Genomic DNA, 144,179 nt, shown 5'->3' on the forward strand with positions numbered 1-144,179 from the left:
AACTCTTTAAGGTGGGATATTCTGGTGGTGTATGGATTTCATTTACCATATTAGGTTAGAGGTCACAGGGTTCTTGCATGGATCTAGACCTGGGTCATAAAGGTTGGACCGGGATCCATCTCAAGCTTAAACATTTTCTATGCTACTGATTGTAGAATTCAGGAAAATTGGAGTGTCAGTTTTTTTTTCATCTCTATAGTGTCTCTAATTTGCTAATATTCATTTTATTTACTTCGGCAGGTGATTAGCGAAACATTGAGGATGGGAAACATAATAAATGGAGTTATGAGGAAGGCTTTGAATGATGTAGAAATCAAAGGTTGGATTGTTAATTGCTAAATGCCATATATTTTTTTCCTTTAATAATGTCACTTTTTATTTTATTTTCAAATAATTATTTTTAGTTAATTGAGTTTTCGTTTCATTTATTAACTGCTTGGTTTAATGTGTGTTTTTGCAGGTAACCTGATCCCAAAGGGATGGCGTGTATTGGCTTCTTTTAGAAGTATTCATTTGGATGAAGAGAACTATGACAGCCCTTATCGGTTTGATCCATGGAGGTGGCAAGTAAGTTTTAGAACTAAATCTTAATTAAATACTAATGCTATGGTGCTCCGGGAGCACCTATTCCCTTATACTAGAAATCATAGTTGTAGGTTGTATCTTCTCATTCAGACCTTATGGATGTACTCAACATAGTTTATTTGATAGGAATGATGCTTTGGATGATATATTTTGGACATAAAACTATAATTTTGTAAGTCATGAAATTCTGATACATTGTGAGCCATTGATTTTTAAAGGTCTTAAAAAACCTACATGTGTGCTATAATCACATGATCCAAAACTTGTTTTCTACTAAATAATGTTTATAGATCATATCTATAGGGCCTGATTAGCAAAAAACGTTCATGAAATTTGAAAATCTAAAGCTTTCATTAGGTGGGAAACTGTGAGTAGGTGCTCCTAGAGCACCCTATCATTACTAATTATTAATTTCTGGAATTATGATGTTATTAATTTCTGGAATTACGATGTTATCTTCTAACCTAGCTTCTCAAATGGATCATTAGTTTGGGCTGGGAAACGAGATGAGCTGCTGGTGGCTCAGCTCGTAAAGAACTCTTTGAAACTCATGAAATAGGCTCAGCAAGCCGAATGCGAGCAATAAGTGCTCGGCTCGGCTCGGATAGAGTTATTAACTAGCAATAAATATATTTACATATATTTTATATTAAAGAGTTGGATGTTTGGCTTGCACTGCAGGCAATAAGTATAGAGTTCAAATCCTATTGCTTATAGCTTTGAAATAATGTATTTACTTTGTAAATGAGTCAGTTTCAGTATGGCTCAGTAGGTTTAGAGTCCGATTTTTATTATTTTTATTTTAAATAATGTAAAGCTTTTATTAATGAGCTGGCTATAGCTCAGGCTTACATGAGCTTAAACTTGGCCTGGCTCACTACAAGAAGCCAAGCTTGAACACTATTTGTTCAGCTCGTTTACCAGTAGTATTAGCTATTGATGTTTATTTCTGGAGTTATGATGTTTATCTCTGAAATTATTTTAAATATGCATGTGTATGTGTAAGTGAATAATGTTTGCTCATGTCGTCAACATGACATCCTCTTTTTTAAAACACCATTTTGTTTTTTGTTTTTTAGATCAAACCCTACAGATGTGCTTTTGTTTAGTTAAAATGTGTTTGGGCCATGCCATTGTAATGTTCGAGCAGATTGTTCTAAAGCTTAAAAGTCAATTCAGACATTCTTATCTTATCGAAAAAGGAGCTTCAAAAATCAGTGGCTCATAATTCACCAAAATTCAGACATTCATGTTTTTTTTATGTGACAACAACATGATCAGAATCACAGATTTATAGAGTTTTCACTTATTAGCATATATATATCCGTATCCTTTTAAGTGAACCTAATGAACTACATGGTCTGTTTGGTGGGGATTGACTTTCTAATCATCAGGATCTAGTGTGTATGCAAGTTTTCTTGGTGATTCAAAAATCAATGGCTGTTAATGCACCAAATTTTTACGATTTTTTATCTAAAAACATTATCCAAGGTTTGATCTCTAACAAATTGACTATGCTTAACATATCTGCAGGGTCAGATTGAGTTAAAACAACTAGCACCGACTGTATGTACATCTACATGAAAGACTTATTATTATTATTATATGGGTTAATCTAGTATTAAGTAGGTTGTGTTAGATTAACCATATATATATATATATATATATATATATATATAGAGAGAGAGAGAGAGAGAGAGAGAGAGAGTTACCCAATGTTATGGTTAACTTGTGATCCGTTTGTAAACCATACAGAGAAGAGAGATTAGTGGCAACCATTTTACTCCTTTTGGTGGGGGCCACAGGCTCTGCCCTGGACTTGACCTTTCTAGACTTGAAGCCTCCATTTTTCTTCATCATTTCATTACAAGCTTCAGGTAACACCCCCTTGCTTTTCTACTTAATTTTTGAAAGAGAAAATGGGATTAAAAAAAAAATCTTAGAGTTGCAATGTTTATGAATTGAGATTACTTCTGTAATTAAAAAAAAAAACTCCCGGTTTTTTTAGGCACTGTTTTTACGTGTTTTTTTCTCATGCAGCTGGGTTGTAGAGGAGGAGGATCAGATCATAAACTTTCCTACAGTCAGAATGAAGAGAGGACTACCTGTCATTGTGAAGCCCATTTCCGGCGTTTCTTCTTATTGACCAAGGCATCGTCGACCTGTAAATTTACCCTAATGGCCTGATCTTACAGAAGAAACTCAATCATGTTAAAAGGAGATAAAATGATAATTCTAAGAGCATAAATGAAACGCCTTGATTTATGCTGATTTTAAGGTTACGTTTGGTTGCTTTTTATAAATTAGGAAGTAAATCTCATGAGAATCACTCTCACGTGATTTATTTTCTCATGATATTCCACTTCTCATGTTTGGTTGAATTGAGAAAATGAATCATATTTATATGAGATTCATCTTTTTGTTTGGTATGTTGACATGGATTTATTTTCTCATGTCATACATAATTGGCTTACGGTTTGGATACAGATCATAGGTTTGGATTTAATTAGGCTAGGCTTAAGCTTGGACATGGATTTTTAATGCATATGGATTAGATTTATCTTAGTTGGATTTAATTAGGCTTAAGTTTGGATCTAATGGTCCATGGATTAGATCAATAAATAAATACTTATTATATATATAGGGGTGAGACCTTATTTCGAAGATTTTTTTTTCGCTGGCTGGAGTGGTATTTTGGTGAGCTCCCCTTTCACTCTGCTTCATTTGGACTGAAAAAAAAAAAACCAGGGCCTTAAGAGCTCATGTTCCTTCGCAGGGAAGGCGATTGAGCTCACCAGATTCTACTATGGTGAGTTCCCCTCTTCATTGTGCTTCCTTTTGACTGAAAGCAAAAAAAAAAATGGCTGAAACAGGGCCTTGCAAGCGAGAACCCATGTTTAGTCCTAGGGAAGGCAATGAGCTCACCGGAATGAATTCCGGCAGGCCCCTTCACTGTTTCAAGGAACCAAAGCAAAAAAAATAAAAATATATATTGAAACAGGGCCTCGCGAGTGACGGTAATATTCAGTCCTAAGGAAGGAGATGGATCTCACCGGAATCGATTCTGGTGTTCGTTGAGCTCCCCCTTTGTTGTCCTTTGCAAGGAACCAATGAAGAAGAAAAAACTGAAATGGGCCTTTCGGTACACCTGTTACCCTTGTGGCAATTGGAGCTCGCTGGAATATGGCGAGCTCTCTCCATGAGCAGCCATTCTGGCAATCTCTTTCATCCAAGTGTGGCAAGAGGAGCTGACCGGAATCCATTCCGGCGACCTCCTCCCCCTCTGCTCCTCAGCAGCTTTTTATCATCAGCTCCTCGGAATTGATTCCAGCGAGTTTCTCCCCATCCGCCCCCTCAGCAGCCTAGCCTCCGATGGAGCAATTACACAAAAAACGTCTTGATTTATATCATGTATGTAAATATTGATCCTGCAGTTGAATTAGTGAGAGTTCTACTTCTGAAAATATAATACAATCTGTTTTTCTTAAGACAATCTCAAAAGTTTCTGAAAGTATTTAATTTTTATTTTCATTTATTATTTATTCTGATATTTTCACTTTGCCCATGAACTGCCATATAGGAAAATGCATCATATTTTTGCAATTGCAGCAAGACCTTTCGTGCCAATAACCAAGTGGAATCAACTTGAGCATTGATTGAGAGAGAGAGAGAGAGTTTAACAAGATAATGAAAAGGATGCGGAAATCGATTTTGAGTACTCTTATATAAAAAATTAAGATCATCCATTAAAACAGAAACTCCTGTCTTGTTTTCTGCACAATAAAAAGCAGGCACAAGACTAGTCAACCTGGTCTCATACAAATATTTTATACACTACCGCCTGAAGAAGCCAGGAATCTAGATTGTCAGTCTGGTAGATCAGTGGTCACCCATGATAGAACTTATACGTGATCAATCATGGTTGCTTGTTCATCTTCAATTATGTAAATCATGTTCTCACACCATGTACGTTTTGGAGCTCATTGTACCTGTGGTCACCATCTTCCAGATTTTGGTGCTAGAGATGCTGTTTGCTGACATCCATCAAGAATTAAACATCAGCCACCAGCTTTACATTCACTGCCATGGGTCCCCTGGCTTGGCAAGCAGACGCTTTGTGAATTTTTTCTGCAGAAGCAGAGTGGCACTCTCGCAGTTGCAAGTGCCAAACAGCATCTTCACAATTAAGGGTGAAGAGATGTTGGCAACACAAAGTTCAAAATGTAGAAATTGGGTCTTTAATGCGTCCCCACAGATCACCTGAAATATAGTATTCTCAATGTTTTGAACAAAACGCTTAATAAGCAGCTAGAATGCCGGAAAGGGAAAGAACAAGGAAAGAAGGAGAAAAAAAAGAATTTCTTAAAAATTTACTGGAAATACATCATTAGATGCCTTCAGCAATACAACATCAGAAGTAATTGGCATCTCCATCCATCTTTCCAAATTATCCAAGAAGATCTAGTTTTCACACTCATTCAGGCATAAATTTTTAATTTCATTTCCATAACAGATTTCAAATATAAATTCTTCACAAACAAAAAAGAAAAGGTGTTTGATTTTTTTTTTCTTGAATGTTCACAAATCATATAAACTGTCAAACTTGGTGTTTCAATAATTCTCCTTGTTTTCCTTCACTTTTCCCACACCTTGGCAAACCAGGTTTGCCAAAAACCTGAGGCAAAACCTGGTTTTCTCAAAACCAGGTTTTGCCCATCCTTAAATCCTTCAAATATCAATCGTTTTCAAATTGTATGCACAAAAATTTTACCTTCACATCTCCATCAAACTTCAATCTGAAGATTAAATTGTCAGTGGGGGGAAAAAGAGAGTTAAAATTGAATATGCATAGGAAGCCTAAGAACGCCTAAGACATTCCAGCAAACAGTTACTGTGTACAAGTTTCAAATTTCACAATAAAGATCGCAGATGTTCCCACTTGGGTCTTTGTAAAAAATCCACAAATAGTAGCTTCGGCCGGTCCCTTCAACTGAGTCACTTTGAAGCCTTGCTATTGTTTCCATCAATCGAAAAACTACAGTCCTCACTCCATCCCAGACAATAACAAGGAGCCCAAAATGTATTCTTCTCAATAAACAATCAAACTGCATAAAATAGTGACTTTCACGTTTTAGCTACTAAACAATAAACAATCAATAGCATAAAAAGATAGAAAATTCGTGATGTAAGTCTTCCTCATATCTCCTCCAAACACACAAAAACCAACAATTGCTTGCAACCAAGAACAAGAAAAACACCACTGAAGCCCACACCAATCCCACAAAAAATATGGAAAACCCACCAACTCTTTACTGGTGGGTAAATATTGGCTACTAACAGGGGGGGAGGCAGGAATTTAAATTAGGTTGGGCACAAATCCACTGTAAAAAAAAAAAATCACTCAAAAAAAAAAAGAAACATACAAACCCCTAAAATTATAATAAAAATCAAACAAGAAATCATGAGTATTGCTAATTGAAAAATAAACAAAGAAAACCCTAAAATCCTAATAGAAACCAAATATAGAATTATTATTATTATTTCTAATTGAAAAGAAAGAAACACCCTAATTAGACATTTATATCATTTGAAATAATGCAAATCAAAAGCCTAAATCCAAAAAAAATCATAGATCTTTTATATGTGTTAATTGATAAAAAAACACTAATATTCTAACTAAAATCAAACATTCATTATTCATGTTTTCATGCTTAATATTAATAAAAATAAATAAAAATACTAAAACTGTAATTACATTCATGGCATTTAAAAAATCAAATCAAAACCCTAATTCCTAAAAACATCATATATTATGCACTTATATTATTTGATAAAACAAATCTTAATATTCTAACCAACATAAAGCATTCATTATTAATGGATTCATGCCTAATGGTAACTAGAAAACAAAAAATCACAGAAAGCCCTTAAAAGGCTAAAACCATAACTAACCATTTAAAAACCTAATTACTTGTCATAATCATATGATTCAAAACAAGTTTTCTACTAAGCAAATTATGTAGATCACATCTGTAACATTTTATCTATAAAAAAGTTAGAAATTTCTGTGGCAGAGCCATGTTATGGGGAGGGTGGACACGTGCCCACCCTGACCCACAAAAATCCCCCAAGGGTCTATGGGTCAAGGTCGACACTTGTGCCCAATGACCCTCACCCAAAGAGGGCCTCTTACCATCACCCTTTGGGCCCTCCACCCGCACCCCCCAATACCCTAACATCTTTCTCCCTCTCTTTCTATATACATAGGACCCTCACTGCGACCCCCACAACCATGGCCATAAGGCCCCCACACTCTCTCTCTCACCCTCCACAACCACCATAGGCCCATGTAGATAAGGAACTTCCTAGTTGGAACACATAGAAGGGATGTTTTTTTGACCAAATTTAACCTCACTAAAGTGTTCAACATAGTCAAAATAGTATAAATTATCCCTTGCAACATAATTTTTCGTCATACAAATTTGTTTTTTGAAGTCTGAAAAATTGGTATATTATAGGCTATTAATTTTTCAAACCTTGTAAAATATGACATGTACATCGAAAAAACATTATTCAAAGGTCAATTTCTACTAAACTTATACAAATAAATTGAAAAAAAAAACACTACATTTTCACTACGGTATATATATAAAGAGACTTTGTTTTTAAATAAAATGATCATACAACAAAAGCAATGTGTTTCCCAAAAAATCCTACAATTTTTAAAATTTGCCCAATATCCAAAACCGCACTTTTTAGTTATAAAAAGTCCTTTTCACCCTTTGCACATGTGAATTTTCTCCAGATATGCAATCTTTTCTCTCAAATATCTAAATGTGTGAATTTTCACTCAAATGTATGAATTTTCTCCCACACATTTGCGAGTGTCTTGACCATCGCACACGATTGTCCTCACATATTTGTGAATGTCCTACATGTGCCCCTTATGCGATTTTTAGTAAAAGGTGTTTATTTAAAAAAATCAATACTTCAAAAGTGTGATGAGCCTTTAGTGATGCTTCAAAAGCATGTTAGGCCTTTAGCAACACTTCAAAAGCGCTACTCAAGCCTTCAACGATGCTTCAAAACCACATATTTTTTGGGGAAATCACAAAATAGATTATGACATTCACATATTTTTTGAGAAAAATCACATATTTGGGAGGACATTCTCATTTGCAAATGTGTCTATCTAAATCACCTCACCATTGTAGGACACAAGATTTGAGCATATCCTCTAAAGTTTGGATGGTCCTCTCAAAATGTACATTTGTTCATGGGTAAAAAGCAATGCTAAATTTTAATTTTATCCCCAATGATGTATGTAATTGTCAACAAAAAAGAGATATGAAATAAGATTACAGTTAGAGACGATAGATCATGACACTCTATATAATCTGATAATCTCCTAAATATAAAGATCTATTAATTCATCTAGATTCTTACTTTGATTTATTAACAAAAAATGTGTGGACTTAGTGAGTCAGTCCACTATTACCCAAATAGAGGCATTATGTCTACGAGTTCGCGGTAGCCTAACTACGGAATCCATAGTTATGTTGCCCTATTTTCATTTTGGAATGTCCAATGGTCCCAACAAACCTCTTGGCCTTAAGTGTTCTATCTTTATCCATTGGCAGGTGAGCCACCTCGATACAAAATCTGGGATATCTCGCTTCATGTTGTGCCACTAATAATTCCTTTATAAATCCTTAAATATCTTTGTACTTTCTGGATGAATGGAGTTCCTAGATAAATGTGCTTCTGCGAACAATTATTCTCTCAGAGATGGGTCATCAAAGATACATCATCTTCCCATGAATTTAATAATCTGATTCTAGTCACACTTGAATCTTTTAAGAACTTATTATAATCAAGACTTTTCTTTTGAGATTGGGTGATCTTATCAATTTTTTTTGGCCTGGCAACAATGCGCAAACACTACACACAACCGAAATTTCCAATGATCAGTTGTCACTCGATAACATCCTTCAACAAGTCTCAATTTTGGCCAATCAAGGTCAATACTGATGTCTTCATATTCAATGCATCTGCCACCACATTTGCATGCTTTACCATGGTGATATGAGATGGAGAACTCATAGTCTTTAGAAACTTCAACCATCTCTTTTGTCTCATGTTCAACTCTTTTTGTGAGAAAATATACTTGAAATATTTATGATCTCAGAACACCTCAAAATTCTCTTTATATAAATAATATCTCTAAATTTTTAGAGCAAAAAACATAGTTGTTAGTTCCAAGTCGTATGTACGATAGTTTTGCTCATGAATCTTTATTTGTCAGGAGACATATGCAACAACTCTTCTACACTGCATCAAAATACAACCCAATCCTATGCCTGAGGCCTTCTAATGTACTTGGCAAGGCTAACTATGGGGTTGTAGTAAACATAGTTGTATAGTTTATGAGACGTTGGAGAAGAAAAAAACATTAGAATAATTCTACAAAAGTTTAGTTATTTATGCATACATGGGTTGCATTAATGAGATCTCAATTTTTGTTTGTTGTTACAAAACAAAAAAATAATGACTACACTTGGGAGAGGCAAGTTGTTTTGACACAATCTAACCCCATGAATGTGTTCAACATGGTGAAAATTAGTTGAAATTAAACTTGAATAATATTCTTGACAATTTTTTGGGATTATAATTTTGATATATAATACACATTTTTTTCCAAAAAAAATCAAACATACATGTAAAACAAAAATTCCATGAGCAGGTTTATACTAAACCAAACATGTAGATCACATGTGAATGGTCAGATCCTCCAAAAACAAAAAGGTTATTCACTCGTGCGTTTGGAACACACAAGTGCAACCGACATTTTTCCTTAAAAAACACATCAATTAGGAATGTTGTAACATACTATTTTTTAGTTATGGTTGCATAAGCGCAATTGCTCATATTCTTTGCATTTGATAGATAGATCAATTGAGCTTGAGAATGGACAAATATGCATCTTAAGTTTTGTAAATCATATTTTTCTTACAAAAGTTTTTTATATGATAAATGATTTCATGAATCATATTTTATACATATTTTTCTTCCAAGAAACATTTTTTTATTCATCTTGAAACAAATTTAAGAAACCACTTGTCGCAACTTTTAAATTGAAATAATTTTTACACAATAATCTTTTTTATATCTTATATTGAATAATGAACACCTTTTATTCTCTTTAAGCATGGCAACAAGACAAGCACCCATTTTGATTTGATTTAAGGGTAATTTACCTACAAGTGCCTAACATATGGTAAGCATGTGTTTAACATATTAAGTTTCAAATATTTAAGATAAACACCAAACTTTTCAAAAAAGTGCTCATATAGCCACGTAAGTTTACATTTTATTCAACTAACTCCAGTTAACTCTTAAAAAAGATAGATTAACCTTTTATAATTCTGGAAAATTGAGGGTAAATAAGTAATTTCAAATAGTTAAAATAACATACGTAGCAAACCAAGTAATTTCTGAAAAAGTTAGATGTTTTTTTATAAATACTTGAAGCCTTAAGGCCGCTAAAGGTAAATACACCATAACTTAGACACTTATATATAAATTACCATTAAGGGCAATAAAAAATGCTAAACCATAGTTAACACATAATGGTGATATAATTTAATTTTTTTATAGTTACACAGAGAAACCAGTAAACCACCCTAGGATTATATACCTAATTGCGCTGGCTCTACATGTCATACTTATGATCACTGTCCTGACAGCGTAAAACTCCGTGGGTTTACCCCTTGCCCCGAGTGAGTGGTCCCGCTCTGGCTTGCGCAAGGGGTGTCACCCATGAGATTTGAACCAACACTGCCTCCCTAGCAGCCTAGGGCCCATCCCACTGCGCCAAACCCCTTTGGGGCCATACAAGTAGTTGCTAATGGGAACTATAACGAAGGCTTGACTTGTATTTGAAAGAGGGAGAATCGAGAGGATTAACCTAAAGCAAAACAACCGTACTCCTTTCATGTCTTCACTTTGACCACAAAACCAATAGTGTATTTTACTTGTCATTGTCTCACGACAATTACTTTTTAACACATGGTTAACGTTTAAGTATGCAATTAAGGAACACTAAATAATCACATATTGTTTAACACACTGTAAGGGCGATTATTGCACTTAGGCATAATCTACTTGTAGCCCAATTATTGACCCTACATCATCATATATTTGGATATGGAACTGGATGTAGCTCGTTCCTTGTTTGGCATGATCCAACCCATAACGAGAAAGTCTATAAAAGTCATCTACATGTAGATATTTTTTTTTGAAAGGCAAGCTGGGTTAGGCCGACCCCTACCAGATATCTCTTAAGCCCTATGTGGCAGAGGGATAGAACCTAAACTTTCAGCTTGGCACGGGACCCTCTTATCTACATGTAGTAGATGTTCCCGTTAGTTAACAAACAAAACTAATAATTTATCCTCTAGAATCTCCAAGCGCAAATAAATCTTGATCCAAGGTTCCCCATTTCTTATTATGTGGTAGATTAGAAAGCCTACTGCAATAGGATATGGACATGGATCCACTTGAAGTCTAGTTCATTTTGATCGTGCAACAAATCCTTTGAGGGAAATGAAAGTTTGGAAGTGAGTAGATGTAGAAATAGTGAAGATAGAAAAGAAATAAGTATGATTTTTTGATTTTTTTCTAAAAAAGTAGGCTTTTTGATAGAAAATATTCCTCCAAGAGGGGTGGACGAATGTTTTTAGAAAAATTTTCATCCTCTCTCTCTTCGTTTGCCTTGACTCCATCCCATGCACGCCTGTCGGCACCAAACTCAAGCAGAAGGATTTTGACCGTCTCTACGCCGGGGCCAGCGCAGCCAGGTGCAAGGGCTCGGCCTCGGCCTCCCTACAGCGCTTTAGGCACATCAGTGCCGGACTCGGCCTTCACGATTTTGAGGAAGCCCGACTGGCAAACCCTGATCAAGGAGGTTGAGGATCATCTGCGAGTCAGCGTGCCCCAATCAATGTTCTTGATGATCTTACTCACCTCCTCTGCCTCATCAATGCGTCCAGTAGAAAGAGACTCTTTGGTGTAGCTTCGTTGACTCCTCTTTGCTTATGTTTCTTCTTTTTTTCTATAGACAAAACGACAATAGGATTGGCAGAGCGTGGAGAGGTGGCTTCCATGAAATTTTCTATTTTATTTCTCATAATACACAAACAAGGGAAAACTTTTCATTTAAAAAAGATATCATATCAAAACTTCTCATAGGCAAAATTTTATTTTCCTATGAGAGTTTTTCTTGCTTTCAAACGTGCCCTTATTCCGTGGAGATTTACTAACCCTACTTTCTCTCTCTAGGGCACCCGTTTCAAACTTCTCGCCTCTCTCCTGTTGCCTATGCTCCCTCTCCCACTTTCCTCTCCCTCATGGCTTGCATCTCTGTCAATAGCGCAGCCTTCATCCGACGAACTCATAGGCGCAACCTCCACTCTTGTATTCGAAAAGGGTTGAGAGAGAGAGAGAGAGAGAGAGAGAGAGAGAGAGAGAGACCTGTCGGAGTGGCCTTCGATGGTCGCTTGGCCTGTTTGGGTGGTAACTGTGGTGGTGGGTTTGTGGAACGGTGTAGCAGGTGAAGAAAAAAAATGAAAGAAATAGTAGAGAAGCTCCACCACCACTCCCCTCCTTCCCTCTGTTATTCTTTCACATTTTCTCACTTTGTTTTCTGATGCTAAACAAACAACCAAACATTTTTCTTTTAAAAAACTTCATAAGACAAATTTTTTTTTTCGAGAGTTTTTCTCGCTTTCAAACGTGACCTATGACAAGAAACCCTCACCCCCTAAAACCTTAAGTGGAGTCCCACGATCATCCTGCCTTACATGGCCCACCTTTGAAAGCTATAGGCACCCGTGAGCCAATGGGGTTTTGATCCCACATCTTCATCTTTTTATTTCCTTATTCTTGTGGGCATGGACTGTAGGGGGACTCATCAGAACCGGGCACCGGTCCTAAACAAAAGAGAAACTATTCGAATCCAGCTCCATGGATCCGAACCCCTAAGATCCTGGTCCTGGTGGTTGAACAGAGTAAGGGTAGTTATGTCATTTTAGAAAACCCATATGGTTAAGTTATCAAGCAGAACAGAGAGAGAGAGAGAGAGAGTCTCTGTTTTTTCCAACCCTAGCCACCATCTCTCTACCCAGTAAGTGAAATTTCCGGCGACGTTGTTTTTATTTTCCGGCGAAAATCGTCCGGCGCTCCGCCTCTCTGACCACATTGGAATCGATATCTCCTTCCTAAGGTGCTCTCTCATGCGTTTTTGGGTGCATTTTTTCATACCCACTTTTCCGTGTTCCAAAAATCACGAATTTGGGCTCACTCTGGATCATCTTATACTTCGTTGTGGGTTTTGTTTCATGACATTGGGGATTATAGTAGATTCCATGAGTTTCTTTCCCCATCCCCCTTCGTCGTTTCTTTGAATTTGGTGGCTTCGTGGGACTTTCAGTGATATTCGTTTGGATTTCCTCGCTTTGGGAACTGCATGTTTTCCTTCTGTTTTGGGCATATTTTGTCGGCCCTACTGATTTATGCGTTCCTTTATCTCTGGCCGTTCTCGTTGTTGATATTGCTACTGTGTTATATTTGCTGAATTTTTTTTTCTGTTTGTTAACTCCTTAGGAAAATTTTACTTGTATGTATTTTCAGCGAGTTGCAACGATTTGGGTGCAGACCAACTTGAAATCAAGCACATCTTTTAGGTTTCAGTGTTTCTGGTAGCATAATTGCTGAGAAACGAGGTACTTCCTTTCTCTTAGTTGTATTTATCTGAATTAGTCATTTTGAAAATAGGGGAATGATTGGTTGTTGGGGGATCATGGAAGTGGAGCTTTTGGATTTAATCGTATTTCCACAGTTTCGTGGCTTTGTTTGATGTTGGTATTTGAAATCCTGATTGCAAGCTGTTGTTATCAGATTGTGGTCTTATGTACTTTTGAGAAAGACTTACAAGGTTAGATTGTTAAGCAGGTGTTCGGTTTAAGCCGATTTATATGAGTAAACAATACATGACAGTATATGTGTTTTTTTTTCTCCAGTCCTTTTTCTTTTGGCGTTGGCTAGTAAAATAGGATAACCTGCCGTGGAAAAGGTAATTCCAAGTTTCTAACTAGTGGCCGGAACTAAAAAAACAAGAGAACTTTTCTTCAAAGTATTTATCCTGAAACACAGGTCCCCACTTTCTCACCTGTGAAGTAGTCGCCCCTTTATGGTTCTTCTGTATGCATTGCGGGGTCATCTGCGGTCATGGCTCTATCATATGGTGCTGCACTTTGACCTCTCTGTCTCTCTCTTCAGTCATCTTGTATTTGTGTGTTTTTCATTTTTTTAGCTGCATGATTTTTAGTTAATGAGCTTTGTTAGTCATCAAATTGGTAGAAAGCTAAAGGATTGCACGACTGAAGGCTTCATTGCTGAATGAGCTTGTTGGATTTCAGTTTGTGGCTTGTCCTTTTTGCATAAAGGTTAGATATTAGTTATCTTTTCTTCTTCTTTGAATGCAATAACCCCCTCCACCATCACCACCCATCTCTTCTACCTTATGTTCTTTAGCGCCTTCCTGGGTTTTGTCTTTGGGATAAGTTTGAAATCTGTTATGGTTGTAAGATTTCATTCTTACAATTTCAGCCTTTCTGGTTTTCATTGAATTGGTGGCCATGGTGATAAAAAATGCCGCTTTAAATAATTTGAAAACGAGCTTTTGATGTTATTGCCTTATGTCTTTAGGCCTTGTTGGCCATTCATATACTGGTTGTCTGTGTAAATAAGCATGCCTTGCATGTGATCTTTGGGATGTTAATATCATAGTTACAAGTATTTGCACGGTTTTGATTCTCTTGTTAACTGTCACAAGGCATTGACAGGTTATAAACTTCTGATGAAATTGCTGTAATGAAATATGCAAAAAACAAACACAAAGTGCACAAGCACTATTACAAGCCCAATAAAGAACAATCTATGTCACATAGGTGCAGATGCGGGTACAGGTGCGGATGCGGCGATGCAGCACTTTAAAAAAACTTGGGTGCGGGGAGGATATATATATATATAATTTTTTTTTAACAGTTTTAAGTTAACACTGTGTATTTGTGTGCATTTATGTATTTATATATATAATATAGATAAAAATGGAGTTGATTAGGGTTAACTGAATCTACTTTTGGATAAAAATGGACCTCAATGTGGTTGACTTCACCTAACACAAAGGAAGTTGTGTCCAAGTGTCGCACCCACCTGGGTGCGGGTGTGACATGGGTGCGGTGCCCTGTTAGAAGAGTCCGTGTGACATAGAGAACAATACAAAAACACTAAGGCACTACACAAGCACAAAGTGCATATATAAGACTTCAAAGAGTAAAAAACAATAACACAAGAACATAAAAAATATAATCTTTATTGAATAAAATGCTTAGGAAAAGCATTAATAACAAACGAGGGGGAGATCCCTTTATATACACATAGAGAGGCTCAAAGAGCTGTTGGGAACTTGGGAGCATCCCAATAGCTCTTAGGGTCTTTGACCAAAAAGCCCTTAGCCATTTATAAAATAACAAAATCAATAAAAATAAAAGAAAAAGAAAAAGAAAAAGAAAAAGAAAAATGATTGATGTGCCCTTAATGGGAAACCTATTACAAAAGATGAAAATACCCCTAGTGGATATTACCTATTGCATCATTATATATATGTACCTATGTCACATGGACTCTTCAACTAGGTGCCGCACCCGATGCGGTCAACCTGACCCTCGGTGCAGTCAACACACCTAGGGTCATTTGTGTCCAACTTTTGGACTATATGTATATATATATATAACTTAACACTCTCCCAAACTTTAGGGTATGATATACCAAAAGTTTGAAAATACAAAAGAAATTAATGAGAAGGATCCAAATCTTCAATGATAATCTTCACCAAATGCTTGCATCAACTATCTCCATCTTTATGATGCTTCGATAATAGATTTTCTTCCTCAACCCTTGTCTTCTTTAAGAACCTGCAGAGATAATAAAACAAAGGTTTCAACTACACAAAAGAAGATATCCTAACCAAATAGTTATATAGTTTCAAATCAAATATATATATATATATATATATATATATATATATATATATATATATATATATATATTGAACAAGAATAACACTCAAGTAAAATAAAAAAATAGCAATAATTTTAAGATTTTAGAAACATTAGTAACAAATTCAAGCAAGGTACAATAGACATTAAAGAAAACACAAGCAATATACTTCAAAATCAATTTTTAAGAATTTCTTGTTTAGGCAAATGTAACCATAAAACAACATATTTTTTTATAAATTCTGCACTTAGTAGAATTTTGATCACTAAAATTAAAAAAAAAAGCATATATTAGAAACTCAAGAGAGTGTCTTAAAGGCTACAATGAGATACAAAGCAAAGTGGTCACTTGTGGACCAAGAACACTCTCACAATGAAGACACAACTCACTAAAAGTCACAAGCAAAAATTATAAAATGTTCTCATTAATAAATTGCTTAGAAAAGCACATTTAAAATATCTCCATAAGGCACAATTTTGCAGTAATGTCTCAAAAGCTTGGGTAAACATTTCAAATAAGATGCCACTCATTAATTATACTAAGCAAAATACAACATGTATATCAACTGTAAGCACTCAAAGGAGTTTATAATAATCGAGGAATTAATTAAATTCGTGCAAAACAACCAAATGGAACAAATCTAAATATCCTCAACATATATATCCAACATGCAATGAAAGCATATACAATGCACATAACAATGCATGAAAATTTTTCAATAAACATTTTTCGTATGAGGGCAAACAAATAGTAAAAGTTTAGAAATTTCATGGAGATATAAAAAATCCCACATAACAATAGGAATGATATTTGCAAATCTCAACACCAATTAGTTGTGTTTAACATTAGCTGCATGCCACTGATTGAAAGTAGATGATGACTTTTTAGGGTAAAAAAACAACTTTTACTTTTCAAATTCAAATTTGTAAAGTGCACCTTCTTTCTATTTTTGAAAAGGTGTTTGGCCCTCCAAATTAAAAGACTCATTTTGCCCAAAAAGTGATTATGCATTTTAAAAAATGCCATTGCTTTTAAGTTTTAAGGATATTTTGGTCATTTCAATGAGTTGAATGAAGTTAATGTTAAACACAACTAGTCTACTGTTAGATAAACTCATATATGTGGGTTTATCTTATTAAACTAGTTATATTACTTTTTGCTGCATTTAACTGATTCAAATGACAAAAACACCTTTAAAACCAATGACAAATTTGCAAATACATAGTTACTTTTCGGGGGTAGAGTTAGTCTTTTGCTATGTAGTGAAACAAAAATGTCAAAACAATTTTCAAAAAGGTATACTTGACAAAGTTGAATTTGAAAAGTGAAACTGACTTTTTTGATAAAAAAAGTAACTATGTATTTTAATAAATGCCATTGCCTTCATTTTTATCTGTTGAATTCACAATTAGTTTAGTGTTAGATAAACCCTATATAAATGTACATGTAAATATCCATATATACATACATGTATATGTGTATGTATGTATGCATTTAAATATGTATTTACATATGTATGCGTGCATGTATGGACCTGACTTGACTTGACCTGAATGCAGACATGTATATGAAGCTGGCAGGATTCACTCCTGCTCTCGAGTATTTTCCATTGTGGAAAAAAAGGAACCAAAGGAAGCCATTCATGCTATGGTGAAAATTAATGTATGGACTGGTATTCATGGTTAGGCTTGGATTCCTCTATCTATATTCAAACTTGTGTTTGGTGAACGGGGTGGTGACCTGACCTTGACCCTAATTCAAATCTCTGTTTGAAATGAATTAGTTGGGTGGATGTGGATTAATCATACCGGACCCAGGCCTGATCCGTTGACACCCTATGCAGAAATATTAGCGGTTGAATCCAAATCAAGGGGTGTTATATTGGTAAAGCAAATTGGTCGTTATGTTGGAGTTTAAAGATCATATCATGTATGTGTCTTGGTTGGTCACGAAACATTGATATTCTAAGGGGCTGACCAATCATAATTTTATGCCTTGGTGTAGGACTAGCCATAGAGTCGTTGGGATTGCTCCCAATGGCTATAAATATAGCCATTGGGAGCTCCCAACTGTTCTATGGGAGCTCCCAAGGCCCCTTGCCTCTTGTGTTCTTGTGTATAAATAGGGACACGTTGTCCCCATTCAAGTAATGCTTTTTGCTAAGCATATTATCAATAAAATCCTATATTTTTTTATATTTGTTGTAAGCACTTGTTTCCTTTTTTGTGTTGTCCCTAGTGGACTTGCACATTGAATTGTACTTTTGTATGCCCTTAGTTGAGTTGTATTTATCTTCCGCTCATTTCAGTACATGGTATCAGAGCTATAGTGCTCTTGATCTTATGGAGAGTGACCATAAAGTGTTTGTGTTTGTGAAGAAGCATCCAAAAGTGTTTGTGTGTTCGTGGTGCTTGCAAGTGGACATAGTCCTCCATGCTTTTCTCGTTCTCCGTCTCGCTCATTCAAAATGGAGCATGACCACAAATTGAACTCTCCTTCAAACTCAATGGTACCAACTACTTGATGTAGGCCTCCGCTATGAAAATCAAGTTTAAGGGAAAGAAACTTTGGGGATATGTGATGGACATGATTCCCGAGCATCAACTCAAGCTCACCAAACTTTAAGAAGGTCAAGAAAAGGCTCTAGAAGGAGATGCTCAAACTAAGGCTATTGAACATCATCAATCAAAAGTAGAAGTTTGGGAGAGTAACCATGCTAAGATACTTGCATGGTTTATGAATAATGTTGAAATGAATATTTTTGCTAATATTGTCAAATTTAGAAAAACAAATGAAGCTTGGTTCTTCATAAAAGTACACTAAAAAAGATCTTGCAAGAGAAAATTAGAACAACCAAGCAAGGGGACATGAATCTTCATGATTTTTTAGTGCAGGTGGCTACCGAAGATATGGAACTTGGGCAGAGACAAATGAAAAAAGTGCAATTTTTATATGGATTACGCCAGAAGTTTGAACAAATAAGATATTCTCTCCTTCATAGAACATCTTCACTTCCTTTGGAAGATGCGATTACCGAAGTGTTCCAACAAAAAACTCGTCTTGGCATGACTAAAAGAGGAGATGAAGTGTTGGCCCGACAACAATGTAAGAACATATAGACCTCTACAATTTGGGAGGCAAAATGTCTCGTGGAACAAAAACTATTGAGGATAAAAAGGGTTGTTTGTCATTTTTGTAATGGGCTAGGTCATATTAGATTGGTTTGTCCAAAGCTTAGAAACAAGGTGGCTTCTGTAAAAGAATCCACACTAAAGATGGCGGAAGAAGGCAAAAGTGAAGGTGAACTAAAAGATACTCTTTGTCAACTAATTGTGGCGCTACAGCAAATGCTCAAATCTTCATGCTATACATCGGACGCCGCTATTGCTTCCTCTTCTTATCCCAGTGAGTGCTCATAGATTCTTGACTCGGGAGCTTCCTTTCATATGACCCCACATGAGAATGTCTTGTCCGTTATATGCACTACCCCAAATTTACCTTGTGTTTCTACCGCCAATGGAACATCTTTAAAAATCAAAAGTAATAAAAATTTAGATTTTAAAAACTCACAAAAATTTTTTGTTTAAAAAATTAGAGTTGTTCCTAAGTTAAATTTGAATTTTTGTCCGTCTCTCAAATTTTCGACCATGGATATAAAATCTCCTTTCCATCTAAAGGTTGCTTTGTGTTGGATCTCCGGTACGGGAAACGGATTGAGCAAGGCCATCAGAGAGGAGATCTCTATTTCATAGAATCTTTATTTATTCCTTGAAAATCTTTTTGTAACTATGTTTGAGATAATGATATTGAAACTTGACATAAAAGACTTAGCCATCCAAGCTATTCTAAGATGTATCCTTTACCTTTTAGGGAATTTTTTTTAATGAAAAAGATGTAGAAAAATAAAATCTATTCATTTTCTAAATAGAACTTTCATTTCTAAAAGATCCTTTGAGTTAGTGCATTCGGATGTTTGGGGTCCTTCTCTAGTTATATCGAAAGGAAACTATTCATATTATGTTACATTTATTAATGATTTTACTAGATATGTATGAGTCTACTTTCTTAATTTAAAATCAGATGTATTTTCTTTCTTTAAAGAATTTCACATGATATTAAAAAATCAATTTCAAAGCAACATTTTCATACTTAGATCCGATTTGGGTGGAGAATATTTATCAAATAAATTTTAGAATTATTTAATTCAAAACAAAATTTGCCATCAAAGATCTTGTTCTAGAACTCCTCAACAAAATGGGAACATAGACATATTATGGAAACCGCTAGGACCTTCTTATTTATATAATTTTTCCAAAATCTTTTTTGGGCTGAAGCCGCCCTAACTTCAACTTATTTGATAAATCAAATGCCATCGTCATCTTTTCAAAATATTTCTCCCTGTAAAAAAAATGTTTAAGATGATACACGAGTTCAAAAGATTACGATTTTTTGGTTGAAAATGTTTTGTACTACTACACAAGAGATAAATTATCTCAAAAATCCATTGAATGAGTTTTCATTAGATATGGGAAAAATCAAAAGCGCTATAGATGTTTTGATTTAAAAAATAACAAACTTTGTCTCTAAAGATGTGACTTTCTTAGAAAATGAAAATGGTTTTGATAAAAGCAATAGAAAAGAGGTAGTAAACTATATTTTTTTATTTGGTCTCTTTCCAAGAAATGATGATTCTAATTGTGATAAGTCCTTGAATAACGAAGATGTTAATGATAAGCATCCTAGTGATGAAAGTATAGAACCTTGTGACAGTTATAGTGATATAGTAAATGAAAGATCTACTAAAGATATACGTGTTTATACTCGCCGTGAGCAAAGCAACCCTCAAAATGTATTAGAAAAATATTCTTCTCCCAAAGAAGAGATCTTAGATAGTAATTAGAGATTGATCATGATTCCCCTATAAAAGAATCCGGTCTTAGAAGATCCAGTTGTACTTCCGTTCCACTCAATGGGTTTGTGTCTTATGACTCCTTGTCCCCAAACTATAGAGCTTGCTTAATAGCACTTCTCTATTATTATGAACCATCTAATTATAATGAAACTAAAAGCTTCTCTCATTGGATTGAGGCTATGAATGTAAAATTAGATGCCATTAAGAGAGTCAGGACATGGGAAGTGACTACTCTACCACTAGGAAAGAAAACCATAGATGATAGATGGGTGTTAAAACCAACAGTGATGCAACTCTAGAGAGATATAAGGCAAGGTTAGTAGGCAAAGGTTATTCCCAAGAATACGGGATTGCCTACGTAGAAATATACACTTGTAGCTAGGATGACTAGTGTTAGGATCTTCATAGCTGTTGCTTTCATGCAAAAATGGCGTATCTATCAACTTGATGTCAAAAATGCCTTTCTCAATGTAGAATTAAATGAGAAAATTTATATGGACCCTCCGTTGGGCTTTGATATTGCTAAAGGAAAAATTCTTAGACTTAGAAAGGCCTTATATGGTCTCAAACATATTCCTAAAGCTTGGTATGATAGGTTTAGTAATATTATGACTCATTTGGGTTTTCATTCTTGTTATACTGACAGTGCTATTTTTTGTCAAAAGTACAGGTACTTATTCTTCTACTATGTGGATGACATGATAATAACAAGGAGTGATAACAAGGATTTAATGAAATTAAAAATGTTTTGAAAGAAAGAATTGATATGTTCGATCTGGATTTTTAAGATATTTTTTAGGTATTGAAGTCTCCTACTCTCTCAAGGGCTATATTCTCTCTCAAATGAAGAAGTTTGGGATTACAGATGACAAAAAAGTGGAGACTACTGAAGTTGTCAATGCAAAGATAAGGCTTGAAGATGAAACACTTCTGGAAGATCCTACTCCATATAGACATAGTTCATGTTGTTCATTTTGCTTGTCAGTTCTAGTGTATTCCAACCACCGTATACATGAGTGCTGTGTTAAAGAATTCTAATAAAGGGCTTTTCTTATTTTTATCCTTGCCTTTAGATTTACTTATACTGATGCTGATTGGGGAGAAAATCTCAATGATAGGGTCTCAACCACTATTTTTTGTGTTTTTCTAGGGGACTCTTTGATTTAGTGGAGGTGCAAAAAACAACATAAGGTTTCTCTGTCATTTACTGAAGCTGAATATCGAGCTATGACTACGACAACCTTGAAACTTGTATGACTAAGGAATCTTCTCAGAGATATGAGAATAGTCATTTTTAGACCTACGAAGATGTGTTGCGACAACAATAGTGCTATTTACATTGCCAACAATTAACATTCCATGAGCGCACCAAATACATTGAGATGGATTGCCATTATGTACGAGATGAATATCTAAAAGAAGTTATTGAGCTACCATATGAGTACCAACTTGCTAACTTTTTCACCAAAGCTCTTTTTGCACTTCGTTTCATCTTTTTTCTTAACAAACTTTCAGTGTATACACCGTAAGTTTAAGGAGGTGTGTTAAAGTATGTATATATATATATTCTTAAATATAAAGAATATATATATACTATGTAATAAGTGTTAGAAGTCACGCACCTTCGGCCAAATCTTCATCCACTGCAGAACAACGAAGGATTTGCAAGGAGAGGCAGCAATGATTGACACGATTCTCAATGAGAGACCGTGCCCTATCTTCAATATTATATATATATATATATATATATATATATACAAGTTGGATCGGGTCTGTCAACCCATGTAAATACAATACAAAAGAATCGGGTCTAGAACCAGACCCGTATATTACATTCTCAATACCCTCCCTCAAGTTGTGCTAGGTTTTGCAACATGAACAACTTGTTCTTCAAGAACCAAAAACGCATGCTGGTAAGGCCCTTAGTGAACAAATCTGCCACATGGTTAGCCGTAGGAACATAAGCAGGTTCAACTTCTCTATCTTAATCTTTTGCCAAATGAAGTGTTGATCAATCTCTATGTGCTTTGTGCGACTATGGTGAATAAGATTAAATGCAATCTGTATGGCACCTTGATTATCGCACAAGAGAGTGGTGGGTAGCATAGATTCTCCAATTTCAGTCAAAAGATATCTCAACCATGTAGCCTTTGCTATAGCAGCCGCCATAGACCGATACTCAGCTTCAGTACTAGATCGTGCAACTGCACGTTGTTGCTTGCTACTCCACGGTATTCAGTTTTCATCAAGAAAAACACAATATCCAGAAACCGACCGCCAGTCATCTTGGTCTCCAGCCCAATCTGCATCTGTGTATACATCTAGTCGATGTTTCTCCCCTTTAGTCTTGGACTGATGATAAGCAAGACCATCTCCAAGAGTTCCTTTTGAATATCGAAGGATTCTCTTGACAACGTTCATATGCTCTGTTCGTGGGTCATGCATGAATTGTGAAACTTGATTCACAACATACACACTGTCTGGTCAAGTGAAGGTGAGATATTGGATCGTTCGCTGGGTCTTGAAATTGAAAAAGGAAAAAGACTTAAGCTTAATAAAACTCTTTATGGTCTCAAGCAAGCTTCAAAAGCTTGGTATGACCGATTCAGTGGATTTACTTGTTATATTGACACTGCTCTTTTTGTTAAGAATGCGGGGGATCACATAACTATCTTACTTTTGTATGTTGATAATATGATCATCACTATGAGAATGATAAAGGGGTATTGAGTCTATTAAAAACATTCTTAAAAACAATTTTGATATGTCCGACCTTGGATTTCTAAGATAGTTTTTAGGGATTGAAGTTGCATATTCTCTTCGGGGATATGTTCATTCTCAATTGAAGCTTGCATCGGATATTATTGGTAAGTTCGGCTTAACTAACGAAAAGAGAGTGGAGACTCTGGAAGTAATCAATGCTAAGATGAGAGCCAATGAACCTCCTTTAGAAGATCCCACTCTTTATTGTCAATTAATCAAATCTCTAACATATTTGTCTATTACCAAGCCAAACATTGCTCATGCTGTACACGGTGCAAGTCAGTTCCAGAATGCTCTTACTACTATTCACATGGCAGTTGTCATGCGAATTATCAGATATCTGAAGAACACTATAACAAAATGACTATTCTTATCATCTTCTTCATCTCCAAATTTAATTGCTTATACCGATTCTCATTGGGGCGGAAACCCCAATGATGGTACACAAGTTATTGTGTTTTTCTTGGAGAATCATTAATTTTTTGGAGATGTAAGAAGCAACAGAAGGTATCTCTATCTTTTACGGAAGCCGAGTATAGGGTGATGGCCACCACTACCACTACAACTGAACTGGTTTGGTTAAGAAATTTACTCAAAAACATGGGAGTTCTCATTTCTCTTCTCTCGAAGCTATGTTGCGACAACAAAAGGGCCATCTACATTGCTAGCAATTATACATTTCATGAGCGAACAAAGTACATTGAGATAGACTGTCATTATGCTCAAGATGAGTTTTTACGGGGTAGTATGTCATGTCACTTCAGAATACCAGCTTGTGGATTTCTTTACCAAAGCTTTACTATCTCCTAGGCTTTTTTTCTTCTAAACAAACTATCGGTGATTTCACCATCAACTTTAGTGAGGGTGTTAAAATATATGTATACCATATATATATACTATTTTTTGTTACCTTTTGTAATGCCCACTAGGGGCAATTTAGTCTTTTTCTATTATGTAAATAGATATGTCCACTAAGGACATTTTTTGCCTTTTTTACTTTTTACTTTTCATTTTTATTTGTCATTTATGAATGGGCAAAGGGGTCCAACCCAAATGTGACCGTTGGGGAGCTCCCAACAACTCTATGGGAGCCACCCTTTGGTCCCATAAAGTGTATAAAAAGGGGCCTTTTGTCCCTATATCTTCTTAATGCTTTTACTAGCATTTCAATACATTATTTTTATTTCAAGCTCTTTCACTTTCTCACATTGTGTGTGTTTGGTGCCTAGCCCTTTGTGGCTTATTGTTTTTGTGATAGTGCATTCGTTGTAGTCACTTTATGACATTGTTATTTGCACTAGTACTTCATTAGAGTGACCCCAATAACCGACACTTGACCACTGGTTTTTGTGTAATCTTAGGTGACTCATTGATTTCCTAGTGGTGTAAGAAGTCGTTGAAAGTTTACTCTCTTCAACTGAAGTCGAATACCGAGCCATGACTACAACCACTATGAAAGTGATATGGCGGAGAAGATTGTTGGATGACATGGGCATTCATATTCAAGAAGCATCACAACTATGATGTGACAACAAAAGTTTTGTCTACATCACTACCAATTGGACATTCCACGAATGAAGCAAACACATTGAGATGGACTGTCACTATGTACTCGAGTACCTACATGACACTATTAATCTTCCCTATGTTACTTCAAAATATCAATTGACAGGCTTTTTCACCAAAACCAAACCTCTCAGTGCTCCTAGATTTCACTCTCTTAGGCAAAGTTTCAGTTATCCATCCGTAAGTTTGAGGGGGAGTGTTAAAAATGTAATATATATTTGTATATAACTAGGTTAGTTTAGTTATTTTTTTTTTGTTTTTTAGTTGAAATGCGACTAGTGAACAATGGATGACTAGTCAACCCATAGAGTTGTTGGGAGTCCAATGGCTCTATTTAGGTCCTTTGGACCCCCAATGACTCCCTTTTAGCACTCCAACTTTGTGTATAAATAGGGGGAAAAACCTCCACAATATGTATACTTCTTGCATGAGCATTGATCAATAAAATATTATTTTTATCCCTTGTGTTTGCTCCTTTAGTGGGTGTTTTTGTGTGAGTCTATCTTGTGGCTTGTGTGTGTTCTCTTGATGCTTTGGTGGAACTCTTTTGAGTGTCCACATTGTTGTTCTTGGTGAACATCTTTGGAGGATCTTGTTTCCTTTCATTCTACTATAAGTCTAGAACATGTCATCCTCTTGATAATCACTTGCACCCTTTGTGCAAATATTTGGTTGCTTCAATCAATTGACCATTCTAGGTTTCAAGCTTTACCTTGACCAGTTTTAGCAGCTAAAGATGGTTGAGAATTAACAAAACCCGAACCCGAAGCTGAGACATCCAATCAAGAAATGCTGCTTCATTTCCAATCAGCAAAATTATACTGAAAGATTTTTTAAGTGGTAGATGATAGATGATGCTTGCTATTGCATTTGCAAAATGGAATCTCTAGGTGTTTGATTGAAAAGTTCTCTTTTCATTGTTGAAGAAGCTCAAACTATGTTCCTCTCCAGAAAGAAAAGGGAACAAGCTCAATCTACAAGCTACCAACAAAACAAGAGAATATATTTTGTATAATAGTTACATTAAGTCATGATGAGCAAAACTTAAGGCTGAAGTCTGAACACAAGACTAGACAATCCAATGTTTCACCAATCAAATAACAAAAGAAAAAAAATCCTTCAATTCTACATTGCTTCATCAGTCATGGTGAAAAGCCTAAAACATCAATAAATGAATGATCCTCTTTTGAGTTGTTCCTTCTCTCATCTTCTAGCTCAGGCTTATGTGATCATTTCCCTCTTCTTCAAGTTCAGCTTGCAAACCAGCTTCTATCTGCCTCTAATCAGATCATCATTTAAGTTGCTTGGCTCTTCTTGCATCTAAGCACCCAATATATCTATATTAACAATGTTGATGGGGTCATAGCTGCTCCTATGGCGTCTCGACCTTTTCTTTGTATTTGTCTACAAATTCTTTGTATTTGTCTACAAAATGCAAAGAATATGTAAATTATATATACTAAAATAAAAAAACAAACTTTATAATTTTGATGATTTATATTTGCCTGGGTCTCATGATATAAGTGACAAGTGCATGATCACTTAACCATGAGTGCTCCAACCAGTTTCTTTTTTTGGTATGGATTTGCAACTAATATATGTATTTCAATGTTATATATACTAATATAACAATCAAGCCTTTATAAATTTGACAATCTAAGGCCTTTGTTTGAGTCTCATGATCTAAATAAATACAAGATCACTTAATGACAACCTGTTTCTTCTTGGTAAGGATGCATTTAAAAAAGCTCAAATTTTCTTTCACCCACTATCGCTACATGCCTGGCCCAATACATGCTCAGCAAAGGAGGAAAATGTGAGAGCATCTCCATTAGATCTATTTCACCATAGATCTATTTCACCATAGATCTATTTCACCATAGATCTGAATAAAGAAACATAAAAGATTATAAATAATAAATTCATAAGGTTCATAACACAATAAATTATAATTAAATATTGTAACATTGCATTCCAAATGTAAAACTGGCTCCATTAAGCTATGCCATTGGATTGTATTCTTCCTCAATCACTCTGGTTTTGGTTATAAATGTCTAGCTCCATATGAATGGCTCCCTGCACAATTTCATTTGGATTTAGATCTTCAGTGGTGTTCAAGTGGCCCTTCTTCACTTCTCTATTTTCTACATGCGAGGGAGAGTCTGATGTTGGGTTTCAAGTAATATACTACAACATGAATAACTTGATGAAGCTATCTATTCCATCTTTTATATGGCTCACAATATTGGTTCTTGTCCTTAAAAGTCTCCAATATGTTCATCATTGGCACGAGTGGCACAATCATCCTTAGAAGCATAACCTAAAGAGAACACCAGCTCTACTATCTTATCTCAATTCCTTGTTCTACATATGGACTAGTACTCTACTCATGTGATGCAAACATTTATTTCAATGCATTTTGATGCAAGACATGGCTTTGCACTATCAGAAGATTCAGAACATTTATAACAAACCTTTTTAATGCAGGATACATCAACTCAGTGCCATTGTCAAATCTCTTCATGAAGTTTAACATCCATAATAATTGTATATGAATTTTGTGATATTCTTGCACGTTTTAATGACATAAGAAGTTCCATCCATTTTATCTCATGTCTTCAAGCATGAGATCTAAACAGCGTGGTGCACATGAGCACCAAACAAAACACTTATACTGTTCTTAGATCTTTTTTCAGCAACCTTTAAATTTGTTGCATTTTCATTAATGAATTGCATAAAATTAGTAAGCCTAATTGCCCAACCTCTTCCATCACCTTTGAGAATATCACAATCAACTTGTATGTTGTATTTGATTTGTTGGACGTATCAACTGACTTCGAAAACATCAATCCTTTAGGACAAGAGACCAAAAAGTTCCATTTGTCTAGCATAATGGTGTGACATGTTACCTAGATTCTTTGAAGTTTGAACTCACTAAATCATCGCGTTACTTTTACAACTTGTTTCAAAACTTTTTTCCCTCATTGTATGCTAAGATGTCTTATGATAGGTTCCTGTGTTAGTAATGGCTGTAAGGAACTAGGCTGAAATACAAATAACAAGTGACGACACTTGAAGGTCCAATAATGGACAAGAAATCACAAGCGCATAAAGTGCAAACACCAACCCACTAAAGGGAAATCACAAGCATATAAAGTGCAAATACACAAACCCATTAAGGGGAAATGTCAAAAGGCAAAAAATGAATCAATATTATTGAGAAGAGGTGAAAGAACAACTACATGATGTGAGGGGAAGCACCCCTTTATATACAAAGCAAAAGAGAGAGAGGGAGCATTGGGGCTCCCCACAAAGGAGTCGTTGGGGACCCCAACAACTCCCTTTGTGGGGTCCCCAATGATCCAAAAAAGGGAGAAATGAAAAAGAAAAAGAAATAAAATAAAGAAAATAAAAAACCTAAAAATAAGTTGTTTTAAAAGAAGTTATATTGCATGTGAAAAGACCAAAATACCCCTAAAACAGAAAAATACACGCACATATATATATATATATATATATATATATATATATATATATATATATATATATATATATATATATTTAAACAATGGCATCAACCTTAACCTATGTCATATGGGTGCGGGTACGGAGGGTACGACATGACAATTTAAAAAAAATGAGGATATTGGGACACGGCCGAGAGAGAGAGAGAGTTTGGGTCTGGATCAAGTGTGGATCTATATTAGGGTCCATATCAAAAAATTAAAAAAACAGTCTGTAAGGGGGTGACCCTAATTTTTGAAAAGAAAGCGGCGGGGGGGGGGGGGTCCATATCAGAAAAAAAAGGCTGTAAAGGAAGGGGTGACTGTAATTTTTGGAAAGAAAGGGGCGGGGAATGATTTTTTTTTAAATAAAAAGGTAGGTCTCTCTCTCTCTCTCTTGGGTAGATTGTAAGAAGAAGAGGGTACGCTCTCTCTCTCCTCTTCTACTTCTTTTTCTTCCTTCTCTTCATCTTTCGTCTTCTTCTTCGTTCTCTTCTTTCTTTTTCTTCTTCCTTCTCTTTCTTTTTTTTTCTTCTTCTTCCTACTCTTCCTCTTTCTTCTTCTTCCTCCTTTTTCTTCTTCCTCCCTTCCTTTCATCGACATCCAAACAAAAAAAATGGATTGGGTCAGGGTTGGACCCAACCTGATCCGGATCAGCATGTATCTATGTCGAGCTGTGTCAACACAGGTACAACTGCTCAGTGACATAGATCATAACCAAGAGATGAAGTGATTTGCTGTATTGACTGGTGTCCATGTCTCATAAAAGAAACACCCATCTGCTAGGTTTGCCTACTTGATCATTTGCTTGAATGCCATGACAAACGTTGAAAAAGTCTATTCCATGTCTTATATTGTAAACCCTCTCTTTGAAGCAGCTCCCCCTCCTCTCTCTAGTGGTAGTGGGTGGTTCACTCTTAATACTACTACTACTACATCTATATGTGATACCCATGCCTTTGCTTCTTTGCTAATGAATAATTTGCACTTCTTCAGAGCATTGACACAAGTTCCACACTCCCACTTGTTTCAAAGTCTTCATTTCCTTGGTAGACTCTCCTTTCTATAGTTGATACATATCTCCTAACCTCCAATTTTTGCAGTTTTTTTTTCCATTTTCTTTTTCTTGAATTTCCTCCAATAGCCATTCGTCTACGATTGTGCAATGTCTAGAAGTCCTTTACAGGTGCATGGGACAACATTTTGCCTTGTACTAAGCAAATATTGCTTCATTCAAGATATTATTCTGAATATACTTTTCACAATGCTTGCTTTGGTTGATTAATCAATTGTTTTCGTACACCAGAATGCAATGCTCCTAAGCTAGGTCTCTTGAAGAAGCCATTTTCTTAATATAAAATATTTATGTAAACAACCCTTTTAAGGTGCATAGATCAGACCCCTTTACTTTGCAGTTTTGAGCCTTAGGACCCTCTCTACCTTCAAAAATAGCGATCTGCTTCTATTTGCAGTATCTAACCTTTAGTTTGATTGGATGAGGCACTAAATGTGTTGGGTTGGGGATAATTTTGCAGAGAAAAAGCCTCTCTAGAGACAGATTTTCCCAGTTACCTTTCTGTCTGTAGCACATGCAATCGTCGTGGCCATTATTGCAGTTTGTAGGCTATTGGGGATTGTATTGTGACTATGATGTTTTTTTTCTTCTGGTATCCTTTGGAGCACAGTTGAAATATTCCTGAAAGCAACATTAGTGAACCAGCTCTAAGAAGTTGAGGTTTTGGTGTGGCAGATCTTTTTTTTGTTCTCTAACCAAGAATCCTAGAGGACGAAATAGGCCAGCTCATACTTGAGTCTATGTTTGCGGATGAACAAGTTGAGAAAATCTACTATATCTAGCTAATATTGTCAAAACATCTTAAACAAGAGGTTGACATTAGGTCAGCTGATGTTTGTTTATGTCTTGTGTATTTGCCACTCTAAGGTATCCTGTTGAGGACAAACTCAGTAACAGATGTAACTTACAATCTTCATGGATTGCAAGCATGGATTTCAGCTCACTTTTAATTAAGAATGGAATTTTGATGATGCAGCAGGCTTGGCAAAGCAAATATTCAGAAAAGTCATTAATGGCTAGGTGGTTGGAAATGGTAAGCATTCCAATATGAGGAGACATGCTTACAATCAGGACAAACCCTGTCCCTTACCACCTCCAGCCAGGCTTTTACTTGGAAACTAAATTTAACTGAACCATGTCAGGTTAACAACTTTGTGTCACAACATGCAACGTACATCCAGCTTTTGGGAATTTTGCCATGTCAGGTACACATCTCTGTCACAACATGTGTCCTCCATTCAACTTTTGGCAGTGGGTGTACGGTGACCAAGACTGCTCATAGTAAAATTTTTCCTTTCCATCTTTGTTTTCTTACACTTTTAAAATTTTTTTAGGAAACCCAAAAAAAATTTGTACTTGTGCATAACTAGATAAAACAGTAAAATTTTAAACACCTAAATATGCCACTGAGTAAAATAATGGAACTGTTAAATTTTTCCTTAAAATTTAAAAATCCTAGTTACCTTTTGTTTTGGATCCTTTATTTAGGTAAGGCTTGGCTAGCATACAAAGTGATCCTATCCTGCTGTACCAGGGCATTAGGCACTCTGGGGACCCTAGGAAGTTTGGGTTGATGATGTGTATTATTGACATTATTAATATTTTTTTAATAATAATATTATTTTACATGATCTGCTAAGGTTTTCTTATTGACTATAGAAAATTGCATATAGAATCTCTCAGTTGGATAGATAAGCGCACCTATATTCTATCAAATATTCATTTGGAGTTTGGTGGATTCTCAGCTGAGTTTGATATAGATCTGAATCCATTCCATTTCACTTGTTAGTGTATATTAGATAATGGCAGGGCGCTGGTTGTTGTTTGATCTTCTTGAGGGCTCTTTCATCCTAAGTTTTGAGTCCATATGCAAATCCAATTATGGTAGTTATGATTAGATTGGAAATGCTCATAGCTAGACATAAACCTAATCCTGACCATTTGCACCTCTAGACCCTTAATGTCAGCTTGCTGAACCCAAACAAGTAAAAGGCAGGCATGAAAGAGATAGTGTTTCTAGTCCTACCGTGAACTGTGGATTTTTTTTATCTTTTACACATCATATAACTGACGTTCTTAATCTATTGAAGTAAGCTGCTAGGTGGATGCTTCTTTGATCTTCTTATTTTATTGGAGTACAAAAATATTGCAATCATGCATAAAATGGTGAGTGAGGTGAATGGGTATTTTAGAGTATTCTTCTGTGTGGATCTTTTCTTTTTCTTTTTGGTTGGAAACAAGTTTGAATCCTGTTTGTTTTTATTTTTTCTTCTTTTAATTGTAATCATAAAGCTGTTGTGACGAATGAAGATATTGTTTGGTTTTGATTAAGCTTCAATCATTTTGCTTTTCATCTTATCTGAAATATTTGAATCGGGAGCTAAATACTCTTGTTACCCTAATATAAATATTGATTCTTCTTTCTTGCTCATTGATGGGCGGTATTCTTCTTTTTCCATAAGTTATAGTTTGCAATTTTATTTCTAGATGTATCTCTCAAAAATCTTGCATTACATGATGCAGTTGGTGTTGAGAAACTATAAGCTTTATTTGTGGTAATTGACTACTACTGTCAGTCCTTGAGAACCTACGCTAAAGTGAGGAAGCCATATGGCCGGTGTGCTACCTGGGGATCCTTCACATCATGGAATGGTCGATAGTTCATATAGTTTTTCTCATGACAAACTTGAGGAACCTGATCATTCAAGCTCCAATTGGTACTTCTCTAGAAAAGTGATCGAAGATAACTCACCATCTAGGAAAGACAGCATTGATGTGAAAAAAGAGACATACTTCCGCAAATCATATTGCACATTTCTTCAGGATTTAGGCATGAGACTTAAAGTGTAAGTTTGTAACTATTTTGACTTCTTGACCTTGAGGAGTACTTTCCTTATAGTGCATTTACTGAACTTTATTTTTTAAGTGTGGCAGTCTTATGTAATCTGTGAATACTAAGTTCTTAACCTTACTCTGTACTCCCAAAGTGACCTGTTTTAAGGATGTGTAGTGATTGCATTGTAGTTTTGTCATCTAATGATGCATTGTCATGTGCTACATGCAGTATTTTGCTGTTAACAGACAGGTGATCGGGATTTCAGAGGGATAAACTGTTAATTGATGGATGCACTTACGCCAAAAGAGCAAGAAGTTGCTTAACAGAGCCAAATTAAACAGCAAACATTTGGAATATAAACAAAATTTGAAGGCTTGATATAACTGTTGCTTGTGCTATGAAGTGCTGTTGAAGCCACATCATTAGTAGTTTTGCAAAGCTCCATAAAGGAAACTCCATTTTCAACAACGTCTGCTATGTAACAAGGATGTTTCATTTCATTATTAGGTCCTGTACTAATATATATTATTCTTATGGAAAATTCCACAAAAACGATGTGTTCCGTGTCTGTGTGACAGTGTGTGGGAGACACTTTCATGACAACTTGCTAATGGACAATTAAGTAGATATAGGCCCTTTCACAAGCAAAGATTGCATGAGAGGGACAAAAGGGCCATGGTGCTTGGTAGGATTACTAGAAGAAGCAAAGACACTGACAATGATGATGAATGTGTGGTGGCATCTAAATAGTAGATACAGTTTGAACATTTGTTTGATAGATGGGTTGTTAGTTTAGGTGCTAAATATTTGGAATGGATACATCATTTTGTAATGTTTGTAGAGTAATAGGAAAGCTTGAGATGGTCAAGGGCTAGATCATGGTAATGAATCTTGAAAGGGTTCAACCATTTTGTTTGTGCAGAACTTTATTTAGGAAGTTATATCAGTTAATAAGAGGCATGGATCTTCACTGAGATTATGGTGAAGGTGGTGGGTGCAAGATAAAGAATCTAGGTCAGGAAGGTTGGAAGTGCACCTTAATGTTGTGCAAGAAGAAACTTTAAGGTTGTGCAAGAAAAATTCAATGATGATGTGAACTAGAAATTGAGATCTGCATTGATCCTCTTATATGTGGGTTGGGCCCTTCAGTTTTGTTCCTCAAATTCATTAGATGGGCAATAGATGTACTTGAGTGCAATCACCAATCATCAGACATGAGGTTCTAGGTCAGGGGTTCCCAAATCCAAAAAAAACCCCATACACTATTTGTAAGAAAACTTCAACTAAGAAGTATCATTGGATGCTTGGAAGTCGGAACATAAGTTTTATGTTCTGGCCTAAAGCAGAGAACCTTGTATCTATGCACTTGTGAGCAAGAAACTTTTTGGTGTATTATGCTTGAGTTGCAGGCTAGGAGAACATGATGCCCATGTGCCTTCTTCCAAAAATCCATCGAGGCATAGCTGTGAAGTCCAGCTCTGAAGGCCTTGCTAAGTCAAGTGGAAGTTGGGAAGGCTCTCAAGTTGACATGGAGCCGCCATCACTTGCTTGACACACCTCCCAATGCCAATGCAGTTAGAGCGCATGAATGTGGCATCTTCCTCTGACCATGACGGGCGGCTTCACATCCAATATGACTGGTCCATTGGTTGTTCGGTTCGTCAAGTTCTTACGGTACTATAACATGTAATGATCCTAGCCATTCGAATTCAGTGATGGGCTTAGTTGTCAAGGGCGGCACCTAGGCACCCTAGACGACCTAGGAGCAGCCCCACCGCCTGAGCGACCAGGTCTGGGTGGTGGGGCCCTATATTGTCGCCTAGGCTGTCACCGCCTATGCTTTTTTTAAAGCCTAGTTTTTTTTTGAAGACATCATTTACTTTCTTCTTAGAGGAGGAGGAAAAGAAGAAGAAAGAGAAGACATGTTATTTGTCTATTGCTTGTATTATGTCTATTGTTGAGAAGAATAAGAAGACGACGACATATTATTTGTCTTGAGAAGAATAAGACATTATTTGTCTATTGTTTATATCATGTCTATTGTTGTAATTTTTTTTGTATACATGATTTTTCTTGTTCTTATGTTTATCCTGTGCGTACCTTCAGGTCAGTTAATTATCGAAACAAGATTACCATGCTCATTTTACTTATTCTGAAATTGCACATCGCGAAAGGAACAATACATATGTTAGTCTTGTTCTGATTTTTGATATGTATGTACCTACCAGGCTTTCATAAGTCTGACCCGTTTTATGGGATACAGGGGATGATTAGGTTGATGCGTCAGGTGATGGTGCGATGACGTGATGATATCAAGATCCCACTCTTTCTCTGTTGTTTCGCTTCTGAGCACGTTTTATAATTTTATATAAGGGTTTCTTTTGAAATTCTTCTTTTTGTGTAAACTTTAATTATCAACAACCTTGTTTTGAATCTGTGGTTTCAATGTTTGTATAGAGATACAAGTCCATTGTATAAAGGAAAGTTCGCCTATGATGCGCCCAAGGTTCTTTGACTTGCTCTTTCAAACACTATTTTTTGTTGAATTATAATTTTAAACTCTGAAAAAGAATTGATTGCAAAGATTCAAATTTTTCCTAAAAAAAATTTACAAGTTCGGGATTTTGGGGTGTTACACTTTTTCCCACCAACAAACTTCAAAAGATCAAGAGCAAGGCTATGATACCATGTAACGAAAATGGTCCTCAATGTAGAAATCTGAAATGCCACTTATAGGCAAGAGCACAAATACACCAAATCACACGCAAAAGCACAAAAGCACAAAGGCAAACTCTTAAAAAACAATACTTTTATTAATAGCTAAAATGCATAACACATGCATTGAGATTCAAACGACGGAGATACCCTTAATATATGTAAGACACATTCCAACTAGTCATTAAACTAGTCTAATTGCGAGAAATACTAGCCATTAGACTAGTCCTAACTAGGGGTGTCAACAAGTCGGGTTTGGTTCGAACCCAGGTTCTACCAAACTTGGCCCCGATTTTTGGGAATGGTATCAGGTCCGAATTCGGGTTTAATCAGATCCAACATAAGAGAAACCATACCCGGACCCGATAAGAGCTGCATGAACCAGACCAGGCCATATCCGTTAAAATGATATTTTTTTATCATTTTTACATTGAAAATTTGCGGGTCTTAATCGGAACTCGGGTCAGGCCCGAGTCTGGTATAAAATTTCACAAACTATAGCTGGTTCCATGTATTAGTTGGACTGGACCCAAATCTTAATCGAGTCTTATTTATCACCATACCCGGACCCTATAGGGTTGGGTCCAGGTAACCTAACGGCTAGTTGGCTATAACCAAAAAGAAATAAAAAGAAAATACAAAAAGAAAAAGAAAGAATAAAAAATGCATTTCGTATCCTAAATACATTCTAATAAAAAATGTGTGTATATAAAATTCATAGTCACAAATATCAGTGTCGGCTATATCTTGGTGAGGCTATTTCTAGTGATATTATAGGTTTGGTGATAAATCTTGAAAAACTCGGGGCTTAAAATATTTAAAAAATTTATAAAAATAACAAAAATAAGTAAGAAAATATCATGTTTAGATAGTAAAACACATGTATAATGAAAGAAATAAGTAAAAGATGCAAAAGAAAGAAGAAAAACACATTTAAGAAGTGGAAAATAAATGAAATCAGTAAAAATAATTGATAATATCGCGATATTATCACGAGAATATCATGACATTCAAATGATAATAACACAATATAATGAAATTTGCAATATTTTCAAAGTATCATGATATTTTTTACCTCTAATATCGTTCGCTGAAAATACAGTGATAATATCATGATATTTTGAAAATATTGCTGATATATATATATATATATATATATATATATATATATATATATATATATATATATATATATATATATATATAAACAGTTGTAAGTGTAGCTTTCTTGTATTGCCACTAACACATCTATGTCGTTGGGGTGTGGGTGCGGCATGTTTGCTGGAATTTTGAAAATGGGAGTTGGGTTGGGGCTAAATAAAAATACAAATAAAAAATAAAGATAAAAACAAATACAAATATCGTAGTAACAAGTATTGGTCTTGACTATATGTCGGCAAGCCAATCTTGCAATAGGAAAGGTTGCATTGATAAATCTTGGAAAAATCTCTGTGCTGAAAACTCGTAAAAAAATAAAAAATAGCTGAAGTAAAAAAATATGTTTAGGTAACAAAAGTTATAAAAATTTAGAAATACGAAAAAATAAGAAAAGTATATTTAAAATGTAGAAAAGAATATAAAAATAAGTGACTTAAAATATCATGATAATATCATAATAAATTTGATTTTGAGAATCTCATGTTATTTTATCTTGTATATTGCTAACACAAAAAAGATAGATATATGCAATATTTTTAATTTATAGCTGGTATCTAGGACTATGATATATATGAATCACACACACACACACACACACACACACATATATTCTTTGGATAAATGAAACTTGCTAAACGGGTTTTTTGAGCTTTTTTCATTTTATTTTTGAATTCTGACCATACAGATGTGATCTACGAACTTGATTTGTAGGGATCAACTCTTGGGGCATTGGATTTTGACACATGAATGGGTTTTTTGTAAGGTTTGAAAAACAAATGGTGCAATATCTTTGTAAATTTTCGACGCTCCAAATATCATTTTGTTCAACGACAACACATGATCCATGTGTTGATCACTAATAAACTGACCATACTGAGCACTTCGATGGGGGCTAGAATCGTGAAAAAAACACCGGAAAGGCTGAAGAATCCCTTTAGCATGTTTCATTTGCCACATTTCATTTAGAATGTTTGCATCACTCTCTCTCTCTCTCTCGTTGCCTATATATATATATATATATATAGAGAGAGAGAGAGAGAGAGAGAGGTCAACAAGAAAATATGACAATACTATCCTTGCAAATGAGCCCTACCACCTAGATGCATGGGCCTTGGTGGTAGTGCACCGCCTAGCCCAACTAGTCTTAGTCAGAGCCTAGTTGCTGATTTTGACTATATAGAGCATTACCCTTTTTCTTTCTCTTTCAAGATATCAATGTGTATGTTAATGCCTGCAGTGTTTTTTGATTGATTAATTTGTGGTTGATTAGAATGTTATTCGGTTGTTAATGGGGTAATTGTTTATATCTTTTTTGTGTTCTTTATTTGAGGGCTCATCATGTTTGATATACTTGTGATTTTATGTTTCTTCATGTTGCTGATCTTATTCTTGATTATGCCATTCTTTTTGGGTTTGTGATGAACTTGTCTAGCTCATTGTTCTCCCACCGTATCTTGCGGGGTGCTTTTTTTCTCTTTGGGGGTGTTTGAAATGCTGGACAAAACCCACCTGGGGACACCATGGTCCCCGCGCGCGAGTTGTCCCGCATTTGCGATGCCATATCCTTGGGACAAAATGGCCCCTGGAAGGAGCTTTTTTTTGTCCTAGAATTTGGGACATGGCCTTCCTAATGGCCTGCTTCTGGGGCATCAAACATGCCATTTATTTCATTTTATTGAAAGTTTGTTTTTGTTTCATTTTGTTGGATGATGTCCAGCTTTTTCATTATGTAACGCCCCGAGTTTTCTAACCCATGAAAATACGTGAAAATTTAAAACTTTTTTTTTTATTAAAATTGTTTGTGAAAACATTTTCGAACAGGGGTTCAAAACCTCGGGCAGGTTACATTACACTAAAAACGACTATACCGAATTCAAAAGAGGATAACATGACACAAATAAAATACTTCCATTCAAAAGAACAGTGTATCATTTAAAATATTACAAAACTAATACAATGTCATGTGTCTGAATTCAATGCTCGAGAAGGTAAAATGATTTACTCGGTCGACAGCGCTGCAACATCTTGCATTTGCACGGCGTCGTAGTCTTTACCTGCAATAATCTGCCCATAAAAAGGGTTAGACTTGTGACAATCTAGTAGGTATATACCAATTCCAAGTAACTCGGGATATTACAAACATATTTAGATGCCACAATTTATATCTATTTGTGCAACTCAGATGTCACAGTTTATCAATAGTTTTCACATAGAATTATTTCACAGGAAAGTGCATGCTTTACAATAATCACGCTGATAAATACAAAAAAAAAACATATTTAACCAATTGCATTATTAAATATATTTTCATTTTATGCATAACATTATTCTTTGGTGGACTAACTCATCGCTTGCAGGGTTCCTCAACCCTAAGCTCTACTATTGAGTTGTGCAACTATTATTGTAAGATTATATATTCAGCATAATATGGATGTCGAGTGAAGCATTTAATGACCACTCAAGTATTTAATATAATACAAATGTCCACTCAAGCATATAATATAGATGACCACTCATGCATTTAATGCAAATGTTCACTCAAGCATACAATACAAATGACCACTCATGCATTTAATATAATGCAAATATCCACTCAAGTCTATAATACAAATGACCACTCATGCATTTAATATAGTGCAAATGTCTACTCAAGCATTGTATTATCATGGCATATTTTCATCTCAAAATATGTAATTCAAAAGGTCTTTGTTTCGATATTTATTCTCCTTGCAGGTACTCGCAGAGTCACTCATCGTCATATCAGCAGAGATCATTCGAGGGTTTACTATGACATGTATTTTAAATTACCTCGAATGACTAGCTGAACGTATCCTAAGGGGAACAATTTGTAATCGAGAGAGAATTTCCCAAATGCCACTCCCACTAAATATGCATGCATCTTAGACTACTGCAATAGTTGGAGATCTATCACCTAGGATACGTTGATAGCCTCGACCTTCAGAACCTATCAGTGAATGGAGATCATTGGGACACCTTGGTCCCAGAAACATATCAAAATCACACGAGGTTTGTACCACTTACCCTCTCCAAGGTAGGCCCACTCTAAATGAGTATAAGGGTTCTTTTTAATGAAATTAATTTGTGTGCCTGCCTTAAAACAATGAGTAGATATCATGGTTCAATAACCCAAGTGTCCGTTCAGAGTAACCACTCTATTCTGTTCCACTCGTATACCTAACTAATTCAGTATTGTTCTGGCGCCTTTAGCCCATTCATGCAACTTGCCTGTGAAGGCGAATAACCACTCATTTATTATGTGTATATGTGTTTTTCATAGCCTCATGCGTGTTCGCACCTCATGAGCTCCCATCGAACCCCCACTCATTGTACAATCATGTCTCAATAATATCAGTCATTCATATGTCATACACACACATGGGCCCAATGGCACCATCGAGGTTGAACCCCCAGGCTCCTACATGAGCCATACCAATTCATGCTTGCATGTTATGATATTTCAACATGTAACACAGTCAGTAGGGTATAGTGACCCATCGCTCTATTGAGCAACATTTTAATAGAAAAACAAAATTATCACATAATTCAAAACATACATATTCCATAATATGAATCATCTAAACCTTGAACATACGTAATTCCTATGCATTTGAAGTAATTCATACATGTATTATCAGAAAACTCGTAAGCGTACGTAAAAACCTCGTACATGGGTAAAAGCTTGTAATACATGTCAAAAACTCATAATATATATTGAAAGCTCATAATACATGTCAAAAGCTCATAATATATGTTTAAATCTAATAATACATGTTTAAAAGTTTGTAATACAGGTTGAAAGCTTGTAATATATATTAAAAGCTCATAATATAGGTTGATAGCTTGTAATACAGGTTGACAGATCCTAATACAAGTTTAAAACTCATAATACAGGTTGGAATCCCATATTACAGTTTGAAAGCTCATAATAAAGGTTGAAAGCTCATAAGACAAGTTGAAGGCTTATAATACATGTTGAAAGGCCATAATACAAGTTTGAAAGCTCACAATACAGGTCAGAAGCTTGCGTAATATGTGTTAAACGATTATAATACGATTCGAAACTCTGTAATATAGGTTGGAAGATCGTAATACATATATACACACGTATATTTCTATAATATATATATATACACACGTATTTTCTCGATATATATATATATATATATATATTCCCATAAAAAATATATATATTTTTCATATATTTTACATTCAGAAATATATATTATTTTATATTGCATATCGAACACGTGAGGTTATCGAAACATAAAAAATCATATGCGGGTACAAATGCAATAAGAATATGAATTTAACATTGAACTACGAGCATTTGGTATAAGAATCTACCTTGGTGAACATGCCGAATCAAAGAGACGGAAAATTCCCAAAATATCGGGGGGGGGGGGATTTTCCTCCAAACAACATGCGAAGTGCGATGTGTCCAATGACGTCCGAATGTGGCGGTGACTCAAGCACTACGGGAATGAGTGTGAGTCCGATGACTAGGGTGTGAGCACCTTGAATCTTGTACCCTCTGTACAAGAATGCGGGGTTGCACCGTGGAGCAGAGTTCGATGGTGGTGGGGCAACAAACAACGCTGGTAGGCAACGCTGTACCAAGGCGGATCGGAGTCGGCTCACTCTGACTAAACCGGATGGACAGTGAACCAGGTAGCTCGCGGAAAACCGGTCTGAACCGGGTCTGGTGGGATAGTAGGGACTGGGTCAGGTGGAGGAGTGAAGCCGGGGTTAGGTGCAGGCAGACCCGAACCGGGTGATGGCCTATCTGGAACTGGGTGCACCAAGGGGACTGGGCTGGGTGCAACAGGTGCAAGACCGGACTGGTTGGCTTAAAATCGGGTTCAGGTGAGGGCATAGTTGGACGCAGCTAGGGCTCGAATCCGATCGGGTGCAAAGGGGATGCTGTAGTGGACTCAGAACCAGGTTTGCACAGAGAATCAGGTGGCAGGGTGGTCGAGCCGAGTGTAGCTCGGTTTGTGTGGGTCTGTCTGAGAGGTGGTATAGCAGTAGGAGGGCAGGGAACTGGGTAGGGGTCTGGCCAACGGACACTGAGCTGATCTCGGTTAGTAGGCTCAGGCGGTGGTCAGGTGTTCGGGTGCAGCGAGGAGGGTGAGGGTGATCAGACCTAAATGAAAATGAGCAGGGTTCGGTTGGTGTGGCTGCAATGGCAGCACCACCACCCTTGGTGGTGGAAGAGAAGGAGAAAGTGGGGTGAAGGAAGAGAGTGGGGGAGGCTGTCGATGGCAAGATGAGAGCGAGGAGTGGTTTAAATAGTCGAGAAGGGCAGGCCAAGGCGTCCACCATACCCTGCTAGTTAGATATTTTTGTTAGGTTAGCTATTAGTTAGGTTAGTTATTTTGTTAGTGTGACCAAACCAAAACTAGTTAGAAACCAACCTATTTAATGAATTAGATCTTTAGATAAATCAAGGAACAATAAATATATTTATTATAATCTTATTTAACATTCTTATTTCAGAGATACCCCTCAGGTATTTCACAGTTTCTGGTTATGCCCTTTTGGGTTGAAAATTACCAATATGCCCCTAAATTTGTTAAACATGTTTTGGACTGGTATGAACTCGGATTTTTTCAAAAATTGGATGTGGTCGCAACTATGCATTCAAAAATCACAACATAGGTCATAAAAATATCCATCATTTTAGACATTTATATTTAGCAAGAATTTTCGAAAAATTATCAGGTGTTACACATTGGCAGTTTTTTTTCTCACTTTAATGAGGTGACAATAATAGGGTATTTTTTGGAAAATAATAAATACTAGGAAATTTTGAAAACAAGGTGATAATTTACTAGTGCCATATCATTCTTTCTACTGATTTTTTGTTTCTCCTATAGTTAATGCATTTTCCTGTTTTTGGTTTTCTCCTCTTTTGGTGCAGACCTCAGGTAACAATAGCAACAGCAATAATATTTTGCCACCGGTTTTTCCTTTGCCAGTCTCATGCAAAAAATGATCGGAGGGTGAGAGTTAGTTACCTTTCTCTTCTTTTATTTTTCGGTAGGTTTGTCCAATTAAAGTTATATTTTTGTAAATGGTGTCTTTCTTTGCATAGATGATTGGAGGACTTGTCTGTATGACTTTCCACATGCATGTATTGGTGCTGCTTTTCCTTTCCCTTTCATTTTGAGGTTAAGGGAGGTTCTACCGATGAATCTATACTACTAATAAAGGAGCAATGAGGGGCAAAAATGTTATGGAAGTTATTAACCTGAAGCTAGCCTCATTTATATTGAATTGGGTTTGGATTTGATTTCAGCTAACTTTGAAATTGGGTCAAGGAAACCTAATCAAAACTTAATTCAACTCCACTTATGCTCTGGGTCCAAACTGACATACTACCTGGTTTTGGTGTTCTAAAATCTACTTGGATCCATTTGAAGATATATTAAAGGCCATGTACAAAAGCAAAAAAAATATTTATGGAAACATTTTTTGGTTTATAACATTAAAATGAAGTTGGGTGTAAGGTGTAAGTGAAAATGTATTACATTCATTCTGGCCTCAAAATCTAGAACCTCTTTCTTAGATGCAAATAAAAAATACAATAAAACTTAGGATCGGGTCACATAAATGGGGTCAGATTCTGGTAAAAAATAAACATTGAAATTATGCTTTTAAGTATCAAAGAGTTGTAGTTTGTAAAATGATTTGGAATTAAAATAATCAAAGTTTTGTATTGTTTTTGTAAAATTAATTCTTACCCTGGTAGTGTGATCTGTCTGTAAAGATGGGCCATTTTCTTATTAAACTTTAAGAAAGATGCAGGATAGTTAACTCTTAAGTTTTTTGCTTATAAGTATTAAGCACAGATGCTTTGCTCATAAGGAGGCTAAGGGCTTGACCAGTTATTAAGGCTCTGTTTGGGAGGTGGTAGTTGTTATAGGAGTGGTGGATTTGGGATAAAGTTGGGCCAAATTCTTTCAATGGTGGTGGTTTGGGAAAAAGGTGTTCATGAGGCATTTGGGATTGCGGAGGTAAGTTTAGGCTTTTTCTACTTTGTATGTGCATCCAGAATTAGAGTTGTCAGATACTCTCTCTAGGATATAGTATTTGCCAATTCAAGGAATTGGATGCCTTCCTTCTTTCCTACCCCCACGTTACTTCAATTCTTATCCTAAACAGCACCTAAAATAGTGGGTGCGATGAGATTGAGATTGTTCATGTGTCTCAAGTGGCTCACTGGGTTGTGATCAACTGTAGGGGAGGATCATGGAACCTATAGAAAGATTCTCCTGTCTGCTTGTTTGAATGCCTTCTTCAGGTCCATCTTTAGTAGGACTTTCCAGATTTACCATTGTTATCTACCTAATTCAGTGAGTTATTTTTAGTATTTGTTGTTGATGGTGCTTGTTTGTACTGTTGGGGTGCAAGTGTGACATTTTTACAAGAATTGCATTAACTATGTCACTTGAGGAAGCATTTTCCTTTTATTTCTCTCTTTAATTTGGAGTTTGATACGAGTTTGGGTCACACTGTTGTCTGAAGCCTATTGTACTGTGGCAGTTAAAAAATGAATCTATCCTATTGATCAGGTCTATGCCTGAAAAATAACATAATTTTAAAACACTATCATGATGAGAAATGAGGAAGATTTTCTGCATGATTAGGATAATCTTCATATAATGGTTTTGTGATATCACATTTGATACCCTGAAGTTTGACCAGGGTTGTTTTTTTTGTTGATTCACCACATCTCAGGGATTTTAAACAGAATTTTCAGGTCCTTTAATTCTACCTGTCTGCTTTTAGGCCTGTTGTTGGCCAGTACTGAGTACCTTTTAGTTATTTGAGCTTGTTGCTTCTCTCACTCCGCGCCGCCCCCCCCCCCCCCCCCCCCCCCTTTGTTGTTTGATCTAACCTTTATGGCTACTGGGTGATGGCAATGAATCATTAAAATCTTCAGAATACTGCCTGAGAATGCTCGTACCTGTATCTATAGCCATCAAAAGTTATAAGCAAATGTGTGCCAGAGTTCTAGTGCACGTTGTTAACTAGCAATCTAGTGAATTGTACTGTAAGTGCATATGCTGCAAGCTGTTGTGTTTGTTGTAAAGTCTGATGTGCGTCTTGCTAGCTTTCATAGGATCCAGCAGTTAGCTAGAATAAGCATGTCAAGTCTTACTTTTTTTTCTGCTTGGCAGCATATCCACAATATTCTGCTCCTCTGCTAACGAAAGAATAGAGTTGTCATTCAGTCATTATGTGATTGACATTCAATCATCAAATTACATTTTCTATGTTCAGGGATAGACTATTTGCTAAGATGCTAAAATCGTTATAGCTGCAGAATGGTTTCTTGCATTGCTTGATCTGGGCAAGGTACTTCTTTCACATATTAGCTAACATCTGCTACAGACCATTGCAACAGTGTGCATGTTCCTTGCTGGTAAGGTGGAAGAAACTCCTCGGCCACTCAAGGATGTCATTCTTGTCTCTTATGAAATTATCCACAAGAATGATCCTGCTGCAGTCCAAAGAATTAAGCAGAAAGTATGGTTTGCTTCTGTAAATAAATTTTGTATAGTTCATGCTTAATGTTTTTCAAGCACGTGGATCACAGATGTCCCTGTTTTCTGCTTTTTATTTCCTCTTAATGTATTTCATTCTTGGAATTTTGTCAATTCCTTGATTGCAGCTATTTTTTTGTCTGATTTTTGCAAATTACTATGTCTAGTTTAACTTTGTGTATGATCATTGATCGGTTTGTTATTCTTTGGTTGCGATCTTCAGGAAGTCTATGAGCAGCAAAAGGAACTTATCTTACTTGGGGAGCGTGTTGTACTTGCTACGCTGGGCTTTGACCTTAATGTTCACCACCCCTACAAGCCCCTAGTGGAGGCTATAAAGAAATTCAAAGTGGCGCAAAATGCCCTTGCACAAGTTGCATGGAATTTTGTGAATGATGGGTATGTTGCTCCTTTGTTCTGTTTGTAATTCACGATGTGGATTGAGAGGACTTTATTCCCTTGAGTATTTGACCCAGTCGGAAGGGGTATGCAGGCTACGGACATCACTGTGCCTGCAGTTTAAACCCCACTATATTGCAGCTGGTGCAATTTTCCTTGCTGCCAAGTTTCTCAAGGTGAAGCTGCCATCTGATGGTGATAAGTTCTGGTGGCAAGAATTCGATGTGACCCCCCGACAATTGGAAGGTCTAGTTCTTTGTTTGAAATCCTTTTCTTGGAAGAACTAGGTTGGTGATTGCCCTTTTTACTGTTAGATCCTATTACATCTTATCGACATTTTGTTCTTCTTTGAACAGAGGTTAGCAATCAAATGCTGGAACTGTACGAACAAAACCGAGCTGTTCCACCTTCACATGGCAGTGAAGTAGATGGTGGGAGTGTTAGTGGTGCAGCAAACCATCGGGCTCAGGCAAAGGCTCCAGGGGTTGTTGAAGATGCACATGGCCATCCTCAAACCACCATTGCACCTTCTGCAAACCAACCAGAGTATTTGTCTCACACAGCTTTACGCGAAGATGCTGTCAACAAACTTGGGGCACAAGCCAAGCAAGGTGCACCTTCTCAGCTGGATCAATCATATACGGCTGATAATCAAGGTGGACCTCACAGAGGCACTCAAGGCCAGCATTCCAATTATGGAAACGCAGGACCAAGAATAGGAGCTCCAGACAAGTATGATGACTGTAAGGATCGTCTACGTCATGATGCAGAACCATTTTCAGGAGGCCAGGGTCGGGAAAATATGACGGAGGCACCCCGCAAATCCAAGTTTGGGATGGAGAGGCCCACAGAAAAAACAGAAAGAAAGGATGTATCTGACCGGGGAGAGCGAAAAGATGAACATGCTGTCTATAGGGCCACCAACGGCATTCAAGAAACTGGTGGTGGTGGTGAAGGCAAGAGAGGCTATTCGGCTCCTGAAGCTATTCGCAAGATTGACAAAGACAAGGTGAAGGCGGCACTTGAGAAGCAGCGAAAATCCAGGGTTGATGCCAATGACTCCAGGCCTACTGCCATTAGGAAGGCAGATGTCATGGACGAGGATGATCTCATTGAAAGGGAACTTGAGAGTGGAGTTGAATTGGCCGCAGAGGCTGAAAAGATCAAGCAGGACAGAAGGCAGATATGGTCTAATAAATCATTGTATAATGGCCATGAGGATGGTTTCAATGATAGGGGAAGCAAAAGATCTTCAGTGGTGGATGAGCAGTCACAGATAAGAAAGAGATCAAGGTCTTTTGACTCTGAAGATTTAGATGGTAATGGCTGTTCCTTGGAACCATCAGTCACTGAGGAAGGAGAGTTACCAGGGCTTGATGCACAGGAAGTCCAATCACCAAGAATTTGTAGTCGGAGCTCTCCGCTTCCAGCTGGTGAGAAAATGAGAAGCCCTTACGATCCATGGGAGCAGAAGTGGCGCACGGATGCAAAAATCAGAAACCATTATACCCAGAACTCTCTTGGTTATCATCACCAAGACCCACATAAGGAAGCTGTTGGAAAAGGGTGGCATGAATACATAGACAAGGAGCACAAGCGGCACAGGTCGGAGAATCCCCATCTGAGTTCCATGACCAACTAACTGGAAGATCTGGAATTCTTATGCAGCTGGCATTGGTATTATGGGAAGGAAAATGAAAATTTCAAAACCATATTGGTTCCTTTCCGTGGAGAACCTGATACCAAGTTCATGGGAAAATTGTGAAATAAGGTGCAATACTTTGATAAGGTTTATAAGAATCCTCATCTACTTGAAATGGGAGTTACCCATGGTTATAGGTCAGGTTCAAAGAAACAGGATAATGGGTTTCTCTTGGTAAATTGTCTCTAATCTTGTTTCTGAGATTATGATCTTATTATATTACTCTGTTAATCAAGCCATTTTTTCTATTCATAAACCTGGGTGAGAGAGAGAGAGAGAGAGAGAGAGAGAGAGAGAGAGAGAGAGAGAGAGAGAGAGAGAGAGAGAGAGAGAGAGAGAGAGAGAGAGAGAGAGAGACGCCTGTTGACAAATGCTTATTTATCATATTCAGATGTCTAAACATTGTCATGTAAGTGTATTATTTAAGTTTATTCTTCAAAAGAAATGTAATAGTTTGGTTTTGATGAGCGATGCAAAAATTCATTTAATGGTTTTCATTTCTCTTATCATGTCCATGTCTTCTTGATTGGGACCTTTGTAACTTTCAAGCTTAGTGCTGGCCAAGGCCTTGGCCCATTTGGGGTTTTCCTGAATCCATGTAATTTATTCAGGTTCTGGTGGTTGTCGGATCAGGTATGAAAGAGCTCATATTTTGGCTGGATTTATATTTGAAGTTTTTAGTCAGATCCTTAGGGTTGGCTAGTTACCAGTTAACAGATCTATCTTAATTAGAAGGCTTGAAGGTTTTTGGAAGGTTTCCTTCTTTTGGACAGCCAAATTGTTTTTGTTTTGTTTTTCTGTGTGGTGGTGGGAGGGGGTGGGTTGCGGTGGGGACGGCCAGGGAAAAATTACTTCACAAAATTCATTAGAGTAAAAACCCCAGGTTCTCCTTGCCCACCAGGGAGTATGTCCAGCTTAGGCCTCCCGGCAAAGGATGTGTGCGCTCAACTTGGTGACATTCACGAGTTGCTACTACCAGATGAGGAGCCCTTGTGGGAAGCTATATTCTTAACTGATATTTTGAGCCATTTTGGTAGAAATCTGTAGGTTTTCGTACCTTACATGGTGTACCCAAACATACCTTTGGGAGAATAAGGTCAAGTTGATGATATCCTTTGACAGAAATTTATTGTCTAGGAAGATGGTAGAAATATATTATTATTAATATTATCACTTTGCCTATTTTGGATACTTAAAAATAAAAGTGAAGAAAAGATGGCCATCAAATAATTGCTGCTTCCTGGCACAATAATTGAAGGAGGGCTCCTCCATGTTGGCGTGCTTTGTGTCCAAGGTAAAGCTGTTGTAGGGGTTTAACTCAAATCACGGGGTGCAAAGGGAAACGGGGTGCAAAGGGAAAGATGTGGTGCAGCTCCATAGTCACATGGATCAAATGAAAAGAAGTAAATTGTGGCCCCTAGAAGACACAAGTCCTATGGGCATGTCTCCACTAACTCATCAACTACTTTAAACATGATTGTCATGCATATCCTGCCAGCATGCAACCCCAGAGAAAAATTGTGCAAGAATGCTTGTGCTTACGCTAGTTTATGCACATACCCATGATGAAATTGCATGCGTGTGTGCACGCACAGACATGCATGCATGCATGCACACACGCACGCACGCTCACACACTCACCTGAATTTTTTTAGGCTACGTTTTTCCACTGCTATAACTTGTGCTTGGCACTAGTTGAGCTGAAGACATAGAATGGTCCATTCATGTGATCACCATGTGAGTTTGTTTTAAAAAGACATTGACATGCATGTTTTCACCATTCACTTGGCATATTTTCTAGCACAGATGCATATTCCCACGCATAGACCTATGTCACAAAGGTACAGGTACAATCCGACACTTTACACGAGTTCCATAGGTTATTTTGAAAAATAGCACGAGGACATGGATTTTTTTTAATTTTAACAATAAAAATACGTTTGATATTTTTATGCAAAAGATATTTTTTAACTATTAAATAAAATTAATCAAAACTATAAAACAAGCAAGTACCGGCCATGAAGGTTTTTAATAAGTTTGGTGTAAACTACACAAACAGAGCAGACAGACCTATTTGCAATTTTTTTTTGTTTGATTAGAAAGCTGGGGGTTGGCAGATGCCTGCACTTTCACCAAGGGCTCCACACACCTGGCTAGGTGGGTCAGCTTAAGACATTGTAGTTGAAGGATGTTGCGAGTCCGATATCCGCGGTGTGTATTCTTTGCTGTAAGGCCGAAGCAACAAGCATGCTGGTGCGTGAGAGGTGCCGCCTCAGGGTTTTAGCCATCAGGAGTGGTGACCATAGTTTGGCAGGACTTTTCAGCATGGTCGAGCCGAGTTCCTGGTGTAATAAACAAAAAAGAAAAATTTACAATTCAGAAATACATGGTAACCTATCAAGCGGTTTATCCTTCCATATCTTGGTCCCTACCAAGAACCTTCATTGCATAGATTGCAGTATCCGCGGACATCAAATGCATTTCACAAGTTGGAGGATAACTGATCAAAACGGCCACAAACATCATTATTTTTGCATTGCGATCATGCTAGACAACTATTTCTCCTTCACATGGCTTTCAACTCGATCAGAAACTGATCAAATTAGATTTTTTCATGTTCGAATGTGCCTTTAGAGATGAAAAATCAACAAAAATATGCGGCTTATATTACACTAAGACTTTGTGATGGAAACAATTCCAAACTTTCTTTAAATTAGGTCAATCCAAATCATGTTTTTAATGAATAAGCAATGATAAACATATTTAAAGATTCAGATTAAGCAAACAATTACCTGTAACTATGAATTTTACAATGGACCTAACAGGACTAAAACAAAAAAGGGATCTTTACATACACACCCGCACACATGGCCCACAATGCTTTAAAATTTAGCAATTGAAAAATCACATTCTTCACGTCAAAACCACGATCCAATATACAGTTCCTAATACATAAACTATGCCAAAGTAATCTGCTGTCAGATTGATCAGATAAATCATGCAAGAACATACACACACACACACACACAGAGAGAGAGAGAGAGAGAGAGAGAGAGAGAGAGAGAGAGAGAGAGAGAGAGAGAGAGAGAGAGAGAGAGAGAGAGAGTCAATCAATTCATGTAACTGACCAACAAAAAAGAGATTTAAAAGTAAAGAAAATAAACTTCTTGCATTCATTTCCTTGCTGTCTTCCTGATTTCGTAAATATTGGTTAAGGGGTAAGACCGATGCCTGGCATCCGATAAGTATGCAGAGGCACAATACACCTCACAAGAATCACATGTAACAACAGAACAATTATAAACAATATACATTTGATACCAAATAATCCTGTTGGCCATATCTTACTGTGTTTATTACTTTTCCATTTTCTAGTGTACAATGAAGCAATCCACTTGATATGTAACAAAAGAACTAGAAGTTGGGGCACGGCTTCATAACTTTGGTTCAGTATAAGCACATACAGCTTCCACGGCTACTCTTTTCAGGATGTTGGGACATGGGTCTCCACCAAAAACATCGGTCGAGATGGCCACCGAGCATCTTTGCTGTCCTATACACTTCTGCAAGAAAAGGAGATAGTTATCGTAAAAGGAAGAGGGTGCGAGAAGTGATGCATGCAGCGTGAAAAGAGAATGAGTGTTTCATAAATGGTTTAATGTATGGAGTGTGAACCAGTTAGGAAGTGAAGGGAGAAGCAAGTAAAAAAGCGACAATGGGAGAAGAGTAGGACGTTATATTAATAAAGTAGATAAAACCTATCATTTACTTAAATTGAACTTTAATACTTTTTGCCGAAAGATATCCATTATATATGTAGGTTTTACAATTAAAACATAATTTTCAAGAACGCAAATCAATCAAACATGAATATTTTCAATAATTTCTATTTAAAATCAAGAAAGCAAGCTTTTCATTTTCTGAAAGTATGCCTACCATGGAGATTTGAGGGTGCAAAAGAGTAGATAAAATATGTGGTTTTATGCTTGAGAAGCGGAACTTCAGAGAGCCTGTGGTAACTATACTCAAAACTGTTGGAAAATACTTCAATCAGTGGGTGGGTAAGACAACTGAGCTTGAAACAGGTATGCTCGGAGGCATGCATTATACACACTATCTTTCAGGTAATAGTTGCCCCAATTAGGATCAAGTCCTTGGTGTAATGAGTACTTGTGCAACTACACTCCCAATATACAACCAAGCTTTCGCCTTCTCGTGAAGATTGGACTACGCCCTGCATTGGATGAGACCGAGTAACTCGACACAAACCACCTTGAAAAGCCTCTTGACTAGGTAGGTTAACCTAGGCTAGACCTTGGGCTGAGCTTGAGTATATCTTAGGATCCTAGGTTCAGCTTGGGTAGAGGTCCTAGGTTCAGTTCGGGTAGGGACTCTAGGCTGGACTTAGGCAAAGCCTTGACTGAGTCAAGGTCTAAGCACTGGGGAAAAGAAGAGAGCTATAGGTAGCTAGGCACCTCAAGAGAGAGAGAGAGCATTGGGAGAGAGGGAGAGGAGAGCTTGTTGAGTGAAGAGAATGGGAGAGGGTTGGGGTTTAAATAGGCCCCAACCCACAAGCCCTAATAATGGCCCATAAAGGGCATTCAAGGGGCCCAAACTACTAGCCATTATGAGCTTGTAAACTAAACTGGACCAAATTGAATCAAATCAAACCGAAACCAAAATCCGAATCTAAAGTCTAAGGTTCAAGATCCAAGATTCAAAATTCAAAATTCAAAGTTTATTTGACAAGCCCAAGATCCAAGCCCCTTGAGGGGCCTTACCCATAAGGACAACACCCCTGTATATAAGACCAAGAGAAGTTCTCACAATCTTCAATGCGAGACTAAACTTGTAGGAATGCAAAAACACCCTCTAACTTGGCTAAATGTAGGAAAATATATAGGAAACCTAAGATAGTCTTGAACAAAACCCCAACAAAAACCTTACTAAGAACATGCAATTACAGTCTTTGTGAAGCAACGAAGGTTTTCTGACAAAGCTTGGAAAATATGAGGCAAATTAAAAAATACTGAAAATTTTAGCAATAGCTAAACTGAGAAACATGAAGACCCCATTTGGTGAACCCATTGACAGGTGAGTTTGATGCACTAATGCAATTCAAATGGGTGCTAAAGCGCTTATGCTATGAGTCAAAACCAATGATGGACTTGACTGGCACCAACCCTATCCAGATCTCAAGCTGGGTCTTCAATTTGAAAATCTGCTGTTAAACTGAGACTAACACAGAAAATATCTAAGAGATTCTAAAAGAGCATAAAATTTTGAATGGCAGGTCCAATACCTTTTCAAGGATTGAGTGTGACATTGGAGCATGGCAAGCTCCCTGCTGGAAACTACCACACGCACCAGTCGGGGTTCCAAAGCTTGCAAATTTTATGACTGTGATTGATTGTCCTTCTGTGCAGTGCAGATGGACTGTAGGTTTTCGCGGTGCTTCTGATCTGCCATAGCTCTCAATATGCCAGCTCTTTAAGTTGGGATGATATTCCAAGACATCTGCACAGATGCTTCCCACTGATCTTGTGACTAGAGATATTCCAGATGCATCACCTCCAATCTCCTCAAACACTACTAGGAGATTCCCAGTGGGGTGTACCCATGAATGGGGTACGTGATACCTGAATATTGCATTTATAAGTCTAAATAATTTCTGAAATGATAGAAAGAAGAGATAATTGCATAGCTCATGTCTAAGCACTTAGCACACCATATTCTAGTAGTTGATTAGTGTAGTTATGGATGTACCATGAAGCAGTCATTGTATCTCCTATAACTTAGCAAAATGGATGAGCTTTTACAAAAAATGTTAAAAATTGATCTAACTCTATGTCACAAGGACTCGGCCAACTGGGTGCCGCACCCACGTCGACGTGACGCGATGCGGGTGAGGCACCCGGTGCGGTCAACCTGACCCTGGGTGCGGTCAACACACCCAGGGTCATTTATGTCCAACTTTTGGACTATATATATATATATTGCCGCACCCCCGCATCCAAGTTTTTTGAAAGTGCTGCACCCCTGCACCCGCACCCATGTGACATAGATCTAACTCTGTTTTCCACAGATGCATGATGAACACTCCTCAATCACGGAAATGGGAATAAAGTGCTCCATTTCAGAAAAAGGTGAAAAAAAGATAGGTAAACCATCAGGAAATTATAACTTCATCTTTTTTTTTATAGGCGAGCCAGGGGAATAATCTGTGGGATTCAAACCTGAGAACCCTCTATTATGATATAAAAACCTAAAGTAATTGACAGAAAAAACTAAACAAAATGGACAATTAAAGAACAATACATATAAAATGTATGCAGAAAACTGAGATAAAGTCCATCAATACAGCTGAAAATGGAATTCATGGTTATCCTTTTTAATTTTCCTTTTTCTCAATGCATCAACAGCAAGCTGATAGAAGCCTTGGGAGTGTTAGAAACAGGAACAAGACCAATCCACATCAGGCACATACAAGGTAGTGTACTTGAAGCATTGAGTAATATAAGTTAAAATAAACTGAAGAGAGTATTGATAAAAATAACAGTATTAGCAACAACTATTAACAGGAAAAAATGACAACATGCTTGCAAGTCTGAATTTCACAAACATGTTTCTTTATCAGAAGATCATGACTTTGGTTCCAAATTACTTTTAAGCGACTTTCGAAAGTATACACCTGCCCTTATTTTATGTTGTTGATGAATAAGAAGCAAAATCTCCAAATACCTTTAATATCACAGTATGAGCCCATTGTAAGTGTTATATCTCATAATAAGCAAAAGATTTATTGCACAAAAGATCAATTAACTTCAAACAGATCACAATAGAATAATATGATCAACACAAAATGCATGCTACTTCAGTTACCATTAGAAAACAACGAAAATTATCACATGGAACACACAAGGGATCACCTTGAAGTACCCTTCAAGGTACTCACCAGCATTGGGTCGGTAATCCGCAACCACTCTGGCATTTTAGCTGTCGATATGTGCCAATGTAGCTGCACCCACTACAGTTCCCATTTGCAAGGGACGCCGGCCAGTATCTTCCAATGCTTTGTCCATTTACCCATACTTGACCCTTCCCCATGCTGCTCATATCTAAAGCCAACGGGTCTCCGCCAGGAGGTGCATCAAAATATGCCTGACAATACGCCCATAACAGATAAATCAACAAACTGCATTTAAAGAAACAACAGTACATTGTCCCATCATCCTCAGTTCTTACCTTATACCAAGTTAGTGGCTGATTTTTCCTTTCCATTAACAACCCTCGTGCCCATTCCACAGAAGAAATTCCTTCCAGGGAATGTAGTTTCAAAGCTTCTCCCTTCATACCAACCTGCATAAAGGAAAACCAATTTCATTAACAGTCTCATAAATAATTATGTAACATCAAATAATTCCCTTTAACTGGAGGCGTAGTAACAGATGCTTCTGATATTTCGAATGTTGGATTTTACTTTCTCAAGCTATAGTTTTGCATTGTTATAAAAATATTCTGGCAGATTTCTGCTGATCCTATAAAAAAAAAAAAAGATAGAGAATTACAAACTCATTTTCCCATAAAATTTTATTCATAATATTTTTCTTGAGAAAAACCAATATTTCATAAACTTACCAAGAACTTTGATACAACATGAGAACCATAAGATATGCATGCTTGGAACCCATTTGAATCCAAAATTAGAATAAAATATACCTGGTAAGACCACTTTTGCCAGGTCAAGTCCCAATTCCCTTTGTTAAGGCCCGTAAGCACAACTGGACCAAGAACTCCCATGTTCCATGTCTCGTAATGAACCCCAACATTCTTAATACGTAATATAAAAAGTTTGAAACAACCAAGTTTGTCAGAAAGCAATCCATTGAGTTACATTATTAAAAAAGGAAAAGTAAGATGGGAACAAAACTAACCGGCAAACCAACAGCTATGCTTAGGAGAGCAATAGTATTTTTTCCTGCATGCAGGTTGACATTGCCAGTAAAAGTGAACTTGCGATTTTCCCTGCTTCCGTATGCAGTTCCTGATAACCCACAAGAAAATTAATTTTTAGACGAACCAAGTGGGATGAAAAACAACAGAAACTTTCTTTGTTCAGAAGCCCCTCTTAACCAGGCCAACCCAGCATACCTTTAAGCTCCCCATTGACAAAGACATGCAAAGCATGCCCTGCTGACTGGACAGAAAGAATGGGAAGCCGGCCATTTGACAGAAAAGCTTCAGAAGGATCAATAAGAACACTGGAACAAACACACAAAGTAATCAGATAAATTTACATAAGGGAAGAGAAGATAAATCCTGATATTAACAACATTTCTTACCTGGTCTTGTACCAAAGATAATCAGTGGTATCCCTGGTGACATTTATCTGCTCCAGTAGACCAGCTGTTGTTATTGATTCATCTTCCAAGGAGTTGACATCTTCATCATATGCCTCCCAAGAAAATGATTGGCTACTGACTAGGGACATTTGCATTTTTGACGTTTGAACTCCCATCTGTCATTTACATTCAACCAGAATTTTCACCCATGTTTAGCAGAAATTCTCTGTGCAACATCCTGCACTGAAAGTTATGTATGTAGAGAATAAGTGCAATCTCGAAGATGGAAAACAGGTAGCACCATCTTTCACTCACTTTGGCGGTGTTAAATACTACATTTTTGCAGTCAGGAAGGATGCTGCTTGACCAAGGGGGCAGACTGTAGTGCATATTGTTGAAAAATACGGTTGCAGTAGTTCTGGGATCAGGGTTTGTCAAGAAGGCTGCACATCCCCCTGATTCTGAAGAGAAGACATAAGCCTGCATAGCCAACAAAACCTGCATCAGCTCCTTGAATAATCTTACTCTTAAGGCCATAAAACCCTCTGGAACAGAAGTTTAGGAAGATGGACCTGCTGAAAATTTCCTAGTGAGGTTACAACAGGATCTGCAGAAACTAAAGCAGGCTCACACAGTTTAATTGCACTGTGCAGCTCCTTGAGATGCCCCCATTTCGGTTGCCTAATCAAACCTGCCAGAGTGAAGCAGTTACACACAAAGAAAAAATGGCAAACATGGACAGATTTTTATGGAAGCTACTACTAAGCGTTCAGAACCTTTCTTTTACATATCAATCTTGATATCTCTGAAAATGCAGGTTGATTTGAGCAGTGACTCAAAACAGTAATTTTACAACTTACAAGGTATAAGGAAACCAGAACACTTCCTCTAAAACATTTGGATGCCAATGAAAATTCAGAATTTCCCAGAAATTTGAAATTATTACTAGCAGATGGAAATTAAAGAATTCCAAAAAATTCTGTTTTTGAGTGCCATCCATCCAAGCATCCTAAATTTGTGTGGAAGAAGCAACCAAACATAAATTAATGTTAATAAAAATTTAGTCATTTCCTTATAAATGATGAGATGTAAATGTGAGCATCTTACCATATTCATCAATTGGAGCATCATAGTCATAGCTTGTCGTGATAAAAGGTCCTCCAGCTGTTCTGCCAAAATTGGTCCCCCCATGATACTGCAGTTCAATAGAAGCCATTTACTCCAACACAAGTGAAGGATATGAAACTTGAATCCACCTTACTCAGCTGGTAAGCATGAAGTGTGTATCTCTGAAAATTTACCATGTAGTAATTAACAAAGGAACCACCCTTCTGAATGAAGCGTGCAACTGCAAATGCTAGATCTTCCACCGGCCTTTCACGAAGAGTACCACCAAACTCTGTAAACCTGTACTTAGAAAAGCAAACAAGAGATTTACATCGCTTTGAACCCATAATGCTTCAGGAAGATGGAGAACATAAGCTAAGCACAAGTCAAACGAAGAGTCATGCTTGATTGTCATTGTACAGAAGCCATGGACTCAGTTCAGTGTATAAAAGCTATTCTGGGACGCTTTTTTTCACATGAAATTGACTTATCTGCAATTGGAAAATCAGGTTTTACAGATGCATAATACACTATAGAGTGAGAAGAAAAATTACCAGCCAGTCCAGGCCTCTGTCCACATTGTAGGCTTGTAAGGTTTGTTTGGAGAAAAATAGTCACAGTAGAAACCATTGCACGTATTGATCTGCCACAAGGGTAACCATGAAAACAAACTCAAAATCTGTATTAAAACTTTGATCTTGCAGGCTTGCAGCCGACAGAACCAACATTCATCAGCATAAGAAACCAATTCAGGAAGAGGACAGGAGACAAAGCCTTCGAGTCTGAGTAGTCCTAAATATACAGGAGATTTTTTTCTATTCTGCTTATTGGCAGAGGTTAATAGATTCTGAAATTATACCAGAGGAAGAGAAGCATAGCAGATGACTGGCATCCAGATGTAAATTGTGTGAGTGCTGCATCACACACACACACACACACACACACACACACACACACACACACACACACACACATACACACACACCAAAGGAAAAACAGTAATGCTTTACCACTGGATCAGGGGCGTCATCTTCTTTGCACATCACCCATGGGACTCCTGTTTCAGTTCCCACTGCCATGTTTGCAGCCCAAGTCATATATGCATAACCCGGAGGCCCCAATACCTTACCCTCTGGTCCATATTCATTCTCAATCTGTGGAAACAGAAACATTATTGTTCATATAATTCTCCCTCTCAAATGACTGCAATAAAATCAACAATTAAGTGACACAGCATGCAAAGAGTTTACCAGCAAAACTAATCAAAATATAAAACAACCACCGAGCAAAATATTTAAAAAAGAAACCGAGCTAGTAAATTGATAAAAGAGAAATAACATAAAGAGCAGTACCTGAGACAGGATGATAGGCCCTCCCTGGGATTGATACAGGTTTTCACTCTTCATCATTGACACAATCTTCTCAGTGAATCTCTGCATTGCATCCTATACGCCAGAAAGACCAGTATGAATAAACAACTAAAACTCAATAAACAAAAAAGTAACTAAAATCTTCCATATGAAGCATTCTTTGATTGTTACAAAGAAATGTGCAAAAGTTTAACACCAAAATCCATGGATAGATTGCCAATGGAATGGAAACCTTGAATGGTTCGTTATCTGTTCTGAAACTGATACCAGGCACATACTTCAGCCAAACAGGAAACCCCCTGACAAAAGAAACAGAGGCCACATACAATTTGATTACAAAAACAGAAAAAAAATAACAAACCATAAATGAAGAAGTAACAGATACCCAAAAGTCCATTCTGCACAGGCGTAAGGCCCAATTCGCAGATGTGCGTAAAGGCCAGCTTGTTGCACTGTCTTGATAAACCGAACAAGATCGAACCTTCCCTCAAAATTATACTGAAAAAAATTGCTCACATAATCAACCATCCAGATTTTCATGAACACCAACATCACAACATAAAAGATAAAAAATATAACAACCATAAAAACAACTTTAAAGATATCTTTAAAGACATCAAAACACGTCCCTCTTATGGTTGTTATATGCATATACAGTAACAATGCTAAAAACACAAAGAACTCGCAGGCATTTCAAAGTTTTAACATTCAATGAAGGTGGAAAGAAAACAAGATTTATCATAAAATGACCTTCAAAATTTGAAGAACAAAGTAACTTGTTCAAGAATGGGAAAGAAACAAAGCCGAAAAAAGAAAAAGAAACGTACAGAGTAAATATCAAAATATAATACACAAAGAAAAAAAAGAAAAAGATAAAATATGAAACAATAAAATGGAAAAGAGAATGCAAAAATTGGAAAAAATTAAAACAAGAATCTATGGTATACACATAAATACCAAACAACAGGCACTAAAGTTAAGATCTAAACCAGTGATCAGTCATACTAACTGCACTTAACTCCAGCAGGAAAACCACCAAAAGGAAAAAAGAAACAAGGGAAGCTAGAGAGCTCAACCAAAAATTTAAAAAGAAGCAACAAACATGTCATGAGAAGAACAGATCCCCACATACATTTCCAGGAGAAGGCTCATGAACGTTCCAGAACACATATGTCTGTATGACATCCACCCCTCCATCTTTTGCCTTCTGAATAAGATCTCCCCACATCTACAAAACCCCAAAAACCATCAGTACTCGAAAACCCACCAAGAAAAGAGAAACCCCGCAAAGAAAAAATGCCAAGAGCAGCAGAGAAATGGCACCTCAGGAGTACTTCTGGGGTAGTGAATGGAGCCAGAGATGAGAATTCTCCTCTGGCCATTGATGATGATGGCCTTTCGGTCATATGTCACAGTAGAGCGTACATTGCCCACCAAAAATAACAGGATCAGCAAGGAGAAAGAGAGGAAGAAAAGATTAAAGCAATGGATTCTTGCTGTGAATGGCATTGCTGAATCTGTGCTACAATTTTACGGAGGGAAATGGGTGTTTCTTCTTTTCTTATAAAGTGGGTCAAAAGACAGAGAGCCACAGCTCTCTGCTGCTCCGTTCTCCTCCTGCTGCTGCTAGTGTTGCTCCACCATGAGTGACTTTTCTCTTTGGCATCTGCAGATGAAAAAAACGGTTCTTGGACGTTGCATATGGGTTTTATAATGCTGCCTGTAAGGGTTAGTTAGATGGTTGAAGCTTTATTTTATTTGTGGTTCATGAGAGTTTGGCAAGCTGAGAAAAAAGGAAAATAAATGAACCCATGATGGGGGAGGGAAGATTTTGGCTTTTTAATAGGTTTCGACTTTTAACCAATCTTTGCATAAATTTTGTTGAGATTTTCTATTTCAGTTGCAAACTACTTGGATACTTCTGGTTGTCAGTGGGAAAGAATCGGTGATGCTTACCCAAAATGCCTTTTTCGTTCATGTTTAATCTTGTCAGTGTTACTTGTGTACATTTGATGTCCTAAAGGCTCAAAAGGGAAAATTGCAAGGTAGAAAAGTCAGCTCAGCTATGAACATTTGGAGTGCTCAACATTAAGGATATGACAACATGGGGTTTTACAAATTTCATGCAATCCCAAGTGAGTTTACGTGAGAAATGTGTAGTATACATGGTGGATTTGAATGAAGAGGTATACATGGAACAACCTCTTGGTTTCTTTGAAAATGATCGTTTGGTTTGTAAGCTTAACAAATCAATATATGGACTTAAACAGGCCTCCCGACAGTGGTATATTAAATTTTCCCAAGTCATTGTGACTTTCGAGTTTACAGAAAACATTATTGATCAATGTATATACCTTATGGAAAGTGAGAGTAAGTTCATTATATTGATGTTGTATGTGGATGACATCTTACTTGCAACCAACGATATAAAATTGCTTTCAGAGACAAACAGTTTCTTGCATCACATTTTGATATGAAAGATATGGGTGAGGCTGCTTATGTTCTTGGCATTGAGATTCGTCGAGAGCGAGCAAAAGAGTTTCTAGGCCTCTCCCAAAGATCCTATATAGAAAATGTGTTAAAGCGATATGGGATGGAGAATTGTTCTCCTACTTCTACACCCATATCAAAAGGTGACAAACTGAGCCTAAAGGAGTGTCCACAGAACGATATTGACAAAGCACAGATGAGTGCTTATCCATATGCATCAGTTGTTGGCAGCTTGCAGTACGCGCAGACATGTTCTCGACCAGATATTTCTTTTGCAGTAGGGGTACTTGGCAGATTTCAGTCTAACCCAGGTTTATCCCATTGGAAGGCTGCCAAGAAAGTCTTGCAGTATTTGTAAGGGACAAAAGACTATATGTTAACGTATCATAAAGTTGATCACCTCGAGGTCATTGACTACTCAGATGCAGATTTAGGAGGATGCCTTGATAGTAGAAAGTCTACTACTGGGTACGTCTTCTTACTTGCTGGGGGAGCGATCTCTTGGAGGAGTGGAAAGCAGACGACCACTGCTGCCCACACCATGGAGGCAGAATTCATAGCATTGTACGAGACTACATCGCAGGCTATATGGTTAAAGAACTTCATGTCACAGTTAATGGTGGTCGATTCCATTGGGAAGCCACTGAAGGTCTACTGTGATGATAAAGTTGCGGTGTCCTTTTCGAACAACAACAAAAGTACTACGTCATGCAAGCATATGGAATTGAAGTATTTTGTTGTTAAAGAAAGGACAGAGAATCATTTAGTGCATATTGTCAATATTGGTACCAAAGAGATGATCGTTGATCCTCTTACTAAAGGGCTAGCACCGGGATTATATTCCGAACATGTAATAAGGATGAGATTGTTAAACTCTTTTTGACATATGCATGTAAATAAAGTGATCACTTTCAGTTTTGATTTTCATTATGGTTGTTGTCAATCTCCTAAGGATTAGAGATTCAACTAAGGACCTTTAGAATAGAATATAAAGGCCATTCTATTCATCAAGTTATTCCCATAAGGTTTTCTGGTTAAAGAGTTTATCGTCGGAGCAAGTGGGAGAATGTTGGGATTAACCACCACGTTGGTGGTGGTTACCCACGATGTGGGTAACGCTCCCCATTAGTTTTGCTCTTTCCGTTAAACTCATTACCGAATAAAAGGGAAACAGTTGTTCAACCGTTTTCATTCGGTGATTATAAAAGGGTTTCATAAGCAACCCATGAAGGTGTGCAAATACAGAGATTAGGAGGGAAGAAGGTCGACTCATCGTCTGCATACGGTAGCCTGCGCTTGTGGTGGCTGCAGACCGGCTGAGTTGAAGAGCGCCCTTCTCCGGCAACGTCCTCCGCCCTCCGTCAATGGCAGCCTCAGGTACGCTGTCTGCTTTTTCTGTTTTGTTTTTGCAGGGCCACCGCCATACAGGGATGCCGAATGGTTGCTGTCGCCGGAAAAACCCCCAGCCGGACCCAACACAGGGTTTATCTCTTTGAATGGCAAGTGTAGCCGACGTACTCCAAGATGCAAGTGCAGGTGCCGTTGGTGAAGAGAGCGGTAGAGGGGACGGAGTATCGCTGGAGGGCCTCAATGACCCAACTGATAGGGCGTCGACGATGATGCAGACTGGCCGAGGAGGGTCGGGGATGGTGCATTTGGCGAGGAGCTCGGCGAAGGGCTCCACCATGACGCGAGAGAGGAGGAACGTGTACTTAAGGCGGAGTGGGGGGCAGCGAGAGCTCGACGATGTGGACGAGTGCGTGGTCGCAGGCTGCGGAGATGGAACCGCTGGTGGGGCAAACTGTTCCCCTCTCTCTGTCTCCCCTTGGATGGTCTTAAAAAGATGAGGGTGTTTTGGTCTTTTCCTTTATTGAGACAATGCCAATTGGCTGAAAGCGTGTCTTTGAAATGCAACTTTTAAAAGCAGGCAGTTAAATGTGATAATTGAAACATCAGGCCTATTTGTGAATAGCTGATTAGTTAGGTACCTTTTTTGTAATTTTTTTTATTTAAACATTTTTAAATGTGTTTTGAGCTCAACAAAAAAGAAAAATCAATAATTCATATTATAAAATAATAACTTGATTAACTAAAAATCAAGAATTCTTGTTAAATTGATTGGATTCAAAGCATGTTTTTTAGTAAACAAATAATGATAAACACATCTATAAATTTAAATTAAGCAAAAAAACACATGAAAATATGTTTTTTAAAAGGGTTTGTGACGGTTTAGGAGACAAATAGTTTAAAAGCTACACATTTCTCAGGTTTATGTAATATTTAGCACGGAGAAACCATTGCTACCCCGAGTCATTATATAAGCCAAGAAGTGATAAGTCAGACTGAATTGGATGTCCACACTGCAAACCTCCACAAGTATTTGTCCTGCCAATTAACTGGAGGCAGTTTTCCATTTGGCTTAGGCTTTGTAGCAAAGGTTGCGTACACATCTTACTCTCAACCTCTTTCAACTTGAAAACCTTAAGCTGATCTACCTAACCAGGTGTGGTGAGCCCTTATGTGCTATTTACTGCTTACCTTCTGCACTTGAGATGTATAGAAAACATGAGATGACATTTGTGCCACTGAGCAGAAAATGTGGTAGTTGGCATTGGGCTCAACAGCAAACAAGTGGTGCACATGAACTTTGTAGAACAACTTTGTTGTGCAGTGCTTGTGGTAATGTGTCATCAAGTAAATCACATCCAGGTCATGCTGAACATGAGCTTTTTTTTTTTGCTCATGCCAACATCGTGGCAGTCTGTTTTGTATTTTGAAAAGTTAAAAAGTCAACGGAACAGTTATATGCTAAGTGGCATTAATCGAAAATGCAAACAGACGGCTGCGGCCGCGATGTCGGCATGAGCAAAAAAGCTGGTGTTCATGTTCAGCATGACCTGATCTGCTTCAGTCATCAAGAGATCAGCTGTTGCTTTATAGAACTTTATAGACAATCAAGGGTATGTTTGGTTCGATCTGATTCAAGTTCTCACAAGATTTAGAAAGTGAATGGTACAGTTGTATATCTGGTAGGGTTCTGTCTAACCCTAGCTTGCTTTTCAAAAAATACAAGATTTAGAAAGTGAATTTCATTTGCATAGCATCCCAAAAGCATTCAAACTTAAAAAGTAAGTTGTGCACAGCACCCCAAAAGCAAGCCATTGCAAATGAGACCTCATGAGATGAGTGTACTCTTCGGTTTGCAAGAGGAACCGAGTGTTTTTACACCAATGAGCTTGCGAGTGAGTGGCGTGTTTTTCCTTATTTCCAAAAAAAAAAAAAAAAAAATTGCCTGAGGCCTTAACTAATTCTCAAGCTGGCTCAAGTCAAATACTATTTTTTACTAGTAGTTGTTATAACTGAAGTTTATTAAACTTGAAAAGATAAAATATTGATGAAGTCTTTGTTTTATCCATTGGCCATGGGTGGCAATGATCAGAACTACCATTTTATATATTTTTAGGTTTTCTATTAAATGAGAAGGTGATTATCTACCCTAAAAATATAAACAACTTCAGTTAATATTCAATCTTTTCCATTTTAACAAACTTCAGTATAACAACTAGTAGTAAAAAATAATATTTGACTTGAGCCAGCTTGAGAATTAGTTAAGGCCTCCGGCAATGACTTAATCAATATCCAATCTTTTCCAGTTTAACAAACTTCAGTATAGCAACTACTAGTAAAAAATACCAACGGGGGCTCCGCTTGTCTGGTAGGAGCAGCTAGTGCACTTCACCTTGTGTTGGGGTCGACGTTGCAGGTTCAAAACCCAATGATATTGTTGCATAACTAGTAAGGGTCTGCTTAACTACCCCAGCTTGCCTATAAAAAAAAAACTACTAGTAAAAATAATAATATTTGACTTGAGCCAGCTTGAGAATTAGTTAAGGCCTTAGGCAAATTTTTTTTAGTAACAAGGAAAAACACGTCACTCACTCATGAGCTCATATTGGTGTAAAAACCCTAAGTTCCTCTTGCAGACCCATGAGTACTCTCATCTTCGGCCTTGTGGCAAGGAATGGGTATTAATGGGTTTTGAACTCTCAAGTTGCCAAACAAGATATATTGACATGTAAAAAAGAAAATTATGCCAGATGGACCAAGGTGAAGTAAATCAGATTTTCACCAAAAAGTTTAACAGTTACAAATGCATTGACATAGAAAGGTTAATATTTGCTATCTAGAGTGTACCATATTTGATACCCTAGACTGTACCCATATCTTTCGTAAAAACTGCTCACTGCTCTTTCTTCTTTTCTTAAGACACGTTTAGAAGTGATAAAGTTATAAGAAAAGTGATACAAGGTGGAAAAACTGTAGGGTTTTTTTCTATACTTCCAAACGAGCTCAGAGAGTTTTTCTAAAAAATACACTTTTTGATAGCTACGGGAGAGGTGGATGAATTAATATTTTCCTACCAAGAGACAATGTGCAACTTTTCAATCTTTGGCCTATGAGAATTCCACTCAATTTGATAAAGGCAGCTCATGAATGTCACCAAGTTGATGGAACGTCACGAGTTCAAAACCCGTGGATGAGTCATGTCATGTCATGATAAAATCGAAGCTGTGTGCTTCTTGGTGAGCAAGCCTAACCTGAGGTTTTACACCAATGAACTAGGTGATTGAGGTTTTAATTTCCCTATGAAAAAGAATTGTCTTTGTGTGTGGCCAATGGGAATCTGCATTGCTATTGGGGTTCTTTTTTTTAGGGTGCAATTCTATCATTGTTTCAGCAGGGCAGTCTATTATATATTCTATATTTTATCAGTATTTCTTTGAGGATATGATATTGCAGTGGACCATGCACAATATTATGATGCATGATCACACTAGTCGAGAAATTGGCCTACCACTATCCCTCGTTTTTAATCAACATCAATGAACCATTTCCTTGGATACCATCCCTCGATTGGAGCACCTTCCATCTTTAAAATGGACGGCCCAGATTTATTGGATTTATCTTCCAATATTTGGTTCTGAAAAGAAAAGTCTACTCTTTGGACCAGTGCAGGTGGGTCCATGCATTTGAAAGCGGGTTCCCACTCGGCACTTTGGAGTTTGGACAGTGACTAGCACTAGTACCTCACTGAGTACAACACCATTTTACCCAGTTTCTGTTGCATCTTTGTGCATACTTCAAACTCCCCTTTTTTCGTATGAATTTGGGCATGTACTCTACTGTATAGTGACAAGCCACTACAAGAAAACTGTTAATTAGCGACGAAAATATGTGGCAGATTTTTTCCGTCGCAAATTTGCGCCAGATTAGCTAGAGAAAACTTTCTTCATGAATCCGTCTCTAAGTAGCGACGGATTAGCGATGAATCGCTAATCTGTCGCTAATTTTTCCTCTTCCCGTTCGAAATTTAAATCGACCGCGCTCGATTTAAACTGACTTCGATGATGCAGAGTGATCGCTGTGCAAGTCAGTTCATGGTGGACGACGATGATGCGGAGTGATCGCTGGAGGACGGCGACGTCGGTTCACGGAGGACGATGACGCCGATTCACGGAGGACGGCGATGCCGGTTCACTTAGAATGACGACGCCAGTTCACGGAGGACGATACAAGTCCGGGGACGAGGCAGAGCGATCGTTCTGTGCAATGCCTGTCGGGCGCGGTATAAGTCCGGCTTATTGCTGCCGGAATACCGCCCGACAGGGATCAATTTTTTTTTTTAAATTTAGCGACAGATAATGTCCGTCGCTAAGCTGTCGCAAATTAGCGACGAAATTAATGACATATAAGTTTTTTCGCTAATTAGCGAGCAAAAATTCGCAATGGCTTCTATCCATCGCTAATCCGTCGCTAAACAGTTTAGCGACGGATATAGTCCGTCGCTAATCCATGATTTTCTTGTACTGAGCGTTTAACACGGGAAAATAATGCCATCATTTTTTCTGGTGAGAAAGTGCTTTTTCATTATTTTTCTCGCAATTTTTGTCACCAAAAAATTAATTAGAAAACTAAAAAACAATTTGTTACAAAAGAAAAAACAGAGAAAAAATTAACTTCAGCTGATATGCAACGACGTTTTTATCAACTTACTAAACTCTCATGATTTTCTTTGCCTTTTTTTAAAAAAAAAATTGTTAATAACTGCCGCTATTTGTCACTATACTCCAGTGGATACTGTGCTAAAACCTACCAAATATCTTGAGCATCCAATTTGAAAATTGTTGTTTCTTTTTTATGACCAAGTTCCCCTCCAAACGAGTAATCTGCGGGCGGTGTCACCGACATCCAAGCCCTTACAGAGCCCACCAGTGAAAGGCACCCGCACACCCAGTGAGAGTCGAACCTGAGATGAAGGGGTCAACACCTTTGTAACACCAAATTGACCAATATTTTGAATATATTCGTACATTTTGTAAAAAACGAGAAGCTTTAATTGGTCATAAAAGCTTTTCTAAAATCATGATAATGTAAATATATCACATTTTTAGGAAACTCTGATTCTGATATCGATATGTATAACAAACATCAGCAACATTTTTGAAAATAACAAGATTTTATCATGATATTCTCAAAAGCCGATATTATCTTGAAAATTTACAAAATTCTTTAAAATAACCTATTTTAAAAATATTGTGACTTGATCATGATATTAAACTGATAAAAACGGGTTCTGGTCTTAATTATATGGTAAACCGGTTCGATTTAGGTCGATATGTGGGTCTGGAATCAGGTCTGGGACTCGGACCTGAGTCATCTGACGGTGAACGACCAAGATCTACCGTATGAGGTAAATCCCGTTCCTTTGTTTTTTATTCCCACAAAAGCAAATGAATGCTCAGATTTCAGTTGGACCAATTATAGAATCCAGTTCCAGGTAATAAAATACCCAAGCAAGGTTCAGGATCCGATCCATATTCAGGCAAGAAGCTTTCTGCACCAGGTTCAGGTCAGCCTCTCACAACCTATACGGCCAATGGGTCAAGCCTAACCGAACAAACCTATAAGGATCACTACTTGGGTCCGGTCCGATACATATGGGCTCCCAAGACATATATATATATCCAGCCTTTTGTGGTTCGTACCTTTGTCGACAAGAACCCGGTGTCGATACAAGTGATATGAGCTCTCGTGGTAGGTGCAAAAAAAAGTTGACCTCTGATGGTCGTGGGTGTCCGTGGCTGTCTCAATGCTACGTTCGCACGTGGTGGGACCCACGTAGGACCGACGGGTAAATCCATAGGCACGCTGGATGCTTGTCCAAGCACACAGAAACAGAATAGTCGATCACAAGTAAACCAAACAGACTAAACACCGCGTTTGTGAACGAGGAGCACGGGGAACACCAAGAAACATATCCAGCCTTGTGTAGGCAGTGAATCACACACATATACCACATGTTGCGGGGCCTTACATATAACTCAGATGAACTCACAAATGAGCACATGGGCTCTTAGTACATTCATCCACGATATATCAAAAAATGAAGGAAAACACACGCGGGAATCTATGAGCTCCTTTGGAAATAAAGCCCTCAATAGCTGTCTTGGGACCTGTGGTTTCCTCCTGTGCATAGGTGCACTGCATCTTACACCACTGGCTTCTGCTACCGCCTCACATCGCTAGTGTGCCAAACTTTATTTGTCACTGGCCGAAAGTAGTGCACATGTGTGTGTGGTGCGGTGGGGCCTATGGTGACGTGCACGTGGCTAAGTGAAAAGTCCATGCATTGGCTATGACATGCGACGGTGGCACGAGACAATGCTAAGCCTAAGTGTGTGTGCTACATCTTAAGTGTATATGCTCAGCTCTATGCTTAGTGCCATGGGAGTCTCTTCGACGACCCACGATCATGTGTCATGTTTCAAGGGTGTCACGCCACCCACGATCGTCTCAACTTCGTGTTCGCAAACGGAAACCTTTCATGCGAAATTCATGTGCAACAATCGAGTATTCTCCCGCACAACCATATGTAGGGAACACATATGTGAAATCAAAACACAGAAAAGAGTTGCTTTACTCGGAGGTGCCATGTCACTGCCCACGAGGGTTTGCCCGAACTTCAAGGCCACACACGCTGAGAATTACCAAACTAAAATTGAAATCTCGACGACATATTCATATGTCACGAAAACCTTAGTGTAGTTGTTTTGGCAAAATACGAAGTTTACGTTCGAGAACTCCATTGGGAACAAACGCAATGCGTTTCCAATGGACATTAGGGTTTTCCTATTGGTGGGGAGAGGGGGGTCAACGCCCAAAACACCTATATAGAGAACCTTCCTCTTGACTTGCATTGGTGCATCATCGTGCGTTCATAGTAGGTAACCCATATATCTCGTGAGTAGCACATCAGAGTGCACGATACTGCTCACGAGTATGCAAATTCTTCATGGGCATCAGCAGACATGGGTGGGGCCTGCTCTTATCGCCCACCTTGCCGCCCAACCTTGCACCCTTGCAAGGGGCTCGACGAGTGACAATGATTCCTCTTAGCTAAGAAGCTTCATTACGTTAAAATAGCAATTGACTTAAGCTGATGGCCGAAAGGTTTTCTTCATCACAACTGGGGGTTAACCGTGGAGCGCACATTGCGTTCAACGAGATCCACAGGTGTCGAAATGCAATATGCCTCTCATTCACTGTGACTTGAGAACTCGATGCTCACTTCAGCGTCTGTGATGCTTATTTGGATACGTAGTTGGCTCTATCGACCCTCGAATGCTCGTGCACTTGTCACAACATAGCTCATCACCTAAGGCAAGCTATGTGTCGCATGTCCTAGACTGTCAATATTTCTCTCCATGCGAGTCAAGAAGAAATATAAAAAAATGTTGTAACAACTGGTATTAGAGCTCTATCACACTAGTATAAGAGATTATCAAATTAGCTTTAGAGTTGTCTAGATTGCTATCAAAACAGAAACTGCCTTGGTTCACATCTTCTCTGTTGACTATTTGGTCTCTACTGGTATCATTTATGCAAACACTTCAAGTTCTCAGCATCGTCTTTTACTAATCAGTTTGTGGAAAATTGATTGAGATACAACATACCACAAGTGTGAGTTATGGTAAAGTTTACACTTGGATATTTATAATCAACGTCGAGAGTACTTACAATATTGTTGGAGGCAAATTATTGCCTAGTTAAGTTTTCAAATTTAGAAGTGACTTATACACTTCCTCCAATCTCTACTGCCTAGAGTCGCAAATGAGTGACCTGTGCCTACTACTTTATCCCTTTTTTTGCCGATGGATGTTGCTACATAGTTGAGCAAGAGGATTATGGAATGCTTCGTATGGCTTCGTGATGATGTTTGTTACTATAGTTACTCGCTTTTGCATGAGATATTGTTCATCAATTGAGCACCTTGTTGTGGTGACCCTTCTCTCTTCAATTGTATTAAAGGGATGCATTATGCTTCAACCCAATCTCTTAGTAACAAGTCTCGTAGGTGAAGCTTGCTGGCTTTCAGTACTCGTGCAACGATGTGATAAGGGAGTCATGTAGAGCAATCAACTAATTCTATGCACCTTCTCAGTGGGGGAGACTCATTAAAATACCTCTTTTTCCCTAACTTTACTTGATTCAACTCACTCAACACCTTACTTTGGTGTTGCTTGCGCTCGTTGATTGTTGGGTTATGCATGCTTTTCATCCTCAACATCATCTCGACTTTATTTGGTCAGTTTCTTCACCTACCTACCTTGTGTTGAGTTACAAATGACATCATCAAGATTGCTAGCTTTTGGCATTGTGTGTCCTTGCAGCAGGACTTGATGTCAAACCTTGATGATCGTCTTAAGAATATTCACCGTTACGATGATGCAAGGACTCTCACACTCTATCACTCTACTCATGTTTACAGGGTAATATTATACCCTTCAAAGGTCAAACCTCCGTTCTTTGGTGCATGTGGGCAAACGGTGAAGATACTCCATGCCTAACATATTAGTTGTGCTATGTTAAAAGAAATCGCACATGCAGCCTCTTCTCAAAGGACCATCAATTGCCGAAAGACCAACACATCTCTACCCAAAACTGCTCTACTCTCTTAACGCTCTTTACTAGCACACACCTGTTGCAGAGGCTGCACAATATGCCACGACTAACATGCATGCCTATGTACTCGGCATGGGTTGCAGCATGATAACATGTGCACGAGCAACACTGTAAGGCAGGATGCCTGCAAAGGCATCGTTGCGGGTGGCATGCGGTCACGCGTTGTGCACACTGATTGTGTACGTGTGATCAAGGGCCACCAACACTCAGGGCTGTTGGAGAGTTTTCCATGGATGGAGCTCCAGCCAATGGACGGGTCGGGGTCTATTGCCAGCAAAAATGTTGACACCGCCATCTCAATTCGAGAAGTCCAATATGGATATGCCCGTAGGATCGACGGGTAAATCGAGTATGCTTATCTCGCATTAGAAAGTGAAGTGTTTCTTGTTCGTATCCATGTTTAAGACTTTGAATCATGAAAATACAAAATAATTTTATGAAAAATAAACACTTCCTGCCAATGTCATAACCTAATAACACATATCATGTAAAAACTAATGATAAGAAATTTAAGGGGACAAGTGCACATGGGCTGATTTATTTATTACTTAGTATTAGGATGTGGTAGCAGAACTTCTATCATGCATGTGATTGAGAGTCTGGATAAACTATATCTCAGTAGGTAAGCTATTAGGATGTGATTGATTTGACAGCCAGACTATTTGTACACCCGAGAGCATGTGATTGGGTCGCCATTATCATTATATATATTTATCAAATGTCATGTGATTAGGGATGGCAGTGGACCGGGGGAAAGCGGGCCCCCCCGCCTCGCCCCGTTTGGACCGGGGATGAAGGGTATAAAACGGGGATGGAGGCGGGGGTGGAGGATAAAATCCATCCCCGCCGCGGAGGCGGGGCGGGGGTGGACGTGCACTTTTCCCCGCCCCGCCCCGTCCCCACCACGATCCCCGCCTAATCCCCGCCCTGACCACTTTTCCCCGCAATATCCCCGCCCCGCCTCATCCCCGTTTGGACCGGGGATGAAGGGTATGAAACGGGGATGGAGGCGGGGGTGGAGGATAAAATCCATCCCCGCCGCGGAGGCGGGGCGGGGGTGGAGGATAAAATTTTGAGGCGCGCCCCACTGCCATCCCTACATGTGATCTACATAATTTGTTTAGTAGAAAAATGTTTTGAATCATGTGAATATGACAAGTAATTAGATATTTAAAGGGGTTCAAAATTCAACAGCCCACAATGTCTCTAAGCTGATGATTAGCAAATAAACCATGCTGAACATATATGTGGTGAGAGTGAGTCGATGCAACTTGCACTTATGATTTCTAGTTCATTAGTTTCTACCTTCATTTGTAGCCAATATTTAGCCATATATATCTCATTGGGGGTAACAGTGTAATTGTTGGACGATCCCAGTGCATCCGATTGTCTTTTTTTTTTATGATTGTGTGACCTTTAGCGGTTCTCTTGAGCCGCTAAAAGCTATGGGCAAAAAATGATCTAAGTAGGATCAGCCGCCAAAAGGGTGCACTAACAGTGGACACTTTGTGTGTCCATTGTTACACCCCATATATATATATATATATAATTGTTTTGATTTTGCTGAAATTTTTCTAAGAAAAAATAAGGAACAAAAAACTTTGAAAACCTCCCAATGGAACTTAGCTGCTAAAATGTCATTTAATTTTTTTTTGTCACACTGAATTCTACTAATCTGTCGAAGATTGAGGCTAGAAATATTATCTTTTGACCTCGAGTCACTAGAATTTGTTAACTGGAAATATGTGAACCGGAGTGTGAACAAGGCATTTTCCATACTTTTTTTGCAAATCCAACTCTACGGATGCATTTGACATGATCCATTTGCTAGTAATCAATTGTTGGATCATGTATTTTTTATGAAAATATAAATTTTGGAGGCTTGAATATTTACAAAAATTCAGGATCATTGATTTTCAAGCATTAAAAGAATCAAGAGTCCGGTTCTATAAAACTAAGCATATAGATTACATCCGTACGATGATATTTAAGAAAAAATAATAAAACCCATAAATTCTTACACCAGTTGATCTATTTTCAGTTAATATATTCTAGTGTCCTTTTGGCCACCATCTAAAAGGGTGAAATATTATAATTTTGCTCTCTCTCTCTCTCTCATCAAAACACATATTATCCATCATATTCAGAAATCCCCTTAACCTAGAGAGTTACATGTGCAACTTCCCCTGCCATTGAGATTGCCTAGTTGGGTGTTGAAATAGAAAATATTAAATCATAGTCTAGAATTTTTCTGGTTAGTTGGAAACAATTACTTTTCAACCAAGATACCAATACTATAAATTCCATCAGCTACAGAAACGTGGTACGGATTACTTTATTAAAAAAAGTTTAAAATTATAATTTTAATATTATTTTAATGGATTTAACGTGTCACGTACTGATTGACAAGTAATAATTTTTAATTATTTTTGGGTCGATTCAGAACAATTCACTTGAGAAACGGTATCGGCAATAGTTGGCCAAATGATACTGGTCTGATTCCGATACTGACAACATTGGTTTTTCTTTTTTCTTAGGCCAGGCCAATGCCAAACACTCTCATGACCACATTGGCAGGCCTTCAGGTGGCTTGCAAAACCTGAGGTCCTCCTTGCCCACTGAGGAGTACACTCAGTTTCCACCTTGCGGCAGGAGATCATTAGCACCATTCCCTTGGGTTTTGAACTGAATGAACAAGCAAATTGTACCAAATTGTAGAAGTTTTGGAAAAAAGAAAACGATATGTGCAAAACTTTTGAAGAGCCATGGGAAAAGGGTACGATGAAAGTAACAAGCAAAAGAGATTCACACATATATAAAAATACTTAAAACTATGACTTTCGAATGGGCCTAACTAGACCTAGCTAAAAAGGTTCCTAAGGAACACATTTCTCTCTCTCTCTCTCTCTCTCTCTCTCTCTCTCTCTCTATATATATATATATATATATATATATATATATATATATATATATATATATATATATATATATATATATAGTCACTGAAATATGAAAACTGAAATCTCGGAACCAAAATATAGGAACTGAAAATATGGGCATTTCCAAAACTTTTTTGCAAATTCAACCATGTGGATGTGCTTAGAATGATGAATTTGCTAGGAATGAACCATTGGATTGTGTATTTTTGATAAAAAATATGATTTTTTAATGCTTAGCCTAAAACAAAACTCATTTATATATAAAAAAACGGATGATCCAAGAGTGTGTTCTTATGAAACTGATCATGTAAATCACATCTGTACGCTTAGATTCAAGAGAAAAAAATAAAAAAATCATGAAAATTGTGCTTCACACTTTAGTTCTCATATTCTAGTGACTAGATATATATAGTCACTAGAATACGAGAACTAGAAATATGGGCATTTTCAACACTTTTTTTTTTATAAATCCAGCCATGTAGATGTGCTTAGCATGGTGAATTTGCTAGGAATCAACCATTGGATCATGTATTTTCGATGAAAATATGATTATGAATGCTTCAATATTTATGAAGATTATGAGCCATTGATTTTAAAGCCATAAAAAAATCTCGTTTATGTAGAATGATTCAAGAGTGGGTTTCTATAAAACCAAACATGTAGATTACATGTGTATTGGTTAGATTCACAAGAAAAGAACAAAAAATCCATGAAAATCGTGGTTAACACATTAGTTCTCATATTTTACTCAATATATAATAAAAGTAGCAAGCAAAAGCTATTCATACATGATGAAAGTGAACAAGCAAAAGCAATTCATACATAATAAAAACAAGTATGAAAACACGGTGACCTACAACATGCATACATATACAATGTAGCAACTCTACAGCAGTTTATTAGCTATTCTACTACTTCTTGGGCATTGATTATAGATAGTAAAAACTTACACCTCAAGAAATACTAAATCAAGGGGCATTGACCAATTGATGGCTTAAAGAATGCAAGAATATGTGCTCAATCTCAAAAGCAACTCTAATAAATGAATAACTTCCTCTTGAAGGGATGCCATTTTGGACAATAGGCCTGTAACTTTTCAAAGCCTAAAATTGAAGTGGGTCTGTTGAGGTTAATGATCAAGTTGAAGAGTTTTCTTTTTTCTTTTTATTTTTTAATACCACCAATATTCGTGGTTACTTTGTGGAGTAAATTAATGCAGGAGAATCTTGAGGATTCATTTAGTTGGATAGACAGCCAAATGCTAGAAAAGCATGTCATGAGTGAAGTGTATGCAACTCAAGAGGGCCTTAATGGTTCACTTGTCTTAGCTGGCCCGAACCAACTACCAGATTCTACTGTATGGGCCATGTGTCTGGGCTCAACTGAGAAACTGCCCCAGGCTTTTTATTATTGATATTTATACAGAGAAACCACCCCAAGATCAAAGACCTAGCCGTGTTGACTTTGCTTGAGATACTTATGATTGCTGTCCTCACAGCGTAAAATGTTTGCTTACCCCTTGCCCCCAAGAGAGTCCACTTGCAACCTTGATAAATGAAATCTTACATGGATCCTGGACAATCATATAAGAATGGTATGTGCATGGGATAATTTGATCTATGTTTGAATTTAGATTTGGATTTTAAGAAACTGATTTTTATGTATTGGATCTTGCTGACAAAAAATTCTGACCTTATACCAAGGGGGCTCCGCTTGTCCGGTAGGAGCAGCTAGTGCATGTTACCTTGTATTGGGGCGTTGCAGGTTCAAAACTCTCTCTCTCTCTCTCTCTCTCTCTCTATATATATATATATATATATATATATATATATATATATATATATATATATATATATATATATATATATATATATAAACTGGTAGGGCTATGCCTAACTCCAGCTTGCCTTTCAAAAAAAAAAAGGAAACTTTTTTGGCCTTATCCAAGTCTAGACTCAACAGGATCTAATCAACCCGGATTTGACAATTTTATTCTTCATAACCTGAGAGAGTATCTCATGATTTTTGGTATTTGTTTTTGTGGCCGTTTAACAAATTCCAATCACTCATCAATATATATTAATTTCATTAACCCACCACGTGCTACCCATATATTTATAGTGTCTTACATTAATTTTAAACTCTTATGAGCCCAATCAGCCCAACATATCTTGTGAATATTTTATTATATATTCAGATGAAAGGTTCATCATGGATTCTCTTTTCTGAATCTTATCTTAAACATATAGTTACTTTAATTCAATTACTAACAAAGAAATATGAGGTGGTTTGTTGGCTACTTAAATGTTTCATAAAACAATTAAATGATACTTATAGCTGCTGGAATTCTCAAACGAGTAGCCAATGCACTTAGTCGTAAGACTAACCTCCTTACTACCATGTCTATTGAGGTCACTTTGGATCCTCTTGAGTAACTTGCTTCAGAGTTTAGTAGGGAACAATATGAAAACCTGAGATCTTGTTTTACCATATATAAGCCAATTTTTCTTATAATAACGCTGTGAATCGGTTCGCTGGAAGGTCGCCCTTACAATGTTCATGGGCGGCGTTCCCTCACCCATATTGTGGATCTGGCTCATTTGCCTAGAGTAGGCAATTCCACGCATGTGGCTTTAGACATTGTGGATTATATGGAGGAGATCCGCTCCGAAGTTAAAGCAAAGCTCAATGAGAGTTATGGCCAATACAAGTTTCATGTAGATAAGGGTCGACGATATGTTAGTTTTGAGGTAGGTGATTTGGTCATGGTTTACTTAAGTCCAAAACAATATCATAGGCAACAAATTTTGCCTCTTATATACACTGGGTAATGCAACCTTATTTTTTTGCTTATTAATTAAGAAAACAATAGGCCCTTCAAGAAATTAATATATTTTCAGAAGTTGATAATTTACAATTATTTTTATTTCTAGCAAAAATTAACGTCAAAATAGCCTATACACAATAATTTCAAAGCATACCTCCCCAAAGGGGTTTGGCCTAGTGGGATGGGTCCTAGGCTGCTAGATGGGTGGTTTAAGTTCAAATCCTGCCGCAATCAGCCCCTTGCATTAAAGCTATCGACTCCCTTTCAAATTATATTGGTTTTAATATAAAAATGTATAAAGGGGTTGGGTCAAACCCGGTTCCAAACCTGGTTAAAAACCTATTTATGTGAGCCTGATCCAGATCCCACTGATTCAAATCTTATTTGTTTAGAAACCGACCGATTTATACAAACATAAGATTTATCCAACATTCCATTATTTTCTTGTTTTAAATGTCTAGGGAAAGCCAGCTTAGGCACTACCGTAGTGTGAACGGCACAATCCATTGTTCTTGCAGTATAAAGCTAGGAGAAAGTAATAGCTGCTAACCACTTTTCTAGCTAACCAAGTTTTTGAGGTTTCTTTTTATTTTTAAAATCTGACTATACAGATGTGTTTAACATGGTCAATTTAACTGAAAACAACACTTGAAAAATGTTTTTTATAAAAAATTATGATTTTTTAAGTTTTGAATTTTTATGAAAATCATGGATTGTTGATTTTTATATCTTATAAAAGCCTACTTGCATATCGAAATCAAATGATCCAAGATTCGATTCCTATCAAATCAATCATAAAAAAAAGCAAGACCCCCCCCCCCCCTCAAAAGCAGGGTTAGCTAGTCGGTTAGGTAGAAAAGTGATTAACAGCTACCACCTTATCTAAACATAGGCCTTAATTTTTATCCTGTTTTTTTTTTTTTTTAAATTATGATTACTTTAAAATTCTTCAGTAAGCCCGCAAGGTCTCAGCACACCTGGTTAAGTGGGTCAGCTCAAAGAGCAAAACTGAAGGATGTCGAGAGTTCAGTACTCGGAGTACGCATCCCTTGCAGGAAGGCTCAAGCATTTTAACCGATTGGGGATGGGCCAAACCGTCACTTAAATGAGGGGTTTTCCCTCGTTAAGTATATAAAAAAAGCCATAGACAACCTCAATTTTAAAAATTTCATTGCGTTAGAATCCATCTCCCACATGGGGCGGGTGTTGTTCTGGTAGGGGTCCGCCTAACCCGAGCTTGCCTTTCAAAAAAAAAAAAAATATCATGAAATCTAATTGAAGCATCACATATCTGTTCCATCATATCACGTAGCGCTGTCAATGGGTCGGATTTGTACCGGGTACCCGACTTGACCGGGCTTTTTCGCCAGTTACTCAACCTGACCCGAGTGTTTTACATGTAATTTTAATAATAGCGAACTTAAATTATACAGATCCGAGTTCGGAATTTCATTTTCGTAACCCGGTGAAACTCAAACCCGACAAATTGCTATTTGAGCAGGGCAGATTCACCTTGATGGGTTGGATACCCGACCCGTTGACATTTTTTTTAAAGGAAAGTAAAAAAAAAAGATTATTATTGGATAGGGGTGATGAGTTATCACACCAAAAGTTACAAAAGTCGAGTAATTAAGGTAAAAACAGACGCAGAGAGAACAACTAACAAAGATGGGATTAGTTACAACATCATAATTAAAGGATATTCAGCTACATCTTTATTCTCTTGCAAGGCTGGAAGTAGAAATGGCATCATAAGGGCAGCAAATTTTACTTTTCACCCTACGTCACAGAGATCATGGTTAATATTCTCATAAAAAAAAGAAAATAATAAAGAAATAAAAGGTATAGTGAATGGAAACAAATTGCCATTTTATGTTCCAATCTTAATTAGAAGAGTTCCCAAGGAGAATAACTTTTCATTTTGGATCAAATGGATAAAGTTAGGGGGAGTGATCTAGACCTATTATACAAAGGTTAGCCATTGACGCAAAAACTTTCTCTGCAGACTCTCTGCCATGGTTAGGGGTGTGACTGGTTTGGGCCGACCCAACCCGAACTGATTTAGATGCAACCTAGCCTGATCTTGATAGATTCATGGATCTGGACTGCATCTGAAACATAGATCCTTCTAAAAAACGAGTTGGTTCTTGGGTAAGAAAAATATAGACTTGAAATGACGCTGTACAATTTCATACCAAATCTGGGCCCGACCCGAGTTCCAAATAAGATCCACAAATTTTCAATGTAAAAAATATTATTTTACCGTGTACGGTCTGGTTCTAGTTCATGTAATCCTTATAGGATCAGGGTATGGTTTTTTTTTATAGTGGATCCAATTAGACCCAGTATAATATAATCTCAAATCAAGTTTGGCTCTAGTTCCACCTGTGACCTGTTGACACCCCTATACCGGGTATACCCTATGTGTGTCTGTGCGTGCATGTATGTGTGAGTGATTATATATATAGGTGCTGAACTTGTGCTTAATCGTTCTGACCGTCTATTAGGTGCATTGATGGACGTGCCGCTAAACATGTCAAAAAATGCTAAACAGCACAAAAAACACAAAAAAAAAGTTTTTAGCAGCGTTCAAAACTGCCGCTAAATGGTCACAGGGACACGCAGCATTACAAATTTCTAATGCTGAGCGCATCCCTGTGACCCTTTAGCGGCTTAAAAAGCGCTACTAAAAGATTTTTTTTACGCGTTCTGAAGCTTTTTAGCATTTTTTGTTGTTGCTGACCGTCCATCAACGTGTGCGATGGATGGATGCACCTACCCATTTTCCTATATATATATATATATATATATATATAGAGAGAGAGAGAGAGAGAGAGAGAGTACCAAGAAATGCTGCCTGTAGTATTTCACAAGCGCTTCTGGATCTGCTTTTGTTTTCTTGAAGGCTTCTGTATTATTCAGTTCCTGCATTATTTTTTATTGTGAGTTATGGAAAAATGTCAAGGGCATTTCTCTCATTAGTGTACATGCACGTTCAAATCTCACCTCATAAATCTAAATTCACAACTAGTGATAGTTTCAAGAGCAGTCTTAAGCCAAAGCCCTACTTAGACTGCCACCAAATAAATTACAACCAGGGATGTAAACGGGTCGGGTTCAGTTCATATAGGGACTTTCTAGGCCTGGCCTTATTGGATTCTGGCTAATCTGATTTGGAGTTGGATTCAGATTCAGTTAGAAAAGGCAGTACTGGATCCCACTAGCATAAAATAGCTATTTCGATTTGGGGTTTTACATCCAAATCTGATTCATATATCTGTTGGATATGGTTCAGTTTGGACTCAGATTTGGATTTGGATGCAAAACCCAAAATAGAATCTGAATCCAATTGTTAATCAGATACTCCTCAATCCACTGAATCCAGATAAACAAGTTTGGATTCAGTCAGATGTTGGACCCAAATCTGAACCATTGACATCCCTAATTACACATAACTATGATAAAAGATGGATTGTTTTACATCCTACACCATCCACTCACCTGATATAGTGACGCCAGTAGAGGTCTGCCTGAGAAAATGTCATATTTTTGGAAGATTGGGAACAGGATATCAAACCTTTGAATGAATGGAGCATATGCAATGTCCACCTGTTAATATGAGATTTTCACATCCCAAGAGTACCATTAGTCATTTTCATATGAAACTTGCAATCACAAACATTGCTCTCATGACTCGGGTATGACTCAAGAGACCAACATCTCTACGACCCAGCACGACCCCAGTCCTGGATCCAACCTACCGGGTCGGTTTTGTGTTTCATTTATGCCCATAGGATCCATGTCCTGGGCAGACCCAAATCTGGATTGGTTATTTCTCTAACATATCCAAATCTGCATATTTGGTGCATGCATAGAAAGTGGAAATTCTTTTGGTAATTTAAAAATCTGGTCTTTCTACGAAAATTCCATGAAAATTATCGTCATATTCAAAATTAAATATAAAAATGTAAAAAAATATTGCAAAAATTAGATATGTTTAGAAATGGGTGATATTTTGAAAATGGGTTTATTATATCAGCATTTTAAAATATTTCAACAAAATCATGTTATTTTCAAAATATTGATGATGTTTGTGACATAGGTTCAAACTGATAAGATACAACTGCCCTCGGACCCCAAACTGAACTTGACCATGATAGATCTGGTTGGACTCAGATCAAGGATGGTTCAGGCCCATGGAGTTGATCAACTGTTTCCAGATCCCATGATTGCATGTGATTTGAACAAGTTGGTCATTACCAAGTATACTTGGTGCAACAACAAATATATATAAATTAATTTTTTTTTTAATAATTAGAGGGTCCATTGACTTACCATAGATAATTTCTGTCCCAAGAAGAAAAGGCCATCCCCATACTTGGACAGTGCAGCCTCCACGGCATCAAGGGCAGGACCTACACATTATTTTGCAAATTTTCATCAAAATAAATAAGATTGACATATGAACCACCCATTGCTCAGTTCATGTTTGGCTCATAAAGAGCTCATTCTAACTCATAAAATAGGCTCGGCAAGCCAAACATGAATAATGAAGATTTGGTTTGGAATGGCTTGTATAGTCTTGTTAACTAGTGAAAAATATATTTTAAATATATTTTATATCATAGAGTATATAGATGGGTGAAGTGTTTGGTTTGCAAGCAATAAGTTAAGAGTTCAAATCCTATGACTTACAACTTTGAAATAATGCATTTATTTTGTAAATGAGCTAGTTTGAGCTTGGCTCATTAGATTTAGAAATCAAGAATTTTATTATTTTCAATTTAAGAAATTGCATTTTTTGAAACTAGCCAACTCGAGGTCAGCTTGTTTAAGTTGAGCTTGCCATGACCTAGAGCTCGGTTCAACTCTCCACAAGAATGAGTCGACCTTGAACACCCTTTGTTCAGTTCCTTTGGCTTGTTTATCACCCTAGACTACATAAGAAATTTTCTTATAAACCAAGTTAGAGCATAAAACTATGGGATTCGAATCAAGATTCAATCCGATTCAAACTAGAGATGTGATCCATATCAAGGAATTGAGAAGAAGTGGATTCCAATTCCACTGAATTCCCTGAATCCAAACACAATGGAAATCCTTTCATCTGTTTCAATAATAAGGGAATGTAAAATCGTCTTTAAGAAAAGGAATCTGAAGAGCATCTTCATAGAAGTTTAGTGGACACTAAGATGGATCTTCATCCTCCATCCTTCTATGAATCGCTGTTCATCCTCTAGATTTGTTGGCTTTAGCTTCAGAGTTTTATGCTGCCAGCACAATGACCGTAGGTATGACAGGCTGAGCCAGCACAACCAGGTCTTTCTACCAGGTGCGGTTTCTTCAAGTTATAAATAATAATAAAAAACAATAAAATTGAAATAAATAATTAAATTAAGGCATGCGGTTGCCGGGGAAGATTGGCAAGTCATTTGAAAGGAAAGAGAAGGGCAAAGAAGGTACCAAAATCTTCTAGGGCATTTCCCTTTAGACCAGTGTAGCCTGACTTGATGAAGGTAGATGCATAGTTCATCATCTCTTTTGCAAATGCCACTTTCTCATCATCCTGCTTAAGACCAGCATTCCCAATTAAGAGAGAGAGAGAGAGAGAGAGAGAGAGAGAGAGAGAGAGAGAGAGAGAGAGAGAGAGAGAGAGAGAGAGAGAGAGATGCACAATGGGCCGAGCAAGCTTGAGCTGAGCTCGCGGCCGGCTCAAAGTTGTTCGACTATGTAAACAAGCTGAATTCAAGCACAAGCCCAGACTCAGCAGTAAGTAGAAAACAAGCCGAGAATGGGTTGGACTGGGTCTAGACCTAAGACATTCATCCAACCAGTTAGTGGCATCTGATTGGATCTACATTGTGTTAGATGAATCCAAACTATTTGGACCTTGGCCTAGCGCACCATTGGCAGATCATAGTTACCAGGATACCAAATATAAGAAGATGGCTGAAGCGGAGAAGAGAGTGCTACAAACTAGTCTAAAGCATGAAACAACATTCATTTTGGAAACCACCGAGGTGGTATCCCATGCGGTAAGCGGGGTCTTGTGTCAAGCTGAAGGCCCAGGATCGAATTCCTCGGACACATGGGGGCGGCTGTTGTTCTGGTAGGGGTCCACCTAACCCCATCTTGCCTTTTAGAAAAAGAAAAACATTCATTTTGGAAGCAATTGTGGAAGTGATGGAGAGGCCCATGAAAGTGAGTGGGAAGCTAAAAACAATAAATATTGATATAAAAAAAAAGTGAGAAGGAAGCGATTTGAGAAGCGAGTGAGAAACCCAGATTTCTTATAATATAGAAAGCGTGCTTCCTGAAAATGAGAAGCTATAGAGTTTCCCCTATGCTTCCCACTTAGGAAGCGTGCTTCCTCCCTCAAGAGGGCGCTCAATTCCGGTAACTATGTGGCTGATACAGTACAAGACAGATGGACTTGGGCCTAGTAGGGCTGAACACAATCAAGCACAGACCTATCGGTTCGGACCTACACAGCTCTAGCAGCCATATAAATTAAGATTTTGCTTGAGTGGCAGATAATTGAACTCAGAGAGGCTTGTCCTTGAGCGAGCACTAGTCAACCTAGGCTCAATTGGGTCAAATCAACATTAGGACATGTATGAGCGAGTTCAAAACAACCCCAACACGGGTCCAGTTCGGCCAAGTTGTCCCGGGCGTCTAGGTCTTGCAAGTTGATGAGCCGACTCGATGACCTGACACCAGTCAAAGCTCGGCCACATTGACCGAGTTCAATGCATTGATTCATGGACGTTACATTGTACCTCAGGAAGAAGCTTTGGGCCTGAGAAATGGTCGTCCAGGTAGTAGAGCAGGTCCAGGCTTTCACCCTTCACCTTTCCATTGTGTTCAAGGCATGGTACCTACAATATCAACACCAAAAACACAATCAATCTCCTTAAGTCCATGGGACCTGAGAGGGGCAGGGCATCCTGTTAAGCATGGATGTAAACGGGTCGGGTTCAGTTCTGATGTAAGCAATAGAGTCCATACATGACAAAAGCTATTAACACACATATATTCGATTTGAATTGTTAATTGGATCCTGATTCAGATTCAAATTTAAATATCTTGAAATAAAATCTAACATGTTTAACTAATTGGATCTGGAAATGCTTTACTGACCCCATCTGAATTGGTAATTGGTTGGCCCACTGTCAGATCCAAACCTGAATCTTAAATGGGATCTACCAATATCCAAACTAAAACAACTAAGCATTAGTTGGTAGTTAGATGGTCTCTCTCTCTCTCTCTCTCTCTCTCTCTCTCTCTCTCTCTCTCTCTCTCTCTATATATATATATATATATATATATATATATATATATATATATATATATATATATATATATATATATATATATATATATATATATATATATATATATATATATATATATGTGAAGACCAGTTGGTCAGTCTGTTCTGAGGAAGACTAGGCCAAAGCGGATATAGGCATTGGATCCAATAATTAGTCACCTGTGGCCGGATGGAGCCTATCTTGTGATGGATCTGTATCCAAGTGAGGAATAATCTCCAACCTAGACCTTGATCCAGACAAAGACCAGGGATATGAATCCTATCTGCTCATGGCCCTAAATGCAAGTTATCAACAGGTAGGGCGTATGAGTCCTCTGGAATTATTTCCCTATGACAAATTTGGGGATCAATTACAATGTGGATCAGGTATCTGATTCAAAATGGGTCCAGATTCATTTAGGAAAATACCATCGCAGTTCAAATGGACTTATTCAAACTTAACCCATAAAAATACATAAGGTGCTTCTTTTATGGGACATGCGAGCTTGCAGAGAATCTTCGTTAATTATATTGGATCAGGATCCCTATCTGAATCTAGTAATGGATTCAGATCCTTACTCAAAGATTTAGAGATGGAAAATTCATTATCTTACCCTTCCTGGTTCATAGACTTTTTGCATGTACCACTGAGGCTTGTCTCTGATGTCAATGGGAACGATCTTGATCTCCTCTTCAAGGCCCTACACGAGATTTATATGCAACAACCTTATTAAATTCTGAAATTTGGATCTCGTAGGCACAAAGATATCCATGGTCCACAAGGGACCAATGGGTCAGTTCAATCTGGATCAGGTCCATATATAGCCATAATAAGCTATATGTCACATATGGACCTTGGCCGGGGTTGGATTTGCTGGATCTTACCTCGTGTGGAGGAATTGGAGTAGGTCTATCAATGGGTCGGACCTGAACCTCTGGATAGGTCCGAGCATGGGTTCTTCTTTTGAAGTGTTGGTTCCTAGTCTAGGTTAGGGTTCTGCTGGACTGGTCCTAGGCAAAACCAGATCCAGATCCAGGTCCAGGTTTAGATAGCATTAAGCACACCCAGTAAAATCTTCATTTTTAAAATGTTTTGTAGGTGAAAAAATGTGGACTTTAATCGGATCTCAAGTTGGATCCTGTGTATGCACTTCCATACCATACCCAAGCCCATCTATTGGATGGATCTTGGAAGAGGGGGACCAATTAGGAAAACAAGGGTCTGGCCCAGTTAGATGTGGGACCCATTGTATTAGGCCCAAATCTGGATCAGAAACCATTCGGGTCAGTATCATGTCAAACACGACCTGTTGAGAGCCCTAAACTAAAGGCATATACGACCTAAATCTGACCTTATTGAGAGGAATTGTTTCTACCCGGTTCCCTTCCAATTGTGAGTGGCCATCTTAACCGGTTAAGTTAAACCTATTGGAGGTTGGATCCATGCTTGGACCTAAGTTAGTATTATCTAGATCCAGATAGATCACAGCCATGATCCATCCAAGAAATATCAAACGTCATCCAGGATCCAGCAGTTTTCTCATATGAACTTGTTAAAGCAAATGGGGTTTACCCATTTTTGCCAGACTTGGTCCTTGTGTTGGATCTGGAATCGAGCACATCTGGCCCTGATCCATCTGTGTGAAACTGAAGCTTGGACCCACTCCAGTTGCCATCTGGACCAGGGTCAGTGTCTGGATCCACCATTTTGTTTGTTTGCCAATATGAGAGAGAGAGAGAGAGAGTACCTTGTAGTTTCTAGCAATCCAAACACGCTGAGCGTAGGGGCAAACCAGAGAGATGTAGAGCCTGAGAAATAGGGACAAATAAATAAATGACTTGGATTGATTTCACAAGTTTGGAGCCACTAGATGTTAATCTAACGGTTCAGGATGATTCCAACTGCAAAATGAATTTGTTGCTTATAGAATCACTTGTAAGGATGGCAGTAGACAGGGGGGGAAACTGGGAATGAATTGGGGATAAAGGTTAAAATCAAAACCCGTGCAGGGATGGAGGTGAGGATGGACTTACTCTTGTCCCGCCCCGCCCCGCCCCGCCCCATCCCCGTTAAAAAAATTACTATTATGCCTTTATACATATTACAAAAGCTGAGGCAGACCCCTACCAGTTATACAACTTCACCATTGGGTTTTGAACCTGGGACGTCCCAACACAAGGTGACGTGCACTAGCTGCTCCAACCAGAACCCCGTTGGTGGCATTTTCCTTGCTTTTACAGAAAGTAGGAGAACCCCAAGAAAAATTTCCCAACGAATTAATGCTTTCCAGTAGAAGCCAAACACATGAGCGTAGATCAGGACCCATGTGATATGCCAAAACATATTTTCTTTGTGTGGACATCAGGCTGAGTACCCAACCTGGTCCGTTAACTGGGTCCGGCCTAAGGGACTCAGCCTGAAACTGATTATAACTGAGTTGCTCTGTGCTCAAGCCTGGATATAGGTGGGGCCGGTCAAGCCCTAATCGGGCTGGGCTGGGCCGGACCGATGTCCAACCCCTCCATCATCCATGACATTTAGGGGTGTCAATGGGTTGAGTTTAATTGGGTCATTAATAAATGGAGCCGGAAATAGTTTGTAAAATTTTATACCAGACCCAGGCCCGACCCGAGTTCCGATTAAGACTCACAAATTTTCAATATAAAAATGATAAAAAATATTATTTTACCGGTTATGGCCTGGTTATGGTTTCTCTTATGGTGGGTCCGATTGAACCTGGGTCAGGACCTAATATCATGCCCGAAAATTGGGGCCAGGTCTGGTTCCACCTGAGTCTGAACCAAACCCGACCTGTTGACAGCCCTAATGACATGGGCGCAGATCAGGTCATGCTGAAAATGAGCGTTTTTGCTCATGCGGACATCGTGGCCGTCTGTTTGCATTTTGGATGAATGCCACGTGGTTTTGTTGACTTTTGATCTTTGTAAAATGCAAATCGGATGGTCACGATGTCAGCATGAGCAAAAACGCTCATGTTCAGCATGACCTGATCCGCTTCCTAATGACATTCATCTCCGTTCAATATTGCACAAACAGTGGGACCTACCCATGATGTCATTAACAACTATTGCTGTTTCGATCGCCCGGATGAACGGTGGAGATGTCAGAACACGGACAAAACGTGTTTTGGTGTATCACTTGATCCGTTCTCGAAACACACCCTTAATTGCAAACAAAGTTTCGGGTATTGGCGTTAAATTTTAGGGACCAGGCTAGGCCCTTGAGTCAACTAGCAGCCCAACCACATTGAGATTTTGACCAGACTCAGTATTATAAATTGCATTTTGACTCTTGACCCAGCCTAGGTGCTTTGGCTCAACGATAGAGCCTATGGGACTCTAGACTTCAGCATGCCAAATTAGATTGAATTGATCAAGTCATGCCTCAATAAGCTTGGTTAGTTCTCAAACATTAGATGAAAACAGAACCTGGTGGTGCCGTCGAAAATGGCCGGAGCAGGCGACGATGAACATAGCACGTACTGGACGAGCTTGGCGCTGCAAAACAGAAAGGCTCATGTAAGAAAGAAGAAACCAACACAAACATGAAGAAACAAACAACTAAAAGCTCTAATTCTCTTCCAAGTGATGATGCCATGAGCGAATGTTTGATGTCAAGAACCGATGGTCTAGATCTTGCATCGACGACCATAGCGATTCTCAAGATCGATGGTGCAGATGGCATGATCACATAGAACCGTGCTAACCCTATTTCTCAGGACTCACTTGGTAGACATGGCTGAGATGGGGGAGCTTCAAAGTCTAGAGGTGAATGAAGAGTGAGATAGAGGGAGGAACTTGGTGAGGTATAAATAGGGAAACTAAAGGTGGGGTGGGTGGTGACTTTGACCGTTGACTGGCTCATTCAACCTCATGGGTTAAGTCTTTCTGACCGCGTAGTGGTGACTTGGTGCAACCTGTTTGACCTCACAATGCTGGAAAAGGACGTGGGTTTTCGTGTGTGACACGAATGACTTTTTTTTTTTCATTTTTTTGTTAGAAAATAAAAAACTTGAAGTTTTAAAATTTCTTATATTAAATAATAATATGAAAGAAACTCACTCCTGCTTAAAAAAATGATCTCACGGTTTTATTGGCTTGCCATTATGAAGTTATAAGGGTAATGTTTGATGCCCTCGTGGGTAAGGAACCATCTAGTAAAAAAGTAATATTTTATTTTATTTTTCAGTTTTTTTGCACATCTGAATGTGATCCACATATTAAGTTTAATAGAAATTGACATTTTTGATTCATGAAAAATCAACACTGTAATATACCATATTTTTAAACCTCAAAAATCATATTTTTACGCTCTATTTTTGGTCAAATCGTGTCCTATGAATTCCAACTAAGGAATTCATTACCCACCATGGTAGCAAATGCTGTCCGGAAATATTTATTGCCCAAGAGGGCTGAGAAACAAACCCTGTTCATTAGCTAGATGAATATGAATACTTTTTTATGAAGCTTATTTTTGGAGTGCCAAAAACAAGTTTTATGTTATCCATATATTAAGTTTAATAGAAATTGACCTTTTTGAATCATGTTTTTCTAACTATACGTGAGACTTTTATGAAGATTGAAAAATCAACAGCTTGCAATATATCAAATTTTCAAACCTCAAAAACATATTTTTAACTATAATAGAGAGTTGATTCTTATTATTTTGACCATGTTGAACACGTCTGTGTAGTTAGAATTGGTCAAACCTTCCCCATGAATTCCAACTAAGGAATTTATTACCCACTAGGGTAGCAAATGTTGTCCGGAAGTTATATGTATTGCCAAAGAGGGCTGAGAAACAAGCCGCTCATGGCTTGTGGCTAGGCTCTCATTCGGATCATAAAAACCTTGTTCTAACTTTTAAAATAAGCTCAACCAAATGAACATGAATACTTTTTTATGAGGCTTGTTTTTAAGGTTCTATGCTCTGCTGAACGTTTTTTCAAGGGATATTAGGGTCCCCTTTATCGGTGGGTCAGCACCCATAATACCTATATATGAAACCTTCCTCTTAACTTGCATTAGTGCACTACTAGTGTACACGAGAGTGCTCACGAGTATACAAATTTCTCACTTGAGCATCTTAGGTATGAGCAGAGCCTGCTCTTGTTACCCGCCTTGTTGCCCAACTTTGCACTCTTGTAAGAGGTTCAACGAGTGCATGTTGAGCGACAATAATTCCTCTTGGCTAGAAAGTTTTACTACATTATACTAGCAACTGGTTTAGGCTGAAGGTCGAAAGGTTTTCTCCATCATAGCAGAGGGTTTCTCGTTAGGCATGTACTATGTTTCGCACGACTTGCAGGTCCAAAAAATAATATGCCCCTCATTATGTGTATGTCAGGAACTCGATGCTCACTTCAATGTTCATGATGCTTATTCAGATGTGTAACTAGTTGTACAATCCTCGATTGCTTATGTGCTCCTCAAACAAAGGGGACACACTCGTCCCTCGTTGGCTTAGACGCTTATACGCCAAAGACTTTGGCATCAAACGTATCTAAATTATCTTTGCTATTGTTCAAAACAAAGCATTTGCATAAAAAAGATTTAAAATAAGAAATGTTGGGCTTCCTTTCCCTTGTAAAGCTCATAATGAGTCTTTTTAAGGATATGTTTTATCATAGCCATATTTATGATGTAGCAAGTTGTAATTATGGCTTCACCCCAAAAATAATGAGGAATGTTGTTTTCACAAGGTGTAGTTCTTGTCATTTCCTCTAGCGTTTTATTTTTTCTTTCAACAACTCTATTTTGTTGAGGAGTTCTAGGAGCGAAGAAGTTATAGGAGAAACTATTTTTATCGTAAAATTTTATAAAATCTAAGTTTTCAAATTCTCCACCATGATCACTTCTAATGTATGTAATTGAATGCCATTTTTTTAATTAAGTACATTTACAAAACTTGATAAATTCATGTAATGCATCACTTTTGTTAGCAAGAAGAATAACCTAAATAAAATGAGAGAAATCATCAATAATTATAAATTCATACATTTTTTCACAAAGACTATTTGTCTTAGATATACCAAAAAGATCTAAATGTAAAAGCTCTAAAGGTCTTAAAGTAGAAACAACTTTTTTAAATTTGAATAAAGATTTTGTATGTTTACGTTTTGCACATGCATCACAAACTTTTTCTAAAATAAAATACAATCTCGACAAACCTTTTACAAGACCATGCTTAATAATTTTAGAAATAATATTAGTGCTAGCATGACCTAACCGCCTATGTCAAAGCCAACAATCATCCTTGCCATTAGATACAAAACAAATAATTGTGTCATGTAATTTCTCCAATTTAATGACATAAGCATTGCCAATACATTTTTCAAAAAACTTTACAACAATATATGCATTATCTATCACTTGACAATGAAATTCATCAACACTAACTTTATATCCTTTATCATATAGTTGGCTAATGCTAAGAAGATTATGCCTTAACTCATCTACATAAAAGACATTTTTAATAAGAGTAGAACTTTCCTTATCAATGGTTCCTAGGCCAATAAATTTTTTTCTCTCCCATTGTCTTCGTAGACAACTGATCCACGATATTTCATTATGAGAGAGTTGAAGTATGATTTATCCCTTTTCATATGCCTTGAGCAATCGCTATCCAAGATCCAAACATCATCTTCAACTTTGGCTCCAAGGCATACCCACAAGCAGAGCAAGTTCATGTATAATTTTTTGGTACCCAAATCAGTTTGGGTCCATTAGTGTTAGTCTATAACCTAATTTGGTCCTTAACCACCCACTTGGTTTTTACCTTGTATCAATTCTTTCAGAACAAAAAGTCTTATATATATGACCCTTTTTGACACAAAAATTGCTAGTAACAAATAGAGTACTAGACAATTTAATTTTGTCAAAAGAATTTTTGGCAGGGTCAAGCTCAGCTTGGGCTCGGTCAGGTTGCCGAGTCCACCCAGCTCTGGCCCCCCTCGCTTGCTCTGGGTCGAGCTCAGGCAAGCCCACCACCCTCGCTTTCTCCATATTCTCGTTTGACAGGGGAGGGGCTCAACCCCTCCTTGTTTTCCCTCTCATTTGGCACCGACCGGAGGGCATTGGCCCTCTGACCTCCCTTTTCTCCCCCCCCCCCCCCATTTGGTAGGGTCAGACTCGGGTTGGGCTCGGCCAGGATGCTGATCCCACCCCAACTCTGGGCCCCCTCGCTTGCTCTTGGCCCCCTCGCTTTCTCCCTCTTCTCATTTGACAAGGGAGGGGCTCAGCCCCCTCCCTGTTTTCCCTCTCTTTTGGCATCGATGGGAGGGCATTGGCCCTCCCGCCTCTCTTTTCTCCTCCCCGCCCCCAGTTTGGCAGGGTCAGGCTCAGATCAAGCTCAGTTTGGTTGCCGAATCCACCACAACCCTTGAATTTGGGTACATGTTTTAGAATGTTATTCATGTTGTATGATAGGAATTTAAATGTTAGAAATTGTATTGTATTGCTTTTATAAATGTGCATTATAGGTGCATAGCAGAGCAAAATGCGCGATGCTTGATGCTAAGTATCACATGCAGCTTAAAATGCCATGCGAAAGGAAATAAGAAAAATACAAATGCAAAAGCATGCAAATCGGGTAAATATCCGTGGTGAGTAAGTGATGCAAGCGCATCACATGTTATTTACTTTCTTGGATGTAACACTTTCCTGCTCACACACTCACTTAGTTGTGGATATCTAGGACTGTTTTGCTGGAGTTTGGAGATAATGCTGAGCATGATTTGAATGTGTGAGAATAGAAGTGCTCTTATTTTGTAGTTCATATTCATGCTAGTCATAGTTGTAGTTAGCAGGATATTGAAGTGTGTTTGTTGTAGGTACATATTTGACATTGTTGTGATATGAATGATTAAATGTATTATAATATGAATGTATCGTGTTTGTGAATGTGATTTCATCTTTCTAAATATACTTGTGATGTGTGTAAATATGATGTGATGGTGTTACACACAAAAATATTGAATTATTAATGCATGCATAATAGTTCATGAAATTGTATTTTATGTTAAGCATGTTTGTGGTAGAGAGAGGAAAAAATTTATACATTAACTAAAACAAAAAAATTGCTCACCAACAATCATCAAACAAGAATTTCTAACAAATTTATAAACCACAACAAAGTGTTAACCAACTCAACACAAGCAACAAGCAAAATGAAGACTTTATGACCTGCAATATGCAAATTATAGCAAACCAACAAGGAGAAATCAGTCATTTAATTCCCATTAACTTGGAAAAATGGAACCTACTTTGTAATTTCATCTGAATGTATGGAAAACTACTTTTGCTTGACAATAGTTTTCTTGGAGGTGAATGACATCATATATATATATATATATCAAATCAATGTATACTAAATTAAATATTTTATTCATCATAGCATCATTATGATTCTTTTTTAACTGGTTAAGATAATATTTGTAACATCATAGGACAAAATGACTGCAAACCATGAATGAATGTACCATAGGATAGTTGATAATGAGGTGTCACTTGAATATATTGATGGTGTTGACAATTTTATTCAATTTGCAATGGTAAGTATCAGTGCAGTGGATCCCATCGGTCGGATCAGATACCCTTGCATGATGTGTAAGAACAATCGATTTGTAGAACCTTATGGCGTTAGACATCACCTATACAGAAAAAGTTTTGTCAGTGGTTATCAGAATTGAACGCTTTATGGTTAAGAATTTTGGAATAATTTTGATGCACGGGTGAATGTGGTGCACGATAATCCATATATGAATTTGATATTTAATGTCGTAGGACCAGAACTGGGTTCTGCTATGAGTCCTAGTGATGTACCAACTAGGGTAGAGGAAGAAGCAACAAACGATGCAACTAGTAGATTTTATGACTTAGAGATATTGATGAGCCAATGTAGAATGGTTGTGAGAGTCAGACTATCTTATCTGCAGTTCTTCAACTACTGAATTTGAAGTTAGAGTATAATTTGAGTCAATCATGTTTTGACCGTCTGTACTCTATTGTGAAGAGTATGTTGCACAAAGATGAGAAATTGCCACAAAATTTCTATCGTGCGAAGATTATGGTCAACGCTCTAGGTATGGGGTATCAAAAGTAGATGCTTGTCCAAATCACTACATGTTATATTCCAAAGATCAAAAAAATAGCAGATCATGTCCGTCATGTGAGCATCCTTGGTTCAAGCTAAAGACAAGAGGCAATGCTAGCACGAGCTCAAAAGAAGTGCTATACAAGTCACTCTGCTACTTCTCTCTCACCCCTAAATTACAACGACTGTATATGTCTTTGAGGACAACTAAACACATGAGATGACATGCAAATAAAGTTCGACATGATGAAGACAAGATCACGCATCTTGTTTATGCTAAAACTTGAAAGCACTTTGATTGTACTCATCAGACCTTCGTAATGGAAGTGAAAAATGTTAGACTCGGTTTATGTACAGATAGATTTAATCCATTTGAGGGTAGATCAACCTCATACTCGTGTTGGTCGGTATTTGTCACCCCATACAACCTTCCTCCAAGCTTGTGTATGAAGCATCAAAAATTTTTTTTTTCTATTGATCCCTGGTGTGACGTCTCCGGGCCAAAATCTTGATGTATATTTGAAGTCATTAATTGATGAACTGAAAATACTGTAGGATGATGGTGTTCTCACGTACGATGTCCACAAAAAACAAAACTTCAATATAAAGGTTGTTGTTTTATGTATAATTAGTGACTTCCCTGTATATGGTATGTTATCTGGTTGGAGCATATATAAGAGGTTGGCATATCTGTACTACATGAAGGATACAAAATCTTTTAGATTGATACATGGAAGGAAGCCATATTGGTTTGATTGTCATCATCAATTTCTACCTAGCGACTATCCCTTTCGATGATAAAGGAATGCATTCTGAGTAGGCACAACTGAAATAGAAGGCCCACCTACACGGTTGTCTGGCATAGAGATTTTAAGACGATTGTGATACTTTCTATATGGACTGACAGATGCCCGTAGTGTGACACCATTCCTTAGATTTAGGAAGAATCACAATTGGATAAAAAAAATTATATTTTGAAAACTACTATATTGGTCGATCTTATTGATACAACATAATTTGGATGTGATGCATATAGAAAAAAATGTGTTCGATAATATGTTCAATATAATAATGAATGTCAAAGGAAAAATAAAAGATAATTTGAAGGCCCGTATGGATTTAAAAGTAATATGTAAAAGACCAGAATTAGAACTGCAAGAGTACAATGGCAAAATACTGAAACCAAAGGCAAGGTACGTGCTTGAACCAGATCAAGTAAAGCAGGTATGTCACTAGTTGAGACAATTGAGATTTCTAGATGGATACGTCTTTAACATTGCTTGGCTTGTGAAGATAGACGATGGACAATTGTATGGGTTGAAGAGCCATAATTGTCATGTCATTATGCAACGATTGATTCCTCTAACATTTCATGATATGTTAGACAAACCTATATGGGAGGTATTATCCGAGTTGAGTCAATTTTTTAGAACATTGTGCATCGAAAGTTGTAGTAACTAAGGTAAAGAATCTCGAGGATTCTGTCGTCACTACTATTTGTCAGTAAGAGAAGATATTTCTGTCAGCATTTTTCGATGTTATAGAATATGTGATCATATACTTGCCATATGAACTTAGGGTTGGTGGTCTTGTGCAATATTGGTGGATGTACCCATTTGAAAGGTATATTTTTATTTATATATTTTTCTCTAATGCTATTAAAAATTTATTGTATTACGATATATATATATATATATATATATATATATATATATATATATATATTGTTGATAGATGCATGTTTGACCTTAAAAAAATGTTTGAAATAAAGCAAGAGTGGAGGGTTCAATTTGTGAGACGTACACTTTAGAAGAGATTTCAAATTTCTCATTTATGTACTTTGAACCTCGCATTCTAACATGTTACACTTGCCCACCTCATAATGATGATAAAGAATAAGTTACTCTAGCTGACAAACTATCAATATTTAAACCACTTCGGCATGCCTTTGGCAGTTGCTGGTCAAGACTCTTGAAAGATCGAGAGCAAGATGCAACATAATTCTATATCCTTTTTAATTGCTCAGAGATCGACACCTACATCGAGTAAGTATACATAATATATTACACTAAGTTCTCTACATATGTACATGGTTTGATAATATAATTATTTTTTAAGTGCAGACAACTTGATCTGGAGTTGCAAAGAGAACTTCCACATCTCACTGATTCAGAAGTACAAAAAATGTGAAAATAAGTTTGGGGCATAGTTGAAATAGTTGGTAAGGACGATGACATGCATTCTTTCCATATAAACAATAATATGTTACTTAATTGGTCGTGTTTACAGTTATTATTTATGCTTATAAGTACACCATGGTGATGTTAATGACTAAGGAATATGTGATTTACAAAATAGTCCAACCAAAGTTGTGTAATACTACAACAGATACATCGTAAATGGTTATCGATTATATACAAAATACCATAGTGTAAACAAGTCAACGATGAATAGTGGCGTGTGTGTGTCAATGATAGTAGTTACGGTGAAAATAAACTTGACTACTACCTTAGAATACATATATGCATGATTGAATCATTATAAATTTTTTTTTGACAACCTTAGAACACATATATGCATGATTGGATCACTATGATTTTTTTTTGACAATCTTAGAAAACATATATGCATGATTGAATCACTATAAATTTTTTTGACACCTTTATAACACATATATGCATGATTGAATCACTATAAATTTTTTATGACACCCTTAGAACACATATATGCACAATTGAATCACTATGAATTTTTTTTTGACAACCTTAGAACACGTATATGCATGATTGAATCACCATATAATTTTTTTGACAACCTTAGAACACATATATGCATGATCGAATCACTATGAACTTTTATTGACAGCCTTAGAACACATATATGCATGATTGAATCACTATGAAATTTATTTGACAACCTTAAAAAATATATATGCATGGTTAAATCACTATGACATTTTTTTGACGACCTTAGAACACATATATGCATGATTGAATAGCTATAATTTTTTTTGACAACCTTCGAATACATATATGCATGATTGAATCACTATGAATTTTTTTTTACTGCCTTATAACACATATATGCATGATTGAATCACTGTAATTTTTTTTGACAAACTTAAAACACATATAAGCATGATTTCATCACTATGAATTTTTTTTTACAACCTCTAAATTCTGTTAATGTCCTTCACTTTATTGCTAGTCTATGTGTCATTCAGCCATGTTACTTTGATTGCCTTAGATTAGGTGCATTGTATATAATTTATTTCATTATATTTTGTTTATCAATACTAATATTTCGGTTCTCTTATAGGATACTGGAGATGATCAGCGTAGAGGTATGAATGGAGGGGCAGATCGAGACAATAAAGAGGATGATGCTCCGAATCTTGGCGAGGAGTAGCTTCATGTGTTGAATTTGTTTCACGTACTTATTGTTTCAAACAAAACTCTTTGTATATGTTCACTTGTAACTGATTAGAACTTGACGAAGATTATACTGGGTTGTTAAATTTGTTTCACTTATAACTTGTGTTAAATTTGTTTCACCTACTTTGTATATGTATTTTTTATGTGTACTTTATTTTTTATACACAGGTTATATAAATTCTATAACGATAATTTTTTTCTTGATATTTATATTTCAAACAAAATTGTTTTATTTTTTAAAAATTTTACAACGGATTAGCGACATATATTATCCATCGCTAATATTCAATGATGAATTTTTCAAAGAAACTCAGTCGCAAAATGGCGACGATATTTGGAGATGAATAATATCCATCACAAATTTAACGACAGATTAGGGATAAATATTTATCTGTCAACCGATGTTTTGCAATGGAATATAATCCAACGCTAATCCGTCGCTAAATTGACGACAAAATTTAGAGACAGATATGTATTTATCGTCAAATTTTTGTGATGGATTAGCGATAGATATTATCTGTTGCAAAATCAAATCAATGCTTATTTAGCGACGGACTCATGACAGATCATGACATTCGCTAATCTGTCATAAATTAGCGACAGAAATAGCGACATATTAGTTTTGTTGCTAATTAGCGACCAAGGAATTGCGACGGGCGCTATCCATTGCTAAGTCATCGCCAATACGTTGCTAAACAATTCAACGATGAATTTGTGTCAGATAGCGTCTGTCGCTAATCTGCAGATTTCTTGTAGTGATGGCCCATTCACAACTACCTTCTAGACCTCATAATCAATGGATTGAATGAATATACTTATTCTAATCCTTCAATAATTATAATTCAATATATCGAATCAAGGAGGCCAGATTGACAAGGCACCTTCACCAATAGGAGTTCCTATGATGTTTGCCATAACATTTTTTTCTTTGAATCGTAAAATTCTTAATGAAGAAGCGAGGATCTGATAGCAATTATTGAGACACAGTATGACAAAACATTCAAGAGGGGTAGTGAATTGGGTATAAAAGCTTTTCCCTTTTCACAAAGATAAATAACAAAAAATCTAAAACAACATGAAAAGCAAGACATACAATTTATAGAGGTTTGACCAACCAAGGGCTACGTCTTCTTAGCATTGAGCTCAATTCACTAAACCACTACTTAATAGTGCTAATTACTAAAATAATTGTTTCACACCACTTGTTAAACACCAATATGGCCTTTCTCGGCTCACCGTAGCTCAACCCTAGAGCTACCAATACAATGAATGGTTGAAATAGATCACTCTTTACACAAAACAAAATCTAAACACAATGAAGAACAAGAGAGAGTAAAACCTAATACGAAAAGCCCTAAAATATTTCAACACAACATAGAGAAATCAAAGTAGTTCTTATTGGAGAGCTTTCAAATGCTTGAGAGCTTGAGGATAAATGTGATTTCAACAATTCTAATATTGTCCTCTATCATCATTTTATAGATGAAGATAAAATAGATTCATTGGAGAGTTACTGGAGTCAAAGAACAACTTTTACAATGGCTATATGACCGTTAAAATTTGCATGTTACACCCTGGAGTCGACTCTTCTATTTTTCATTCTTGAGGGTTGACTTTTTCTCTGAAAGCTGACTCTTTAATTTACAATCAATATGTATGCATTTGGTTGCGTAAGGGTCAACTTTTCCTTTATAAGGGTCGACTCTTTTGTATATAGTCGATCTGTCTACGTTCGGTTCCCTGAGGGTCAACTCTTCATTTCTGAGAGATGACTCTTTGACACATAGTAAAAGAGTATGCATTCAGTTGATTGAGGGTCGACTCTTTCTTCTTTGAGACTTGATATTCATGCTCTTCCAAAGGTCGACTTTAGCTTAAAGGTCAACTCTTTTGTATTTTTTTTAGATTTTGAAAGTTGATTTTGAATCTCTTCAGGGGTCGACTCTTGCTACTCAAGGGTCGACTCTTCTTCATTATATGCATGTATATATTTTCAAAAGTCTTTGTTGAAATTGAGTGAACTTTTATCACTTTTGGGAGAATTTTTACAAAATTTAATCCTTAAAAACAATATCAGAAGATTAAACTTTGCACACTTGAGGTTCAAGAATTAGTCCTTAGAGAGTTTTGTAATCATCAAAATTAGTATAGGAGCTCAACAATTTATTGTTGGACTTCGTTGTTGCCTTTTTTTGAAATGATATAAATCTTATTTACAACCTTAGAACAATCTTTTCAAGGTGCCTTGGATCTTGAAGCATAATTGAAACTCAATCCCCCTCTAGAGCCTAGTAAAAATCTGATCCAAGACAAACCCACTATATGCTTAAACTCAAATCTTGTTGACCTAGTCCCAAAAGAATCAGTCCATTCATCACCTTCTATCTAGACCCAAACTTCACCTGTACCTACCTTACCTAAACCAAGTCTGCCCCATAACCCGAGCATATTTAGGGTGCAATATTAGTAGCATGTGAAACATGGGATGATGAAACCAAAGATCCAAATTGTTTGTTCATGTACTACTTCAAATTAGATCAAATCAGCCTTAGATCCATTTGATTCTTCTATTCAAAAAGATGCAATCGAGAACTATAGAGGGTTTGTAAAGAATGTTGCAGGTTTTCATATACATATTGGAGTGATCATGCTTAGTCTACTCAATTTGTGGTGCAGTATAAGGATCCAATTTCGTATTATAGATCCATAACCCACAAGGTAGAACAAGATTGAAAAAAGCACAAGCGAAATCCAGACTTGAAGGCAAGTCTTCTCCAGCCCAGGAAAAATTATGCAAGAGCAGAGCAAAAGACCTGGATCCATTTTAGATTTTAGAGTTTTTGGATCTTTGTATTCAGATATTAAATCTATCCAAGATCTAAAAGTAAGATTAAGGTTTTATTTTTTCTATAAATACTTGTTATGAAGGGAGGAAAATAAAAAAGTTGAATGGTTTAATTTTTATTATTTTGGTTGAATTTATGCAATTCTTCTAGTATTTTTGTTTTCTCTAGGTTTTTGTGCATAGGAATAGTGTAACGTAGTTTTTCTCCTCAAACAATGAGGTCCATTTGCATCAAAAGTAAAGAATAGCAATGTATTTATTAAAGGTGATTTATTTCTTTCTGTTTTTAAGAAACAAAGATATGCTTTTTATATGAGAGAGAAAGAAGACATTAATAGCAATGTACTTATTAAAAGTGACTTTACATTAATGCCTCAAGGGAGAATAATCTGGTATTGATGGGTTGAATGAAGTAGAGGGCTCTCCATTAACTGTAAAAGAAAGAGCCTTCTACTAGTTTAACACGTGCCACTAAAATCTTAACGGGTTTGGGTTGTGGATTTAATGAAACATGATTCATGATGTGACCCGTTATCGAGTTTGGGTACCCGAGAGCCCACGGGACTACCTAGCCCGGTGTCCAGCCCTAGGTTGGCTAGCTGTTAAAGATTTGTTTAGTTGGGAGATTATGGATGGTAAGAGGGCTAGATTCTGGACAGAACCTTGGCTTTCTACTGTTCTCATATATTATGTCAAGGGAGCTGCTTATGGTCTGAAAGGGATTTGGCTTGATATGTTGCTCAGATATATAATAGACCCCAAGCGTTACAGGAGGCCACGGCATTAGTTTTGTTAGAAAGTTGAGATTTTCATTATGTCAAAAAGGGAGGGTAGATAACGCTCTCTGTCGCAAAAAACCTAAAACCTCACAGAACACCCAAACTCGCAAAAAGTTACTTAAGCAAGAAAGCCCTAAAAGAGTATTTATAGGACCTTGTTACAAACGAATCGGGTCCATACCGCAGGGCTTTGCCCCCGCACCCCCATAAAAAAAATGGGTCAGTTTAAAACCGACCTCTTGTAACTGTCCGATTTACGCCTGAACCATAAGCCCATTTAGGTATGCAATTTCAGTAATACTCAGACCTGAACCCCAACTTGAAACAGATTGGGTCGAGTCTAGGTCCAATCTTTAGACACGGGTCCATTTGAAACCGAACCCGTTCATAACCAATCGGATGCATAACCAAACACATTAACCTATGTGGGTCTACAATTTCAATCATACCCAAATTTAGACCTGAACCTGAATAACACTGGGTCGGGTCTAGGTCCAATTTTTAGAACCATTTCAATGAAATGGGTCTGACAAATCCCAGGTTATAACCCCTTAAAATCATCTATGATGGCATGTGCCTCATGAGAACATACTACAAATTACAATGTGCAAATTAAACGATGTATTTACTCATATAGACTGAGTAGAGAGTTAAGGGGTCCATGTTTAACAGATTTGGTGTAAGCTTAAACTTTTTTCTAATCTGTGTTGTTTAATGGTGTGTGAGATTTTATAAGTTTAAGTTGTTTGGTAACTTGCTTTTGTTTTGAACAGTTTCAAACCAGATCTATATACGGTAAGCTTACAATGGAAGCTGTTGATGTTACTCCAGGATTCACTTTTTCTCCAGCCAATGGGATTTTTTTTTTTTTTGGTACACGGAGAAACTAGACCCGGGAAGGCCTAGCTGCACTGGTCATAGCCTCCTGTACTTACGGTCGCTGTCTAAACAAGCATGAGAACATGGGGCATGTGTTAGAGGATTAGCTGGATCAGATCCCAGTCCAGAATTTGAAGGCTACCGTATTACCATAGATAGTTAAACTCCTTCAAGCTCCCCTAGTGTTTCACGTGGTTATATGACAAGCTCGGATAATATTCAAAACTGGATTTACCATGATAACCTGTCATATTTCACAGATAATCGCTGCGAGATTTCAATTTGAAGTGCCCTCCATCAGAATCCATTCAAGCATTCAGATCTCCCATTGTTGTAAGCAACGAACAGCATTCATTTATAATTGCTGGCGCTTATCAATCATCAAGTGAGCTCCTGATGCATGAAACACATGTTCTGGCATCCTTCGAAGTGGTTGGGCCACAGGCTTGGCACCATTACAATCGGGTCCAACAACCATAATTGGCTACATTCCTCCATTAGCAGTTTTTTTCTGAAGAACCCAATCTAAGCAGACTCAAACCGATGACATCCGCTGCAGATAGACAATAACCCCTTGTTGGTCCCGAGGGATGGAGGGCAATTACATCGGATACAAGCGATGGAGGGGCATCAATGGGGACTTTACACATCTGAATAGATGGTTATCTCACTGTGCCAGGAACCTGAGCTTAGCAGCTTGATTGTGTTCTTCAAGATGGGGAGAATCTATCTTGGTCATTCCTGTAATATTGCTCAAGCATGTAATGTTTCCATGTAATTTCTTGAGCAATAAAAGGAGGGGCCTTAATCCCCAAGCCATTTCTTATCATGGAAAAGAAAAGAACAAAAAAAACCCAGTTCTGTTCATCTGTACGTGTGCAAAAGAAACAACTTTCAATTTAGATTTAGGACACTAGATTTTGGAGGCTACTCACATATGTTGAGCTTTTGTTGCCAAAAGAAATACAAGACCTAGGCAAAGTGGTATGCATCAGGAATTTCAAATTTTTGAGGACAAAGTAGAGAACTTCAATAACCTGAACTTGTAAGATGTTATCATGAGGCATATATTAGATGATTATATAACATGATTAAGTTCATATTATATCCACCAAATTCACAGTTTGGTTTCACTAATTATGAAATTTCAAGAGTGCACTCCTTAATTTTTAAGAGTTTTTTAGACTTTTCAGTAGGAGCTTATCTGAAACATCAGCAGTTAGTGCAAGTCACCTTGTGTTGGGATGTTGCCTTAGTTGTCAAAGAAGGTGCCTAGGCGCCGCTTAGGCAGACTAGGTGACCTAAGCACAGCCCCACTGCCTGGGTGGTGGGGCCTTATATTGCCGCCTAGACTGCCACGGCCTGTGTTTTTTTTAAAGCCTAAGCTTTTTTTTTTGAAGATTTTTGTTTTTGTTTTTAAGACATCATTTGTTTTCTTCTTCGAAGAGGAGGAAGAGAAGAAAAACAAAGAGAAGACATTTATTTGTCTATTGCTTGTATTATGTCTATTGTTGAGAAGAAGAAAAAGGCATATCATTTGTCTATTGCTTGTATGTCTATTGTTGAGAAGAAGAAGAAGACATTATTTGTCTATTGTTCATTTTTTGTATACATGATTTTTATTTTTTGTGTATTGTTCATTCATATTGTTAGTTGTATGGTTTGTTTATTCAATTGTTAATTTATTCTTAATTTGTTTGAATAGGTTAAGGTTATGTAATATAATTATTTTATAGTGTTCAACGACATGTTATTTGTCTATTTCTTATTATTAATTGATTTTATGTTGTATACATATTTTTTTTTATGCTTTTTAAATTTTTTTTAATTTTGGGTACTGCCTAGGCCGCCTAGGCCTTTTTAGGGGATCACCGCCTAACGCCTATAACAATTAAGGACGTTGCAAGTTCGAACCCCAAATGGTATAGTTGTATAACTGGTAGGGGTCAGCCTAACCCCAGCTTTCTCTGTCAAAAAAAAAAAAAAACAACAGGCATACAAGCGTTGCAACCAAATCAAGCTATGATATGCAACCCCAGAATGCATGAGAAAATATTTGGCTTTGGTTTTCTCATTGACGAGGTTCAATTTTTCACACTGAATTTATAAGAGATAGCAACCCTCTTATACATGGTGGATGAATTCAATGTTCCATTAAATCTTTTTTTTTTTGCCAACCAAAAATCTAGAAAATAAAGTGATACTAAGAAATATGCTGCTATTTCAAGAAATAAATGAAAATTTTCCAAGTGAAAATGTTAGTTTACAACCTTAGCTAAAACTAAAGCTTCCTGAAAATAGTGATAACCAGGGCTTGGAAATTATTTCAGACTGGTGCACATAAAAATGCTTAAATGACAAGACAAAGCATACATGCAGGCCAACCTTAAGCTCAACTAACATCTGTACTTTTTTACACACATCTATGTTTATTGTTTTCCCTTTTTTTTGTGATGAAGGGCATAAGATACACATGAATGGGTAGTTTACAACAACATTCTTATGGAATGACAAAAAGTTGAAGAGAACTTACCCTTGGTCCCTTACACAAATTACAACAAATTGTAACTGATATATGAAAAAGGGCTACCTTCACTTCACAGACTAACAGCCACAAACATGCCCAAAAGATGATTCCTTTGATTTGATCTAATACCAGAGAGATGCAGAAGATGTGCCCCGAAGAACTGGACGTAATCGAGTCATCAGCAAAAAACTGTAGTTTGAATTTGCATCCATGATCATCACGTGCTTCTATTAAACATCAGAGACAAATGTTCAGATATACAGAATTGCTTCCATCCATCTTGAATGTCAGCTAAACTGAAAAGTTGATGTTACGGACAGATGCTATAAAAAGAAGTTTTAATAACATAAGCCAAAACTCTGTCAATACAATCAGAAAGAAAAGTTCCAATAGAATAAAGATACTTCTCAAGAAAGTTTCAAAAGTGATTAAAGGCATAAAATTCATATAAATAAAATGCATATCACTACAATAGTTACAGCACAAAGCAAATGGAGATGTCCATATACCAAAATAAGCTATTGGTAAAGCATGTATTCAGCCATTCCTTGAAAGAATATGATAGACCCAACCTTCTTCAAACTTTCCAATCAGCAGTTTTACGAAAACATAATTTTAGCATCCAATAAGTGCCCACCATAGGCCCGCTGACCTGGTGAGATGGCGAATGAGATCATCTGAGGTGTCTCGGACATCCTGAGTTCAAACACCAGGGTGGGCACCCATAGCCTTAGTGCTGAAGCGAAGGGGAGACCTTGGGTTGGGGGTTTATACTGGAAGGATTTCTGAAGGGAGGCAAGTAAACGTGATGGTTTCCCCACATCATTAAAAAAAACAATATTTTTCTACTAATTAACAGTTTTGGACATATGTCATTGCTTTATCACAAATTCACATTCAGAACTCCACCTTTCTTTTATAAACATTTTTTTGTTCTCTCACTGCAAAACCAGTTAAAGAACCAATGAAAACATAACAGAATTAGTATGCAATTAATCAAGGTTCTCTTCACTCTACCATGCAAGTTTACACCACCAGTTCGTAAACTCCCTCCATGAGCATGCACGAGAAAGAGAGAGAGAGAGAGAGAGAAGGAAAAGAACAAATAATAGATTTCTGGAAGTATGTTAAGGAAAAGGTGGGGCCTCTCATAAGAAAGTAAATGAACAAAGGAAATGAGATTCCATGAATGTTGATTATAGTTTTCAGTCATGAAGCATGCACCTCAAGGCAAGGAAAAAACCCTATGCCTCAAGGCACACAATAAAGGCATAAGCATTCATAAGGTGTGTGCCTAATGGGCTTGAGGTACATGCCTTGTCTTGAGGCTGCACCTCTCTACTCAATTGCAAAAATTCAATGGAGACTAAAACACCTCCACTTGACCTTGTTTTTCCTTGTGAAAAGGAAGACCCACTTTCTTAAACACCCCCTTCTGTCTTGCATCTCCCACTGAACCATCTCCACCTTTTCTTTCCATCCCTAAAGCCCCAACCCTGTTTTACCCATTTTCTTGTTTCCAGCGGGTGGTGAGAGGATTTAAAAAGGCTTCAAAGGTTTGGGTGAATGGTAAAGACCAAGAGCAGAGCAAGTACTCTTCGAGATCAAGCTAAGAGGCAACCACTATGAGATTTGGCACAGAGAGGGTTTTTATTTTTCACTGCTTAACTGAGTCTGATTATCGACTAGGTGATGTGATCATCAATCTGATTAAAGGGCCTGTCATTTTAGAAATAATCATTGTGGATATAAACTGTAGCCATTTAGGACCCCTGATCTGTAAGAAGAAGATAATTGTGGCCTTTTAACAGTTCAACTAAAAGTGTAATATGCCTGATTCATGAGAGCTTGGAGATCTCCATACTCATTGATCCTTTGATAGTTCCTAAATCAACATTTGCATGGACTAGGTGATGTGATCATCAATCTGATTAAAGGGCCTGTTATTTTAGAAATAATCATTGTGGATATAAACTGTAGCCATTTAGGACCCCTGATCTGTAAGAAGAAGATAATTGTGGCCTTTTAACAGTTCAACTAAAAGTGTAATATGCCTGATTCATGAGAGCTTGGAGATCTCCATACTCATTGATCCTTTGATAGTTCCTAAATCAACATTTGCATGGACCTTGAGCTATGTTACAAAGACAAGTCAACACGAGGACACAGAAATTTTAAAATTTTTAATCAATAAATACTCTTTTATTGATATTTTAATAGTAAAAATGCATTTTAATTTAAATAATACTAAAACATTAAAATATTGCTACAAATTTTAAAATGATGTCTGCACATGTCAGTGTCCGTGTCGGCATGTCCGCTCATCTCATCAGGGACACACACACCCAAAAAAGCCTGTCCCTGTAACATAGACCTTGAGTGTTGCATGATTTTTTCCAACATGATACAGCCTGCCCAATCACCAAGAGATACCAAGAGGGCCCTGGCACCTATGATACTTAGCACTCGCATAAAGAAAACAAAGTAGTTCATATAAATAATTTACAAAATTTAATAGTTATATGTAGGATAATCCAACTGATAATATAATCATTATTTCTTTTGTGAGCTAAGAACCAAATTGTCGTGTTGCAACTATAGTGTTTTCTATTTGTTTCAAGCAACACCAAACACCAATACTGAAGAAAACAATTTATGGTGTTTCACTTCAGTCAATGTTTAAAGTTAAGATATACACCAATGTATGTGAACAGAAAAGTCCACATTATCAAAATGTGATCACTAATGCTGGTAATTTTCATTAGCAAAATTTTCATAACTGCCAGTCTGCCTCAAACCGGTGATCACATTTTGAAAATGTGGACTTTTCTGTTCACATACATTGGTGTATATCTTAACTTAAAACATTGAATGAAGAGAATCACCATAAATTGTTTTCATCAGTATTGGAGTTTGAAGTTGCTTGAAACAAATAGGAAACACTATAGTGGTAGCAGGACAATTTGGTTCTTAGCTCACAAAAGAAATAATGAATATATTATCAGTTGGATGATCCATGGATATGGCTTGTATGTCCATGTCTCGAAATAAAAATGCATTGGTGAAAGATACAACAAATGCAATCATAATGCACATGCCAACTTTGTCCTGGTAGGGATTTTATTCTATTTGCAACATTTCAATAGTTAGTTGATTGATGTGAAGCTTTTGAGCATTGAGTTGTCAATAATCAGTAACTTGTAGTCATTTAAGCTCCTCTATTTTCTATTAGGTGCACTGGAGAGGAGTTATTAACGAAGATCTGTACTCTTTGAGTTGTTGGTAGTATGCATCTTCATTAGAAAATGTATGCCAATGTAGTAAGAATCATAGTTTGAACTTCCGTTTCTTTTTTGTGATTTATGATCTTGTAGAAAAAGTTAAAACGATTCAGAGAACTTTAATTGAATTTACTCTGAGAGATTGAATCATACTTAACTTTACAAGTTCACAATTATTGAGTTGCTAAATATTTATTAAAACTTTATTTATACTCTTTCACGTTACAAGACGGCTATTATTTGCATGAATGATGTATGTTTCTTGCTTTTCAGATTATTTTTTACTTATTTTTAATATTTTAGTTAATTATTTGTGAATCTTGCACTTCACTGCCTTGAGATTTGTGTCACCTCATGGGTGCTATAGTGCCTCGTCTCACCTCAATGCTCTTCATCCATTGTCCTGGATGTAAAAGAAATAGGGTTAACCGGTTGAGACATGTTCTGCTTGTCGTGTTTGATAGGCATTCTGCTGATTATTTTAAACATTTGCTAGTTTTACAGACAAATATCTAGAGTGAAGACAGAACTTGAAAAACAAAAACATTAATAAATGACTGAAGTTTCCTGATAGAAAACTACATCTGTATACCAATGCTACTATGCAAAGCAATAGGAGATCAAAAGATGGAACATTGTCTTAAGCACCAAAAAAGATGAGCCAGCTTCCCACTTTAGAAAGGGAAAAGTGACTGATTCCTATATTTTTACAGATCGACAGAAACTGCTATCCAAATTTCCTACTGATGAATCCAAAATGTGCATGTCATAGACTTCATATAAATCAGAATGGTGAGGAAGAGAAAGTACCTGCAGAAATGATATTAGTCACAATCTCCTAGAATGATCCACTATAAGAAGATTGCTTTTCAATCATTGCCAACCCTGTTGAATTTCCATTTCCCTGCAATCATGGAGGCCCTCATATGGGTTATTACATGAATGATTAGAATGTCTCTGTTAGGAAAACTTAACCAATTGAGCCACACAAATGTAACAAAAGATGAAATCTACATAAAGGAAAAAGAAATATAATTTCATAATCAAGAAGCTATAGCTTTAGAAGGAAACCCAATAAGCATACCCTTAAACATTGCTTTGAGACAAAATCGCAGATAGGATAATCATATGGGCAACAATAACGATGATCTTTACAACATACAGCAGATTCCAGATTACAACAACTCCATGAAATGCAGAGCCCAAGAAAGTGACGGGTACAACAGCAAGTGTTTCATGAAGGGCAATAACTCAAAATATCACATTTAACTGGGCTTGGTGTAGGTGGAGGTGGATTCAAGCCAGTCTTAACTGGATATGAAGCTAGCATGTTTATGCCACAAATCCCTTGTGGGTCCCCACTATTACGAAGAATGTGAATGTATCCATCCATTCCCCAATTTGGTCCCCATGAATTCTTTACAATCCAGTAATCTTTCCCATTTTCTGAACCATATCCAACAATAAGCACTGCATGATCTAAAGAAGTTGAACATGGCCCATCGAAAATGCCCTGAAAGAAAAACATTAACATTTAGGAACATGTTTCAGCCCCATCTTTCCTGAAACCTTAAAAACTTCAAGATGACTTTTTTAGAGAGAGAATTCAAGATGATAAACACCTTAGAGTACAGCTGGAAAGCTGGCTCGCTTCCACATATACCAACACTAACAGGTTGTTTTGCAACAGCCTGAAGCAAAAGTTTCTCATTGTTTGCTTGAACATCAGAGTAGCTATCAATTGTAACAATGTGCTGGTTTAGCTGTGAAAAAACATCGATTGAGAGTAAACTGGTACCGATTTTTGAAGTACCGATAAATGCAAATTGAATAACTCACTGTAGGTATTGGCATCAATGGATGGTATAACTACGAACACATACCTTTGCCTGACGGCAGGTTGCTTGCACACCTTGATAAGGATAATCCTTCCCAGTATCTATCCCCTGATTCTTTATAACCCACTTGAATGCATAGTCCATAAGTCCACCATTGCAACCATTATTATAAGAATTGTCACAATCACAGAGTTCTTGCTCGGAGAGACTGATCAAAGTTCCTGTGACGATCTTGTTTATACCTTCAATGGCACCTGTGGCTGAGAATGCCCAACAATCACCTGCAAAGGTAAGCAAAATCATGTACTTCTGCACAATGCATTCTGATCATCAGCAGCAGCTGTTTACCTAATATATGTAACCTGAAAGCAAAGACTTAATACAGCAAATAATTTTCATCATTCTTATGAAGATCCTCTCATCACTGAAAAACTTCAATCAATTCAACATAGTGTGAGTGTGTGTGCATCATAGTCACAGATATCGGCGATATTTTCAAAACATCGCGATATAATCACTGTATTTTCAGCGAACGATATTATGAGAAAAATATCGCGATATTTTGAAAATATCACAATTTGATAATATCGCAATATTATCACAAGAATATCGATATTGGCGATATTTTCAAAATATTGTGATATAATCGCTGTATTTTCAGCAAACAATATTATAGGTAAAATATCGCGATATTTTGAAAATATCGCAATTTGATAATATCATGATATTATTGTTAAAAATAATGTATCTAGGATTTTTTACCTTTTTATTTTTTAGTCTAGTTTGTATAGGATTTTTTATCTTTTTATTTCTTTAGTTTTGTTTGTATTGGACTAGTCAAACCTTTGACTAGTCAATACAAGGGAGTCCAACGACTCTCTCCTCTCATCCTCTTTTTGTGTATAAATATGGGGCCTTCCCCCTCTAATGAAGTGCCAAATGAGTGAGGCGATATCTCCAAGAGCAAGCACGAAAGCACGCACATACACAAGAAGCCACTAATGGGCAAGATTGCAACAAACCACAAAAATGGTAAAACACACAAAATAAGGTGAAAAAATATATTCCACTCACATAAGGCTTCACAAGAAGCTTGAAGAATACATGGGGCCAAGCCCCTTTGATGCAGAGCACGTTCCATACCCAACAGCCCATAGACGTGTTTCGGGTCTGGGACTGGACCCGAGACCCGGATCTAGTTGAAGCCTTTAAATATTCTTAGGGTTGCGTGCAGGGGGATGGAAAAATTTCAGCGCAGCCTTTTGTTTCAGCCTTTTGTTTTTTTTTTCTGCTTTAGTTTTCCCTGTTATGGTTTTCTTTTCAGCCGCACGTCCTTTGCAGTTTTATTTCTATTATTCCTCTGTCACGTTCAGCTTTTTGCAACAGCTTTCATTGTTATTCCTCTTGTTTTCTTTTTCCTAATTGTTATTGCATTCAACTATTGATTGCTTGGTTAATGAAAATAAACAGTCAGCGTGTATTTTCACGGTGACCTTCATTCTTCTCCTTCAAATTGTTCATCTGGTTGTTCGATTGAAGTCTTATTAGTTGTTCGATCGACGTTCACTGAAATACAGTTCTGCACCGTTTTTTCCGGTGAATCTCTTTCTTCTCCCTGCATACTGCTCGGCCGTAAAGGTCATGCCCTCATCTGTCGAGGCCAGCATGAAGGTCGACCCTGCAACAAAGAGGTGACGCCGGTCCTATCGCTGTGTTAACAACCCTCAGCTCCGGCATCCACACGACAACGGCCGAGCTATCACGTGCTGGTTTGTTTTCCAGTCGCTGCATCGAAGAACATCCTTTGGGTACCCGTTATTGTGAGAATATTGTGCCCTCACTGCATCAAATGGTATCAGAGCCCAACCCCTCCTCCTTCGTCAACGGCATGACGTAAGAAGCGAGGAACGGTCCTATGAGCGAAAAGGCGTGAGAGGAGATCATGAAGCGGCTACTCAACAAGTTGATGCAGATGCAGAAAGATATGCTATGCCTAGAAAATGAGGTAGCCGGTTTGTCGAAGCGCATGGATGGGGTCGAAGCACGGATGGATGTGCTTGAATCCAAGGTGGATGCGCACGCACTGCAATTGAATCAGTTAGGCGCGCGCGCGATTAACCCTGTTGATACTACCGTCGTCGATCCAGCCCCGATGACGCTCCAACACACGACGTGACGAGAAGGAGTTGAAGAAACCTTGCACAGGGATGCAGGTTGCGGCAGTTCTCCCTATCCGGTACCTTCCTTCCATCTCAAATCAGCAGCGACCCCAGGTTGCCCATGTCCGGCTACTCTCCAACTGAATCGCCAAGGGACGCAGCCAGTCAGGGCGATTGCGTCGCAGGTCGGGCCTGAGTTGCAGGACCACAACGTTACGCTGGGTCCTGTCCCAGGCCTGGGCTTGTGGCCTCGCACCATGGGGATCGCGCCACAGTGTGGGTTGGACCTGCGGGGCCCCGGCATCCCACTGGGCCTTGCTGGGTGAATCAAGCTTCATTACAACGTGGCATGTTCAGGGCTGAGCATATCAGAAGTTATAAATCTGAAGTTGACGTTGTGAAGGAGACAGGAGAGCGTTGCAAAATGAAAAGGGCAGTAGATTTTGGAAAAATGCTTCGTGGGTATGGTAGGGTGGTCAGCCCTGATGATGATGGATTCTCATTTATTGGTGCCAACTTGCAAGTTGGAGATGTGGTCATTGGTAAGTTTGCAGAGTCAGGAGCAGATCACAATTTTAAATAGAAACACCTATCTTCGATGTGTCTGATCTATATACTTACTGTGGAGAAGATCAGACGTCGGAACCGATGTCTTCCCAACTCGGGGAGAATGATGCAGAGCACGTTCCATACCCAACAGCCCACAGACGTGTTTCGGGTTTGGGACCGGACCCGAGACCCGGATCCAGTTGAAGCCTTTAAATAAACTTCTTAGGGTTGCGTGCAAGGGGATGAAAAAATTTCAGCGCAGCCTTTTGTTTCAGCCTTTTGTTTTTTTTTTCTGCTTTAGTTTTCCCTGTTATGGTTTTCTTTTCAGCCGCACGTCCTTTGCAGTTTTACTTCTATTATTCCTCTGTCACGTTCAGCTTTTTGCAGCAGCTTTCACTGTTATTCCTCTTGTTTTTTTTCCTAATTGTTATTGCATTCAACTATTGATTGCTTGGTTAATGAAAATAAATAGTCAGCGTGTATTTTCACGGTGACCTTCATTCTTCTCCTTCAGACTGTTCATCTGGTTGTTTGATTGAAGTCTCATTAGTTGTTCGATCGACGTTCACTGAAATACAGTTCTGCACCATTTTTTCCGGTGAATCTCTTTCTTCTCCTTGCATACTGCTCGGCCGTAAAGGTCATGCCCTCATCTGTCGAGGCCAACGTGAAGGTCGACCCTGCATCAAAGAGGTGACGCCGGTCCTATCACTGTGTTAACAACCCTCAACTCCGGCATCCACACGACAACGACCGAGCTATCACGTGCTGGTTTGTTTTCCTGTCGCTACATCAAAGAGCATCCTTTGGGTACCAGTTATTGTGAGAATATCGTGCCCTCACTGCATCACCCTTATTTATACACACTAAGGGACCCAAGGAGGGGCTCCCATAGAGTCGTTGGAGCCCCTCCGACGGTCATATTTATGTTGGAGGGGTCCAACGACTCTTTGTGGACCCCTCTCAATCAATAAAGAAAGAAAAGAAAAAAGGTAAAAAGAAAAAGGAATAAAAAGAAAAAAGAAAAAAGAAAAAGAGCATATCTTTTAGGATATGCGTGTACAATGTGAAAAGACTAATTTGCCCCTATTGGGTTTTACAAAAGAAATATATATATATATATATATATATATATATATATATATATATATATATATATATATATATATATATATATATATATATGGGTGCATGTGTCATAATCTATATATATAGATATATATATGTATAACATATTTTAACACCCCCACTCAAACGCATGGTGAGATCACCGAGAGTTTGCTAAGGAGAAAGTAGAAACAAGGCGATGGCAAAGCTTTAGTGAAGAAGTCCGCCAACTGATACTCAGTAGGAACATATGACAGTTGAATGGTGCCCCTTAAGAACTCATCACGAACATAATGACAGACCATCTCAATGTGCTTTGTTCGTTCATGAAAGGTGTGATTGCTGGCAATGTATATAGAACTCTTGTTGTCGCAGCACAACTTCGAAGGAGTTGAGAATGAGACGCCCATATCTTTAAGCAAGCTTCTTAACCATACAATCTCAGTGGTGGTAGTGAGCATCGCACGATACTTTGCTTCGGTAGAAGAGAGAGAAACTTTTTGTTGCTTCTTACACCTCCATGAAATAAGTGACTCTCAAAGAAACACATAATAACTTGTGGTGGAAATACGATCATCGGGGTTACCCCCCAATCAGAGTCAGTATAAGCAAGTAAAGTAAGAGGTGAAGAAGAGGGTAAGAATAGTCCTTTAGTTATGGTGCTTTTCAAATATCTGATAATCCTCATGACTACGGCCATGTGAATGGTAGGAGCAGTTTGAAATTGGCTTGCACTATGAATCGCATGAGAAATATCGGGCCTGGTGATAGATAAATATGTTAGTGACACAATCAACTGACGATAAGGCATGAGATCTGTTAGAAAGTGGCTTTGAATACATTAGGTTCAATAAAGAACCCATACACATGCACATGAAGTGCGAATAAACCCATTAAAGGGAACAACACAAGCACATAATGTGCTAACACATAAACCCACACAAGGGGCAAAAATATGACATAAAGTCATAAGTTGAATATTATTGAAGAAGAAGGAAGAAGGGGGTATAAACCCCATACAATGGAGCATAAGCTCCTCTAAGGAGAGTTAGAAATACAAAGGGGAGAGCCCCTATTTATAACAACAAAAAGGAGCCTTGGAGGGGCTCCACTCATAGACGTTGGAGCCCCTCCAACGGTCACAAATGTGACCGTTGGAAGGGGCCCAACGTCTATTTGAGTGGGCCCCCCAAGGTACCTTTTGGTACTTGAGAAAAAAAAGAAATAAAAAATAAAAGAAAAATAAAAATAAAATAAATTACAATCACATTCATAAAGTGAATGTACGTAAAACAGAGGAAAAGACTAAAATACCCCTACGACTAAACAAAAGGAAAATATATATTTTATATATATAAATAGGAGGATACATATACATATATACCATATATGTATATGTATCATCGTTTATATATATAAAATATATCTAATTACAACAATTGATGGGTACATTTTAACACCCCCCCCCCCTCAAGCTTTGCAGGGAAACGAAAAGATTGAAAAAAAGGGCAAAACTCCACGAAGCTTCGGCGACTCCAAGAGGCTTCGGCAAGGATGTAATGAAACTTGAAATAGCCTTCCTCCAATTGTCTTCAAATGATGAACCCATTTCCCGAACCATCCAGGGTACTTCCCTTTGTCCTATCTCCAAGATCCTGAGGAAAGAAAACAACAAAGAACAAGTAAACAATATCTTTGCACTTTACTCAAAAAGGAACAATCCTAACAAGGTGCAAAATTTATGCATAATATGATAGTTACTTTAGTATGAAACGAAAAATTTAGAAAACCAAAGTTTCTAAATCATACATTATGTTAAAACAAAATGAGCGGAAGCAAATTATGCAAAAATTGCAAGAATGCATTCATAAGGTCCACCATTGGACAAATATAACCCCATAATGGGGAATAACAAAAAAGATCCACTAAGGGATACCACAAGAAGCCTACGAAGAGGCATAACATACATATGCTTTATTGAATGAGAGCCCAAAAAGGCCATAAAGAGCATATGCATATACGAATCATTATATGAATTAATCCTCAAAGAACTAAAACATGCTTCAAACATGTAGTGAAGTTTGGCAAAAACCATTTTACATATAAGGGTGGAAAAAACCATAAGCACTTAATATATAGATTAAATGCTAAGAAATCAACTTGATATGCATATCAAAAAGATGATTTACTTGAAAAATACAAGTCATGAATGGAATTTTGCAAATTTCAATAATAGTTTATTCATTACAAACAACTTCCTCATTAGTCCTCCAAAACCCATAAATCAAGTGTATAAGCTACTAGATCAAGAATATAAAGCCATTAAAGGCCAAAGACACACACAAAGGTGTGTAAACGAACCTCTTGTCTATATATAATAATACTTGAAATAAGTGCATCTACGACAAGAGCAAGAGAATACATGCCAACATGGACTAAAAAGTATCTCTTGTCTACGTAAAAATACACTTAAAACCAAGTATGTTCAGCTACTAGAACAAGAGTAATAAGCCAACCATGGGCTAAAACAAAATACATCTCTTGTCTACATAAGATGACATTTGAAATGAGTGAAATACGCCAACCATGGGCATACATCTAAGCGACTAGAACAAGAACACAAACGCCAACATGGAATAAGATCACACACGATGGTGTGAATCAACGTGTCTTGTCTACATATAAGATCACTCAAGACAAGTGTGTTCAGCTACTAGACCAAGAGAGCAAAAGCCAACAAAGGGCTAAAAACACACGAAGATGTAATAAAATTCTTGTCTACATATGATGACACTTAGATAAGGGACATAAAAGGAGAAGACTTTTGAGGTAATCAAACTTGTAATGACAAACATATATATAAATCAAACCTTGAATCAATAAAACAATATTCTTCAAAAAAGAATACCCATAAAAACAACATTTTGGAATAAACTATGTAAAAGTATCTTCAACAAGATACAATAACCGATAGTTAAATATTCTTGAAAATAAATGTGTGAGCATACGCACACCAAGAACACTCGTGCACAAAAGCACAAAATCACAAATGTGCAAATGCACTCATAATTTTCATAAACAATGAAAGGTTGGGCAATAATCCCTAAAACCTTGATTTCAATATACCTTAAAACATTTTAAGGTTTCAAACATCATATATCCATCACATTTATATATAAAGAAGAGCATCCATAAGATCAATGGCCAACATCAAACTAGTGACACACTCATATACCAAATCATTCTAGAGTCCCAAGGTGCCTATAACTCACCTCAACCCCCATCTATAATATGGTAAGTGGACAATCTAAAAAGACATAACAACGAGTGTCACACTCATAATTAGAGATCATATACCAAATCATTCTAGAGTCCCAAGGTGCCCATAACTCACCTCAACCACCATCTATAATATGGCAATTTGGACAATCTAAAATGATATAACACGAGGTGCCCATAACTCACCTCAACAAACATCTCTAATAAAACAATAATAAGGCTAAAACAATGATGCATTAAAGAAACATGTGATGGACAAATATAAATGCCACAAAAAGGCAATAAACACTTTAGGAATCATTTTTCAAAGAAAAGAGGACCGATTAAAAATTGAATCAAAGGTCCAATATAATCCATCACAATAATATGCTTTATAACAACAATTTTGCATAAACATGAATTATGCTTAATCCTAAAAAGAAGTCATTTATACAAAAAAGACTTATTATGCAACTAACACAATTATGAAATATTAAGCAACATCATGCGTAAGAACCGATTTGGAATAATCAAATAGTAAAAAACAAGCCTCAACTAAAGTGCAATTAAATGCACACCAAATGATAATAGATGCACTTTTATGCAATGCAAGATTTTTAAATGACAATAATCTTAAATAAGCAAATAACAAACTTAGGCCAATATAGACATTCATAAAGATGTTGAGGTTTGAAAAAATCTTATGAAATCCACTATTGTAACTTAAAAAATGATGCTCACAACCAATCTCAAAAGATCCACAAAGGGTTACAAGTATTAATGAATCGTTGAAGGATATTATGCAAGGAAAAAGATACTCACAAACAATCTTCTCACAACAACCATGAAATCTTCATAAAAGAGTATATACTCACAAGAAGATTATAAGGACCGAAAGGCTCCTTAAAGAGAGCTCAAAACACACAAAATTCCTAAAGAAGGGGGAAACTCCACTAAAGTGAGAGAAATTCCAACAAAGAAGAATAATAGATTTGTTAAAAAAACCTTATGATAAAGTAAGATTGTACTATGGCATAAATCTATAAAATTAAACATTTATTGAGGAAAAATTCAAAAGCTTTTAAGTTTTATCAAAAAACATGACTTAATAGATTATTACGAACTCCTAATGTAATAAGTACGCAACAAACATTAGTGAAGACCATAAATTTTATAATGAGACAAGCTCTTTAAATCAAATTGAAAAATCTTTTAAGAGTATAAAGATGCAAAGAAAATCACCATATTCCATAAGACTATTTTAAAACTTAATTCAACCGGAATTATATAAAAAAAAAACTTTCTTAATTAAATGTTGCTCATATAAAAAGGACACATTGGGTAAGTGAATCAAAACTTATTAAGGAATTTAGCATTTTTCGAAAAACTACATCTCACAAACATTTTAATCTTAACATACCTTTCTTTAAAGACTTACCATATATAAAAGGTATTCTTATAAACAAAGTTAGATTTAAAATATAAATTCAAGGCTCCAACGGTCATAAATCTTTACCGACCCATTAAGTTTTGAGCAATCATATATCTATTTTTTTTTCGCCAAACAAGTTATCATTTTCAAATTTTTCAAAGAAAAACATACGAAAAAGTATGTATACGAAAAAGATTCAATAGAGTATCAAGTAACTCAAATTTTTATAAAAAGACATAATGACAAAGAGTACACATAAAAAAACACATTAAATTCTTCATACAATACTTAAGGAAATAGAATGCATACCTAATAACTTTAAGAAAGAAAAGAGAGAAATAACTACTTCACCATTTTTCTTTAAAAATTTCTTGAATACCACGCTTCTCGATGCACCAAAGAGCAACTCAATCTCAACTTGACTCTGATACCATGTTAAAAAGTGGCTTTGAATACATTAGGTTCAATAAAGAACCCATACACATGCACATGAAGTGCGAATAAACCCATTAAAGGGAACAACACAAGCACATAATGTGCTAACACATAAACCCACACAAGGGGCAAAAATATGACATAAAGTCATAAGTTGAATATTATTGAAGAAGAAGGAAGAAGGGGGTATAAACCCCATACAATGGAGCATAAGCTCCTCTAAGGAGAGTTAGAAATACAAAGGGGAGAGCCCCTATTTATAACAACAAAAAGGAGCCTTGGAGGGGCTCCACCCATAGACGTTGGAGCCCCTCCAACGGTCACAAATGTGACCGTTGGAAGGGGCCCAACGTCTATTTGAGTGGGCCCCCCAAGGTACCTTTTGGTACTTGAGAAAAAAAAGAAATAAAAAATAAAAGAAAAATAAAAATAAAATAAATTACAATCACATTCATAAAGTGAATGTGCGTAAAACAGAGGAAAAGACTAAAATACCCCTACGGCTAAACAAAAGGAAAATATATATTTTATATATATAAATAGGAGGATACATATACATATATACCATATATGTATATGTATCATCTTTTATATATATAAAATATATCTAATTACAACAATTGATGGGTACATTTTAACAAGATCTGCTAAAGGAGTGCCTCTTATCTTGGCGTTGATCACTTCTGGAGTCTCTACCTTGTCATCTGTCAGTCCAGACCGAGCAATAATGTCGGAAGCAAGCTTCATCTGAGAGAGAACATACCCCTTGGGGGAGTATGCAACTTCAATTCCTAAAAAATACCTTAGAAAACCAAGGTCAGACGTATCAAAATTTTCTTTGAGAATATTTTTAATAAGGTCAATACCCTTTTTATCATTACCTGTGATAATCATATCATCAACATATAGCAACAAAATTGTTATGAACTCATTAGAAGTTTTAACAAACAAAGAGTATTAATATAACATTAGGAAAAATCATTATCGAGAATTACTTTGCTAAAAAGATTATATCAAGCTTTTGATGCTTGTTTAAGATCATATCAAACTTTATTTAACTTTAGAATATTTTCTTTATCAATTTCAAGACCTAGCGGAGGATCCATAAGAACTTCTTCACATAGAGTTCCATTTAAAAACACATTTTTAACATCAAGTTGATATATCGGACATTGCTTAATGGAGGCTAAGGCAATTAATGTTCGCACACTAATCATTCTAGCTACTGGAGCAAAGGTTTCTTCATAATCAATCCCATATTCTTGGGCGTAGCCTTTTGCAATCAAACGAGCTTTGTATCTTTCTAGAGATCCATCACATTTGGTTTTGACTTTATATACCCATCTATACCCAATTGCCTTTTTTCCTAATGGTTGACGAATAATGCTCCAAGTTTGGGCTTTGTTAAGAGTCTTTAATTCAATTTTCATAGCTTCAATCCAATGCGGATGATCTTTAGCTTCTTTAAATGAAGTAGGCACATGATACAAATGTATTAACATGAGACAAGTCCTATAATTATGTGAAAAAGATTCATAAGACACAAATTTTTGTGGTGACCTACTATTACGAAAAGATCTCCTAGGTGGATCAATAGGTTCTTCTAAAGAGAAGTCTTGAGAATATCTCTCAAGAGCAGATTGATGTTCATTTTCTAACTGTCGGGTATATACATTTATATCATTAAGGTTCTCATTTTGGGAAACATTACCATGTTGTAGTATATCATTATAGTGTAAAATGCCATCACAAGTATCATCGCAAATAATTGCATCAAGGGACTCAATTCTAGGAGCTAAGTCAAATAGAAAGGAATAATCAATGTCTTTTCTAGATGTGTGGATATCAAAACCATTTTGTTCTTCAAGAAAGTTTACATTTTTTGACACATAGAGTTTATTGTTTCGAATATCATAGCCTCTATAACCTTTTTTTTTTTTTTTTCACCATAACCAATGAACACACATTCAAGAGTTTTGGGTGATAATTTATCTTGTTCTTGAACAAGCACAAAGCATTTACATCCAAATATCCTTAGGCTATTAAAATCGAGAGTAATTTTAAATAATTTTTCAAAAGGTGATACATTTTTTAAAGAAGAAGAGGGCATACGATTGATAAGATATGTTGCGGTAAGAAGAGCTTTGGCCCAAAAGTTTTTAGGAACATTTTTAGAAACAAGAAGTGTTCTTGTAGTTTCAATTAAATGTTTATATTTCCTTTCTGCAAGACCATTTTGTTGAGGAGTTTTATGACAAGATCAGTTTTAGGACAAGATCGTTGGTGTAAAATTTCATTTATTTTGAAATAATTTTGAAAATCTTTAGACATGTACTCACCTCTAAAATCGGATCTAAATATAGCTATATTGTTTTGAAATTGATTTTGAATAAGAACATGGAATTCTTTAAAATTAGTGAAGACATCAGATTTACTTTTAATAATGTATACCCATGTATATCTAGTAAAGTCATCAATAAAAGTAACATAGTAGGAATATCCCCCATTGAACATAACGGGTGTTGGCCCCCATACATCGGAATGCACAAGTTCAAAAGGTTTTTTTAACACAAAATTACTATGCAAATACGAAAGCGAATGAATCTTTCCAAGAATACAATCATTGCATGTAAATGTATTTATATTACAAAATTTTTCCAAAAAAAGAAAGCGATACAATTTGGAAATACTAGGATGTCCAAGCCTCTTATGCCAAGTCTCAATATCTTTGGATTGAACATGATTACAAAATGATTTTGATGGCAAAGACAAAAGGTCTATATAATAAAGATCCCTTCTATGGTTTTGCCCAATCCGCTTCTCGGATCGGAGATCCTGCACATAGCAATGGGTAGGTAAAAAAGTGACATCACATTCAAAATCGGTAAATTGAGAAACTGAAAAAGATTTAAATTAAGTTTTGGAATAATTCGGATTTTGGGAACAAAAAAAACTTTGTTTTGGTCATAAGTTTTCTCAAGGTTTCCAATGCCTTCAACATCAAGGATGTTCCATCGGCGGTGGAAACATATGATTTGAATTTATTGAGACTTGGTTTTGACAAAAGTGATGCATTTGGAGTCATATGAAAGGAGGCACCCGAGTCAAGAATCCAAGAGGTCATACCTAGAAAAGAGGAGATGGTGGCACCGAAAGTGGAGGGTGAGGAGGATGATGTAGAGGAATTCATCTTTATAAATTGTTGAAGAGTTTCGGTAAGATGAGCGATGGACTCCTTTATGTTTTCATCATTCTTTGAATCTTCATTTGTGTTTGAAGAAATTTCACCAACGAAAGCCACCTTCTTCTTGAATTTGGGTTAATCCGGACGAATATGGCCCGGTTCATTACAATTATGACAAATAATTTTTCTTCCTCCACCACCATTATTCTTCCAAAAATGGGGTGGTTTATATGATCTTACAGTGTTGCCGGGTCTAGACACGGCATGAACTTCATCAACATCTCTTTTAAAGGCCAAACGAGTTTCTTCTTGACATAAGTCGGCCAAAATGTCACTTAGAGGAGTAGAAGCCCTATGAAGAAGGGATCCTCTAAGTTGCTCAAATTTGGGATGAAGTCCATGAATAAATTGGAAAAACCTCTCTTTTTTCATTTGCTCTTGCCTCATAGTAATAACACTACCTTCCCATTGAGGTTCAAGAAGAACAAGTTCATCCCATAAAAAAGATAGGGCACTATAATAGTCCCTAATACTCATATCACCTTTCTTGTTAGCTCTTACCTTTTCTTGTAGAAAGAAATGCCTAGCAAGGTCTCTTTGAGTGTACATGCCTTTTATAAAGAACCAAGCTTCATTAGCCTTTTTGAACTTTGCAAGATTTACACAAATCTTTAATTCGACATTATTCATGAACTATGCTAGAATTTTAACATGCTCACTTTCCCAATCTTCCATTTTGAAGAGAAGTCAAGAATAACCTTCTCTTTTTTCTCTTTGTTTAATGCTCTTTCCTCATTTCCTTCAAACTTAGTTAACTTCAATTGTGGTTCCGGAATGGTTCCACACACATAACCCCAAAGTTTTTTACCTTTGAGGTTATTTTCCATAGTGGCCGCCCACATTCGGTAATTGGACCCATACAATTTGAATGAGAGGTCGATTTTTGCATCCTTGTTGGCCATTTATAGAAAAAGAGTTTGAAAGCAAGAAAGAGGAGCGATATTACTTGTTAAGAGAGGATCCGATGAAGCTTTCTCAACCAAGGCTCTGATACCATGTAATGAAGTGCCAAATGAGTGAGGCGATATCTCTAAGAGCAAGCACGAAAGCACGCACATACACAAGAAGCCACTAATGGGCAAGATTGCAACAAACCACAAAATAAGGTGAAAAAATATATTTCACTCACATAAGGCTTCACAAGAAGCTTGAAGAATACATGGGGCCAAGCCCCTTATTTATACACACTAAGGGACCCAAAGAGGGGCTCCCATAGAGTCGTTGGAGCCCCTTCAACGTCATATTTATGACCGTTGGAGGGGTCCAACGACTCTTTGTGGACCCCTCTCAACCAATAAAGAAAGAAAAGAAAAAAGGTAAAAAGAACAAGAAAAAAAAGAAAAAGAAAAAAGAGCATATCTTTCAGGATATGTGTGTACAATGTGAAAAGACTAACTTGCCCCTATTGGGTTTTACAAAAGAAATATATATATTTATATATGTAGATAGACACATAGACATATATATGTAATATATATATATATATATATATATGTGTGTGTGTGTGTGTGTGTCATAATCTCTCTCTATATATATATATGTATATGTACAACATATTTTAACACCCCCCTCTCATTTGTATGTTTTTTGTGTGGATTATAATCAATAATAATATTATTTTTTCTCTCTTGTTCTTGAATACCCATTTAGTGGATATTTGTGTATGAACCTTTCTTGGTTTTTTTGAGTGTTCATTTCGATACTTTTAGTGAAACTCTTTGAGTGTCCATTGTTGGTGATCTAGTGAACATCTTATTCTTACATGATATCAGAGCTCGGTGATCAAGCTAAAAATTGTGTTCGAAACATTGGGAAGTGTGCCACTCCAAATTTGAAAGTGTTGGAGCTCTCTTATATTTTCCATTCAAAGTGTTTGTGATTGGTGGCATTTGCGTGGCGGTAAAGTGCATGTGACTTCTACTGTGACTCTTTTCTTTTCTCCTTTTCTATTCTTCTTTTTTCTTTCTTTCTCAAACCATGTAAAATGGATGGCAATGATAATGTCACCATAAAACCCATCAAGGTCAACAACTCAAACTATGTAACATGGGCTTTAATTATAAAGCACCTTATATGGGGAAAAGGATTGTGAGGATTACTGGATGAGACCGATCCAAAACCCAAATTAATCCTTACCAAAGTAGAAGGTAAGAAAGAGATACCTCTTACGGAGGTTGAGAAAAATAAGGCTATAACCACTTACGAGAAAAAGTGAAAGGAATGGAGAAAGAGACATGCCAAGATTATGTCTTGGCTAGTTAGTAGCGTTGACATTAAGACGTGTTTCAGTCTTGCAAATTTTGAACATGCAAACAATGCATGAGATTATCTTAAGAGAATGTACTCTCTTAAAGATATTGCAGATGTGTGCAATTTACAAGATAAGGTACGAAACATGGTTCAAGGGGACAAAAGCATTAGAGAATACTATAATACTTTGTCCAAATTATGGGAGGAGTTTGCTCTTCTTGAACCAAAATGGCATTGTAGGGAAGACATAGAACTCTGTCAAAATCAAATAGATACGGAGTATTTTTTTCAATTTATTAATGGATTGAGATCGAAATTTGAATCCACCAAATCCGCTCTTATTCATCGAGGGAAAGTTCCTTCGATAGAAGATACAATAGAAGAATTAAATATGGAAGAAAATAGGCTTAAAAAGAGAATCTCAAAGTGTGATAATTATTTGGTCCTAGCCGTATCTAAACCGAAAAACTATGTTTGTACCTACAAACCCCCACATTATGGAAGAACAAATGATAAGAAGCAAGAAAATGAGTTTGAAAGAAAGAAAGTAATTTGTTACTATTGTCGTGAACCGGGACATGTAAAAACATATTGTCCAAAATTGAAGAAGCCCTATGAAAAGAAGGTTGCCTCTGTTGGACCTCCATAAGAATCAAGTGAACCATCAACTGGAAACATGTCCTTAATGCAATTAGTGAAGGCGCTTCAACCTCTACTCAAATGAACATCTTCATCCACTAGAGCCACGGTCTCTTCTTTCGGCGTCTCCGATCCCGGTAAATCTCTTTCGCTTCTTGACTCAGGTACTTCTTTTCATATGACACCAAATAATAATATATTATCTGAATGTCATAATTCAAGTGGGCCAAATGTTTTCACCACCGATTAAACATCTCTTGAGATAAAAGAAATAGGAAATTTTGAAAATATCTCTCAAAACTCAAAAAAAAAATTGTATTCAACAAATTAGATATATTCCTAAACTTAACTTAAATCTTTTATCTGTTTCTCAATTATCTGACCATGGATGTAATGTTTTCTTCTCCTCTCGTGGTTGTCGAGTGCAGGATCACCAATCAAGGAAGCTGATTGGGGAAGGCCATAGAGAATGAGGCTTATACTACATGGATTTTTTGGAAATACCCAGGAATACGTTGTGTTGTAATGTTCAGAAAGTGGATTTGGAAATATGGCTTAAGAGACTTGACCATCCTAGTGCATTCAAGATCCAATTTTTTTTAAAGATGGAAAATTTTTATAATTTTGAAAATTTTACATGTGAAAATTGTATTCTTGATAAAATGAAGAGATTACCTTTTCAAGAAAGAACCTTTGTTTCTTCTCGACCACTTGAGTTAATATATTCGAATGTGTAGAGACCTGCACCTGTTATATCAAAAGGTGGCTTTATGTATTACGTAATTTTTGTAGATAATTTTACAAGAGACGCTTGGATTTATTTTCTTAAACATAAGTCTAAAGTTTTCTCACACTTCTGGATATTTCATAATCTAGTAAAAAATCAATTTAAGAATGATATTTTCATCTTTCGTACTGATTCAGGGAGAGATTTTTTATCAAAAGAATTTAAAGATTACCTAAATCTATATGGTACCACACATCAAAGATCATGTCCCTATACCCCTCAACAAAATGGTTTAGTTGAAAGGAAACAAAGGCATATTATAGAAACAACAAGGACTTTACTTATTACAAATCAAGTACCTAAAGTTTTTTGGGTTGAACCCACTCTAACTGCAGTTTATCTTATTAACAGAATGTCACCCTCTTCCTTAAAAAATATATCTCCTATTGAAAAGCTTTTCAAACCAATTCCAGATTACTCTAGGTTAAGGGTTTTTGGATGCAAATGCTTTATTTTTTTTTACAAGAATGACAAACTCTCTCCTCGTGCTATTCCTTGTGTTTTTCTAGGATATGCCAATTATCAAAAGGGATATAAATGTTTTGACTTTAAAACTAAAAAGTTATATGTGTCAAGAAATGTATCGTTTTTGGAAAAAAAAAGTTCTTTTGAAAGTGTGAAAACTAAGGAAATAAATGAGTATTCTTTTTTATTGAATTTAGTTCCAAAAATTGATGAAAACCAAGAAGTTAAAAAATGATATGATAAGTAAAGAATCATCCCATAATGATCAAGATTATATCCAATACTCTTGGCGTGGTAATTTAGAACATCCATGTGCTCTCGAAAAATATACCAGTAAAGAAAAATAGGAAGAGATACAAACAAGGTCATCTAGAATGTTAAAAATCCCTGAAAATTTTACGTCTTCTTTTTCACCTAAGTATCAAGCCTACATTGCATTAATACATTCCTACATAGAACCTTCCAACTATGTTGTAGCAAAGGAACATCGTGAGTGGGTAGAAGCAATGACAGTGAAATTAAATACCTTAGAAAAGGCAAATACTTGGATTATTCAAAACATTCAACCAAGCAAAAAACCTATAGGTTGTCAATGGGTATATAAAGTTAAAACCAAGAGTGACGGAACTCTTAAAAGGTATAAGGTCAGATTAGTTGCCAAAGGATATTCCCAAGAGTATAAAATAGACTATAAGGAGACCTTTGCTCCAGTTGCTAGAATGACCATAGTTAGGACCTTAGTAGCCCTTGCCTCTGTAAAGAAATGACCTATATATCAAATAGATGTCAAAAATACGTTTATCAATGGAAGCTTGGTCGGAGAAGTTTATATGGAACCATCACCTGACATTGTTATTCTTAAAGGAAAAGCTCTTCATTTAGATAAGGCCCTGTATGACCTTAAACAAGCACCAAAGACTTGATATGATAGGTTTAGTCAAGTTATGCTTGATTTTGGTTTTCAATCTTGTCTGACTGACACAGTTTTGTTTGTTAAGATTTCTGATGCAAGTATTATAATCATTCTCCTCTACGTGGACGACATGATCATCACTGAAAGTGATAAATAAGGAGTTGAAAACATTAAAAGATTTTGCAAAACACATTCTGAAATGAGTGATTTGGGTTTTTTTTAATTTTTTCTTGGTATAAAAGTTGCTTATTCTTCTAGAGGCTCTTTACTGAATCAATCTAAGTTTGCTCTAGATATTGTTGATAGGTCTTGTATATCAGATGAAAAGAAAATCGACATTCCAGAAGTTGTAGATGTCAAAATGAAGATTGATTATAAAGAACCACTTGAAAATCCAACACCTTACAGACAACTTGTAGGGGCACTGTCATATCTCTCAATTACGAGACCTGACATTGCGCATGCAATCCACACAATAAGTCAATTTCAGCATGCTCCTACCATTGTTCATATAGGAGTTGTTTTACGCATTATTAAATATATTAAAACCTCTGTTTTTTGAAGATTTTTCTTGTCTGCTTCTTTCTCCTTAGATTTAATTGCTTACACTGATGCAGACTGGAGAGGAGATTCAAATAACCAACACTCAACCATTGGTTTTTGTGTATTTTTAGGTAAATCGTTGATTTCTTAAAGGTGCAAGAAGCAGCAGAAAGTCTCTCTCTCATCAACTAAAGCAGAGTACAGAGCCATGGTTACAACCACTATGGAAGTGGTCTTGCTAAGGAGATTGTTGAATGACATGGGTGTTCAGAGTAAAGGAACATCACGACTATGTTGTGACAACAAAAGTTTCATTTACATTGCCAGCAATCAAACATTCCACGAATGAACCAAACACATTGATATAGATTGTCACTATGTACGAGAGGAATTCCTACACGACACTATTGATCTTCCCTACGTTTCTTCATAATATCAATTAATTGATTTCTTTACCAAACCTCTTGGACAAACCTTCGGTTATCCAACCATAAGTTTGAGAGAGTGTTAAAAATAATGTATCTAGGATTTTTTACCTTTTTATTTTTTAGTCTAGTTTGTATAGGAGTTTTTATCTTTTTATTTCTTTTAGTTTAGTTTGTATTGGACTAGTCAATACAAGGGAGTCGTTGGGCTCCCAACGGCTCAATTTCTCCTCTCATCCTCTTTTTGTGTATAAATATGAGGCTTTCCTCCCTCTCATTTGTATGTTTTTTGTGTGGATTACAATCAATAATATTACTATTTTTTCTCTCTTGTTCTTGAAAACCCATTTAGTGGGTATTTGTGTATAAACCTTTCTTGGTTCTTTTAAGTGTTCATTTTGGTACTTTTAGTGAAACTCTTTAAGTGTCCATTGTTGGTGATCTAGTGAATTTCCTTGAAGGAGCTCACATTCTTACAATTATCATGAGAATATCGCGATATTCTCGTGATAATATTGCGATATTATCAATTATTGTTATTGTTTTTATTTATTTTTTACATCTTAAACATGTTTTTCTTCTTTACTTTGTATTTTTTACTTATTTTTTTTATTATATATGTATTTTATTATCTAAACATGATATTTTCTTACTTATTTTTGTTATTTATATATTTTTTTATTTTTTTAAGACCAAGATTTTTTTGGGATTTATCACCAAACCTAAAATATCGTGAGAAACAACCTCGTTAAGATAATAGTCAATACTGATATTTGTGACTATGATATATATATATATGGAAAATTATCTTGTGCACTCGATTGCATTGCACATGAGCAATGGAGACTGTTGAATCGTTGTTGGTCTCGAGATGGATGATGACCCCGATTTTCACTTCTATCCTATGATACCGTGACAGAGCACTTTGGGTGCCGAACCCATGTCGACATGGGTACTGGTATCTGGACACGGCATTTGTTGTGTCCTATATTATATTATATATTTTTAATATATAATATATATTTTAGATATATAATATATATTTTAGATATATAATATATACTTTAGATATATAATATACATTTTTCAGTATATATTTAGCCGTGTCCCCGTACCCACATTTTTTTCGAATTGTCGTGTCGTGCCCTCCGTACCCGTATGACATAGTCTCTCTCTCTCTCTCTCTCTCTCTCTCTATATATATATATATATATATATATATATATAGAAAGTACAAATAATCATTCTTAAGTTTCACATGCAACAACTGCAACTGCAATGCATAAATAGCAAGAAAGCAAACTTCAATGCTTAAACTATCAAGCTACACCACATGGATACGAATGTGGGAGCAGGATACATTGCTGATATGCTTGGTATGATATGATAATTTTCAAAAAATTAGGACATTAGGACATGGTCATATACACATATAGATGTATGTATGTGTGTGAGTGTGTGTATAAAACAACAATTCTAAATCATTGTAATTCGGAATATCAAATAATGAAACTAAGTTGAAATTCAAATGTAATGTAATTGATGACACATTTTTAAAAGAAAAAGAACTAAAGTGGCTATGAAGTAAATAAGATCATAAAAGAAAATAGATAAAGTTAATGACACAATGTTGACTGTGTAATCTGGTTTCACTATGCCCATGAAATGTCACGTCATACCTATGAAGTGTCTAAGTGTCATGTTGTGTCAACAAGGGATATGCATGCTATGTGTCCATGTGACATAGCCATCAAGCACTTCTACTTTAAACCTATGTCCCTCTTAATGCTTTGTCAGCATTCAACTTGTTGATGCAAAATGCAGCTCCTGGTGTAATCTACCAACTATTGGTCACTACTTAGAATTTCATAGAGGCTCTCCTTTTGATCGATCAAGAATGGATGAGCTCATCTGCTTCCCATGCAAATTCAATGAGAATGACCATATAAGATGGAAATAATCATGATCTATCAGGTCAACAAAATCATCTACAAATGAGACACAAGAAATGCACCAAACAACCACACTTCAAGTTACTATGCCACACATGTCTTTTGATTCTTTACATTTTAGAATGCCTTTGATTGCATAAATCATATCTCGTGACCATTGTTTTTGTTTCAATGAATAGATCATGTACTCTTAATCCTTATCTCTTCTGTTTACAATCTAAATTTTGCATTTCTACTATTTAAAAATTTTTAAACCCTTTATGATCATTTTATGTAAATATATACATTTGCATTATATTTATGTGGGAAGATTGCTGATAACAATTTGATACACTCATTCTTTTGTGTCATTTCACCTTTTTATTCTTTTAATTAGGGATCATTCGTTTTCTCAACATTCCCACCCGTCTTCATTTGCCTATTCCCTTAAAACATGTGTATGTGTGTGCACAAGAATACACACGTGTGTATCTACATCTATGTTTAGCATATTTCCTGTGCTTCTCATGGAGGTTGGTTCTATCCCTTGCACTCGCATTTTCCACCTGTTGAGATAAATTTACTTTCTTCTGTACTTTAAAAGCAACACAGAGCCAGCTTGGGCTTGGTATTAGCACAAGCAAGCTAAACTTCATCATGCACTTAACGTACAATGCAGGTTGTAATTCATGGAATTACAACACGGGTTGGCACATTCATGACCCTAGTCAAGAGATTCATAAAATTGAGTATCAGCATGTAATAATATATCACCAGATGCTGATAATTATGATCTAGCAGGTCAACAAAATCATCTACAAATGGGACATAAGAAATGCACTAAACAACCACACTTCAAGAAACCATGCCACTCATATCTCTTGATTCCTTACACTTTAGAATGCCTTTTATTGCATGAATTATATCTCTTGACCATTGTACCATTTATTATCATGTTATGTAAATATATACATTTTAATTATATTTATGTGGGAAAATTGCTGATAACAATTTGCTACATTCATTTTTTTTTCCATTTCACTTTTTTTATTCCTTTAATTGGGGATCATTAATTTTCTCAGCATTCCTTCCTGTCTCAATTTGCCTATTCCCCTAAAATATGTGTATGTGTGTGCACATGGATACCCATATCAGTGTATCTGCCTCTATGTTTAACATATTTCCTGTGTTTCTCATGGAGGTTGTTGTATCCCTTGTACTCTCATTTTCCACTTGTATACCACAAAGATAAATTTACCTTCTATACTTTAAAAGCAACACAGAGCCAGCTTGAACTTGGCATTAGCTCAAGCAAGCTAAACTTGATCACGAACTTAACATACAATGCAAGGTGTAATTCATGGAATCACAACACTTTGGTTGGCTCATTTATGACCCTAGTCAAGAAATCCATAAAATGGAGTATCAGCATGTAATAATACGCCACTGGATGCAGAGGGGCAACTAACAACAAATTCATGGCTAAACCATGGACCACAATAGACCACACAGTGAAATAGTGAAGTTGTAACAGATTGAGATGGACAATGCAAAGTTGTAATTTATGGATAATTTAAAAGAAACTCAAAAGAGGAACGTTTAGTCAGAGGCGCCCAGTGGTACACCAAGTTGACAATGTATCATCCGGAACATATTGATGCAATGCTCACGTTAGTTCGTTTACATGATCAGCTGTGAAGTATAAGCTTGTGTATCCCCTCTGCACGAATCACAGACAAAGTTCTCACATTGAGATGATTGGAATTACCCATTTACCTAGAAAATTGGGATAAGTTGGGAATGTGCGTTCCATTCCAAAGTGAAACTTCCGCACTTATCCAGAGAAGTTGGTGCATTGAAACACCATCAAAATGTTTTCTACATGCAAGGAGCATCATAATTCCAACTCCATAACTCAAATTACAGCGAGACGACTCTTCGCTAAAATGCCAAATTAAGGAAGAACTCCGTAAATTGTTTGATAAATTCTCGGAAACCATACGAACACTTTTGGCAATCCAATTGCAAATCAACAAAAACCCATCAAAGAGAAAACATCAAATCATAACGTAGATTCGACAATTCTAGGACCACATTGCACAATCGAATCACAATTCAGTTAAATCCACAACTGCAAGTATACAATTCATTAACAAGATCAATGAAATCACACCGAAAATGCGAACAACTAAACTGATCCTTCGAATCCACATCAAAGCCTCAATTCCAAAACAATAACTCAATCGAAAAAACATCCGAGAACAAGGAGAACCAAGATACACCGTACCGCAACTCCCCTGGTCCTTGACGGGGGTAACGGCGCCTTCCGAACGCCAATCGACCGAAGTCGGGACGACGACTCCATCTCCATCATCGACGGGGCGATCAGGCGAGCGGCGGCCCGTGACGGAGGCGATGGCAGGGGCGAGACCGAGGCGGGAGGCCCGGAACTCGGCGTGGGTGAGATCGGCAAACTGATTGAGGGAGAGGGTGTATGAGGAATTGGGGTTGCAGTTGTGGTGGGTGACGAAGGCGAGGTTGTCCCGGAAGATGATGAACCTGTGGAGCTTCTCCTCGTGGGTGGCATAGGCCTTTCCGTGGCGCTCGCACCACGACTCGAAGAGCGGAGAAGAAGAAGAAGAAGAAGAAGGGAAGAAGAGCAGAAGGGTGGTAGTGTAGAAGACGAAGAAGAAGAAGGGGGCCGAGAAATCTGGGGAGCTCGCCATCTCACAAGAGAGGGGAAGACGAGGATGGGTGCGGCCTTTTCACGAGTGGCAGAATCTGGTTCTCGGGAAAATATCGCGATATTTTAAAAAAACTTGGTTTTTAAAGAAACCCTTTGAGACAAAAATATTGAAAGAAAAAATGAAACTTGTTTATCTCAGTAATCTCAAGATATATTTAAAAATTAACGATAATTTTTGTTACCAAATTTTCATCAACTTTTTAAATATATCGCGATAAAACCCACAATAATTTAGCAATGTTCGTTATCAGGTCATGTGATTGGGATGGTGCCTTTTTTTTATATCAAGGACCCATAACCCACACAATAGTTTAAAAGGCCTAGGGGTGTCAAAGGGACGGGTATGACCCATACTGGATCTGATTGCATCCTGATTTGGTAATAAATAAGGAGGTCCAGTTTAAGAATTTGGGTTGGATCTATAGGACCTGATTGGTAAAAGGAGCTTGGTATTAAGATCCAGTCTATAAATTTTCATCAGACCCAGATCTGACCTAACTTTTTATTAAGATCCACAAAATTTTAACGAACAATGATCCTATTGTATGGCAAATATGATGTGTTTTCTCAATTGCCTTAAATTTTTTTAAATTCACCCGCTGTCCAAAAGCACAAACAGAAAACTTTTTAGGACCTTTTTACCTTTGGCACAAGCAAACCTTGCGAAGTTTGCACGATATATCGTTTGGCTCGTTGGTAGGGAAAACCTCACTTAAATGTATATTCACACATTTTTTTTTATCCTCATAGAAGCTTGCAAAAAATTATATTATTTAAGTGATCTTCTCTGTCGATTGTAAAATTATAAATACCTTAAATGTTAAGTCAGATGCAAGCATGATCAACAGTTGTGACCGTGACTAAATCTATTTTTTCAGCCTACACGTTGTGTGTCTTTAATTTTCATCCAACGTTTGGGTGTTTGGCATTATGCCAAATCATCTCTCTCTCTCTCTCTCTCTCTCTCTCTCTCTATATATATATATATATATATATATATATATATATGAAAAATATTTTCTACTATTAAAGGTAAGGAACTAATGGTCTAAAAATCATTAGTGCAAGTTGTTGTATCCATCTAATAACAACACACATGGTTTGCTTGCTAAAGATCAAGCCTTGATTGTGCTTTTTTAATGTAAAATTGTGATCTTTTGGGTTATGAATTCTTGTCACATTGTGGGCTGTTGATTTTTGGACACCTTTAAAAACCTACATACTTGTCATAATCACATGATTGACAGACATAATATTTTATCTAAAAAACAATTAGAAATCTTAAAAAGAAGTGATTTTTAAACTTTTTTTCCTTAGGTTCATTAGTAGCCAATATATATATATATATATATATATATATATATATATATATATATATATAGAGAGAGAGAGAGAGAGAGAGAGAAAAAAGGTCGGGTTTGGATTAGATGTGGTTGTTGCCAAATATTGGTAATCATATCTTAGTTGGAGTGGGATTTGGACTCATCCGGGCCTGACTCTATGGATCATTACTGAATCCAAACTGATACTCATGGTTTGTGTCAGATCCAAACCTAAAAAAGTAGATTTTGTCGGATCCATCATTATTATTTTTTTTTTCATAGGCACCACCATTAGAGTTTATCAAGAAAATGTTATCCATTTGTTATCATAAGCTTAAAGGAGAGATATGTGATTACTATTGCTGAGTGGTTTTTCCTTTTAAACATTGTTGCCAAGCATTCCATCGGATTTAGTAGTCGTATTCAGGTCTTTTTACCAAACCCGTATAGTTTATTTTCCTAAGGTCTCGTTTGCATTGCCGTCCACGGGATGGCCAGTGCATGGGCCTCATGCGCATCCGTGCACCCATGCAAACACTCATTGAGTGCATCCAATGGATACAAAAGGGGCATCAGCCGAGGTTCTGTCCCCCCCACCACACACACACACACACACACACACACACACGGAATAGCAGAGGATGGAACAACCCCAGTCACACAAAAATAGCCTAGCATCCAAACTCTGTCCAAGTAGGTCCAACCTAACTGAGCCCACTAAGCCCAATTTAGGTTCAGATCTCTTATTTCACTACCAAAGCCCATACTCAATCGGAGTACTATCAAAGTCTCTATACGCTTATTATCATCATAGGAAAGAGCTACTTAAGCTTGAGGTGAAATTGGGTTTTTTTCTTGCACTTTTCTTGTGTTTATTTTATTTAGTTTATTATAAAAAGTATAATTTTTTTTAACCAATAGCATATTTGCTTGATTTTATGTTTTTTCAAGTCTTGATAGTGCCTCACACCATCAAGGTCACTTGCAAGCCAAAGCCCAACTATTGAAAATTTCGAAGTTACTAAATCCAATGGCGTTGAAACTTTGGGAGAGGGTGATTGAGTCTAGGTTGAGGAAGGTTGTCATGATATCGGAGAATCAATTTGGTTTTATGCCTGGAAGATCAACTATGGAAGCTATACATCTTCTTAGACAACTTATTGAAAGATATAGAGAGAGGAACAAAGATTTGCATATGATTTTTATTGATTTAGAGAAGGCATACGATAGAGTACCTAGGGACGTTCTCTGGTGGACAATGATGAAGAAAGGTGTTTCTCTCAAGTACATTAGTATAATTAAAGATATGTATGAAGGAGTAGTAACCAATGTCCGCACTTGTGGAGGGGTGACAACCAATTTTCCGATAACGGTTGGGTTACATCAAGGATCTGCTTTAAGCCCTTTCCTATTTGCGATAGTGATGGATGAGCTTACGAGATCAATTCAAGAAAATGTACCGTGGTGTATGTTGTTTGCTGATGATATTGTTTTGATTGATGAGTCTAGAGCTGGGGTTAATGCTAAGTTAGAATTATGGAGACAGACATTGGAAGCTAGAGGTTTTAAGTTGAGTAAGAGTAAGACTGAATATATGGAATGTCGGTTTAGTAAGCAACGAAGTAGTGATGGGAGTGTAGTGAAGCTTGGTGAGCAAGATATACCGGTGAATGATTATTTCAAATATTTGGGATCCATCATTCAAAAGTATGGAGAAATTGATGGAGATGTAAATCATAGGATAAAGGTTGGGTGGATGAAATGGAAAAGTGCTACTGGAGTGCTGTGCGATCGTAGAATGCCATTGCGGTTGAAGGGAAAGTTTTATAGGACGACTATTAGACCCACTTTACTATATGGTACGGAATGTTGGGCTGCCAAGAGACATCATATTCAAAAAATGAGTGTAGCTGAGATGCGGATGCTTAGATGGATGTGTGGAAATACAATAAAAGATAAGATTCGGAACGAAGAGATACGTAAGAAGGTAGGTGTTGCACCCATTGAGAATAAGATGCGAGAGAATCGTTTACGGTGGTTTGGACATATTCGGCGAAGGCCTAATGATGCTCCAGTTAGAAGGTTGGAGAAATGGGAAAATATATTAGTTAAAAGAGGTAGGGGTAGGCCTAGGAAGACTTGGATGGAGATGATAGGAAAGGATATGAATGCTTTGAACCTCACCGAGGACATGGCGTTGGATAGAAATGATTGGAGGAAAAGGATTCATGTGGAAGACCCAAAATGAATTTCTTTTTTGGTTCATATCGCTGACCCCAATTGTTTTGGGATGAAGGCGTAGTTGTTGTTGTTGTTGTTGTTGTTGTACTAAATCCAATGGCGTGAAAGGTGTACTCTTAAGCAATGAGCTTGAGTACATCAGTGGTGGTGCCTTGAAACTAGATAATTCATTCATTAGTACTTTTAAGAGGTTAGCTTGGGTATATCGGTGGTGGATTCGGAAGAGCCCTGACCTATAAAGCCCAAAGATATCTCGCAGATCCATAAATATATCTTTCGAGGAGAATTAGGGTACCCATCAATTTTGAAAACCTTTCATTACTTTTTTGGGCCTGTGCAAACCAATTGCTTGGGGTATAATGAATATCCGATCCAAAGCCCGAAAGCTCCAAATCCAATCCATCCCAGAGAAACCATATCTGGATAATCCCACGTATGAGATGCCACTTCATATGATGCCAAATATCATATTCGATGGGGATCCTGAAAGAAGGACTCATATTGACCTTCCTAATGAGTCTATGAATGACCAAAAAAGGGAAAATCCTTGTTGTTCCCCGAGTATAGCTCACGTTGGTACCCTCATTGGTCTTGTAAGGTTCTCATGTGGGTTACGAGATTGGTAGTTCTAGTACAAATGAGCCTACCAAAAGACGAATCTCAAGGACTTCACATTTCAAAGCTTTGTCTAAAAAAATGCATCCTCACCAGTCTCGTAAAAGTCTTCATGTAGGTTACGAAATAGACAACTCTAGCACAGGCGAGTCCATCAGGAGATGAACCCCTAGGACCTCGCATTTCAAAGTTTGGTTCAAAGAAAGTGATGTGCTAACTCAAGCCAAAGGAAATATAAATATGATATAGGAGAAAATAAGAGAGATTCAAGAGAGGTTAGAACAAGAGTAGACACGAGCCAACATAAGGGTCAAAAGAGCCCAGAAGCCAGAACACGAAGAACCACGTACCTACAAGAAAGACAGGAGAGCCTAGGAGTCAGATTTTGAGAAGGGTTACAACCTATGAAGTGAATCCCAAGTGTTTGACTTGGAGAGAAGAGATCATAGACCCTGGTTGACTCGTCTGGTCCAAACAACATCTTTGAAATCAGACAAGAAAATCAAGTCTCTAGAGGACATTGTTTGAAACCTTAGTGTCAGAATGAAATACCTGGATCTAGATCGAAAAGAGTACTCTTTAGAGGATTTCTTGTTCGAGGGGTGTAATGAAGACAATGAGGACACTCTCCCAAAGTTTTTAAAGTTCAGTCAGAAGAGGGATTCAAGAACACACATGGCCTTGTTTATAGAAAGTGTAATCAAATATTGAAACAACAATAAGAGGCTGATCAACTGGTTCCTTATGAGTCTAGAAAGAGAGGCTCTGGAATGGTTCACCAATCTGAACCTTTAGCAAGTCAGGGAGTTCAAGCAGATCATAAAACTATTTATATATTGTTTCTACTTTAATATGGGGCCCTCCTCACTATAAGTCAACTATATGACCTGAAGAAGAAAAGAGAGGAAGGGGACCACAATTTCATCAACAAATGTCAGTCCTTGGCCAACAAGATAAAAGAGTTAATATCAAACTCCCATGCCTTAATGATAATCATGGGCAACTTCTCTCAACCTCTAAGAAAATTGATCAATATAGCTCAAGTTGAAACCTATGTCGAACTCATTAAGAAGGTTAGAGCCTTTGAGGTAGGTATAAAAAGAAGAGTATATTATGGATTCCTGAAAAGCAGCAAAGACAATAACATATACAAGAACTCAAATCCATCTAAAGACCAAGTCAATATAGTGCGGGTCACGAGGCAAAAGGTTAAGAAGAATGGTAGTCAGGGGTAGAATGCAAATAGCGAGAGGATCTTCCCAAAGAAGCCAAATGAGAACGGATATGAGGGTAATCTCAAGTGGATCAAAGATCGAACATTCACCAAGTTCGAGTAGCCTCAGTCACAGGTCTTGGATCTACTATTATAGGATGGCCTAGTCAAGCTACCTAAGGTCTCAGATCCACCACTGATAAAGGGCAAAGACCCAACCAAATATTGTAGATATCATAAAGTTGTGGTTTATGACACCAAGGACTTCTTTATCCTGAAGCACATTATCCAAGACTACATAGACAATGAGAAACTGCTAGTAAATAAAGAACAACCACAGTAGAGTAACAATGACCATGCCACAGAAGAAGCGGTTTAGGCTTGTGAAATAAGAGAACATTGATTTTTTGGGAAAGGAGTGAGACAAAGGATCATTCACCAATACGGTGATCTATGCCTCACGAGCCCTTACCTGCAGTAATTGTTTATGCTTAATGCTCTTGGTTCCCCAGATCTGCTACCAAGGAAGGGTGAGAGTATAAGGAAGACATGTTCAAGAGATAGATAGAGAGAGAGAGGGTTGGTCGGTCGGCCCCTCTGTCACAAGGAGGAGGGAGAGAGAGAGGGCGGACCCCTCTGTGTCTGAGAAGACAGAAGGGGCAGAACCCCTTTAGCGTGGGTTCTTTAAAAAGAACCAGACCAGTCAGTTTGGGTTGTGCCCAAACTGAACTGGATCGGTCTGGGTGCGACCCAGACTGAACCAGGTGAGTTAAAAAAAATCAGGTTGAACCAGTTTAGATAGAGTAAGCTCGAATCGGCTTAAAATCGAATCGGTCTAGACCAAACCGATTCAGACCGAACCGGTCCAAACCGAACTAGTTCAGACCGACTCATACATACTGAATCGGTCAGAGTGTGAACCAGACCAAGTCAGGTCTGACTGGGTCTCAGTTCTCAGTCTAATCTTATCTGGATCAAACCAATTCTGGATCCAGTCAGTTTGGACTGATCCAAATGAAACTCAATCCAGAAAGATCTTGGTCTGGATCTTGTCTGACTATTCTGGATCTAGAACAAAACTGGATCTAGCTCAGATCAGTATTGAATCCAGATCAAAATTGAAAATGGGTCCAACTAAATGGATCATATCTGAATCCATATCAGAACTGGGTCTGGATCCAGTCCAACAGTTCTAGATCCGGATCAGAGCGAGATCCAGATCTAACTCATTGTTGGATGGACCAGTTCTGAATCCAAATGAGAAATGTGTCTAGATCTAGTCTGATGGCTTTGGATCCAGATCAGAAATGGATCTAGATCTAGTTTGTGATTAAATTTTGAATTTTGAGAATAATTATCAAAATGACTAAAGTACTCTTGTATGTACCCAAGATTTGTTTTGGCAAAATGAGCATAACTTTGCATTCCTAACTCAGAATTGAGTGAAGTTTGGTGCGTTGGACTCATATCGTAGAGGTAAATCTACTTATTTTTTGGTTTTAGTCAAATTAAGGGTACAAAAATCAAGGTCTCATAAGTCAATTTAGGAGGGGTATTTTGATAATTTTTTTAAAATATAAGAGGTTATTTGTATTAATACGAATACGCTTGTGTAATGACCAAATCCTACTATTAGAGCATCTTGAAACTTGATTGCGACTAGAGCATAATATTTGTATTTAAAGTAAGAGATATTATAAGTAATTTTAGTTGTAAATAAACCTTTTTGTATTGCATGTCATTGTAATGTTGTGAACTAGCATGATTAAAAAGATAGCTCTTGAGTATGAACATGATATGCATAAAATTATGAGATAATTACATACACATGTTAGTCATGATATGTCATGCATATTAAAAATAAATTATTTTATGATAGCATATATATGTGATAAATTGCAAACAACATGCATTATGATGAGATTATAATTAGACTTGAGTCCCTTTATTCTATTTAAGTTATGTGAATGATTATATTGAGATTAGCATGCATAACCTTTTAAATCTCGGAAGTGGTGATCTGTGGTAAGGGATACCTAATTCGTGGTCAAAGAGAAGCCACCATGAAGAGTGGGCCGCCGATGATTTAACGATGTGGAGACTTTACATCGTTGTGTTCTTAGTATGAGATAAGTGTGAACCCTAATGTCATCCTGAGATTAAAGAGTGAGATCTGTCGTGATCATTTCACGACATCACTCGTGAGAGAATGAGTGAAATACGAGCTTGAGAATGTGGTTCAATGTGATTAACTTAATTTATGACTTAGGGTTATACTCACACAGTGTTTGGGATTCTAGACGATCATGGATGGTTGAGAACCATCATAATTAAGATGTAGCATAAACCGTGTCAAGATTAAGATTGAGCCTGATCTCCCTGTTAGCTACCGGTGGGGTCTCCTTTTTGTTTCACTGCAGTGCCTGGTGGTCCGGGGATCCCTGGCAGTGTATGATTCATTATCTGGCCAACATGTAGAATTGAGGTATTCTACGCGAGTTGCTATGCCCATAGACGACTATGATCGGTATAGCCAACCTAGTGTTAGTTTGATATGACAGAGTGTTTGAGAGAGTTTATGGAGAATAATTAAAACATACAAACTTATGTGGTGTGTCAAAAACTAAACTCAGACTAGGGGCTTAGAGCTCACTACAGTTGTAAGTTAAAGTCTTTATTTATTTATAATTATTTTTTACTGGGTTGTAGACTCACCTTCTGTATAATTACAACTGTAGGTTCCAGGCACACTAGCACAAATAGGACGTGATCGACTACCTTTACTTTAGTAGAGTACTTGCTAGTTTTTAATTTTCTTGTCATTGAACATTTATGTGTTTGTTATTTCTTATGTTATGAATGATAAACAGTGTAAAAGAAAGTGAGTCATTGAAAAAGAATAAAAAAAAATTCAGTCATATTTTCTCTTTGTGAACTCTGTATGCTTTCCTTCTGGGAAGTAATACCAACCGAATTTGGACTCACGAGGTCCCAGATCGAGGTGTTACATGGAGAATTTTTACCTGATCGAACACAATATAGCCAAGTGGTTGGCATTTTATAATAGCTTAACCTTACCAGGCCGGATTTAGCCTTCGTTATAAACAAGGCATGTTAGTTTATGCATCAACTGACCACAATACACTAGATTGTAGTTAACGAATGTTATGGTACATCAATATACTCTCACTATGGCCTTATTCGCCCCTCATAGTCTACACATCTTAGCATACACTAATGCAGATTGGGTGGGCAATGTTGATTGCAAATCTACAGGGGGTTTTGTAGTTTTTCTTGAAAATCTCTTATCCCATGGTCAGCTTGGGAGCAAACCACTATTTGCTAGATCTAGTATTGAAGTTGAATATTGAACTTTTGCTAATTTTACTGCCAAAGTCTTAAGGCCTACCTAGAGTTAGGTTTCTTCGTCTCATATCCCTCGTATCTAGTGAGACAATATTGGTGCTGCCTACTTATCAGCCAACCGTTTTTCACAACAGGACTTGTGTGTGTTTTGTTCTTGATCATATACACAAATAGCATTTGGAAGTCCGCTATATTTCTATAATAGATAAAGTGGTTACCAAAGCTTTATCTACATCTAGGTTCACTCTGCTTCATGACAAGCTCAACACCCTCCCTAAGACATTTAGCTTAAGGGAGGTTATTAGGGTGAATGTAGATCTGGAGCAGGAAAATCTGAACTCAGATCAAGGTGATCTAAATCCTCACAAAACCAAATGTGCAAATGGCATCAAATAGATAAGAACCCCAAAGATAGATGAAGATTGTATCTAGGCTGGCAGGTAATGTATAAAAGAAAGACCACAAAAATTATGATTTAACCCTTCATTCAATGAGAGATAAGGAAACTTTATCCAAGCTTAGTAACATTTTTCTAAGTACCTTAAAGGATCCTCTTATCTTTGGTAAATGTCAAGAGAGATAGAGAGAGATTCTTGAGCTCGTGGCTGTAGACTCTATATAGTCGAACCACATTGATCCCTTGTTATGTGTTGTTTGCATCCTTTATTTCATTCGTGTGATACCTTTTACATAGAGCAAGCCTTACTAGTAACACAAGTGGTTGAACTGATAGAACCAAGGTCCTATTCTATGGATAATAGATCAGTTTCTCCAAACTTATCTGCAAGTTGGGCAATGTTGGGAATGTATTTAACAAGTCACCGCTCACTTCAGAGGTTGTGGATTTCCAAATTTTAAAAACCAAAAAGAGGGTATTTTGAAAAGATTTGGATTAAAAAACCAGATCTGAATATAAGATCAGAGAGATATAGGGTCTACTCTTGTGCCTTTACTCCTTCACTGAGCAGAATCAACCGCACCAGAAACTCAAAATCTTTAGTATTCAGATTTTAGCTTGCAAGGGTCATGCCTCATATGTGGGTCCTAAAAGAAAATGATCTTGATGGTGTGAGTTACCATCAAGACTCAAAATAGTATTCATACTTTTTATATAAATAAATAAAATAAATACAATAAAAATTATAGGAAGATTGAATCTCACCTTGGGCTTAAGTAGTCATTTCCTATAATGATGATGAGTGTGACAAGAATTCGATAACTCCTACACATGTCTCAGGCTTAGGGAGGCTTGGGTTCAGTATGGTGGACCCTAGAACTAGGATACTTATCTAATGGGCTAGTAGAGTAGCATTGACTTAGGCTAGGGTGGGCTTTCAACACAATAGGGTCTCCTTACTATGGTTCTAGATGGCTAAAATGGAGGGGAGAACTTCTATTTATAGTTTTCTAAGTTGGTTTGGATATGGATCTTAAGCTATTTAAATAACTAAATATGGCTTTTGACGATGTGGCACAATCCTATTGGTTTAGGGGTTTGGTTGTCTCATTATGATTGTCCAGAGTTACCTAGCCTAGGGGCTAAGAAATGAGGACAAGAAGATAGACATGATAGGTTTTATGAGATTCTAGATTATAAGCTAGGTTCATTGAATAGGTTTTATGAGATTCTAGATTGTAGGCTAGGTTTATTGAATTCAATTTTTGGACTTATGAGATAGGGACGAGAGATTTCTAGAGGCTTATCTCCATTTAAAGCATGAATCTGGACCAAATAAACCAAATGGATCGTTAATTATACATAGTGCTAACAATACTATAAAAGTGCCAACAACACATGGTGCTAACCAATTCAAGATATGCTAACATTAGAGAGTATCGTTATTAGTTTCCAATGGCAATCCCTAATTGTTGTTAGCAATAAGCTAAGAAAGTCCTGATAGGTTAACTTATTTTGGTCATAATTTCCTATACGAATGTCAAATTGAGGCACTGTTTGGTACATTAGAATGTTTAATTTAATTCATATTTTAAGTGCAAAGCCAAATCCAATTGTTTTGATGGTCAAAAGTACACTTAATGTGAGCCCTACCTGAAAAATGTGACTTTTATTGAACAAGTCATCTTGTTTTGGTCATATCTCTCTACTCCGATGTCTTATTGACCCTGACTTTTGTTTTGTTTAAAATTTGAGATCCTCTAGTTTAATTGATGTTTTGGATAAAAATTTGAGATGTTGTTTTGAAGTTAAAAAATAAAGTTAAAATTGAAATAGTTTTGAAATAGGTCGAAGACACTTGATTTTGGCGTGACTTCTGACATGGAATGACTTGGTCAAATTTGGGGTATCTATACTGAAAAAGAGATCGAGAAGAGTTGGACCTTACCTATATGCTTATACCCTAAGGAATCAAATGAAATAAAAAATGTATAACCTCCAACAACTAATTCTGGACAAGGTTTGGAACAAGGTTGAAGGAAAATTCTATAGGCCTAGGATCCACTCTCTAGCATGTTCACATGGCCAGAGAGTCCTCCATGAGAATATGATTAGTTTGGGAAGCATAAAGTTCCACTGGGAAGCCTATCCTCGAGGGAATGGAGAAGCGATAGTATCAAATATGAATATTCCCATACCCTCCATTATGGCAATAGTAGTTGACATGCTCAAAGACATCTTGGGAGTGTTGAAGAGCATTTACCTAGCTGAGTTACATGCACAAATAATCATTCGCATGAGAAATACTAGTGAATGAAGTATAAGACTTTATTAGAATGGTTACAAGTTTGGGGGAATTAAATTGGTATTCAGCCAAGGGCCCAATTCAAACTACATGAGATGATCATATTGCCAGTCCGAAAAGAGGGGCCCAAGTCAATTAGAAAGGTTTGACTCTTATGTTTGAAAATGAAGGGGTGTGTGTTAGGAAAGTTTTAAAATATTAAATCTTGATGATTTTGTTTACTACCAAAAGTGTTTTGAAAAAGTTTAGTCCCATATCTAAGAGAGAAAAGTTTTACAAGAGGTTTAAATAGAGAGTTTGTTATCTATTCTTTACTTTGGTAAGCCTTGAGTCTTTAGGTGGATTGCGGACGTTGTTGCGCATCGTGCAGCAACTGACGTGTTGTTCGCTTGCGTGCGCGTGCAAGGGCGCTTGAGGCGCAATGTGGCATTTTGATGGCGCACTTTGCACTTCGCACGCTCGCAGCGGTGTGAGGTGCATATGAGGTGCAAATGTCCATTTTGGATTTTCGATTTTGAGATATTTGGTCGTTTGAAAGGTTTTAATAGCATTTATATTGAGTTTATGTTGTATTGTGATTGTTGGACAGTTTTGAAGGCCTTTGATTGACAGTCAAATGTGGGTGACAGTTCAAGGACCTTTTCGTCCTATTTTCAAACCGTCTGTATTATGTCCATTAATCTCATTTATCTCAAAACGTTTTGGCCTTTCTCACAAGTCTATAAATTTCTTCATTTTCTGTCTTTTGAATCATCGAAATTTCTGACTCTCCAGTTTTCTCTTTTCTTTCTTCTTGGTTTGGCTTGCAGAGTTCATGTGTGGGAGAGGTCATTTGTTCTTGTGAAGCAGTGACTCTCTTAAGGTTCAAGCCTAGTTGTATCTTGGGAACTCAGTCGTAACAAAACCCTTTTTCGCATCTTTGGAACTCCCAGAGTGGGGCGATTGAAGTTCTAAAGATAGCAATCTTAAGAACGTGCCTCTAGGCTTGAAATCTCTTTTCTGAAATCCAATTTTCACGAGATTAGAATAACAATTTTATAACTTCATCATAGCCTCTGGTTCGACATCCAACTCCATCAATCTGCTTAGCCGTGACCTTGAAAAACTCGATCCTTTTGATGGGTCAAACTTCAAGCGGTGGCAATCAAAGGTCTCTTTCTTGTTGTCCGAGCTGCATATCTACTATGTCCTAAAAAAGCCCTGTCCCACTGTCGTTGTTGGAGAAGTTGAGACAGAAGAACAGAAGAAAGAGCGAAAGAAGTGGCATACTGACAACTACCGATGCAAAGGATATATCTTGAACACTTTAGCCGATTCTTTCTTTGACCTGTATTCACCATTGGAGTCGGCTGAAGAGTTGTGGAATGCTCTCGAGATCAAGTACAATGCAGAAGATGTTGGTAACAAAAGGTTTATCGCAGATCAGTATGTTAGTTTTTTTATTGTTGATGATAAGCCGATACTTGCTCAAATTCATGAGATGCAAATTCTGGCCTATAAGATCAAAGGAGAAGGTATGTATCTTGATGATAACTTCCAAGTTGTTGTCATCATTGGGAAACTGCTAGATTCCTGAAAAGAATATAGGAATCACCTAAAACATAAAAATGAGAAAATCACTTTAGATGGTCTTCTTAAGGACATTTGAATTGAGGAGGAGACTCGTCTTCGTGACAAAAAGAATTCAAGTCCTAAAGAAGGTTATCTTAAAGTGAATTTTGTTAGTAACAAGGGTGGCAAAATCATGAAAACCCAGAAAATCAAAAAGAATTTCGTGAAAGGGAAAAAGCCAACTGATAAAAAAAAAATTAGTTGCTATGTTTGT

The 144,179-nt window shown here is 37.1% G+C and overlaps 5 protein-coding genes across 9 annotated transcripts in view; 2 read left to right on the forward strand and 3 right to left on the reverse strand.

Annotated features, from left to right (window-relative positions):
• LOC149831582 (3-epi-6-deoxocathasterone 23-monooxygenase CYP90D1-like) overlaps positions 1–2,821 on the forward strand; it is a 10,201-nt gene extending 7,380 nt beyond the window's left edge. The window contains exons 6-9 of the mRNA XM_090012132.1: positions 241–319; positions 461–567; positions 2,341–2,462; positions 2,626–2,821. Coding sequence (XP_089868258.1) covers positions 241–319; positions 461–567; positions 2,341–2,462; positions 2,626–2,731 — 414 coding nt within the window. The 3' untranslated portion in view covers positions 2,732–2,821. The remainder of the gene's footprint in view (positions 1–240; positions 320–460; positions 568–2,340; positions 2,463–2,625) is intronic.
• An 8,724-nt stretch (positions 2,822–11,545) lies between these two features.
• On the forward strand, positions 11,546–47,160 carry LOC149831583 (cyclin-T1-3-like). Of its 4 annotated transcripts, none has more exons than XM_090013995.1 (8): positions 11,546–11,653; positions 13,276–13,367; positions 32,048–32,370; positions 42,175–42,256; positions 44,652–44,786; positions 45,027–45,202; positions 45,297–45,448; positions 45,559–47,160. In XM_090013995.1, the coding sequence occupies exons 3-8, from the start codon at positions 32,135–32,137 to the stop codon at positions 46,842–46,844; spliced, it is 2,067 nt and encodes a 688-aa protein (XP_089870121.1). In that variant the 5' UTR covers positions 11,546–11,653; positions 13,276–13,367; positions 32,048–32,134; the 3' UTR covers positions 46,845–47,160. The 4 variants fall into 4 exon arrangements, with proteins under 4 accessions (XP_089870121.1, XP_089870120.1, XP_089870123.1 ...); XM_090013994.1 differs by lacking the exon at positions 11,546–11,653 and adding an exon at positions 12,713–12,868; XM_090013997.1 differs by lacking the exons at positions 11,546–11,653; positions 32,048–32,370 and adding an exon at positions 12,725–12,868 and having other exon boundaries at positions 42,175–42,293.
• Positions 47,161–50,068: 2,908 nt separating this feature from the next.
• Positions 50,069–61,900, reverse strand: LOC149831584 (beta-galactosidase 5-like). Its single transcript, XM_090013043.1, has 21 exons — positions 61,498–61,900; positions 60,390–60,416; positions 59,047–59,153; positions 58,856–58,951; positions 58,109–58,221; positions 57,956–58,022; positions 57,706–57,798; positions 57,364–57,507; positions 56,908–56,996; positions 56,548–56,653; positions 56,354–56,441; positions 55,819–55,937; positions 55,562–55,726; positions 55,247–55,422; positions 55,056–55,165; positions 54,839–54,948; positions 54,624–54,734; positions 54,150–54,263; positions 53,860–54,065; positions 52,207–52,543; positions 50,069–50,467 (listed from the first exon to the last, which is right to left on the reverse strand). Exons 1-21 carry the CDS (start codon positions 61,898–61,900, stop codon positions 50,339–50,341), a joined length of 2,910 nt encoding a protein of 969 aa, XP_089869169.1. The 3' UTR covers positions 50,069–50,338.
• Positions 61,901–77,614: 15,714 nt separating this feature from the next.
• On the reverse strand, positions 77,615–87,129 carry LOC149831585 (glutathione S-transferase L3-like). Of its 2 annotated transcripts, XM_090012133.1 has the most exons (10): positions 87,062–87,129; positions 86,765–86,833; positions 85,063–85,123; positions 83,929–84,015; positions 82,782–82,880; positions 81,466–81,568; positions 80,338–80,417; positions 79,504–79,611; positions 78,847–78,927; positions 77,615–77,781 (listed from the first exon to the last, which is right to left on the reverse strand). In XM_090012133.1, exons 1-10 carry the CDS (start codon positions 87,070–87,072, stop codon positions 77,770–77,772), a joined length of 711 nt encoding a protein of 236 aa, XP_089868259.1. In that variant the 5' UTR covers positions 87,073–87,129; the 3' UTR covers positions 77,615–77,769. The 2 variants fall into 2 exon arrangements, with proteins under 2 accessions (XP_089868259.1, XP_089868260.1); XM_090012134.1 differs by lacking the exon at positions 83,929–84,015.
• Positions 87,130–102,740: 15,611 nt separating this feature from the next.
• XBCP3 (xylem bark cysteine peptidase 3) lies at positions 102,741–130,933 on the reverse strand. Its single transcript, XM_090013999.1, has 6 exons — positions 130,437–130,933; positions 108,058–108,293; positions 107,797–107,937; positions 107,259–107,687; positions 106,985–107,078; positions 102,741–103,120 (listed from the first exon to the last, which is right to left on the reverse strand). The coding sequence occupies exons 1-4, from the start codon at positions 130,873–130,875 to the stop codon at positions 107,409–107,411; spliced, it is 1,095 nt and encodes a 364-aa protein (XP_089870125.1). The 5' UTR covers positions 130,876–130,933; the 3' UTR covers positions 102,741–103,120; positions 106,985–107,078; positions 107,259–107,408.
• Between the last annotated feature and the right edge of the window lie 13,246 nt (positions 130,934–144,179).

This window comes from Nuphar pumila, chromosome 7, assembly GCF_984573655.1.
Source record: "Nuphar pumila chromosome 7, dmNupPumi1.hap1.1, whole genome shotgun sequence".
Lineage (NCBI taxonomy): Eukaryota > Viridiplantae > Streptophyta > Magnoliopsida > Nymphaeales > Nymphaeaceae > Nuphar > Nuphar pumila.

Excerpts from the sequence above, each read along its gene's own strand:
- LOC149831583 (XM_090013995.1), top strand. The coding sequence starts at position 32,135 with ATGGCCGGTGTGCTACCTGGGGATCCTTCACATCATGGAATGGTCGAT. Across the intron at positions 42,257-44,651 it reads ATGCAAAAAATGATCGGAGG|ACCATTGCAACAGTGTGCAT; the intron begins GTGAGAGTTAGT and ends CATCTGCTACAG. Across the intron at positions 44,787-45,026 it reads TCCAAAGAATTAAGCAGAAA|GAAGTCTATGAGCAGCAAAA; the intron begins GTATGGTTTGCT and ends TGCGATCTTCAG.
- LOC149831584 (XM_090013043.1), bottom strand. The coding sequence starts at position 61,900 with ATGGTGGAGCCCTTCGCCGAGCTCCTCGCCAAATGCACCATCCCCGAC. Across the intron at positions 55,938-56,353 it reads TGCTCCAATTGATGAATATG|GTTTGATTAGGCAACCGAAA; the intron begins GTAAGATGCTCA and ends TCACTCTGGCAG. Across the intron at positions 52,544-53,859 it reads GGATTACCGACCCAATGCTG|GTATCACGTACCCCATTCAT; the intron begins GTGAGTACCTTG and ends TGCAATATTCAG.
- LOC149831585 (XM_090012133.1), bottom strand. Across the intron at positions 85,124-86,764 it reads ATTTTCGACGGCACCACCAG|GCTCTACATCTCTCTGGTTT; the intron begins GTTCTGTTTTCA and ends CCTATTTCTCAG. Across the intron at positions 80,418-81,465 it reads AAATGCCCTAGAAGATTTTG|GTCCTGCCCTTGATGCCGTG; the intron begins GTACCTTCTTTG and ends AATAATGTGTAG.
- XBCP3 (XM_090013999.1), bottom strand. The coding sequence starts at position 130,875 with ATGGCGAGCTCCCCAGATTTCTCGGCCCCCTTCTTCTTCTTCGTCTTC. Across the intron at positions 108,294-130,436 it reads CAAGGACCAGGGGAGTTGCG|GTGATTGTTGGGCATTCTCA; the intron begins GTACGGTGTATC and ends TTACCTTTGCAG. Across the intron at positions 107,938-108,057 it reads CAACCTGCCGTCAGGCAAAG|CTAAACCAGCACATTGTTAC; the intron begins GTATGTGTTCGT and ends GTTTTTTCACAG.